The 144179-nt window shown below is 40.4% G+C and overlaps 5 protein-coding genes across 14 annotated transcripts; 3 read left to right on the forward strand and 2 right to left on the reverse strand.

Annotated features, from left to right (window-relative positions):
• Positions 1–32873: 32873 nt before the first annotated feature.
• LOC128518839 (dedicator of cytokinesis protein 6-like) lies at positions 32874–89827 on the forward strand. 10 transcript variants are annotated; one of them, XM_053492163.1, is made up of 50 exons: positions 32881–33075; positions 38829–38916; positions 41546–41721; positions 41917–41985; positions 44172–44298; positions 46428–46640; positions 48015–48100; positions 48604–48670; positions 48798–48947; positions 49096–49176; positions 50451–50607; positions 51098–51222; positions 52943–53036; positions 53129–53291; positions 58584–58701; positions 60899–60969; positions 61064–61202; positions 61852–61953; positions 63254–63340; positions 66907–67138; positions 67215–67379; positions 71861–72033; positions 72430–72531; positions 73536–73625; positions 73803–73898; positions 74797–74937; positions 75077–75190; positions 75338–75508; positions 76948–77087; positions 77195–77367; positions 77471–77619; positions 78654–78836; positions 79953–80079; positions 80198–80282; positions 80436–80532; positions 80653–80787; positions 83178–83330; positions 83421–83579; positions 83718–83818; positions 83909–84101; positions 86172–86315; positions 86436–86567; positions 86720–86734; positions 87197–87322; positions 87481–87570; positions 87663–87899; positions 87978–88121; positions 88200–88306; positions 88386–88562; positions 89042–89827. In XM_053492163.1, the coding sequence occupies exons 1-50, from the start codon at positions 33026–33028 to the stop codon at positions 89082–89084; spliced, it is 6357 nt and encodes a 2118-aa protein (XP_053348138.1). In that variant the 5' UTR covers positions 32881–33025; the 3' UTR covers positions 89085–89827. The 10 variants fall into 10 exon arrangements, with proteins under 10 accessions (XP_053348147.1, XP_053348138.1, XP_053348139.1 ...); XM_053492164.1 differs by having other exon boundaries at positions 77198–77367; XM_053492165.1 differs by lacking the exon at positions 73536–73625 and having other exon boundaries at positions 32882–33075.
• angptl8 (angiopoietin like 8) lies at positions 54446–56296 on the reverse strand. The gene is made up of 3 exons (XM_053492192.1): positions 55918–56296; positions 55650–55799; positions 54446–54902 (listed from the first exon to the last, which is right to left on the reverse strand). The coding sequence occupies exons 1-3, from the start codon at positions 56218–56220 to the stop codon at positions 54774–54776; spliced, it is 582 nt and encodes a 193-aa protein (XP_053348167.1). The 5' UTR covers positions 56221–56296; the 3' UTR covers positions 54446–54773.
• A 2664-nt stretch (positions 89828–92491) lies between the features above and the next one.
• On the forward strand, positions 92492–114577 carry kank2 (KN motif and ankyrin repeat domains 2). The gene is made up of 12 exons (XM_053492176.1): positions 92492–92510; positions 103951–104028; positions 105050–106429; positions 106545–106742; positions 106852–106957; positions 107091–107858; positions 108046–108139; positions 109566–109785; positions 110041–110183; positions 111685–111885; positions 112039–112137; positions 112269–114577. Exons 2-12 carry the CDS (start codon positions 103992–103994, stop codon positions 112326–112328), a joined length of 3306 nt encoding a protein of 1101 aa, XP_053348151.1. The 5' UTR covers positions 92492–92510; positions 103951–103991; the 3' UTR covers positions 112329–114577.
• A 15753-nt stretch (positions 114578–130330) lies between these two features.
• Positions 130331–131198, reverse strand: LOC128518855 (hemoglobin subunit beta-like). The gene is made up of 3 exons (XM_053492198.1): positions 131072–131198; positions 130744–130966; positions 130331–130577 (listed from the first exon to the last, which is right to left on the reverse strand). The coding sequence occupies exons 1-3, from the start codon at positions 131161–131163 to the stop codon at positions 130449–130451; spliced, it is 444 nt and encodes a 147-aa protein (XP_053348173.1). The 5' UTR covers positions 131164–131198; the 3' UTR covers positions 130331–130448.
• Positions 131199–136109: 4911 nt separating this feature from the next.
• LOC128518851 (hemoglobin embryonic subunit alpha-like) lies at positions 136110–136881 on the forward strand. The gene is made up of 3 exons (XM_053492193.1): positions 136110–136239; positions 136330–136537; positions 136632–136881. Exons 1-3 carry the CDS (start codon positions 136145–136147, stop codon positions 136758–136760), a joined length of 432 nt encoding a protein of 143 aa, XP_053348168.1. The 5' UTR covers positions 136110–136144; the 3' UTR covers positions 136761–136881.
• The last annotated feature ends 7298 nt before the right edge of the window (positions 136882–144179 follow it).

The raw sequence follows: 144179 nt of genomic DNA on the forward strand, positions 1-144179 counted from the left end.
GATGGAGCTGTTTGTTGCTGGACTGCTAGAAGGAGAGTAAACAGTTACAGTAGACGAGGTTTAACGGAGTAACATCTAGTTTGATTTAAATCAAAATTATCACACAACCTCTGTGCTGGAAAACTGTTGAGTAATAGTCTGCTGCTCACACAGGCATAAATCCATCAGTGAATAAGAGTTTTTTTTTTTTTTATGTACAGCGTATATACACAAAAATCCCATCATCCGGGTGACGTTATGTGATGATGCTCTGTGATGAGAACGAAAGCAGTTCTTTACATGTGACTCATCACTTAAGGTTCTGGTTTCTTCTCACTGAAGCTACCTTGGTGTGTCCTTTTGTGAGAGAAATCATTTCTCAGTACAACATTAAATTACACTGTACCTGATGATATCCTGATTAAAGTAAGGACTTCACTTCAACATCTCACATGGCTGAGTCTAGACCTGGGTAACTGATCAACCCCAGATCATAACACTGTCTCCAGAGGCTTGTACAGTGGACACTATGCATGATGGGAGCATCGCTTCATGTCCTTCACTTCTTACCTTGACACGCCCATCACTCTGGAATAGGGTCAGTCTGGACTCATCAGGTCACATGACCTTTTTCCATTGTTTTAAAGTCCAGTATTTACGCTCCCTAACAAACTAAAGCCTCTATTAAACATAGCTCAGAATTTTTCCGGCCATTCTTTATGATGCAACTTCACCAGGAGTTTAAGTGATCTCCCTCACAGTCATTTATTTTGAAGGCTCTGAGTTGATTTCTTTGTTTGATGCAGGACAATAATCTCACGCTTCTGAAATGAGTTCTTTTCCAAATCAAATTCCAATCTTTTACTATTTGTTGCAGGATCCAATATCCGTTACGTTTCTTCAAAAACCTGATCCAGCTTTTTTTTGTGCTGTGTGCGCATCACATCAGTGTCATGTCTAGTTTTATCAGGGGCTACCTGGATGAAGAGCTGCTTTGATATAAGGAACGTCAATATTTTGACTCTTAAGCTAATAAAACACTAAAGTACTAAAACGTATTGCAGAATTTCATTAGACGGCACTAAACCCAGCTGTAAAAGCACATTTTGAGCCTATTAAGACCACATAATAATTATATAATTTATGCTTACTAATGGTTTTATTTTCTGCATTGTGTTTCCTAAGCTCTAAATATTGCAGTTTTTAAAAATCTTAATTTGTTCCTAAAATGTTCATCTTTGTTTAACATTTAACGGGGGTCAGCTGTTCTGGAACAGTCCTTACAAGAACAGTATTGTGTCAGGAGCGTTTGTAAAACCCATCAAGCTCCATGATGAAACTGTCCCTCATGAAGAACTTTCCGGGAAAGCAAAACCAAAACTGAGCTCTGCTGCAGAGGAGAAGTTCATTTAGAGTCACCAGCCTCAGAAATCACCAATTAACAACCAGCACCTCAGATTAGAGCCGTTATGAAGCTTTACAGAGCAGAAAAAGCAGATATACATCTCAATAACAAAACTCTCAAAGGAGTTTATTGTGTACATTAGACGCCTTTAGTATTGTTTCACATTGTAGAAAAAAATTAAAACAACCAGGGAATTGGAAGGGGTGTCCAAACTTATGACTAGTAGTGCACAGTAGAACCTAAACAACAAATACATGTGATACAAGTCAGACAACTGACCTTTAGTCCTCAGTCCTCACTTGGAAATTCAGTTCACATTTGTTCATCTGGCCATTAATGACTTTACTCAAGGACCCACTTTGCCTCTTACAGTTCTGGACGCTCCACGCTGTAGTCCTGAACTCTGCCTGCTGACTCACCGCGGCTCTACTGCTTATTACCCACAGTGAACCTAGTTAGCTAATGTCAGTAATATATAATCCTAATGTTATCTGATGTTAGATATCCACTGCACTAAAGACTTTGTTAAGTGCCTAAAAGGTTTCCACGCATCTATCTATCTATCTATCTATCTATCTATCTATCTATCTATCTATCTATCTATCTATCTATCTGTCTGTCTGTCTGTCTTTCTGTGTGTCTGTCTGTCTGTGTGTCTGTCTCTATTTATATCTATATAAAAATTACCTATACACTGGATGTTCCTGTGACGCCATTTGCTTGGAATTCAATTGCACATTTATAGAATGCATTGCACACTTATGTACAGTACATTCCAAAATGTACAGCGCCATCTGTTGGATTTTGAAATAAACTTTTTACGTGTTACTGTGAAGTGCGCGGAATGAAGGTGTGAGATTTTATAGATTTGAATATCGCACACTCATAAGCACGTATTAAAAATGTACAGCGCCATCTGTTGAATTTTTAGATGAACTAATGATTTTTTCAAGGTTAATTTTTTAGGAGAGTGTTTTTCATTTTAAACTTAAAGTAGCATATCTTTTCTTCCTGTTAGCAATTTGCAATAAAACAAAGCCTATATGTTACCTCAAGCTCAGCCACATACACCTGTGAAAAACCCAATAAAATTAATTCAGTAGTTTTTACATAATGCGCACACAAAAAATCTGACAAACGAAAAATTCCTTCTATATTATGTCCCCACAAATTATTTTTATTTGTATTTTGTATATATCATTGAGGGGCCCAAATAAATTATACAAACTTCAACAGTTTCCTTTTTTAAAAACTTGAATTGAATTATGCGTAGTATTATGTTCCCTCAAAAGATGACAGTAGTCGCAAACATCTTAATGCTATCATGACCTTCAGGAGAGAGGAATGTATTTTTTTATATCCATGCGTGTAAACATTTTTTGGCCGGCTCTGGATATACTGTATATATTAAACTAACAACACTTCAGAAAAATAAAATATTCCAAAGTGATGAAGTTGGAATGGAATTATGTGGTCAACAAAAACATGTTAAATAACCCAGAATATGTTTTATATATTTGATTTTTTACAGAGGCCAGCTTTTGCTTTAATGACAGCTTTGCACACTCTGTAATGGTTTTTCAACAATCCTGTAAGAGTTCCCAGAGGTTCTTGTTCTTGTTGGCTGCTTTTCTCTTGTCCAACTCATCTCAAACCATTTCAGTTGGATTTAGAGCGGGTGTAGGGGCCAGAGGCCAGATCCTCTGGTGCAGCACTCCATCACTCTTCTATGTTAGAGAACCTACAGGTGTGTTTGAGGTTGTCGTCCTGGTGGGAAAAATTATGGTCCCACTAAGTGCAAACCAGATGAAAAGCCATGCCATGTGCAAAATTTTGTGGTAACCATGCTGGTTAAGTGTCCCCTTAGTTTTTACTAAGTCACCAACAATATCACCAGCAAAGCACCGACACACCTCCTCCTCCATGCTTCACAGTGGGAAGCACACATTCAGGAACCATCTGTTCAGTATTGCTACATCTACCCAAAGACATGGTGGTTAGAACCAAAAATCTCACATTTGAACTTATCAGACTCACGCAGTCTCACGCAGTCTTCTCTGAAAGTGGATGTTGAAATGTCTGCTGCTGAAACTCCTAGAAGCATTTATGTAGTCTCTAATCTGAGGTGCTGTAAACCAGTGGTTTCTTAGGCTGGTCATGCTTATAAACTTATCCTCTGCAGCAGAGGTAGCTCTCGGTCTTCCTTTCATCTTTTGGCTTCACAGTACCGGTAAGAATTTAAACCTCCTTTTACCCCTGTTAATTATACAGTCTCCAGCGTCGCCAGTCACAGTTAGTTATATTTGCCGGTCGCAGAAGGATATGTGTGGGACGAGCAAAGTAACTGGTTATATAAAGAAACAAATCAGAATCTGTTAATAATAAATGGTGTTTGTGAAACTGTTGTATAAAAGCCATATCACATTGAAGGTCATGCTGTTGTACTGAATATCAGTACATGTTTAATTAAAATACAGAAAATATGTGTTATTTCAGCTTGCCTAATCAAGGTAAAATACAGTATAATCTCACAAAACATCCAGGTTGTAAATGGAATCGTCCCTCACTGACTACAGGACGCATCATTGCTTTTTATTCTCAGGGTCACCAGACTTTCTGTATAAACAACCAGAGAAACACAGTTTCAGAGTGTGCGTGGGGAACCATGTAGATTAACACAAATGTTACATCATGCATGTGTAAAGCCATTTCATGTAGCTAAATCAGTATTAGGAGAATTAGGAACATCTGAGGATCTGAAGATCTGTGGATGTTTAACATTTTACAAGTTAAGTTCATTAATATTCAGTTTTCTACATTTTTTTTATGCTGAATTTCTCCCACAGATTTTCTCCTCTAATTCTCCTCACGGCCGATTCCTACCGATCTTAAGACGCTCCAAGTCAGGACATAAAGGCTGAGGCTATCACATGATATCTCTGAGGATCATGAAGCCTGTTGATCACATCTTATTGATCTGCTACTCACAAAACATCTGGTGTGGCATAACACGCTCGGTGGAAAGTGCTATCCACCCACTTCTGCTTGCATGAGCTCACAGAATCCCATGATTGTTTAGTGCTTTGATTGAGATGAGAAAGCAAATACCTACTTACTCCACATGGAAGAGGAACAATAATGCATCACCTGGCACTTGAAAACAAGAAGATGCTAATTCAAATTCTATTTATAGGATTTAGCGTTCTAAACGATAATATACATGTCTATGTATGTATGCTTTATTCTGTGGTCTTGGTTTATATTAGAATGAATGTAAGGTTGTAAGGGGGCAGGACAGCTACAATATCTGTGGAGCGTTCTTTTCTTCTTTCTTTCTTTCCTTCTTTCTTTCTTGTATATCTACTCACTGAGAGACGTCAAATGCTCTAAGAAAATCATCCATAGTTACTTCTCCAACCCTTACCGTTTGGTATAACCTGATTACATGTTATTGTGTTTTCATTATTGTAATAATATTCCCCTGATGATTGAATCCGAACAATGAGAGTCACATGCACATTGTTTAATACAAAAGTTTAATTGAAAGCACTTTTACTCTGTAATTTGTAATTATGTACTGGATAGTGTAGCAGGTCCAATACAACAAAGATACAATTACTAGCCATATATTCCTCCGTTCTCATTTGGAAGAACTTCATACTGATTACAATAAGTGTGATCTCTCTCTCTCTCTCTCTCTCTCTCTCCCTCCCTCATTCTCTCTCCCCCTCTCTCTCTCTCCACCCCTCCCTGCTCCTTGCTTCCTTCCTTCCACATCCTCTGCTCTCTGAGAGGTCGGAGCTCACTGAGATGAGCTGTTTGGTCTCATCTATAATGCAGTTCCAGCCCCGGGACATGATGTGTGACAAATGACCTATTTCTGCCCCGTCCCCCATCAGGCCCTGACCTCGGGGTGTTCGTGTGTATGTGGTAGCGTTGTGTGTGCCTGGGTAGCTATGCATGATGGCTGATGATTACTGTATGTGTATGTTTAAAACCCTCACATCAGTGAGTCTACAGAGCTCGTGACTGTGTGATTTTTGTTAGCAGTTTAAATGAGTGTGTTTCCATACACAGGGTTATATACAGACTGTATAAAGGGAGCGGCGCTCACATAAACAGATGGACTGGTGCGTGCTCATGCTGACACTTTCATGCCTAGAAAAGATGACTGAGATGAGCAGGAGGGTAGAACAGTTTCTCCCATGCGTTCTCCACTGCCCCTGCCTCCTGTCCTGCCCCAGTCCTCTTTGTGTGTGGCCCCTATTTGTGCAGCACATTTATACAGAATGAAATCCTACATAAATACCTGTACATTCAACAGTAATTTACTGGCAGTAGTGTTACAAATATTATAGAACATACTTGCAGTAATGTGCAGAAATTAAATACAAGGCATCCAAAAAGTATAGTTAAAATTACCACTTATTTTTTTATACAATTGAAATTATTATTTTTTCATTTTTTTCCATTCTTTTTTCCCCAAAAACTTTCTGTCATCATGTCAAGCTGTGAGATTTATTTTAATGTTATTTTTTCAAGAAAGACATTCTCTCTTATAAGGCTATCTCATAATTTTTTATCCGTAAAATTAACTTACATTTATTAAGAATAATTCTGGAAGACATTTTGCAAAAAATATTTTCTATGGGACTTTTGGGAGACCCTGATTGTTTTTGTGTTTATTTATTTATAAATTTCTGCAGTATATCACCTTTGATTAATATTGTGAATTTTAAATTTTTTTTTTTTTTGTTTTTGTTTTTTTTTTTGCATGAGGCTTTTATCCAGAGCAACGTACGAAGGAAGCAAGACACAACTGAGTATCTGAAGAAAGATAAAAACCCAATTAGAGCGGCTTGGCTTTAAACACACAACCTCCTAATCTGTAGCTGAATCTCTGAGCCATCTCTTCCCAACTGACTTGCACCAATTCAGCCTTCTCCACCTCCGAATTATAGTAACTCACTTTATAGACACATTTCAGTGCTTTACTAAAGGTGCTACAGTTTTTCTAGCATATATTACAAGCATCTTGTACTAACCTACACTAGTATGTACAGTATATCGGAGAGCGTTTATGTGTGCCAAAAATAGTTGGAAATTACCTAATTGCTTAAAAACAATCCATAAAATGTCCACATTTTGACCCGAAGAGAATCGTTCACTTGTTTGGAACATTAGACATCACTACCACTGTAGTATTTTACTGGAAACCAATGCACTACTTGCTCTAACTGTGTTGTTGTTTACTGTCTATCCATGCACTATGCATTGTGTATGTTTTGCCATTATACTGTAAACCAATGCATCGTCCTACAAGAAAAATATTTTTCTGTAAGATTTTGACAGTTTAGTCATCTTGGTGCAGAGAGGTCTTCACATCTATTAAATATAGAGGAGTATAGAGAGTCCGGCGATGCCTTGGCTAGCAGCTCGTCTCTCGTCGTCCTCTCGCGCAGCCGCACTGCGACGTCTGTTGGTGAGCTCCTAACCACGGATGTGTCATACAGGCCTTTGTAATAAGAACAAAAAAAACAGCACTTGCGGCAAAAAAGCCATGTGCCAGTCCATCCTGGCCCTCACACTCTTCTTTCTCTCATTCCCTCCATTCACACTTAGCGTGAATAAACAGCCTTAATTGCGGAGGCTCATTAAGGGCTGGGCAGCTGAAGGCGGTCCCGAGCTAAAGAGGTCATGTGAAGCACCTATTCAGAGCTCCGAGCGTGGCAGTTTGCTTGAAGCTCTCGCCACTAATTTCGTGTGATTATTTTCAGGAGCCCCTCCACGAGAGCAGATTAACAGCCCTGGTGCATTATTCCTACCAGACATTAAGGCAAGAGAGACACTAAGTCTCTCTAATTGCCTTTTCATCCATCATTGACGTTGATTTTGTGTGTGCACTTTTTAGAAAATTGTTTACCAGCCTGTTCGGACATGCAGATGTTATGTGCAAGTTGATAACGAGTCGGGGAAAATCCTCAAAAAGGGCCAATCTGTGGAAAAGCTCTAGCATGTGAAAATACCTCCTTTAGATCTATTGACATCACCAGAAGCCATATACTGTACATGTGTATATCATGATGTAATATTTGACTTGAGATTAATATATGAATAATAATACATGAATTCCTCACTTGGTGTGTTTTTACGTGCCGGGATTGTTGTTGAGTGTTGTTATACAGCAGAACATTCACATGCTTACAGTTTAGATCACAATAACACACTCTTTATGATGTCACATCAGGGGGTCGATGCACTCATTATTCTGTATCTTTTTCATACACTACGCTCACACTGTGTGGCGTTATAATTAAATAAATATATTAAGTAAATAATATAATAGAAAGAGACTGGGGGCAAAAATGGCGTCCATGAGAGAGTTCCAAGGCGAAAAACATTACTGAACAAAAAGATTACAAAGGCTCATCACACATTCGCCAAAAAACATCTTGATTATCCCCAAGACTTCGGGGAAAATATTCTGTGAACTGATGAGACAAGGTTTAAACTTTTTGGAGAACTTTGGAATAAAAATAACACAGCATTTCATAAAAGAACATCATATCAACAGTCAGACATGGTGGTGGAGGTGTGATGGTCTGGGGCTTTGCCTGGAAGACTTGCCATAATTCATGGAACCATGAATTCTACAAAGAAAAGTGGGACAAAATTCCTCTACAGTGATGTGAAGGACGCATTACCAGTTATTGCAAAAGCTTGATTGCAATTGTTGCCACCAAGGGTTTAACAACCAGTTATTAGGTTTACGGGGCAAATATTTTTTCACATAAAAGCCATGTAAAAAATAATCAGCATTTAAAAACTGAATTTTTTATTTGCTCAGGTTATTTTCGTGTGATATTAAAATTTATTTGATTATCTGAATCATTAAAGTGTGACAAATATGCACCAAAATAATATTAGGGGGCAAATACTTTTTGCAACACTGTATACTTTACTCTATTGCAATATGTTATGTTACATTATATTAAAAGAGAAAATCTCCAGTGAGATCAGTTCTCTGGGTGAAAACGCCTTGTTGATGCCAGAGGTCAGAGGAGAACGGACAGACTGGTTTGGGCTGATAGAAAGGCAACATGAAACTCAAATAACATCTTATTACACCTGTGGTCTGCTGAAGAGCATCTCTGAACACAAAACACATCGAACCCTGGAGCAGATGTCCGCTAAGAACAGTAAACTGGGCTGCAGGTCACATGGGCTCACCAACATCAGGCAACAGAAGATCAGAAAAACATCATTTTGTCTAAAGAATCTCGATTTCTGCTGCGGACGGTCGAGTCAGAATTTGGTGTAAACAACATGAAAGCATAGATCCATCCTGCATTGTATCAGCGGCTCAGGCTGGTGTTGCGGTGTAACTGAGTGAGCATGGTTTACACTCCCTGAGTATCGCTGTTGACCGTGTGTCTAATCGTTTATGAGCACAGGAGAACACGTCGTGTCACAAAGCTGAAATCATCTCACATCACATGGAGAGTCGCTTCATGGACGTGCAGCTGACAAACCTGCCACGACAATGATGTCATCATGGCAACATGGAGCAAAATCTGGGGTACCTAATGAAGATTATGTTTTTATTATATTCTGTACTATTTGATACAATTTAATACTTTTTACCCATCTCTTTGTAAATCCTGCTGTAGTGTGTTTCAAAAATAAAAATGTTTTATTTTTATTGTACAGGCAATTGTAATAAGTGATTTGTGTGGTGGTTGTGTGCATGAGAAATAAAACTGTTTGACCAGAAATGAGATTCAAACCACCAAACCTGATGTTATGAGCGACAGGAGAAACCACAACAGATATAAAGCACAACGTCTCATTCTTTAGTAAATAAAAAACCTGTTAAGAAATTGCTGCGGGGAATAGAAAGAAAACTTTAAAATTAAGCAGCATTATGTCATAAAGTGTTGTATTTCTTAATTCAGTATATTTTATTTATCTGAAGTGAAAGCCTTTAATTAAATCTAACAAAACTGTTCAGGGCTGTGCGGAGGTGAGAGTGTTATTACTCTGCATCATGTCATGTAGTGCTGCCGAACCCTTTAAGTCTATTAAATCTCAGTCCGTTACCTGCTCATCAGCTTTTACGTTAGAGAGGTCAAGTACTTGCATTAGCATACATGTGATAAACGCTACTTGTCCGTCAGGCGCTCACTGTGAACAGAACCGAAACGCTTATCCGGTGATAGTCAGTCCATCTCACATGGAGGCTTCTGGTGCTTTTGTTTTTTTTTGCCTCAGTGAATGATGTAGAACAGCTCCGGCACTACGGTGACAATGGACATCATTCTTACTTAGAGTATGTTGGTGTTATATTTGGATTTGTGAGTTCTGGTGTGTGTGACTGGTTCTGCAAAGTGGCAGCATATTCAGGCTGTGGTGTGTGTGTGTGTGTGCCTGTGTGTGTCCTGACCTGTTGGTGCCACTAGTGAGAAGACAATTAGAATAACCCTATTACTAATCCCTAACGTGTGTGTGTGTGTGTGTGTGTGTGTTTTGTTTGTTTATGGATAATGGACACGGGCCGAATTCAGCACAAAGTATATTTTGCATTTCTCCCAAGCTTACTTTGTTCATGTGTTTATCTCGCTCCTCCTCTGCCCTCGACGGTGTCTCTGGGTTATTATTAGAGCAGACAGCCGGTGGGAGGAAGGAAGGAGCTCAAGTAAACGCCTCTTGTCATCTTTCCTTTTTTTTCTCTCTTATTGATTCTGTTCATCTTTCCATGCCCATGGGATCTGTGTGCATACCAGAGTGTAGAAATAAACTCGCTAAAAAAACATAAGGATGTGTCTCATTTGAATGTTTTTGTGAGCGTTCGCAGGTTTGCACGAACTTATATCTTGCAGCTTGTTAATGTGCCTGCGTGTGCGTGGGTAGAACTATGTGGGAAAACTCATAAAGAAACACAAATAGTCTGGAGCTGGAAGCTGTATATCAGCAAGACCATGTGTCATTATGGATGTATACTTCAGACTTGATTAAACTGCCTGGGATTGTGGGGAGAGCATCGTGTGGAGCTGAGAACATGTTTTACTCTGAACCTTGTTAAATATAGAGACATTCTTATTAATCTTTTATAGAAACCCTTCTGTGTCTGTAGCTTTTTTTCTTTCACTCCATCTCCTCTAGTCACACAGCTCATCGCAACACACACACATGTGAACCGCTGGCAGTGCTGTGGGTCGGGCCTGGCGAACCGAGTCCTCTCCGGCCTTTAATTACAAATCGCACACTTTTATATTTAGTTGAAGCTAATAGATCATCAGGTCTAAAAATACGGTTAAGAAGTCTGCAGGGAGCGAGGGACACGCTGTAGAGAGGCTATACAGTATCATGCACTCATACTCCTCCATCGCTAGTTTGTCTCTGGCTTGTTTCTCTCTCTCTCTCTCTTTCTCTTTCTCTCTCTCTCTCCTATTCCACCTTATATTTCTCTCCCCCTCCTCCCTCCCTCTCTGCCTGCATACATCCATCTCAGCCTGCTTTTTCAGTCCATACTCACTCATCCTTGCTTCTCGCTCCTTTTCTTTCCCTCGCTCGCTTTCCTCCCCCACCGCAGTAATAGGAGACTTGCAATCAATAGCGCATTAGTCTGGCCGGAAACTCTGGCTGAATTAAATATGAATGACTGAGATTGCAGCTCTACCTGCCTCTCCTCAAGAGCTGACTCAAGGCCCGGGGGGAGAACAGCTCAGTAAGTACGTCTCTTATGGAACAAATCATAAGGGTGGAGAACATGAGCATGTGATAGAGTGAAGCTCTGCTGAAGCTTGATTCTGGAGCTGATTGAAACGAAGAAGATTTATTCACATGGCTTGTTTTTCTTGTAAAAAAACAATTAATGACAACTAGTCGTGCTGTCTCTTTTCTATCGCGCCTCAAAAAGCTTACGATACACGTTTGAGTCTCTGCACACTCCAAGACGCAGGAACCAAACGGTGCTGCACTCTGACGAGTTTTATGGGCTGTAGGCAGGGCTGATACCCGGCGAATGGAATTAATGCACAGTTTAGCGTTTTTTGCAACAGATGGAGTGATATTGTTCTGTGTATTCTGCCAGCCTCTGAACTGGTCGCGCCCTCCCTCTCCTCTCTTCCTTGACAGATGCAGAGGGAGGACCAGGACCTTCTTCTCTTTCTGCTCATTGATTCGGGTGCTTGAAGCTCCAGGGATGGTGAGCAGGGGGTTGATGGCTTCCACTTGGAAAAAAAAGGGGAAGAAAAGAAATCAGAGCAGGCACTCTTAAAGCACAGAATTGCACATGTGTAAAAAATAAAATAAAATAATAATCATTTTAAAGAACACAAAATTAAAGAAAGATACAGAACTTTGAATTCAGTGGACAGTTCCTAGACTTTAGGGTTTATTTATTTACCTACAACAACACAACATTTACTTAACCGCAGTCTAACTCAACCTTCCGTCTTCTTATCTGATTTAAATCCACCATTGTATAAAATTAAATCTGATGATGGTTAAGTTTATACATACATCAAATATGATATAATAAAGCTGAGAGTCGGACAGTGTCAAAAACCTGTGGATTGACTTAAAGTGGATTTCACAAGTCAAGAGTTTTTATTTTTTTATTTTTTTATTTTTAAGGAAGACTGGAAAAAAATTCTTAAATGCAAATCTGAGAGTTGGTAAAATCTGACCCAGTTCTTTACTACAAGCAGAAGGAGCTTAAACAAAATGTTAGAAAATGTTCACACTTACACAGTCAGGGTATTTTTTCTCCTATAATGTACAGTTTTGGTTTTTTAAAAGATTGGTTGTTAAATCAGATTAAACGTGTAAAATGATCTGACTTGATTACATCACAAAAAAAAACTATAATTTTAAAAGAGGTGTGTTTTTCCACTGTATAAGAAAAAAAAAACACCTTTATTGTTTATAGCTATATGTACAGTAGTTAAATAGCTTCTGTTAGCGTTTCTTTCTTTTCTTTTTCAAGGAACATCTTATTATTCTCTCAGAACCAAGGTTATTGGTTAATAAATAATAATACCTTAAAAATTAAGAGATTTACTTTGAAGATTCTTCAAAGGTTTCTGAGAATACTGATACGGCCGAGGCAGGATTTGTGTTCGAGACCACTGCTTCTAAAGAACACAGATGCCTTACTGGCTTTGGATGCACGTTTACATTAAAGTGAAATATGTGTGAGTAGTCATCCAGAGAGAGAGAGAGAGAGAGAGAGAGAAAACACATTAACATCACATGATAGAGGCCTGATTTCATTACACAACTGCTACTTAGAGTCTCACTACATGTCCTGATCTGATCAAGTCCGAACACGAGAACCTCCAGAGAACTTCTACATTTATGGTTATACTACAAAAAATGATTTTAACTTTGAGTAGCTTTTGAATATTGGTATTATGTATGTATTACTACAATAAATAAAGTTTGTTAATGTATGTGATTTGATTTATTGAGTTTAACATTTATTATTTAAACATTTTTTTACTGTTGCTCAACTCATGTATTTTACACAAATGGAAATTTGGCTCTTATTTTAAATACGAAAGAATGTGTATATTTAATGGAACAAAAATGGCTTGAGACATCTTTTTAATCAGATTGACATTAAGCACATTACATAAAAAAATGAAAATAAAAAAAATCTATTTTCATGTATTTATTTAAGCAGCCAATAATAAAGTTTAATATTACACATGAAATATTTATATAGTCCATATTGTTTAAGGCATTTCATGTTATTTTCTGTTAAATGTGCTGTATTTTTCCTTTTTTATTGTTCATTAAAGTTTATAAATCACATGACAATCTTCAGCAGCGGTATAAAGTCTGTAAATAATTAATTTGTCCTATTGACCTGTATTCGAAGTACTACATGGCTGATGGGTCAGATAAATAGACTAAATGTAGTGTAAATTTTCTCATTTGTTTTATTGGCCTCCAAATAATGAACAATACATGGCTTATTTGATGGAAAAGCGCCGGGCACAGAAGTTACTCCTCCATGATACGGATAATCTGTGATTGTTGCAGATACGCTGAAGCAGAGTGTAACAGAAGAGGATAAAGTGACTGTATACTGTAGCTTATGGATTGATTAATCAGATTTTAACACGTTCGGTGGTCATTAGCCCGCGCCCCTCCTCCTCAGCCCAGTCAGGACAGAGCAAATTCCATTAAGTGACCAGCAGCTGTCCAGCGACAGATGCCTCGCTAGTCCTGGTGCTCTCGTCCTGCTCCCTGGAGGCATGGGGGTCATTGTGAAATGGAGAGAGGGGTGTGGGGGCGTCCAGATCCAGCACGGTCCTGTAGAGGAGATGTGATGATGCTCTCAGAGCATCACCATCAAATGAGCATCTGCTTCCTGCTCATGTTTGCGCAGACATGACTGCAGGTTCGTCAACGCTTCAAAATGAGCATTAAACAACCAAACATGATTTATTGTAAATCACACGTCGGTGTATAGTGTGTGTTTTAGTGTACATCCTTACATCTGGCTTCAGTCATCTCTGAGGACACAATAAGAAAGGGACAAGGTCCTTTTAAGGATCTTTACTCCATTTGCCATCTCTTTCATTGTGTGTTTGTTTACCTTATCATGACCCAGAGTTTCATTCATTCAAATTGTTCTTCCATTGTTTGTTCTCCTACACTGAGCATCTCTTACACTGCATTATTTATTTTTTGTCTTTGCAAACAAGATTTGCATTACTTATGATGCTTTTACTTTCTGCTTTTTCTTTTCTTCTTCTTTTTTTTTTTTAAATAAGATTTTGGTTTTGGCTCCAAAAAAGTCATATCCTAGAGCCTGGCTTCAGCAAGCAAGCAGTTAAAGATTCAAGCAGGGTCAGACGACTGGAGGCGTAGGAGGGGGTGGAAAGGGATGAGGGAGGGGAGGCGTGTTCTGAACATGGGGCGCGTGGCGAGTGAGCAGGTGGATGACGGGCAGCTGAGGAGTGCTCAAGCAAGGGGGGGCACATCCATTTTGGAGGACTCTTGGGGTTCAAAGGGACCCTGGAAAAAAAAAAAAGAATAAGGCAGCCCCATCTGGAAGGGCGGTGGGGGCTGGGGTGTGAAAGGGATCTGGAGGGTGGTGTCTGACACTCTCTCTTTTGTTCTTTCGTGATGCAGTAGGGATGGAGGGGGGGTGTACTCGCCTGCCTGTATGGGGCGGGGGAGGGGCAGCGGAACAATAGTGCTGGCCAAGGAATCGACAAGAGAATAAGAGAGGACAGGAGGAAGGCTTTGGAGAAAGAAAGAAAGAAAGAAAGAAAGAAAGAAAGAAAGAAAGAAAGAAAGAAAAAGAAAGAAAAAAGAAAGAAAGGAAGGAAGCAAGAAAGGACATTATTTATGCTATTTGCATACACTCAGCCAGGTACACAAGCCTTTTATGCAGGAGTAATGTGTGCCTGATGTGTGACGGCAGCCTTCACAGAGGCTACATACCGTACTACACACATTGGATTTATAACCATATCTGTGATTATTATTATTATTATTATTATTATTTAATGTGGTTTGTTAAAACACCATGGCTATATGTACCAGGTTTTTATAGAGCTGCAATGCGGTTATTTCTCCACCGTAATAGCCGAATCCATTAATCTCTGATGCAGTCCCTTCCTGGTCGAGTTCATTGGCCATCCGTCACATCACAACCCCTGATACATTCTATTACTGAAGATATGAACATCACATGAATCTCAATAAGCTGATGGGGGAAAAAAAATAAAAAAAGCTTGATTCCACGGCACCAGAATGAAAAGTGAGACAGAGACGAAAGGGGATTTAGTCTCTTCTGTTTTTCATTTTTTTTTGTGTGTGTGAAATGCTGAGGTCTTTTACATTAGTTGTGTTGCATGACATTTGAGGGTGGTGAGGGAGAAAAGGTGGAGAGGAGAAAGATTCATTTATCTTCATTAGAGTGTGCTCTGGACAAGACTTCAACCTGCAGGGGGGGAGACAAAATACATTTTAAAAAATCCTCTCCAAAAAATGGAAGGTTTCTTTTTCTCTCTCTCCGTCTCCCTTGTTCCAGCGGAGCAGACGCTTTCAGACATACTAATAGCACCCAGGCGAGGCTAACACAATGCTACGCACGCACACACACACACACACACACACACACACACACACACACATTCCTCTAGGCCAGTGTAGGTGTGGACTACCTGCAGCAGCACTAGCAGCTCTCCGTGGTGCTGAATAAATGGGCGACATGGAGAGGTTTGTCAGTGCTCTTCGCTCATACACCACCAAGTGGTGGGGGGAAGGGACCCAATTACAGCAAGGAGAGGCAGAAGAGGACGAGGGTTTCACTGTCATCTTACAAATGAGTGCAACCTGAACATCGTGGGTTAGGGGCCATGACTACTATAATGAAAAACAATATTGTGACTGAAGCAAGATAACACTGTATTCAACGTGGCATTTATAGCATGTTCATAATTATCACATAAATATTTAATAACGTATTATTAAAGTATTGATGAAAGGATTGAATATTGATAAGAGCGTTATATAAAAAATATCCAGGATGATGTTTGTGGTATTTTAATACCCTTTAAGACTTTCCTGATACTGAGAGATATTCCCAATGTGTATCTTTTGCTTACAGATACTGGAATACAGGAATTCATAGAAATGTGTTCACCTGCCATCTTAAAAGACCTCATACCCGTAAGTGGTAATCGTACAGTATGTATACGTTTACATGTATACAAGCTATACAAGCATTTGCAATTTTTAACATTTACAAAGTGAATAATTTTTTTTATTTACCATGAATGTGTTGTTTAAAAAGAAAAACAAGCTTATTCTAACTTTAGCGTTATGAATAAAATATAATGTACAGTAACACAGTGATTCTCAATCTGTCGGCTCATGATGAGAGGTGGTGGTGGCGCGGGGGGGTCACACCTGTCTTCTCTTTAATCTAATACCATCTTACATGTTGTATAGAGCCCCTGTATACATTTTGGAGAATCGAATGCTTTGTAATATCTAAGAAATGCTTATTTATGTGCTTAAAAAAGCACATGGCACACAAATCTTACCAGATATTTTTACCCACTTGCTTTGAGCCTTGCATTCCTCCTCTTTTTTATATTAGTGGATTTAGTTCTGTAACGGAGACATGATAATTAATCACATTGTTTAATTGCCATCTTTGAGATCTTTACATGTGAAATCTGGACAATAAACAGGACAATACAGTACGTGGAGTGGTAGAATCATGCCGGGACACCGCCTTTTCATGCTCCTCTGTGTGAAACACTTTTGGTGTACATCTCCCCCTGGTGGCTGTATACTATAAGCTTAGTCACAGGCTCCCAAGCCTGTTCCTGGGAAGCCCAGCGTAGTGTTTTCCTTGCTTTAATGCCCCCACTTCACCTCCGGAAGGGCTGTTAATGAGCTGATTAGCTGTGTTAGAGCAGGGAAAAGGCTACATTGTGCAGGACGAGGGTACTCCAGGACCAGGCCTGGGAATCTGTGACCTTAATAATTGTCTAATTCACCTATTTAAAAAAAAATAGGAAGAAAGAAAGAAATCTTGACTAATTGTATACTAACAATAAATCATTTTGAGGTACACCAGCTGCTCGGCGTCCTTCTTAAAATGATGGATGGCATCCATTAGCCTGCGCTCTGCCACTGTAGACAACTTCCAAGATGTTTTCAAAACAGAATATGAGATTTAGACAGTTAGTTAGCATAAGGCGCTAACGTTTGATATAAAGAGAAGCTAGCAACGAGAGCACAGATATAACTTGCAACTAATTCTAATAACAAAACACTTTTGCAAAATAAATTCAAGCATCAATCTTATGTACATGATAAATGATGTAACTTATGTAATTAAAACTGACTGAAATGCAGTAGTGTGCTGAAGCCTTAGACACTACACTTTTTATAAATGCGTAAAAAAAATTCAGACAATGTATTTTTAAAGACATAAAGTGACAAATATAATGTATAAAAGAACAAATAATGTTTATTCCAAAATAAAGAGCCAATTATTGACTTGAATTAATGCAACAATTATAATATATATATATAATATTATATATATAATTAATTGGTCTGCCATCGTTAGGAGAGTCATGATAATGATCTATTTTTTAATAACCAAATAATGTAAATTTCCTAACAATTAGAAAAAAAGCATAATATGAAGTGATATTATACAGTTAAATGGATTACAGGATCATGCTAAAAAGAAACTGGCCAACTATAGATGAAATCAGAAGCTTAAATGCACTCAACATGAGCATGAATCCCAGGGCCGTATTGGGGATTTTAATTATTTCTTTATACAGTTTTTTTCTGGAGCAGAATGACCAACGTAAAACATGACATTCATGTGCATGGGCGGTCTTAACGTGCTCAAAAAGTTGACAGACAGGTTGAAATCTGCTGTCATTAGGATGCCTGAGAGTCTGGGCCTTGGCCGTGGCACGGATGAGATTTTGCTGCATATTTCATTTGCATGTTCTATATGCACACAAAGCCATCAGTACACATTTAGAGCTTATTGACCTGAACAACTTTAATCACATTCATTCACCGTCATGACATCAAATTAATTTTTGATTTCTTAAACGGGTCAGCAGTGACGATCCCCTAAACTTACTATGAGGTAGTTAATAACTATCTATGTGACATCACATTGAATGATACCACATTGAGAAATGTTTTTTTTTTTTCCAGCACCCAGAGCTTTTTGAAGGTCTTAATAGTTATAAAATTCCTCCTACTCTAAAATCAAGTCATGACGATATTGGTATCCCCTTTAAATGCATGGTAAGATGCGATTGCTTCAGGACTCTAGTGAATCACAGTAAGAGCTATTATTATGAATCACAAATGAAGAAAACGTTTGACTAGTGGTGAACAATCCTAGGAGCTGACAGGCTACCAAAATTACTTTAAGACCACAATGACTACTCATCCAAGAGCTCATAAAAGAATCCAGAACAAAATGTAAAGAACTGCCAGCCTCACTCGACTCAGTCAAGGTCGGTGTTCATGATTCAACTATAAGAAAGAGACTTGGGGCAAAAATGGCATCCATGAGAGCGGTCCAAGGTAAAAGCCACTGCTAAACAAAAATAACACAATGGCTCTTCTTAAATTCGCTAAAAACATCTGGATTATCCCCAAGACTTTTAGGCAAATATTCTGTGGATTGATGAGACAAATGTGACAAAAGTAACTTTTTGGAAGGGGTGCATCTGTTGTAAAGCTAACACAGCATTTCATCATACCAACAGTCAGACATGGTGGTGTGATGGTCTGGGGGTTTACAGTTTCAGGACCTGGACGACTCACCATAATTGATAGAACTGTAGGGAGTGAAATTTAAGATTAAAATAAATGTTCAATGACTTTAAATAAGACGTAGAGGTAATATCGCAAGAAAAGAGATCCGTGTTTGGACTCGCGGGAGAATCGCTTGGGACAGTTGTTGAAAGTGGAGAGAGAGAGACATGACGTGCACTGTGTAATCAGATGTGGCTAATCTATGATGTTCACCTCTTCATGTTTAATAAATCAAGTGTTATGACTTCAAGAGCTCCTTGTTAATGTCCTCCTTGCAACAAAGCCAAGAACTCACAAGCCAGCCAGTAAGAACTGTAAAGCTCACAAATAAAATAACGCGCGTTACAGAACCATAAAAATCCTAAAGGAGAATGCCTGGCCATCAGTCCCTGACCTGAAGCTCAAGCGTACTTGTGTTATGCAGCAGGACAGTGATTTGAAACACGCCAGCAAGTCCATCAATGAATGGCTCAAAATACAAAAATTAAGGTTTTGGAGTGGTCTAGCTAAAGTACCGACTTAAATCTGATTAGCATCTATAAACAGGTTGTTATTTCTTAAAAACTCCCAATTTGGTTGAATTAAAACAATTCTGCAAAGAAGAGTGGGATAAAATTCCTCCATAGCAATCTGAAAGCCTCACTGCCAGTTATCGCAAAACATTTCAGTGCAGTTGTTGCCGCCAAGGGTGGAATTAACTAATCCAAGTTTAGGTGGCAATTACTTTTTGTTACTTAAAGCCTTGCAGTTTTGGAAAAAAATTTACTCGGGTTACCTGTGTGTAATAATTTAATTTGTTTGATTTAAAAAATATATACTATACTATACTATACTATACTATACTAAACTAAACTAAACTAAACTAAACTAAACTATACTATACTATACTTATAAAACTATACTTAAGACAGGGTTAATTTAAGACAAACTGTATTACAAAATAGCAACTTAACGAGGAGAAATGACAAGATAATAAGAAACAAGTGCAGTTAAACAGGTGAATAATTACATTATATTATAGAAGGTTTTTCAAAGAAAAGCCTAGTCCTTCTAGAGCAAAGATGGGGCAAGGCTCACCGATTTGCCAACTGATGCACCAGCAAATTATCTAGTACTTTTAGGATAGTATTCCCCAAAGTAAAATACAGTATCTTCAGGAAATTCTAGGAAACCTGTCAAATCTCAATGACTGAGCTATCTCTGAACATTCGCATGCCACTTTTTTGAAAACCGTCATACTTCTGTAGTGAATAGCATGATGTGGACCTGGGAACACTTTGGTAAAGCTTTCCATCTCTGCATATACAGATGCAAATAAGGGATTAATTAATTAGGGATCTATGCTGTCCTTCTCTGGGCTATCTGCGATGGACAGTAGCACACTAGAAACGTGTGCTGGTCTGACGAGTCAATATTTTAAATAGTTTTTAAGACGTGCCAGTGGCTTCCATAGGTAAATTGTATAGCTGTAAGGGCACCATTAATGCAGAAAATTATATTAATTCTGGCGCAACGTATGCTGCCATTCAAACACCATCTTTTTCAGAGACATTGCTGTAATTTCCAGCAGGACAACACCAATCAACATTTTGCTCGGATTATACATGCATGGCTGCAAATCACAGAGTACGAGTGCTAGACTTGCCATCCTGCTGAGGGTGTGTGGTGAATTCTGAAGTATTATAAACTATTGCAATGAAGACCCGTACAAGTGCACACCTGCATACTGAAAGAATAGAGGAAACCCATCTAACTAAATTTGACCAACTGATTAAAAAATTCTTTAAAATGTTATTAACAGAAATTATGACGTTACACTTTGGTAAACAGCCTAATTTAGATGATGTTGCAGCCACCATATTTTAAATGAGTGCATATTTTCAACAAAGAATTAGTGTTTTCAATATAATACAAGATAAAGAGACTTAACAGAGGACTCCATTTTATATTTATTGCCATTTTCCATACTGTCCAAACTTTTTAAAACTGGGGCATGTTATTATATATTATATTATCTCAGATCACTATCTTGTCTCAATTAAAGTGTGTCGTGGTAATGAAGTATGCACCGCGTCGCTCTACATTCACATCAACTACCACTTTAATGAGGACTTCATGAACTTTTTTCATAATAAAATTGTAAATATTAAGCATAAAATTGAGGCTTTGAAACCAGACAATGTAATTGATGCAGATGTTAAACGAACCATGTCTGACCGGAACCTGGAATACTTTACTCCCCTTGAAGAGAGTGAACTAATTTCCCTCATCTCTTCTTCAAAATCATTAACCCATATATTAGATCCTATACAACACATTTTCTCAAACAGATAGTGCCAGCAATAACAGAACCCCTGCTGAAAATAGTTAATTCTTCACTTAGCATTGGGTATGTTCCAAAATCTTTTAAATTAGCAGTTATTAAACCAATAATTAAGAAGTCTGAGCTCGACCCCTGTCAGCTGTCCAATTACAGGCCGATATTAAAACTCCCCGTTATCTCTAAGATTCTGGGAAAGATAGTAGCGGAGCAGCTATGCTCATATCTACATAGAAATAGCATACATGAACTGTATCAGTCAGGATATAAACCTCATCACAGCACAAAGACAGCACTCATTAAAGTAGTAAGTGACCTTCTATTGGCCTCTGATCAGGGTTGTGTAACTATGCTTGTATTACTTGACCTCAGTGCAGCTTTTGACACCACTGATCATAGTATTCTTCTTCACAGAAAATGTAGTAGGAGTTAAGGGTACAATGCGTAAAGGATATAAGAGACTGGATGCTAATTAACTTCCTTCTGCTTAATCCTGATAAGACAGAAGTTCTAGTCATAGGACCGCATACAGCTAGGAGTAAGATTTTAGATCACACTGTAACTTTAGATGGCCTTTCTGCTCCATCTAGTGCAACAGTAAGAGAACTCGTGTGATTATAGATTCTAGTCTTTCATTTGAAGCTCATGTAAATAATATTACCAGGATAGCATTATTTCACCTCAGAAATATTGCCAAATTAACCAAACTTGTTCATGCTTTTATCATCTCTAGGTTGGACTATTGTACTGCTAGTGTCTTAGGATCTGCCACGCCTACTTTGTTTAAAGGATGCAGGCTGCTTGTCAGTACCGCGTATTATGAAAACTACAGCAGGGGGCAGAGCTTTTTCTTACAAAGCTCCAAAGTTATGGAATAGTCTTCCAAATAGTGTTCGGGACTCAGACAGAGTCTCAGTGTTTAAGTCTAGGCTAAAAACCTATTTATTCAGCCAAGCATTTTTGTAAATAGATTAGCCTTAGTTAAAGGAGCAGATGTGAGGGACTCATGGACATAGAGTATTAGGTGAACTGATATGTTTAGATGCTGAATTCCCCACTCCCCCCCATTGGTCACTTAGGTTTCTTGACGGTGAAGTGATTGGTTGCTTTACATCTCAGGAAGCCCTCATGTCTGTGTTTCCTTCTGGCTCTCCCTTTTAGTTATGCTGTTAGTCCTGCCGGAGTCCCTGCTTGAACTCTACATTAAATATACATTCACATTATACATTATGTGACTGTTTCTCTGAGGACTTGACTTGGCTGCAGTTGCTCGATAGTTCAGGACTGGAATTTCCTACAAGTCTACCTGAGCCTCCATAACGAATGGTTATGACTATAACCTCTGTTCCCTGAAGGAGAGAAACGAGGTACAACACATATTGTATGGCATATCACGCCCTCTCGTGTCCTGGCTGAAGCCACCTTTATTTACGCCGTAAAGGCAGGCAAACCTGTGGTGACGCAGGTGTAGCCCCGCCTACACCTATAAACCATCGTTGCACACGGTTGACCCTCAGTTCGATAGCCGCTCTTCGCCGAGTGTAACTATGAGGCAGGGCAGCAATGTGTTGTACCTCGTTCCTCTCCTTCAGGGAACAGAAGTTATAGTCATAACCATTCGTTCCCTTTCAGTCAATTCACTCGGTCCAACACATATTGTATGGGACATATATTCATGCACCGCCGAGAATCTACCAAAGTTAGCCACAAGAACCCTGATAGCTACTCTACTGCATCATGGACCCCGCAGAGAGGACACAATGAGCCACCGAGGGGGCCGTTATATCAAGTCGGTAGAACCGGACAAAAGTGTGTAGTGAGGACCAACTGGCTGCCGCGCAAATATCACCCACGGACATTCCTTTGAACAGCGCCCATGATGTTGCCATAGCTCTCGTTGAATGTGCTTTCACATCCAGAGGCAATGGGACACCCTTACTGCTATAAGCTAGTGTAATAGCCTCCACAATCCAATGGGAAAGCCGCTGTTTAGACAGCACTTTACCCTTTACTGGACTGGCAAAGCAGATAAACAGTTGATCACATAAGCGCATATTTATTGTACGGTCCATGTACACCCGTAGTGCACGTACGGGGCACAAATTATGCAATTTTCCCTGCTCATCAGAAGCAAAAGGAGGAGGACAAAAGCTATAAAGGTCAAAGACCATAGAGCTATAATCATTGGAGACGACCTTCGGTACATAGGCCGCTTTCGGCCGTAGAGTAACCTTTAACCTATTAGCAGCACACTGCGTACAGGATGGATGCACGGACAAAGCGTGGAGATCACCCACTCGTTTAGCAGACGCTAAAGCAAGAAGAAGTGCCGTCTTATATGAAAGAATTTTCATATCTATAGACTCAACTGGCTCAAAAGGAGGACCACAGAGGGCCTCAAGCACTAACAATAAATCCCAAGACTGAACACTGGACCTCGCAGTGGGTCGCAGACGTTGCACTCCTTTTAAAAATCGTACTGCTAGCGGATGAGCCCCTGGTGACACTCCGTCAAAACCAACATGACAGGCTGATATAGCCGCCAAATATACTTTAATAGTAGAGAAGGAAAGGCCTTTCTCTAATAGTTTTTGTAGAAAAGACAAAATTCTCCACCATGGAGCACTGAAATGGAAAAACATTATGTTCTTGACACCATTGCTCAAATGCTCGCCACTTGTAAGGATATAAACCTCTAGTAGACGAGGCCCGAGCACTTTGGATTGTCTCAATCACATTCGGGGGAAGCCCTTTTGCTAACAAATTGGACCTTTCAACAGGTAAGCGTGCCAGTTCCATAGCTCGGGACGCGGGTGCACTACCTCTCCCCCTGCCTGAGACAGAAGGTCCCTGAGGAGAGGAAGTTTCCATGGTTCTGCTGCTAGCAGGCTGACTATCTCTGCATACCACAACTTCGCCGGCCAATGAGGTGCCACCAGGATTAGTGACAGGCCCTGCTGACGTACCCTCTCTGTGACAGGCAGAATCAGTTCTACCGGAGGGAAAGCATACAATAGAGCTGGGGGCCATGAGTGTGCCAGCGCATCGATCCCCAGTGGGGCATTGCGATCTGTTATGGAGAAGAATAGTGGGCAGTGAGCATTCAAAAAGATCCACTGCTGCCCTGCCGAAGCGCTCCCAGATCTGAGCTACCACCCATGGGTGTAACCTCCATTCCCTCATAAGCGGGCCCCCTCTGGATAGAAGGTCCGCCCCCAGATCCAGGTGCCCTGGAATGTGAGTGGCCCTGAGTGACAGAAGATGAACACTGGACCATAGCAATAGAGAATAGTTTCAGCAGAGGAAGTGAACGAGTCCCCCCTTGTCTGTTTATACCACTGTTGTGTTGTCTGTCCTGATCAGAACATGATGGCCTGTCAGAGCCAGACGAAATGTCTCAGGGCTGAAAACACTGCTAACAGCTCCAAATAGTTGATGTGAAGCCTGCGTTGTTCCTGTGACCACGCCCCCCTGACCGCAGAGCCGCCACACAGAGCGCCCCAGCCGCTGAGGGAGGCATCTGTTGACACCACTTTGCGAAACGACACCCTGCCTATCGGAGAGCCCTGACGTAATAGCCTGGGTTCCCTCCAGGGCAGAAGGGCTGACATGCATGACGGTGTCACTGTCAGCCTCTTGTTGAGGTGGCGCGCCGCACATAGGCGGTGAGAGCGCACCCAGCGCTGAAATGCACGCATGTCCAACAGCCCGAAATGCACGCATGTTCAACAGCCCAAGACGCCATCATTCCCATTAGCTGTAAAAACACTTGGAAACGAAGTTTGTGTTGCAACTGAAACAGAGCAAGGCAGCGCTGAAACGCGGCTATTCTGTACTCTGAGAGGCGTGCTCGGCTGGTAACGGAGCATATCTCCAGACCCAGGAATGAACACTGTTGACTCGGAGTCAGTGAGCTTTTCTGCATATTTACTGAGAACCCTAAAGTCTGAATGTAAGACAGAACTAGTGCTATCTGTTTCTTTGCCTGCTCGCTTGAGCTTGCTATTAGCGCCCAGTCGTCTAAATAGGCTAATATGCGAATGCCTTTCTCCCGAAGAGGAGACAGCGCCGCCTCGGCGAACTTCGTAAACGTTCGGGGAGCTAGTGACAGGCCGAACGGCAGGACTAGGTACTTGTAGGCCACGCCCTCGAATGCAAACCTCAGAAACTTTCTGTGGCGCGGAAAGATCGCTATATGAAAGTAAGCATCTGTGAGATCGATCGTAGTGAACCAATCTCCCGGACCTATTGCATTTAGCAGTTGCCTCAGGGTAAGCATTTTGAACTTGTACGTTCTTAGAAACGTGTTCAATATTCTCAGATCCAAAATAGGACGCAGTCCTCCCCCCCTCTTCGGAACGACAAAATACCGGCTGTACCAACCTGAGTTCGCTTCCGAAAGAGGCACCACTTGAATCGCCCCTTTGCTCAGAAGAGAATTTATCTCTTCCCGAAGCACCGCTACGGCGTCGTCCGACACCTCAGTGTTGACTATGGAAGAGAAGCGCGGTGGCTTTATGCGAAACTGTAGTCGGTATCCCATAGCGACTGTGTTTTGCACCCATGTCGAGACTGCGCATGCGCGCCACTCGAGAACGTGAGACGCCAACCGGCCCGCATTGATCTCTAAAAGGGGGCTGCTGCCCCCTGGCGTTCCGCCAGAGTGCAGCCTCATCGATGGCACTGGGCTTTTTTGTTTTGCAACATTGTAAACAGGAAAACTCTTTATTGGTTTTAATAATGCAACATTCACATGGCTTACAAAAGGCACAATTTTTGGGGCAATCAAACTGTAAACATCGAGGGCACTTGCTGTAAGTCCCTGAGAATTTTTTAACACGCCCCAACTGGAGTTCATAACTCGAACATAAACACTTGTGTGTGAGGGGGGGAATTGTGCTTGGGAGACTGTGTTAGGGAAGTGCAGCGCCGTTTGGGACTGATTTCCTGAACATAACATAGCAGCCTCTTGGGCGGCATTGAGAGAGGAGAAACAGTGTCTCCCTGCTGCCAGAGCTCCTCTCCCTTTAAAATCTGAGCTAGGAGGAGTGAGGATTCTTCCTCCTAGTCGCTGAATTCTTTCGGACCCCCGGTGGGGGGCCCATACCCCAGGCCGACTGCCGTGGGTTTTGCCTGGGAGGCTGTTGCTTCACCAGCCGAGAGCTCGAGCTAGCTGCCAGCGGTGGTCTTTTATGAGGTGGCCGCGGAGTGGTCATACTTCGAGCCTGTTTGGGCTTTACCTCTCGTCGCGGAATGATGTCTCGCAACGCTTCGGCCTGTTTCCTTCTGAAGTCAAACTTTGCCTGAATGGCAGAACAAACCCTCAGCAGACAGTGGTTCATCCAAGTAGACGGCCCTGTCTCTATCTGGAATGTCAGAGAGTGTGAGCCATAAATGCCTCTGTGCTACCACTGCGCTCGCCATCCCTCTCCCGAAATGTAGTCTGTCGCGGTCCTGACCTCGTTAAGCAGTGCACAGAACGGGCTCTCCTGAGGCACCAGTGAGCCGAGCTCTGCCAAACACATTGCCTGATATGTTTGAAGCAGCGTAGCGGAGTTGAGCGCACGAGCAGTGCCCGCTTGAGCGCAGTAAATCTTCTCCAGCTGGGCAGAGGAGAATCTACAGTGTTTGGACGGAAGGAGAGTAGGGCCAGACACTCCATGATTATGCGAGGGTGCCAAATAAGCAGCCAAAGATGGCTCCATTGGCGGTGGGCTAACTAGTCCTGCTTTCTCAGCTCTGTCTAATTCCAAATACTGTCCGTAACCGGCCACTGATACACGGGTCGACAGCGGCTTGCTCCACGACGACGTTAACTCGCCGACAAAGTCGGGAAACATGGGCAAGCAGTTTTTACCGGTTGTCGGTTCAGGAGGAAGAAAAAATCTCGCGAACCTTGATGGTTTTTGAGCCGGCTGCAGGGAGGGCCACTACACCTCCAGCTAACGCAGTAGCAGCGGAGCTAATGCAGTAGCGGCGGAGCTCTGAGCAGGCGGCAAAATTTCATGCTTGTCCTCCGAAAAGCCAAGCATCTCTAGGCCGATGTCGAGCACGTCATCATCCTCTAAAGCATGCTGCTCTGTGCCTGGCTGCTGGCCAGCGCTGTAGGAGAGCCCACGGTCCTCCGACCCCTTGAGATACTCCATCTGGTCCGCCCAGCTAAGTTCGGGGACTTCTGACTGAAATTCCTCGTCAGCAGACACAGGCGAAGCTGGGACTGCCAATTCGGAAAGGAAGGGGTCCTGCTGAGCGACTGTATTTCTCCGCAGGGTCCTTTCCACGAACATGACCCGTCTTTCCAGCGTTGAACGCCGGAGCTGGCGACAAAGCGCACATGACTCGGGCTCAGCTAGAGCTCTCCTAGCATGGAGAATCCCCAGACAGACGGGGCACGCTTCGTGCTGGTCCTTCTCATGCAAGGAGAAGCCGCACTCCTGAGGACAGGGGCGAACAGCGGACCTCTTCTTTGCTACATTAGCTTCCATGCTCATGCCAGCTAGCACTGTTAGCACAGCTAAACAGAAGCCAACTAAACTGAGATGTCGCTAATGTTCTGACTGACAGAGAACTTAAAAGTCAGCGCTCCGCGGGTAGATGACTCACCAAAATGAGGCTGTTGTCGCTAACACCAACAAGAGCAGTTAAGCTGATTTTAAGCGCAGTCTTGTAAAGTAAAATGTAGAGTTAACTAGCAGCACCTAGAAAACTCTACGGAAAAGGTGTTCACAGCGAGGTGAAGAGCGTAAGAACTGAGGATCAACCGTGGCGACGATGGTTTATAGGTGTAGGCGGGGCTACACCTACGTCACCACAGGTTTGCCTGCCTTTACGGCGTGAATAAAGGTGGCTTCAGCCAGGACATGAGAGGGCGTGATATCCCATACAATATGTGTTGTACCGAGTGAATTGACTGAAAGGGAACATTAACTGTGCTTCAGCCAGGACATGAGAGGGCGTGATATCCTATACAATATGTGTTGTACCGAGTGAATTGACTGAAAGGGAACATTAACCTGCCAACTAACACACATTTACATTTACATTTAGGCATTTGGCAGAGGGACTATCTGATCATTTTGATTCATACACACTCACATCACCTACAAACTTAAATAATTCTTTTAACTGTTTAAAGCAGCTTTGTAAAATAAAATTTAATTGAAAACTACAGTATCCACACTATCCTGTCCCATACTATGCTATTGTACTCTACTCTACTGTAATACACTTTACTGTACTGTTTAGTACTATATTTTGCTACATTGGATGGTCCGCTGTGTCAACCCCTTGACGGGAGCAGTCGAAAGAAAATCCTTATACCATATCATACTATGTCATACTATCTTATATTGTTCTATTTAATAATAAAACTGTACTATACTGTACAATACCATTGGGTTTGGTCATTTTCAACATTCGGTTATTTTCAGTGGAGTCCACTTGATGTGATGGTTTGTGCTTTTATTAAAAGTAAAATCGTCCAAATCAAAAGCAGCCACCAAAAAATTATTCAAGCCATGTCAAACAAGGGAAATCCTAGATGGCTGAAAAAAACATGTGCTCACCATTTTACCCAGTAACATCCATAGATACTTCCTATATGTTACCTAGCTAAAGATAGCTAAAAATATACTGTAATATACTATATTACTACATTAAATTGCATAAACTACTACAATAACTTGAATTTAACCTAATCTTACATACAATATTTTAAAATCCATAAAGCCACTAAAATAATATAAAATGAGACGATAGATCAAGACAGAGTACATGTGTAAATAAGACAGAGTGTGGGGAAAAGGTGTAGTTGCAGGGAGTAGAGGTAGCGAAGGTAGAGGAGTTTAAATTTACCTTAAAGTTTAAAAGTGTCTAAGACAATGGGGCGTGTGGTAGAGAAGAGATTAGAGTGATGAGAGTGCAGGGAGGGTGGAGTGAGACTAGCGATGTTGTACGATTTGGAGACGTCGTTGCTTACAAAAAGTCAGGAATCAGAGCTGGAGGTGGCAGAGCTGAAGATGCTCCAGTTTACTTTGGGAGATATTGGGAGGACAGTGCAAGTAGGATGGTTTGGGGACAAGGTTAGAGAGGCCAGATTAAAATGGTTTAAACTTGTGCAGAGGAGAGATTAGGGGTAAATAAGGAGGTGATTGTTAGAGATGGAGCTGCCAGGCAGGAGGAGAAGAAAAAGGCCCAAAAGGACGTTTATGGATGTGGTGAGGAAGGAAAATGCAGGAGGTTGGAGTGACAAGACAAGATGTGATAGACAGAGACAAATTTTCCACTGTTGCGACACCTAACTAAAGCAGCCGAAGGAAGATTAGAATTTTAATCTAGATGTGTTAAATTTATAAATTTGTGTTTAATCAGTCCACCCACTTATTAAGTCATCCAGAATATTGAATGTGACTGACAGGTGTTTCTTGAAGCCCTGGTGCACACTGTTGGTGTGATTGTTTAAACAATTAATAGCATTGAATTTCTACTATTAATATGACTCCTGAGTTTTGATTGTGATGACTGCATTTGTTGTGAAAAGGATAAATTAACACAATGACCTGTCTATAGGAGAAAAGCAAGCATTTTACAACTAGCAAAGGGGGAAAAAACTATTAAAATCATTGCACTGCAATAGAACAACCTTGAATGCCCTGAAAAACTAATGCGCCATTGTCGTTCTAACAATCAGTGGACAGATTGACCAGGAATTCAAAAGTCAAAAGTAAATACATGAACCTAATTGTTGCAACACAACAAAAGTTGAAGGTTTTAAATCACTCACCAGACCTTAACCCATCTGAAGGAAGAGATCTTCCAAAACAAGTGTCTACTGAAAAGGCTGCACTACATGCCTGGAAAAGCAACACAAAAGGAGAATGTAGGTCACTGGCTAGATGCAGTTATTGCAATCATTACATGCCATTTATTTAAATTTACTTTTGGGCTACCAGACCGTATACTTTTGGACACTTAAACATCAGGGGGTCTGACACTGAATGTTCCATGTTTTAAGTTGGTAAACACATTTAAAGTAAAATATATGCATGTGAAGGCTAAAATTCTGACCAATTGCGTCATTGATGTTTTGATGTCAAACCCCAATGTTCTCAGTGTACAGAGCAAACAGAGGAATTACGTTTTTCACCGACTGTGTAGATACTGTAAATATAATGGTAGAAGTGTACTACACTAAGTTTGTATTGAAACTGAATGTTTTGGATAAACATCATTTGCCAGCTGTGTAAACAAAGTCCTGCGGAGGCTGTAACCAAGAAATACCCAATATGCAAAAACGTAGAGTTCCATCACATCTGGTTGGGTTTTTCCCAAACTGTGGCCACAAAGTTGGACGCACACAATTGTATAGAATGTCTTTTTCTCCCTTCAGCACAACACCAGCTCCATGAAGACATGGTGTGTTAAGCTTGGAGTGTGAAAACTCAAGTGTGCTGCCCAGATACTGACAGAACTTAACCACATGGAACACCTTTGGGATGAACTGGGACACAGATTGCGCTTCACACCTCCTCGACATCAGACCATCAGTGATCTTTTAGCTGAATAAACACAATCCAAGAAAAACACATTTTAAAATCTAGTGGAAAGACTTCCTAGAAGGCATAATATTAGCCATAAGTTGTGTATATATACACAGTACCGTGTAAATGTCTTACACACAGATTTGATTTACTATAAATTTTGAGTACAAAAGCATTTATTTTTCCAAGCATTACTTTTCTGATCAAAATTAAATTTAGAAAATTAAAATAATATTTAAAATGCTAATTTTGTTATAAAACAATTTACCGTAAATTACTAAAAAGATATGCACTTTACTAAAATTAAACTAAATATTGTCTTTGTATAATGTATTACTGTCTACTGCCCTTTATTTTTAGGAAAGTTGATTTAACATTTTTTGGCATACTTTATTCCATGTATTACATATACGGCATGTATTCACACAACTAACTTTATTCGGTACATTTTTAATACCTGACATTCATGTAGATATGTGGTAGCAAAAAATAAATAAAAAATGTAAAGTCAGGTACATACAGTTCAAGAGCTTTAGTTAATGTTCACATCAAGCATCAGAGTGGGGAAACATCCTCAAACCATAATATAAATATGATATTTTTACACATACAGTAAGAGAAAAAGTATGAAAAAACTTTAATCGTATTCTGCATTATTAGGCACATACTGCCTGCTGTTCTAGTGCACAGACAAAATGTACAGTAGTTTTATATATATTTTTTATATATATATTGTATATAGTTCTAGTACACTCAGTGTGTCTTCAGTTTTAGTGCACTGACGGAAAGTAGATCTAGTACACTAATTGTCTGTAGCTCTAGTCCCCTGACAGCATGTGGTTCTAGTACATTTAGTGTCTATAGTTATGGTGCACTGACTGAAAGTAGGTCTAGTACACTCATTGTGTTTTGCTCTAGTACACTGTCAGCATGTCTCTGTGTATATAATTCTAGTCCACTTAGTGTACAGTATATTGTTCTAGTACACCCAGTGTCTATAGTTCAAATACACTGACTGCAAGTAGGTCTAGTACACTTATTGTTTTCAGCGGTAGTACTCTGACAGTAGGTATAGTACATTGTCTGCAATTCGAGCACAAGTTGGTCTAGTACACTCATTGTCTATAGTTTGAATACAACGTATTATACGTATAGTTCTAAAACATGTAGTTCATAGTTCTAAAAAACTCAATGTTTATAGTTCTAGTGCACTGACTCTTAATAGGTCTATCACAGTACACTCACTGTCGACAGTTCTAATACACTGACAGTAAGTAGGTTTAGTACCCTCATTGTCTTTAGCTCTAGTACACTGACAGCATTTACACTAGTTTTAGTATACTCAATGTTTATAGTACTAGTACACTCAGTGTTCAGTTCTAGTGCACTGACAGCATGTGGTTCTGGTATACTCAGTGTATATAGTTCTAGTACACTCATTGTCTATAGGTATAGTACACTGACAGCAAGTAGGTTTAATACACTCATTGTGTTTAGCTCTAGTCCCTGGACTTCATGTGGTTCTAGTATTCTGTCTATATTGAGTACTCTCACTGTCTATAGTTCTAGTACACTGAAAGCGTGTACAGTCATTCTAGTATACGCAATGTCTATAGTGTTAGTCCATTCAGTGTTTATTGTTCAATTACATTGAAAGCAGGTAGGTCTAGTACACTGACAGCATGTACAGTATTTTTAGTATACTTAGTGTATATAGTTCTAGTACACTCAGTGTTCTCAGTTCTAATACACTGCCAGCATGTGGTTCTGGTATGCTCAGTGTATATAGGTCTAGTACACTCATTGTCTATAGGTCTAGTACACTGAGTAGGATTAGTACACTCATTGTGTTTAGCTCTAGGACACTGACAGCATTTACACTAGTTTTAGTATACTCAATGTTTATAGTTCTAGTACACTCAGTGTTCTCAGTTCCAGTTCACTGACAGCAAGTAGGTCTAGTACACTCATTGTCTCTAGCTCTAGTCCCCTGACTACACGTGGATGTGGATAAATAAAGTGAAGCTCCTGACCTGTAGCAGTATGATTTTATGCAACGTGATTGGCTGATTAGATAACTGCATGTGTACAGGTGTTCCTATCGAAGCGAACAGTGTGTGTGTTTCCCATTCCGAGCACTGTTGTAGAGTGTGGAGAGCGAGTGTGTGTGGCGGCAGGGCGCAGGGCGGTGTTTGGGACAGGGCCGAGCTGGCTGAGCGCCAGGGGCAGGTGCGTCAGCAGGACCGGTTTGGTGAGAAGCAGCAGCGGGGCAGGAGCGGGAAGGGAAGGGAAGGGAAGGGAAGGCGGCGCTGAGTGCTGTGTCCTGGCCGCTAGGAGGATCCTCACTGCAACACAAGGAAGCGATGTCCGAGGAGCCCGCTGCACACTCATAAGATCTCATTCCCACGAAGAGTTTTGTCGGCGCGGCTGTGTTCGGACCGGATGGCCTCTCTGCCGAGCGAACGGAGAGCTTTCGCTCACAAGATTAACAGGTCTGTAGGAGCTCAGCGGTCACACCGCGCTAACAGGCCAACGCAGCGCCTCTCTCCCTCTCTCTCTCTCTCTCTCTCTCCCTCTGTCTCTCCCTCTGTCTCTCCGCGGCTCGGCGCCGCTCGGCTCCCGGGAGCAGCAACAGCCGGAGCAGCCTGGTGTTTATGGCGTGTCCCGGCGGGGCTTCTCACGGACATTAATCAGGTTTAAAGTGTGTGAAAGGTGTCAGAGTAGAGCCAGGCTGCTCCCAGGACTGTGTTATTAGTACCACTGTCCGCCAGTGTGTGTGTGTGTGTGTGTGTGGTGCAGGGTAAAGGTGCGCGTCCACTGGAGTATACCGTGGAGTATAATGGGGTGTGTGTAGTGCAGTAGGTTACATTGGATTATACAGGAGTTTGTTGGAGTAGAGGATGAAGTGTTTTTGATTATAGAGTTTGTTGAAGTTTGTTTGGAAAAGTGTGTGGAGTTCAAGAGAGTATCATACAGAATACAGTCAAGTGCATTGGAGTGTAATGAGCATAGTGGAGTGTATTGGACTAGAGAGGCATGTATCGAAGTGAAGGGTGGTGTGTTTCGGAATAATGGAGTATTGAGTGAAGTAAAGTGGAGTGGAATATAAAGTGAAGTATATTGGAGCAAAGTAGCGTAAAAAGAGTGGCATGTGTTTAGAGTATACAGTAGAGCATATTAGAGTATAGGTAACATATAGAGGGTAGTATAGTAGTGTATACAGTAGAGTTTATTAGAGTATACAGTAGAGTATATAAGAGTATAGGTAGCATATAGAGGGGTACTATAGTAGTGTATAGAGTGTAGTATAGTAGTGTATCTGGTAGAGTTTATTAGCGTATACATTAGAGTTTATTAGAGTATACAGTAGAGTATATTAGCGTATACAGTAGAGTTTATTAGAGTATACAGTAGAGTATGTTAGACTATATCTAGCATTTAGAGTGTAGTATAGTAGTGTATAGAGTGTAGTATAGTAGTGTATAGAGTAGAGTATAGGTAGCATATAGAGTGAAGTATAGTAATGTATACAGTGGAGTTTGTTGGAGTATACAGTAAAGTTTGTTGGAGTATAGGTGTAGTGGAGTATAAAGTGGAGTATAAAGTGGAGTATAGTAGTGTATACAGTAGAGTATGTTAGAGTATAGGTGTAGTAGCGTATAGAGTGTAGTGTATAGCATGTAATATAAGTGTATGAAGTGTAGTATAGTAGTGTATAGTGTGTAATATAATAGTGTATGAAGTGTAGTATAGTAGTGTATAGAGTGTAGTATAGTAGTGTATACAGTAGAGTATGTTAGAGTATAGATGTGGTAGCATATAGAGTAAAGTATAGTAGCATATACACTGAAGTTTGAGTAGACCATGAGGTGTGTTGGAGTATACCGTGGAGTGAGTTGGCATATAGGTGTAGTAGAGTATAGAATGAAGTATCGTAGTGTATAGAGTAGAGTATGTTAGAGTATAAGTTTAGTAGCATATAGAGTAAAGTATAGTAGCGTATGCAGTGGAGTGTGTTGGAGTATACCGTGCAGGGTGTTGAGTATACTGTGGAGGGTGTTGGAGTATACCGTGGGGGGTGAGGGAGTATACCATAGAGTGAATATACAGTGAAGTGTGTTGGAGTATAGGTGTAGTAGAGTATAAAGTGGAGTATAGTAGCATACGTATACTACACTCCACTCAACTACTGTTGTACTGAACTTCAGTAGAGTACAGAGTGGAGTAGAAAGAGGAGTGTATGTTAAAGTGTCTGTGAAGTCGCATGGTCCGAGCTGCCTCACCAGCTACACAGAGTGAAATCTCGGGTAGTACTACTGTTGTACTGAACTTCCTCAACATTCATGCCTGAACGCTGGTCATGATTTTGTTCTCGCTGCGTTGTGTTAACCCGGCTGCCGTTATCTCCACCACACTGCCACCACATCAGGATTTTATTTAGTCACAGTGTCATGATTCGGTTACCGTCGGTCCTGACGCAGAGCAGGGAAGGTCGAGTTCTCCTTTCACATGATCGAGAAGAATTTCTCTTTCATTTTCAGCTCTGATTTCTGTACTGGAATACACTTTCATGTCCTGTACTGCTCTAAACACACACTGAGCAGGACCCAGTGAGTCAGGGATTTTCTCTTCTGAGCCTTTTAGTTTCTCTGTATTGCAGCGGAGCAGGAACCTGATAAGAGATTAAGATCAGTTCTCACATCTTGCAGGTGAAGTCAGCATTCTGACTCAAAAAGAATCTTGCTGACGTCTTGGAATGTGACCTGGAACATCATTCTTGCTTTACGCCTCACCTTTGGCTGAAGTTTGTCCGAGCGGTGTTTTAGATGTTCAGGGTAATCCTAAACCTCAGTAGAATTTTCTTTGTTGCTTTGGTCACTTTGAGTGTGTGTGTGTGTGTGTGTGTGTGTGTTTCCCCTGTGAGACTGAGTTCATTGTTTAAGTGTGGGATTCAGGAAAAGGGTGTGTGATTGTTGCCTTTAGAGGAGGCAAAGTTTCCTATTTCCTCTTTATGTTTAAGGAAATGGATTTCCACTGAACACGCAGCGTCCTGTGTTCTTCTCTAGGCCTCATGTGTTCCTGTGTCTGTTTTTAAGGTTTCAACAACTCAGGGCGATATTAAATATTCATATGAGTGAGGCTGTAAACACCTCCACACACTGCGCCACCACAGCATGTCCGTGGTGTCGTACCTCCTGTGACTCAGCGTCGCTGCTTCACAGCTCCAGGGTGTTCATTCAAATCTTGAGCTCAGGTTACCGTCTGTACGCAGCTTTATCTTCGCGGTTGTTTGGGTTTCCTTCCACTGTTTAGAAACATGAATGTAAATGAATTGGCTTTGCTAATTTACCCTTGGGTGTGAATGTGTGTTTGTGTGTGTGTGTGTGTGTGTGTGTGTGTGTGTGTGTGTGTGTGTGTGTGTGTGTGTGTGAGATGCTTTGTGATGGACTGGCGTCCTGGTATCCCATTCCTCCACAAGAGCAGCATACATCCGTCACTGAAGATAAGTAAACGACTGCCTGTGCAAACTCTAGATCATTCATAGTCGGTTGAAATGATTTTTTCACAGGTCATGTGATGAGGCCCAAACGCCGCGCTGTGAGTGTGTTCCCGCTCCGCAGAGTTCCATTTGCTCAGGAAGTCAGTTGCCGTCCAGCCAGAGTGACATGACCCCTGGGAGAGCTCCTTCATCCGGTCCATAGGCGTGTGTGTTGCATTGAATGGTTTCGGTGAAAGTTTTGAGGTGTGTGTGTGTTTGTTGTGAAGAGGCACAGGGACTAACTTAAGGGAGAGGGCCGTGGACTGCTTTGTTTGGGGGGCGTAGTAGGGGGTACTTTGTGCCATATACAATGGGCCGCATGCATATGGTGAGAAAGAATGTCAGAGGGGGAGCCTGGAGCACTGGCAGCTGTGTGTGTGTGTGTGTGTTTGAGCAAGTGAGCCAGTCAGTGAAGGAGCAGCTGCACACTGTCTTGGACAGCAGGACTAGAGAGTGTGTGTGTGTGTGTGTGTGTGTTGTCGGGGGTTGGGGGATGTTGGGGTTACTGGGGCTGTTTGGTCTATTTGGTGTTGAGCCATAAATAGGCAGATTTTTGGCATGATATTTGCTGTCTCCGAGAACTTGAACCCGCGCAGTCGTGATGCGTCTCGTGACACTTTGTTAATAATACATTCTTTAAGATTAAGACTCAAAAATGTAAAGCCGTTAAAACTAAAGCGTACGCCGTGGTGCTGCAGAATTCCTAAATCTGTAAGTGTTTATTTTCTATACCAGTGGCTCGTGCTGCGAGCTGAATTACAGGTTATGTAAATTATGTTACTTACAGCCTGGGCCACATGCTTTTGGTCTAAAACGTTATCATTTCTACCCTAACACCTTGAGGTGTGTGTGTGGTTGTGTGTGTGTGTGTGTGTGTGTGTGTGTGTTTATCCAGGTGCATCTCAATAAATTAGATAACCATCAAAAAGTTGACTTATTTTATTAATTCAGTTTAAAAAGTGAAGATCATATTATACAGATTCATTACACACAGTTTTTAATATTTCAAATGGTGATTTATTTTAATTTGGTGATTGTGACTTACAGCTAATGAAAACCCCAAATCTCAGAAAATAAGAATATTAGATAATTAGAGACCAATAAAAAAAAAAAGTAAAAATTTTTAGTTTAGTAAAAGATTAGTAAAAAGTGTGAAGATGTCCATCACTCAGTACTTGGTCAGTGTTTCCTGTGCATGAATTACTGCAGCAATGGGGCGTGGCATGGAGGCAATCAGTCTCCCCAAACCACCACTGACTGTGCAAACTCTACACTCAGCCTCAAGCAGCTTGGACTCTGTCTCTCCTCTCTACCTCCAGACCCTGGAACCTTGATTTCCAAATGAAATGCAAAATTGACTTTCATCTGAATAGAGAACTTTGGCCCACTGAGCAACAGACCAGTCCTTTTTGTTTTAGCTCAGGTACGACACCTCTGACGTTGTCTCTAGTTTAAGAGTGGCTTGACATAAGGAATGAGACAGTTGTAGCCCGTGTCCTGGATACGTCTGGGTGTGGTGGCTCTTGAAGCGCTGACTCCAGGTGCTGTCCACTCCAACGAGGCTTTCGAGGCTGCGCATACAGCAGCCCACTGGACCAGACTGAGTCCATTTACAGACTCAGGAAACCTCTGCAGGTGTTTTGAGTTCATTAGCAGATTAGACTGTGACACTGTGAGTCTCCAATATTAAACTTTTTACACAATATTCAAATTTTCTGATGTACTAAATTGAGTGTTAATCAGCTAAAAGCTGTAATCATCAAAATAAAAAGAAATAAACACTTGAAATATTTAAATGTGTGTAATGAATCTGTATAATATCATTTTCACTTTTTTAAAATTGAGTTACTAAAATAAGTTATGTTTTCGATGATAATCTAATTTATTGAGCTGTACCTGTGTGTGTACACACACACAAATATTTTTAAATGTAAATATCGGAGGAAATCGATTTATGTATGTATCACAGTTCTTTTGTGTGGCAATTCATGTATCACTGAACTTACACAAGACTTACTATTTTTTTAAATAAAATTTTTATGTATCTGTTTCTATTTGAGGTTACAAGAACGTCGCTGTTCATCTATAATCCTATTTAAGTCTATTCACATAGACTAAAACCAGAATAAAAAAAAAAAAGATCATTTATATTGAATCAGTAGTTTGTAAAATTGTGATATTTGCAAAATCGCAGAACAAATCTAATCAGCACCTACAGTATGTATCATAATATCGTTTTGGTCGCTGGTGAACGTGGTACAGTGTATATAAGGAGGAGCTTGTTCAGCTGTTTTGAAATGAGTCTCCAGTGTAAGTGAGAAACAGAAGTAAGGCTTTTTTGTGAAGTTTCCTCTGGTTGAGGGGCTTTCTGCTTCATGTGATAACAGATAAGCATGAAAAGTTCAGAAAGAAAAAAGAAAACTGGCAAATTTCTATGGTGTAAAAGGAATAAAACACTGCTGGCACGATGTTCGAGGGGAAATGAACAGCTGAGGGTGATGAGACGTGTTTAATTTTAATCAGAGATAAATACTTGATATAACGGTACCTCAGTACAGTAGCTCAACACAGTAGCTCATGCTAAATTACAGGTTATGTTAATTATGTCACTTACAGCCTGGGCCACATTCTTTAGTCTAAAACGCTATACAAAAAACATTCTATTCTCTCTCTCTCTCTCTCTCTCTCTCTCTCTCTCTCTCTCAGGACGGTAGCTGCAGAAGTCAGAAAGCAGGTATCTCGGGAGTATGGCTCCCCCCAGCTCTCCAAAAAACGAAGTGGAATCCATCAGTCAGTAAGTAATAGCACTTTCCTGGACAAGTGTGTGTGTGTGTGTGTGTGTGTGTGTGTGTCATGATCTTATTATATGATTATACAATCTAGATGACACTAGATAGGGTGTATCAAAATACACAATAATCTCCTTTCTTCTACTTTCTGCTCTGTAAAGCTTCATAATGGCTCTAATCTGAGGGGCTGGTTGTTAATTGATGATTTCTGAGGCTGGTGACTCTGAATGAACTTCTCCTCTGCAGCAGAGCTCAGTTTTGGTCTTGCTCTGGTGCTTAATGGGTTTTACAAACACACTCGACACAATACAGTACTGTTCATGTAAGAACTGGTCCAGAACAGCTGACCTTCACGTCTTAAAATAACACCTGACTGTTAGTGTTGTTGTTTTTACTTAATTAACGAATGTCATATGCTTTATTTCCGAGCACAGTGGAACCTTGGATTGCAAGCATAATTCGTTCCAGAAATGTGCTTGGATATCAAAACTCTCGTATATCAAAGTGAATTTCCCCCATAAGAAATAATAGAAACTTCAATGATTGATTCTACAACCCAAAAATATTCATATAATCATGATTTATACGAATTATAAAGTAAAAATTCTTTACCTGCACTTTACCTTTGATAAGAATCGTGGCTGAATTAGACGAGAGAGGAGAGATGGGGCTACTGTGTAGGATGACTTTCACATTTACTCACACACGCACACACACACAAACACACTCAGTGACGCATGAGAGAGAGAGAATCATTGGCTCAGTTGTGATCACGTGACGCTCGGCAGACAAAGCACATAGTACTACGTTATATCAAGATCTTGCTTGTTTATTTAGGTAAAATTTATTTTAAAATTTTGCTCGTCCTGCAAAACACTCACAAACCGAGTTACTTACAGTCCAAGGTTTTAATGTGTTTAAAAAAATCCAGTGTTGTAAAACAATCCATTGTTTTAAAATAAAATAAAAAAAATCACCAAAAAAGAAACATTCAGTTAAATGGTGTGTCCAAACTTTTCCATAGTACTGTATTTATAAACTGTGTGTGTGTGTGTGTGTTTGTGTGTGTGAGAGAGAAAGATGTCTCAAAATTGAATATATTGAATATCATGGAAAAGTACTTTTTTTTTCTAATTAAGTTAAAAACTTAATTTTTTCCTTGTTTTGTATAAATTACACAATCTAATTTTTAGACTACCTCAAAATATTTCCTGAAAAGGATTTACATTACTGAAATGTTCAACTTCTGAAAATGATGTTCACCTCTACAGTCAGTACCTGATCAGGGCCATTTAAAACAAATTACTGCATCAGTGAGGCATGGCATGGAGGTGACCACCCTGTGGTGCTGCTGAGGCGTTACTGAAGACCAGGCGTTGCTTTAGCAGCAGCATTGAGCTTGTCTGTAGTGTTGGGTTGGTGTTTCTCATCTTACTCCTGACGGTAGCCCAGACATTCTCTATGGGATGCAGGTGAGGCGAGTTGGCTGCCCAGTTAAAACAGTCAGCAAACCAGTTTGTGGTAGTTTTGGCCCTGTGGGCGGGAGTTGGGTCCTGCTGGAAAAGGATATCAGCATCTTCATAAAGCTTGTCAGCACATGGAAGCAGGAAGTCGCCAGAATCTCCTGGTAGACACTGTGTTAACTTTTACTTGGTAAAACACAGTGGACCGACGCTAGCAGATCACATGGCTCCCCAAAATCACAACTGACTGTGGAAACGTTACACTGGACCTCAAGCACCATGGACTCTGTTCCTCTCCTCTTTTCCTCCAGACCCTGGACCATTACCTCCAGCTCGATTTCTAAATAAAATGTAAAATTTACTGTCATCTGGAAAGAGGACTTTGACTCACTGAGCAATGGTCCAGTCCTTTTTCGGGTCAGACACTTCTGACTTTGTCTCTGGTTCAGGAGACCTTTGATATTAGAAATGCAACAATTGTAGCCTGAAGATGTCTGTGTGTGTGTGACTCCAGCCTCACTTCTCTCCTTGTGAAGCTCTCCAAAGGTCTTTAATCAGCTTTGTTCAACAATCTCCTTAAGTCTCCGGTCATCCATGTGGCTTGTGCACAATTTCCTACCATACTTTTGTCCTCTAGTCAACTTTTCACAAATATGCTTTTATGTTGTTTGAATGATTTACCCAAACTTGAAATATTATAAAATGTTGAGACTGTTTTTTTTTAATGCTGTAAGCCGTACTCATCAAGATGGAAACTAGAAAGGTTTGAAATATTTCACTTTTAATCTAAATCTTGAATATGAGAGTCTCACTTTTTGAATTAAATTCTGGGGAAAAAAAAAAACCCTTTTTTCATGGTATAAACTTTTTTAAAGATGCATCGTGTGTGTGTGTAAAATTTCATGACTATACCGGGTGCAGAAATCCCGAGACGAGCGCTCTACAAGCATAACCGTAATATTGGTTTCACATTGCAGTCATTTTAGTTCCCATGAAAGCAGGCCGTAAGGTTTATGAGCTGAAGTAAAAAAAGGGAAGTGGTGATGATCACAAACTGTAATTGTTTTCACTTCCACACCATTTACACAAACCCACTCATAGTAAAATTTTTGTAGATTTCAGATTCAGTAGTGTGTGTGTGTGTGTGTGTGTGTGTGTGTGTGTGTGTGAGGTGCCCCTTACAGAGGTGGTGGAACCGGTTGACTTTGAGGAGTATGTACAGAGTCATGCCCCCATGCCTGAGCCCGGGCCTCTCCAACAGCTCCTGGAGTTCCCCTCTGACGACCTGGAGCTCATCCTGCAGGAGCGCGAGTGCACCACACTGGAACCAGCCCTGCCTGAGGAAGAGTGAGCTTTTAACACACATGCACACACGCACGCACGCACACACACACACACACACACACACACACACACACACACACACACACACACACACACAGGCTCAGATACACACGTCTGTACAGAAGCATCCAGGAGATGATTCTTATTATTAGCGTTTATTGTGGGTGTGTTTGATGCGGAGATGTTTTGTGTCTGCAGCACGCTGGACCAGAGGGTGAGAGATGCGCTGGGCGTCTACACCGACGACTGGCTGATTATCCAGAGAAAGTGAGTGGGATGATGGTGCATTCATTTGCTTCTGGAGGAGAATTGAGGATAAAACCGCATTCCAGTAACCACAGGAAAGCTGCAGGTCCTTAGGGAAGACGTGAACGCAGAATTACTGCATTTTTTAACCTCCATGCCTTCAAGCCACAACATGGGGTCCTTTTGTTAAGCTCGCCAACTAAAACTTCCTAATTCATTAACCTAACCCAACTAAACCTAGTTCCAAAGAAATCAATGTATTTTTCCTCTGGACAGATGTTAAACAAAAACAAGTTACCTTCTTTAAAGAACACAGCCTAAACAGCAGTCTTATTTAACAAATGATACATTTATTAGCTAGCCTGGTGGAATTTCCTAAAAATATCCTAATGTCGAGCAGATCACATCTCTGCTGGTGTTTGCAGCGCAGCAGGCATCAGCGTACAGAACTGTGTGTCCATCACACCACAGCGTAGAGTACACAGTGGGTTTAAACATACGGACCAAAGAAAAAACTGTTTTGCAAAACTGAGTAGGATGGGGCATCCTGCTGTCTGGTGTTTCACAGTGCTTCCCAGTGACTTAGAAAAAAACACTGTAATAACCAGAGGTGAAGTCTGCATGCGCCTGGTGCACAGCTAATAATTTACCCCCTCTTTACAGCTGTACCTCGGCATACAGACGCACATTTTGCAAACCGTTGGAAAGCCAAGCAAAGCTATATATATATATACACACACGCACACACACTGTATGTGCATTTTGTGAAAGATTTAGTGAAGACGTAGCACTGCGGGTCACAAAAAATATTATTAAGGACGGTAGCAAGAAGAAACAGGAGTTGCTTTCAGTTTGGTTTTTAAAGCAGCCGGTGCCGAGAGGAATTTCATATTTTACTTTATTTACACGTCTTTTCTAAATGTTTTGATTGTTTTTTTATATGCATGAATATGATTATAGTGTTGGAAATTGGTAATATTGGTAATATTTTTGCGTGGCTGGAACGGATTATCTGCATTTACATTATTTCCTATGGGACAGTGTGTTTCACAATCCAACATTTCACCTTAAGGACTCGCCTCCGGTAGGATTGAACTTGTATGCCGCTGCACACAGAGACAGTTCATGCTGGCTGTAGTGGTGCCATAGATCATAAGTGTTGTGTTTTATTTTACTTATACCCAGGGTGAGTGTTACAAATAGGGCTGGACGATATGGCAAAAATTAATATTACGATATATTTCTTAATTTTGGTCGATACGATATAGTTCCAATATCGAAATGGACAATATTAAAAAGCCTCAGAAAAAAACTGCAGAGGACATACACAATGGATGTCTGCAAACTGAAGTCTATAATACCTCCAGGCACCTCCTATTAAAATTATATAATTTTTTCATTAATCAAACAGTACAAAAAAAAAATAAGGTTCACTTTTAATTGGTTTTTAGCCTTTACAAACAGGAAATGGGAAATAAACTATCAAATAAATAAAACTCTCAGGAGTGTGTGTGTGCGCGCGCGCTTCGCCTTTTCGGCTTTGCACACACATAGACACACACACTCTCTGCCTTACACACAAACTCCGCTCTGTCTCGAAACACGAGAGGAGAGGAAAAATGGATCTTTACCCCATATGAGACTTGCTTTTGCTTTATACGTGCGCTGTGCAAACACGCTAACAAACACAAAAGTAAATATGTTTCTCACACACATGTGGTCACAGTGTTATAGTAAACAGAATACGCGTGCACGGGTGTTGATTATACCAGTAAGAGACGAGCACTAAGACCCAGCAGGGGAGGCGATTACCCACAATTCCACAGCGCAAGAGAGAAAAAAACCGTTGGCTCATATATTCAAATGTATATAGAAATATCGGAAATGTGTTTAAAAATCATATCACCGTTATTAAAAAAAATTCTATCGCGATATATATTTATATCGAATTATTGTCCAGCTCTAGTTACAAAGCACTGACACTTTACTTAAAGATCTGCTAACCAAAAGATCAGCCATCACTCATTACACGTCTTACTATAAATAACACATTTTAGCTGATACAGGTCCCGGTGTATGAACTGTAGAAGTGTTAGTGTATTAGGCCGAGCGCACTAATCTAGAACTCGACCGCGCTGTACTGTAGTATAAAACCCTTCACACGTCTTTTCTCTGTATATTAATGTTTTCTGCTTGTTCTGTCTCAGATACCAATGCTACAGTACCGTCCACAGTCCTCACAATACGGAGCAGCAGAGGGAGAAGCGCAGAGCTCTAGTTAAGCAGATGTTCGAGCTGGATGTGGCTGCAGCCATCGAGCGCTCAGAGGAGCAGGTGAGACGCGAGCCACACGGCCCCGACACCCAATGGCCCCGACGGCTGATCTGGCTTGTACAGTATGATAGTAATGCTCATTTAGAGCAGAGGTGTGTGTGTGTGTGTGTGTGTGTGTGTGGGCAGCTTCATTACAGAAGAATGATACACACACCCTGGAGGTCCTGAGGGGCGGAGCCACATCTCCAGTCTGGTGTGTTTAAATGTGACCCCCGTCCCGCTCCCCACCTTCTGTGTATCTCACCGTCTTTATCTGCACAGGGGCTTTACTTACCGCTGCACAATTCATACTTACTGTATAAATCACACCAAATTTTGTCTTTCTTTCTTTAATTGCCGTTCGCTGCTCTTTATAGTCTGTCTGTCCAAAACACAAAGAGTTTCACACTCTAAGATTCCATTCAGTCTCCTTTAGCTGTGATTACAGATGTTGTGTCCAGTTCATGTGTGAAATTAATTCCTCGTGCTCCCAGAGCCACTCTCTCTCTCTCTCGCTCTCTCTCTCGCTCTCTCCCTCACACACGATAATTTGACACATTTGAGTTGTTGCCTCTCTTTGGCCTAGCAGTTAAGTATTTTTAATATCGAAATATTCAGTTTTTATGATTTCTAAAGGCATCCTCGTGCTGCAGCAGTTATTTGCATATGCCTAAGGCATTTACACAATACTGTAGCTTTAGATTTTCCTGATCGTCAGACACGTTTCTTCTCAGGACGTTATCTGTCAGGCCTGCGTCGTTTCACATGCAAAATCCAGCAGCTTTTTTTGTGTTTTTTTTTTTTTTTTTTTTTTTTTGTCTGATGCTTGAGTAGTCTCTAGTTTAATAAGAGCTGCTCTCTTTTCTGGCGTGCAAACATTTTTCAAATCAGATGTTTTTGTTGTAATATCACTATACAGCAGGTGACGGCGATGAGGGGGAGAGCCCCGGGGATGTCGCGAGGAGGAAACAAAATAACTTGACCATAAATAAACCTCTTCTGTAACTTTGAAGTCCACTGTACGTCCCGTACACTAAAATAAATACTTCAGGCACTTCACTTATTCCTCATGATGTTATTTGTTGATGTATGATTTTTATCAACTTCCAGGAACAGGTTTTTTCTAAGATCATGTGACACAATTCATCACATAGAATGACACATTATTTACCAATTATGTGTCTTCTGATGGCATCTGGTTGCACCTGAACTCATTAAGGCATTCCATTGTAATGGGGGTGAATACTTATGCAATCACTATTTATTTATTTATGATCATCAATACTAATGAACTAAAATATTTGAATTATCAGTGTTATTGGATCGGAAGGCCATTTCACTTGCGGTTAGTAGGACTAAAAAATGTGGAAAGATTAAAAGGAGGGTGAATACTTATGCAAGCCGTCATGTAGGGCGTGTGCAGGGCCATTCTGTCATGACCTAGATAAAGTTCAGGAAGCTAAACCCAGATGAACCCACGCTAGCAGAAGGTCTTCCGTCTGACCTCTCGTCCCCTCTCATTTCTCTCACGTGTTTTCTGTCAGAATAAATTTTTAGAATTGGTTCATTAAATTCCTGAAATCAAGTCTTATTGTATGTTTGACTTAACCTGTCATGTGAATGAGTTTTTCCCCTTTGGCTGATCTGTAATATTTTTTTTTTTCTTAAAATTAATGAAATCTTCCCTGCTCGAGACTGCAGGTGTCCTGACTTGGGAGCATTTTTTAAAAACAGTTTTAGCGGTTCTCACCTTCCTGTCAAATTGGTTACGTAAGACAAATTAATAAAGAACAATAGGTTAAAAATAATATGGCTGTCAAAAATACTGCTCATGTCCCTCTGTTCTGAAACTGGTCCAAAACTGCACATTGTCTGGAACTGCAAGTGTGTCTTTGTGCTGCACAACTGTGAGCTGATGAGAAACATTATGCAAGACAAACATCACTGGTTGGTACAAAACCGAATTGATCATAGCTGCTTGGCTTTTAGTAAAGATAATCAACTGAGTATCATGGGTTGTGTGTGTGTTTTTACCTTTCAATGGTAACTGCTTTACTTCCCAACAACCTATCGACTCACAATGTACCTGAACCCTGAACAGTGTTATTTTAATTGATGGTGTGTGTGTGTGTGTATATGTGTGTGTACAGGATGACCTTAAAAGGAGGTCCCTGTCTCTGGACGACACACCGCGAGGCAGCTGGGCCTCCAGTATCTTTGACCTAAAGAACTCCTCTGCAGACGCCCTGCTGCCCTCTCTGCTGGAGCGCACCGTGGCTGAGGACATGGACCACCGCAACGCAGAGACCCGCCAGCAGGGGCGCTACACCGACCTGCTGGGGCTTTACCCAGCGCCGGACGAGGTCGGGACATTGTGTTTTATTTTTGGAACCTTACAATTTATTTTATTCTATTTTATTGTAACAAAAATAGTAGAGTTTATATTTTCTATTCTTTCCTATCTCCTTACTTAATTTTTCTTTCCCCAAAGTCACAAACAGTGGTGTAAGCATTTCACTGCGTATCAAACTGTGTATGGTTGTGTATGTGACAAATAAAAAGATTGAATTTGAACTGAATTGAAACATTAGTGTAAAGTACGGAATGGACAGTTACAAGAAAAGTCTTTAATCTACAACATAGTTATCGACCCTTTCAGTGAGTATTATGTTATAAACATAGTTACAAAATACGTGTTTATTCTGATGACCTGATGTTACATGGCTGTTGTATCCAGATCTTTTACATTTTATTTAGGAATTGGATTAATATTAGCTAAACATTATTGGAATATAATAACAGATTAGCACTGCAGACAGGAGGCGCTGTTCAGCTAAACTGACCGGTCACATGGTCACTGTCAAGATCCTTATGTCTTATGTCCGCATTGGAACTGCTTACAGTAAAGAGAAACTCGTGGCCTCCCGGCGTAATGTTTAACAGTCACTGAGAAACGTAAAAGAAATTATTTATAGGATGGAAAAAGTTTTATCTTAAATATTTTCATCACACACACCACCTCATTAATCATGTGACCTCAAGGTCTAGGGTTAGAATGATCGTCAATTAGATCTGTTCGCTACTCAAAAATTTAGCAAGCCAACTTCACTTTCCTTTCCCGAGATAGAAATGCTGCATATGAAGCCCCGTCTAACCAGTTTGCTTCTTAAGAACAGAAAATTTTGCAAGAGATTTTCCTCGGCATTGTGAAGTTGTTTCTTTCTCTTGGCACAGAGAGACAATAAAAGAGCTGTGAAGCTGCTGATTCAATTCAATTTTAGGGCTTCGTGAATTTTCAAACTGATTTTCTAAATAAAAAAATATGACTAGTGTTGGAAATTGGTGATATTGGTAATGTTTTTAGTGGCTGGAACGGATTGTCTGCATTTACATTATTTTTCTATGTGACTGTGTGATTTACAATATGAACTCGGCCCTGGAACGAATTGAATTCTGTTCTGGACCGAGGTGCCGCTGTATCTGAGTGTCGTCTGTTACCTGATGTGAAAGTGGACACTCTTATTACAGAGCTCCTTGGAGCAGGTCTTGGAAAGTGTCTGTTTCTGCCTGATTTTGCTCTGTGCTCTTTTTCTGGATGTCGAGTGTAGACCTACATTACCGTCCTCACTGCTGCTTTATATCTGTGTACACAGCCCTGTGGTGCCTGTGTCAGTGTTGCCATGGCGATGTCACCATGGAGCTTGATTCTTGTGTGTGTGTGTGTGTGTGTGTGGCAGGATGAGGCGGTGGAGAGGTGCTCGGTCCCTGAGGTGCCTAAAGAACACACAGGCCAGAGAATCATGGTCAAGTGTTTGTCTCTCAAGTGAGTTGAGTTTGCTCTGTGTTTAATGCCTTCACTGATACATGACTTATCGTTTTTATATTACTCTGACGTGATTCTAGTTTTGCACATTACACACTTATGGATATTTGTTTTTTTGCACTCATTCTGCACACTTCTGGACACCTGCACATTCATCCACATTTACACATTTCTATTTAAATCCCGCTTCATCTCCACACTAAAGTTTCTATACCTTTCTATATTTGTACAGAAAAATATAATTTTCCGTATTTGTACAGCTTCTCGTATTTTATATTTTGTATCTTCTATAGATAGATAGATAGATAGATAGATAGATATTTTTAGGAAAAGTTATTTTCTATATTTTATTTCTTATTTCATTCCATATTTATTTCCTATTAATAATCTTTTTTTAAGGTCACGGGTGGCTGCTTAAGCATTTCACTGCATATTGTCCTGTGTATGACTGTGTACGGGACAAATCAAATCAAACCCTTTCCTTCACTGTGTCGCCTCTCCAGGTTTGAAATAGAGATCGAGCCGATTTTTGGGACCCTGGCCCTGTATGATGTGAAGGAAAAGAAGAAGGTACGTGTGTCACGTGTGGCATGTACGATATTCGCTGCTTTGTACTTTTGAGTAAGTGTTTGAGTAAGACTTGCTGTGCTAGCCGTGCCATTAAACCTTCCGAGCGCTCTGGTGTATCTGCTCTTAGATTTCAGAAAACTTTCATTTTGACTTAAACTCGGACCAGATGAAGAACATGCTGCGCCCCCACAACCCCCACACTGCCATCTCCACCCTCGCCCGCTCCGCCATCTTCTCCATCACAGACCCCTCTCCTGACGTCTTCCTGGTTATCAAGGTACGGCCACTAGGGGGAGCGCCTGTGCACCAAGTGTGTGTCTGTGTTAAAGTGTAGTGGGTTTTAAATGTGAGCGATTACAGACGTGCATCATGTATTTTATTTCTGAAGCATAAACACAACTTATCTGTGTGTGTGTGTGTTTCAGCTGGAGAAGGTCCTGCAGCAGGGAGATATAGGAGAGTGCTGTGAGCCTTATATGGTCATAAAGGACTCAGATTCAGTTAAGGTACTGGTGTGCTGTATTCCGAGTGTGTGTGACGCGTCTCCGAGTGTGTGTGACGCGTCTCCGAGTGTGTGTGACGCGTCTCCGAGTGTGTGTGACGCGTCTCCGAGTGTGTGTGACGCGTCTCCGAGTGTGTGTGACGCGTCTCCGAGTGTGTGTGTGTGTGTCCCGTTCAGATAGTGACAGATGTTCCTGTCAAAGACTAGAGATGGGAATCTGCCATCACCTCCCGATATGATGTCATCACGATACCTCGGTGCTGATTCGATTAAAATTGCGATTCTATAAATGACATTATTTTATAAATATCCTGATTCGATATTACATTTTTCCAAAGTTTTAGAAGTGTAGAAGAACCTGACTGTCCTGCACACAGTTTTGACAACACCTCTGGGATATATTAGGGCCGGGAATGCGAGCCACGCCTTCTTGTCCAACTTCAGTGTCTGACCTCACAAATGCGCTTCTGGAAGAACGGTCGACAATTCTCGTAAACAGACTCCTAAACCTGTGTGTAATAAGTGTGTGTGAGACTAATTCACTCACAGAGTTTGTGATAATGTAGCTCCATAAAAACACGTTTCTATTGCTCCACTCTGAACTTCTGCTTCTGCACTTGGTACATTATGGTTTATATTTGAGTCTGATCAGCTGATCACCGGTCACGCCCACTCAGACTGAACACCAGACGATTCCGATCACTGTGCGATCGAGCGCTTCATCTCTATTATAAATGTAATAAACAGTTCCACTTTGTGGCGTCAGTGTGTTGATACGTGAATCAGCACACAGAATCCTCACCTGTCATAACTGAATCTCTGTATCTATAACTAACCCGAGCAGCCGCTGAGGAATCCGGACACACCCCTGAATGCAGTACCCCAGTAACATTACACCGTGTTCTGACTGATGCACGGCGCTCCAACAGTTGCGGCAACTTCTCACGCCCTCGCTTCACTTTTAGGAATTGGTGGCATTAGTGAGGGCGGGCGGAGCTTGTGCACAGCCGCCGCTGCCAGCCCCGAGCATACATATCATATTTCCAATGATTTCTCAATTAGCAAACTGCTGCAATATTTGCTGTCTTTTTTGAAATAACCAAAGTCCAGTAAAGTTGGAGCGGCTCAGCACAAACCTTGTGAGCTCCTGCTTTGATTCACTCTGAGCCTGGATTTTAATGCACACTCTGTCTAAAAACACAAAAACTTTTCCTACTTTTTCTTTTGTGTGCCTGGATGTCTTATTGTGTGTGTGTGTGTGTGTGTGTGTGTGTGTAGCACAAGGAGAAACTTGAGAAACTGAAGTCCCAGGCAGAGCAGTCTTGCAGTCGTCTCGGCCGCTTTCGGATGCCCTTTGCCTGGACGGCCATCCACCTTTTCAACATCGTCAGCAGCGTCGGGGGGCTGGAGCGCTCGGACTCGGACACAGACACGGGTTATTATCGACACTCCTACTTCCTGGTGTACAGACTCTGACTGACTGACTTATTAAATACATCAACATTCTACGGGTGTTTATCGTCTGCTTGGTCATGGGTGCACCACATTGGGCTCCGTTTACTGATGGACATCTGTTAAAAAATAGATAGATGGGTTGATGGACAACGTTATTAACAAACAAAAAAATGAATAATTGAAAAATAACCACCAATTTACACCCCTGACCAGTTTACCATCGCCACTACTGCACCACTCTCACTGCACCACTCTCACTGCACCACTACCACACCACTACCACACCACTACCACACTACTACTGCAACACTTTCACTGCACCACTACTGCACCGCTACCACACCACTCTCACTTCACCATCACTTACTGTCAGATCATTTATTTTCCTTTTAATATAACCTTCCTGACTGCTGCTGAGAACTACACTTTGTTCTTGCGGTTATTAAAGGTTTTCTTTTCTTCACTCACAGAGCGCAAGGGCACATGGACCGAAAAGAAGAAGAAGGGGTTCGAGCGGATGAGTGTTGGAGAGGACATGTGCAACCTGACTAACTTCCGTCCAGCCACGCTAACCGTCACCAACTTCTTTAAACAGGCTAGTGTGTGTTTTTATTGTTATAGAGTTAAACAGAGTGGGAGTCAGACTGTTGTGTGTTCAAGTGCAGGCGCGTGTGTGCGTGTGTGCGTGTGTGCGTGTGTGCGTGTGTGTGTGTCTCTGTGTGTTCTCTGGTTCATGGCTCCTCTCTTGTCTGATTGTATTAATATGAAACACAGAGAAACATCTTAGAATGCACTGAACCTCACGTACAGTATAGATAGGATGCATCAGTCAGAAGTTTGTACACCCCTTATTCTAACTCTATGGTCATTCCTGATGTTTATTTCTTTCTACACTGTGAAAGAATGCTAAAGGCGTCAAAAATACACAATAACCTCCTGTTGATAATAAGATGTATCTTCTACTTATGTTTTTGTAAGAACTTTCGCTCGGGCAGCACAGGCACGAGGCGAGGTCTTACGGGAAAAGACATTTTATTGGTCGAAATGGGAAAAAAGGGGAGGGAAGTTGTGAATGTGGGTCTGGAGGCAGTGCCCATCTGGCGAGTGTTGGCGGCAGGCAGAGTGGAGGAGTGCATGCTCTTTAACGCCCTCGGCTTGCTCACCAGGGACTATCTGACCATTTTGATTCATACACATTTAAATTCCATACAAACTTAAATAATTCTTTTGATTTGGTAAAGCTGCTTTGGGACAATTGTTAAAAGCGCTTTACAAATAAAATTGAATTGAATTGAATTAATGTGACTCCTCTCGCTGTGTTGGCCGGCCAGCCACGCCCAGATCTCCTTGGGTGTGTCTGCAGACAGGAGTCCGACATGACATCGGGCCGCTGGGCCACTTTCCCCGTTGTCATGTGCAGTGGCCCTTATCCTGTTCTGGATCCTGGTGGTTGGCTCTACGTGAGAGTGAAAGTGCCACGGGAGCTCGTGCAGTCCTTTTGTGGTTGTCTGCTTAAAGTGATTAAATGTCTGCATTCACTTCTAGCCTTTGAAGGCCCTGGTGCGCATGGCATCACCCTTGTCATTTAACTCTACTCTTTACGCCTCTGGACGCTGAGCTACTGTAAGTCCCCTGCCTCATTTTATAGTGACGAGAAAGCTCGAGATTCACTAACGATGATAATCCACCAGCCATGCTCGAACTAGTGGCCTCGCCCCTTCCCTGCTCCCACACCTGCACCGCACCTATCAAAGATTCATAGAAGATTGAGGCGCGCACCGTGACCGCTCTGTAAAGCTTCATAACGGCTCTAACCTGAGGTGCTGGTTGTTAATTGGTGATTTCTGAGGCTGGTGACTCTAAATGAACTTCTCATCTGCAGCAGAGCTCAGTTTTGGTCTTGCTCTGGTGCTTAATGTGTTTTACAAACACACTCGACACAATACTGTTCATGACCTTCATGTCTTAAAATAACACCTGACTGTTAGTGTTGTTACTGAATGCCATGTGTGTTATTTTATAGTATTTAAAAAGTCCAGTGTAGAACTATAGAATGTAGAAAATCACTAAACAACAAGCATTGACTTAGAACGTGTGTCCAAACTTTCGACTCATCCTGTGTATAGCCCAGAGTGTACACCAATCCTAAAAACGTCATGCTCCAAAACCCCCTCGTTAGGGATCTGTAGGTGGATGTGATCAGCTGGTGTTTATCAAGCTCTGTTCTCTGAATGTTACGCAGAAGAACACACTCTCCTGTCCAGTGTTGAGAAAAGTGTGCTGTAATTACTGTGGTGTGTTTTGTCTTCCTGTAGGAGGGGGACAGGCTGAGCGATGAGGACCTGTATAAGTTTTTAGCTGACATGAGAAGGCCGTCCTCTGTGCTGCGCCGACTCAGACCTGTCACGGGTAGAGTGCTGAGCGCTTGTCTCTGTTTTGCTGTCTCGACATGTTTCCGCCCCGACGACGCTTCACACTCACTCTGGCTTTCTGCGTTTTAGCTCAGTTAAAGATCGACATTTCTCCTGCACCCGAGGTTCCTCACTACTGCCTGTCTCCTGAGCTGCTGCATGTGAAGCCCTACCCCGACCTGCGTGTGCGGCCCACCAAGGAGGTGCTGGAGTTCCCTTCACGCTACGTGTATACACCTCACACCACCTATAGGTCAGTTTCTGTTCACACACATTACAGACATGAGTCATGTTTGAGCTTTCAAATCTTTAAACCGGGTTTTGGAGACGGAATCAGCAAAAGATTAGTTCGATATAACAGCTTTTTAAAAAGCAGCACGTTAGGAGACGGCTGTGTCTCGGTTCAGGGGCCGCATCCTTCATAGGACGCATCTGCAGGCTGATCTTAGCGTCACAACTACAGATGTAACGTTTTAAAGGCTCCTTCACGGCCCAACCTGTCCCGAGATTCTTTGCGAGCCGGAGAAGAGACGATAGTGGATGCAGCTTCCGAGGAAATAAAAAATAGGTGTATAGTTGCAAGCAGCAATAATTGGGCCCAAGCACCTGTGCCATCACCGCTCAGGCGCAACACACTTCTAAAAAAACTTCCAAAAAAATCATTGGGAAAAATGCGTCATGTTATGATGTCACTTAGTGTGATGTCACTCATATTGATCTTCTTACCGTTATGACATTTTATATTATCTAACTAAGTAATTACGTATATATAACTAAGGAAGTTATGAGCATGTTAAGACCTCCAATAGGGTCCAGATGCTGAAAAAAAAATGGTCAATGTAGTTAAAATGTAGTCGCGTGCCGTTAACCGAGTGCAGCTCAGCTCCGTAGTCCAGACCTTCACACTCTACACAGTCAGCGGACACCGCACACTCTGTGTCCCCTGAGATGAGACATATTGAATGTGACTCCGTGTTAAATTATTTGATTATCCCTTTTTTTTTTTATTTAAGGTACCAGAGTACCCCTCTGTCTTTGTGTGCCTTGATTAAAAAAAATAGTGGTTTAATTAAACCTTTTTCCCTGCTGTTTAAAAAAAAAAAAAAATCCTTGTAATACCTCTTTTTAAATGATAAATAATTATCAATATTAACTGATATGAAACAATTATTGTGATAATTGTTTTTGCCGTATGTCACAGCTCTACCATAGGAGAGGTTTTAAATGTTCAAGTTTTACTAGTAATTAAAGGCAACGTGAATTATCTGCTATTTGTTTTTTTGCTGATATGAAAACTATCTGTAAACCATGATGCGTCCTGAACTGTGAGTTTTGCGATAGGATGCGCGGCTAAAGGACAGTGAAGGGGAACACAGGGAAACAGTAAACCACAGTCTGGAACAGTAATTTAAAATATGAAAGATTCCTTTTATTATAAAGTAGAAAAATAATAAAGCATACTTTGTATAATACAATAATGTCAATGTCAATTTCTTTTCTTTTCTTTTCTTTTTACATTCTGTTTACTGTTTATTAAAAAACGTGTCTGTTTTAGTGAGTTTAGTAGGTTTTGGTTGCCACCTCAGGAGTGTTAATAAAGATCAGAGTTTTTCATCAGTTCTGTCTACTGAGAAAAGCAGCAGCTTTCATTGACCAGAGTCATCAGTTCCACCAGTTCCACCAGTTCCACCAGTTACTGATCCCTCGTGTGCCGTCTGCAGACTGGACGGGACGATTAGAGCTTCCTGCTTGTCCGTTTCTGTAACTCGGTCAGCTGCTGCCGCTGCAACTCCAGCTGCTCTTTGTGTTTCTCCGTCCAGCTCATCAGGTCCTGCAGAAGGTTGTTGTGCCTCTGCGCCGTCTCCTGTCAGGAAGAGATGTGTAAAAAGTCTGTTTAAGTAAAGCATCTTAAAGCTTGTCTACGACGGTGTCGTATCACAGTGTTATTGAGTCTAAGTAACGTTACGCTGCCACGTCATGTTTAGCGATTGTGATTCTATTCTATAACCAAATCTGCTGACTGTTATGTATTTTGTGCAGCAGCTCAGCAAAACCATCAGAGAGTCTTCGTATGAGAAACGACTGAAAAAACTGTGTTAATATTTCTCCCTGATAAAATAAGGGGTGAGAATAGCTAAGGAATCTTGATGATCTGAGCAGGAGGTACACACACTGTCAGGACCTCGCAAATGTATATGTTTAGCATCAGTGGTCATAATTATTACTGATGTCATCATGAACTATTGGCTGAAATGGTCAAAAAAAAATTTATATATATATATATATATATGTATATATATATATATATATATATATATATATATACAATTTTTATTTTTATTTTTAGGTAAAAAAAAAAGAGAGATACATAGTTTAAACGAAAATTAATAGTGATGATAAAAATCCTTTAGCCAGTGAAGCTTTCATGATGGCCACAGGTTCTGGTTACTTAAAAAAATGAAATTGAGGAATTGCGCGCTGTCCTGACTCTTTAAATCTTTATATTTTTTTAAATGATCTAACAGAAGAAAAGATCTCCGGGATGCTGTGGTTGTCACAGTGACCTCAGAAGGAAGGCCGATGGATTGGGGATGCCGTGACTGATACACACCTTTATTGCTCTGATCTGCTCAGGGCCGAATCGTCTTAGGGTTGCGTCGAGATGGCCGAGTTTGTGCTTTAGATCCACGTCTTCTCGCTCCACCTCGTAGACCAGACCTCTGGTTTGTTGAGCCTGGACTTGTAGCTCTGCCACCTCAGCCTGCAAGGAAATGACAAACAGCTGATCAGATTTCACATTCTTTTAGAAGCTTTATTTTCAAAGCTTGGTTTTTAGTGCATACTAAAGTCCCATAGTATTATGCGAGGTGTGTGCTTACCTGTATGATGCCGAGCCTGTCCTTTGTCTGGCGCTCGGAGCGGACGGTTTGTTCTGCGTCCCGACTCAGACGCTCCACAAGGCTCTCGGTGTGTGTGACGGCGCGGGTGACGCGCGCCAGCTTGGCCTCGGTGTTCTGATGGACGTGATGCAGTGACTCGCTGAGTTGCAGCACCCCGTACATCAGCACGTTCACCTCATCCTCTAGCGCCACCTTCGCACCGGACCGCGGCACGGCAGGTGCGCCAGACGCCCCGAAAACCCACACGCACAGATACATCCATGTGCAGGAGACCTTTGACATGGCGACTGGCCCCTCGAACGGCTGTGGAAGGCGGGTGAGAGATCAGTGCTCGCTCAGAGTTCCAGCGGGTCCCAGGAATTTCTCGTTTCTGCCAGCTTGTGACGGCTCTCATCAGCTTTTATACGCTGCGTGAGAATGGTGGAGACGATCCCAGGACCGATCACGCTGACCAAACACGTGCCTTCCTGTGTGTTTGTGTGTCTGTGTGTCTATGCAGGTGACCTTCGGTTGTGCAGTTCAGGCAAAGGTCATGCTCAGTTTTTGCTTGGCCTGCTGTGTACCTGCCAGCAATAACGCAAGCACACACTCGTTCTCTAAACTGGTGTGAAGATTTATTTAAAACACACAGTAAATAGAGCAGGGCTTTTTATCATTTTGAACTTTGTATGGTCTGAATATTGAAATCAGGCTGGGAGTTCAGTGTACATGCCCTCGTCTCCTGTTCAGTGTTTAATCTGGTGGAAAGTTGAAAGGTTTAAGGTCAGCCTCTTTCATATTTGTTTCATCATATCACTTTGCTTTGGGTCTCAACCAGAAAATCACGGCAAGAGGTCAATGTCTTTTATCACCAGTGAATATGTGTTAATCTGTCTTTCCACGGGCTGCAGTTTACCTTGTACTCGTCCCAGTCCCACCATCGCCCTGTAGCACACTGAACAGGCTCTAACTAACGAGCTACTTAACTGAAAGAAAAACCAACCAGATGTGCTATTATTAGTGTTCCAACTTTGACAGATGAAATTGGCTGCCGTATTCTTAACAGATATACATTTTAACTAATGCAAATTTAGGAAATTTATTTATGTTTAACAACTTTGAAGGAACAGAGCAGTATGACTTTATGAACTGGAACTAACGAGCATGAGAGATGCAGTTTTTAAGCTAATCGCAGATCAGCTTAAAAGATATAAAGCAGGATGATGAAATGAATTGTGAGTTGGTTGAGCTGGGGTCAGGGGGAACTCGCGATTAAAGCATTCGACTCCTGATCGGATGGTTACAGGTTCAAACCCATCCACCACTGTTGGGTGTCTGAACAAGGCGCTTAACCTTCCACTGCACAGCTGTATAATGAGATGAAAACACAAGTCGCTTTGGACAAGGGCGTCGGCCAGATGCTATAAAGGTAAATTATAAAATTTTTATAAAATCTCAAAAATTAACCTTTAATAAATAAGATAAAATATCTAATTTGACTGGCGCTGCATGCAGTGGATGGCTAGTATGGGGGCGTGGCAACCCCCCCGCAGGCAGGTCATCGAACCCGTATACTCAGATCTAAAAAAATCAACAACCGAGAGCCTGAGCTGCCTGAGCCACCGATCCCACGTCTTACGTTTAAAGTATTTTCCCTTCAAGGTTGATCAAGGTCACAGCTTTGTTTTTATCCAAACTTCTGTCTACAAGCTTTTTATAACGAAACTTGCACCTGGTGATGACTTTCCTCAGTCGTCTTATTATCGACATTAAACATGACATCGCCACACACAGAGCCAAACCTGGTCGTATAATTACTTTGCACTAAATAAATAGGAATGCGTTAAAATTTTGGGTTAATCACCTAATAGTAATAATTTACTAACAGTTTAAACCGGTCTCCCAGTCGTTCCAAGAACCGCTTAACCACAATGAAAAGTTTCTCTGTGTGTGTTATTACGCTGCTCTTCTGTGTTCACCACATAAAATACCACTTCCCTGTTTGAAACTGTTACTCCAGTACAGCAGCATCAGCGGCGGCCAGTTACAGTAGAGTTAGTGACGTCAGCGGCGGCCAGTTACAGTAGAGTTAGTGACGTCAGCGGCGGACATGGCAAGAAATGTTTTAGAAATGACTCAAAACATGAAAGCAGAGACAGAAGCACTTAATGGGATTTAAATCTAAAGTTGCAGGTTCAGTTCCTGTTATTCAGTCAACATGCTGGAAAGAAAGTGTGGCTTTTTTTATTTGATTTAGTAAAGAAAAAAATATTTCCAACTCATCTCTTTTTGAGAATTTTTCCTTAGAAATAAAGATGACCAGGAGCCTGATTTAGACGTTCATCTTTATTTCTTGATCTATAAGATACTGTAGATCCTGAGGGTAATGTGACTAATAAATTGGCCCATGTGTGTGTGTGCGTGCGTGCGTGTGTGTGTGCGAGACGTATGTACTGGACATGAGTAGATTTTTTTAGCCCGTTATTTGTGCACTTCAACATGTTGTTTTTATACAACAGAGAACTAGGACACACTGTTTACACGTGTGCTTGCGCTCTCGACGTGACCATGTTTACGCGACCTATATGAAGACTCTCTGGTGGCCTGTACGTTTGTAGTTTAAGTATTTTTTCCCCTTTATTTTTCTCTTTCTCTCCCTGCTGTAGGAATCTGCTGTACGTGTATCCTCAAAGTCTTAACTTCAGCAGCAGACAGGGTTCTGTACGGAACATTGCAGTAAAAGTGCAGTTCATGGCGGGAGAGGACCCCAACCAAGCCATGCCAGTGAGTACACACACAGTGATACAGTACTTAATCTGCTATAATTGCTCACTTTCATAGAGAAGTTTAGTTCTTATTTCCCTTTTAATTCTTCCTAATGAGTTCGCGTGTAGTTTTTGATTTATATTTAAGTCTTAATCGTGGCTGGACATCGATGATTCCGGAGCTCCATGTCGTGCACTCATCAGTCAGTGTTGAAATGCCCATTTGGACGGTGGGTCGGATTTGGCGCGGTTGGGGCTCGCACACGAGTCTCGGACTTGGACGTTCTTTGTTGCACGTCCCGACTGCCATGACTGAAAGTTATCTGGTGGACAAAGCTTTGGCTCGGCTTGGCGGCAGTAAACAAAGTTTGCACGCATCACCTCTGAGTGCCAGCCAAGGAGAGAGAGAGAGAGCGCTGCCCGTGTGCCTCCTGACCGCGAATATTGTTTTTGTACTTTGGTTCCACAATATATTCTATTTTTGGAGCACCATGCAGTGTTTTGGAGCATTGCTATTGTTGCCAAGGTGATGAAGACTTTGTGAGTCTGGTGATAACTAGCCTTTCCCAGTCTTGTTCTGTCTTGTTTTAGTTTGAATTTTCTGCTGCTGAGAAGGAGCAAGTTTTCCCACAACTGAGTCACACAGTTTAATTTAATTAAACAGGAATTATAAGGGCGGCATGGAAGCGTAGTGGTTAGCACTGTTTCCTTGCAGATTAGGCTCATTGGCATACCCAAATTGCCCGTGGTGTGTGTGTGTGTGTGTGTGTATGTATATGTGTGTATGTATATGTGTGTATGTATATGTGTGTATGTATATGTGTGTAGACAGTATGTGTGTAGACAGTATGTGTGTAGACAGTATGTGTGTAGACAGTATGTGTGTATATGTGTGAGTGTGTGTGTGATTCAAGATTCAAAGAACTTTATTAATCCCAGAGGGAAATTGCTCTTGGTTATACAGTTGCTCAGTTTAATTTACCGGGAAGCAAGGAAAGTTTTTTATATATATATATATATATATAAGACAGGAAAATAAAATTAAAGAAATAGAAATGTAAAAGTTAAAAGAAAAATAACAATAAATAGAAGTAAAATAAAATAGAATAGAATTAGCTCTGCATATAATTTATATACATATTGCACTAGAACTGTAGTGTAAGTGAAAAAAAAGTATTGCACAAGTGAATTATAATCGGATATTGCACTTAGAACATTAAGTGTTGTGAACAGAAGTGTCAAAGTGTCAAATGTTATTAACCAGGAACTACTGACAGTCACTGGCCCGTAGTGAAGATGCTACAGAGAAGAGTTATATAATTTAGAGGGCCATTGTGTTAACTGACCAGTCCAGTTTATTATCCAGATGCGCACCTAGGTATTTGTACTCAGAGACCATGTCCACTGTCTCTCCCTGGACAGATATTGGAGTCACAGGGGTACCACATTTCCTAAAGTCTATCACCAGTTCCTTTGTTTTCTTGATGTTGAAGGTGGTTGCACTCACACCAGAAAACAAAGTCATCCACCACAGACTAGTATTCGGATATGTCACCATCCTTAATACATCCCACCACCACAGAGTCGTCAGAGAACTTCTGTAGATGGCATGATCATGAATTATATTTAAAGTCTAATGTATAGAGGGTGAAAAGAAATTGAGACAGAACAGTCCCCTGAGGAGCACCAGTACAGTGTGCGCGCGAGAGTGTGCGCGCAAGAGTGTGTGCGTGAGCCCTGTGATGGGTTGGCACCCCGTCTAGTGTGTAACCCGCCTCGTGCCCCAGTCTCCTGTGATAGGCTCTGCCCCGTGACCCTTTATACATGATACAGTGATGTAAACACTGAGCAAGCGAGTGATTCTAAGCTGTGTTGTGATACGAGGGACTTTACAGAACTCTTTCACATGGAGCTTTAGCTGGAGAACACGTGTGTAACATGAACCTGAACAAACAGAAGCGCCTGGGATCCACCAAGACTGGACAAGATGATGTACAAGACGTGGTCAGTGAACTACAGCTTGATGTCCTGACTACTCTGCGCTAAGCTGTGGGAAAAACCCGGTGTACAGTTCCTCTCTCGGCAGCATTACTCCTGATGGCGTCTCCTGTTTAACTTTTCCTCTCTGTGTGAACAGTACCTGGTCTGATACATGAATGTGTTCTGGTTCCAGCATGATATGGCATTTTTTTTTTTTTATTATTTTTCCAAAACAGGTCATATTTGGAAAATCCAGCAGTGCGGAGTTCTACAAAGAGGCATACACACCAGTCATCTACCATGACAAGTAAGATCTGTTAAGTGATCACACACACTTAAATGATGAGAGAATGGAGAATGATGAACCTCATGCACCAGCGTTCTCGCTCCCTCTCCCCCAGGTCTCCTGAATTCTATGAGGAGTGGAAGATGAAAATTCCTGCTAACCTCACGGACAACCACCACCTGCTGTTCACCTTCTACCACATCAGCTGTCAACCCAAGCAGAACACACCACTCGAGACGGCTGTGGGCTACACCGTAAGACCTCCTACCTCTCTGCGTCTCATAATGTATCCCTCTAAAAGCGCTTTCTTAAAGACACATTCAGAGTGTATTTACTGTATACATTAAAATCACAAGAATATAATAGGTTGATCTAAGTCTAAACAATCATTCAAATATATTTATTACATTACACATTACACAATACACTGGAAATGTATAAAAATAAATAGAAACCCTGGAAGTATTTTTATCAAGCAGTTCTTTTTCACAACAATTTCTGTACGAACCTACCAAGTCACATGACCAAAGTTTATAATATTTGAGGAAGAAACAGTTTCTTTAATCACAGTAGAGCTCACATGGGACAAAGAACTTGAGGAACTTGTCCTGAGGTTACAGGATTCTTATGCACTTGGCATAAATATGTATAAATTAATATATATGTTTTTGTGCACTTTACAGAACAGAGATGTCTAAACACGTCTCTCTCCCTATATATATTTCTGCATCATCATTATTCTGAACCTGTTTAGTCCCAAAAAGTATTTTATTGGTCTCATGCTTGTGGGTATTTTAAAACGGTCTCCTCATATATTTTGGGTCGCTCTCGGTGTTATCTGTGTATAAGCATCAAGTCTGCCGATGCGTTGCGGTTGTGAGACGGTTGTGCTCTCGTCCACAGTGGATTCCTCTGATGCAGCACGGCCGTCTGCGCACCGGGTCCTTCAGCCTGCCCGTGTCTGTGGAGAAACCACCGGCCAGCTACTCCGTCCTCACACCAGATGTAAGAATGTTGATCCAGGGTCACTTTTAGATTCAGTCTGAATGTCAGTAAGATGTGTGTTTGTGTTTAAGTGCAGTCATGTTCTAAACTTTTTATCCCCTCTTTTAATTCTGTGTGTGTAAAATACATAATAAAACATATATGATTGTAGCGAGTCTCAACCTCAGATGACCAACAATGTATACATTTTATTACAGTGCAATTATTTATTTAACAAAAATGAAGCCAAAAAGAAAAAAAAAACATGAAGGCATTACCAAGTTGCAGCCAAGTGCTGATTAATTTATCATTCGCAGGTGTGTAGATCTCTATAATAGCAGAAGTTTTGGCAGTTTGCTCGTCTGGAGCGTCCAGGTGTGTGTTAACACAATGTCAAGAGGAATAGACATACGCAACGGTCTTGGAGAAGCAACTGTTGCTGCACATCAATCTGGAAAGAGCTATAAACACATTTCCAAATAATTTGAAGGTCAATGTTCTACAGGGTGAGAGATTATTCACAAGTGGAGAGAATTCATGGCCAAATGTTAAAGTCCATAAAAGTCCAATTAGAAGGGTTGCCAGGAGAAAGCCTGTTCTGTCTGAACAGCATGGAAGAGCACAAGGGTCGCAAACCCGCACCTGAACAAACCACAAAACAAGGAACATAGGAACAATGTCCCATTGACAGATGAGACCAGAGTTGTTTGACCTTAACGTCCAGCATCATGTTCGAGGAAAAAAAACAACCAGCATTTCAGCAGAAACACCTCATACACACTGTCAGGCACGGAGGTGTAAGGGTGATGATCTGGGGTGTTTTTGCAGCCACAGGACCTTAGTCATTGAGGCGACCTTGAACTACTCCTCTGTATACCAAAGTATTGTAAAGGCAGATGTGAGGCCATCTGTCTGACAGCAGAAGAGTCGAAATCAGGTCGTGCAACAGGACAATGATGCAAAGCACAGCAGGTAATCTATATCTGAACAATAAGACCAAAGGAAGTCCAGACCTCCACTTAAGGTTCTTAAGAGAGCTGTACATAAGAGAATTCACAAAAACCCCAGAGAACTTAAAGCAATGTTGTAAAGAAGAATGGACCAAGATTCCTCCACAATGATGTAAGACTGATAAAGTCAGACAGGAAATGAGTGTCTTAAGTTACTGCTGCGAAAGTTGGATCTACAGGCCATTGGATAGGGGTCTTAATACTGAGACCCAGATGACTTTTATTATCTTTTTACACAAACACATCGCATTAAAAGAAGGGGAACTAACTTATGAACATGCATTTGTGGTTGTTTTTGTGTGTGTGTTTAGGTACAGCTTCCAGGAATGAAATGGGTGGACAACCACAAAGGAGTGTTTAATGTGGAGGTGACGGCGGCGTCCTCGGTCCACACTCAGGTACAGTGAAAGATTTTTAATAAATTCTGACAGATGACTTGAAAAACGAACAAGTCTTGGTTTACGAGTACCGAGTATTATTTATTACGCATGCACTTCTTGTTTTGATGCCGAGCGTCACATGATCACAACTGAGCCAATGGTTTTTCTCTCTCGTGCTGCGGAATTGTGGGTAATCGTCTCTCCTTCTGGGTCTTGGTGCTTGTCTCTCACTGCCATTACCAACATCCATAAAACATACCATGTGTAAAACATATTTTATTTTGTCTTTGTATGCGTGTGTGTACAGCGCACGTGTACTGTTTATTGTAACACACATGTGCGCCCATGTAAAGCAAAAGAAAGTCTTATTAGAAGGTTAAAAATCCATTTTTCCTCTCTCTGTTGTGTTCGCACGCGCGTAATTTGACATCGTGCCCCTTCACACACAAACACTTGCCTTTACAAACATACCATCTCCCCCCCAATTCGGCTTCACACATACTAGTGATGGAAAGTTTGAATCATTTTAGTGAGTCGTTTTTTTTAATCATTTGAATTTTTTTTTCATGAATTTGTTCATTTTTTTCTTTCAATCAGAAATAAAACAAAATGTTGCATTTTCAATAAAAAGTCCCCCAATACATCTACATATAACCTACTGTAGGTCTACATAACCTACAGTACGGGGGTTTTGCAATGATTTGCGCATGCACGCCCAGTAGAAAATTTATGAATTCGAGAATACTCGTTTATCTGAGTCACGTTAAAGATTCGTTCAAAAAGAAAGAACCATTCATGAACGACCCATCATTAACACACATATACACACACACACACACACACTGCTCTACACAGAAACTCTGCTCTGTTGCGATTCTTTTCTAGGGTAAAGTGCAGATTCATTTGTTTGTTTTACTTTACAGCAGTTCCGTTGGTATGCGCTCACGCAAGTGTCATGTTCTTTGCTAATTTTTCAGACAAAACAGTCTTTCCGTTAATGTCTGTGTTTGTGTGTAAAATTCAAATAAGAGAGGAAAAAGGTTTACTGTGCAAGATTCAATTCAATTTTATTTGTATAGCGCTTTTAACAATTGGCATTGTCCCAAAGCAGCTTTACACAATCAAAACAATTATTTAAGTTTGTATGGAATTTCAATGTGTATGAATCAAAATGGTCAGATAGTCCCTGGTGAGCAAGCCGAGGGTGACAGTGGCAAGGAAAATCTCCCTGAGATGGTGATAGGAAGAAACCTTAAGAGGAACCAGACTCAACAGGGAACCCATCCTCATCTGGGTGAAACAGAAAGCAGGAATTGATCTGCATTTATACTGTGTGTTAGGTTGCAGGCAGTTCAGCATAACAGTTGATGTAAATTTATGTTAATATGGAGTCCCGTTAGTTATTGAAAACTCGGGTAGACTTGTATGAAGTTCCAGTCCTGAACTATCGAAAGGTCAAGACCGCAGAGAAACAGCTGCCAACACAAGTCGGGGCCAAAACCGTCTTCTAGGTAGAGAGAACCATCCCCAGACACGAGACGCATTCCAAAGAGACACACGGGGCATCCATGTGACGAGATCTTCAACCAGAAGCGGGGCACCAGGATGGATCAGACAGGTCCGGAGGGCAGAGGGAGTCTGGATCACTGGCAGCTCAGGAACGACATGTGTAGCTCGGGAGAGAGAGGAAAGAGAAAGAGCGGGAGAGAGAGCAGAAAAGGAGAGATAACAGTTAGGTCTTGTCACAGTCATATACTGTATAATGTAAATGTATATGTAGTGTAGAGTGCAAGCAGAGACTCCGCCAGGACTAACTAAAACAGCATAACTAAAAGGGAGAGCCAGAAGGAAACACAGACATTAGGGAGAACTGAGATGTAAAGCAACCAATCACCTCACCTCAACCTGAGTGATTAATGAGAGTGGGAAAGACAGCATCTAAACATACCAGTTCACCGTCCCGAGTCCCGAATATTATTTGGAAGACTATTCCATAATTTTTGGGCTTTGTAAGAGAAAGCTCCGCCCCCTGCTGTAGTTTTCATAATACGTGGTACTGACAAGCAGCCTGCATCTTTTGATTGAAGTAGAGGTGGCGGATCGTTAGACACTAGCAGTACACTCAGATACTGCGGCGCGAGACCATTTAATGCTTTATATGTCAAGAGTAGTATTTTAAAATGAATGCGAAATTTCACGGGAAGCCAATGAAGTGAAGATAAGGTAGGTGTGATGTGCTCGTATCTTCTGGTTCTAGTGAGGACTCTCGCTGCTGCATTCTGGACTAGCTGAAGCTTGTTTATGCATCTAGTTGAACAACTAGACAGTAAGGCATTACAATAGTCTAATCTAGAGGTGATAAAAGCATGAACTAGTTTTTCTGCATCATTTAGCGACAATATATTTCTTATGTTGACAATATTTCTGAGGTGAAAGAATGCTATCCTGGTAATATTATCTACATGAGCTTTAAATGAAAGGTTGGAATCTATAATCACACTGAGGTCTTTTACTGTTGCACTTGATGGAACAGAAAGGCCATCTAAAGTTACAGTGTGATCTAAAATCTTACTTCTAGCTGAATGCGGTCCTATGACTAGAACTTCTGTCTTATGAGGATTAAGCAGAAGGAAGTTAATTAGCATCCAATCTCTTATGTCCTGCACACATTGCTCAACGTTAGTAAGCTGGTTTATCTCATCAGGTTTTGCTGAGACATATAACTGTGTCATCAGTATAACAGTGAAAACTAATACCATGCTTACGCCTGAGCGCATAAATAAAAACACTTATCTGCCTGGATTTATTCTTACTTTTTTTAAAGGTAAAGTGCAGATTAATTTGTTTTATTTTTACTTTATATTTTGTATTATTTTAATGTTTTTTTTTTTCAGCTGTAGTACAAATAATCTGAGTTTCTATTATTTCTATTATTAATAAGTGTTTTGGTATACGAGCCCACTTTCGGAACGAATTATGTTCATAATCCAAGGTTCCACTGTATCAGATGGAATCGTATGGACTTCAGTACATGGTTTCTGTGATCAGTTCAAGCAGTGGCATAGCTAATCTGTGTTTGTGTGTGTTTGTATGTGTGTGTATGTGTGTGTATGTATGTGTGTGTATGTATGTGTGTGTATGTATGTGTGTGTATGTATGTGTGTGTATGTATGTGTGTGTATGTATGTGTGTGTGTGTATGTGTGTGTGTGTATGTGTGTGTGTGTATGTGTGTGTGTGTATGTGTGTGTGTGTGTATGTGTGTGTGTGTGTATGTGTGTGTATGTGTGTGTGTGTGTATGTGTGTGTGTGTGTATGTGTGTGTGTGTGTATGTGTGTGTGTGTGTGTGTGTGTGTGTGTATGTGTGTGTGTATGTGTGTGTGTGTGTGTATGTGTATGTGTATGTGTGTGTGTGTGTGTGTATGTGTGTGTGTATGTGTGTGTGTATGTGTGTGTGTGTGTGTGTGTGTATGTGTGTGTATGTGTGTGTGTGTGTGTGTGTGTGTGTGTGTGTGTGTGTGTGTATGTGTGTGTGTGTGTGTGTATGTGTGCGTGCGTGTGTATGTGCGTGTGTGTATGTGTAGGACCAGTACCTGGATAAGTTCTTTACGCTGGTGTACGTGTTGGAGGAGTACTCGTTCCCGCTCCGGCTGAAGGACGTGGTGATCACCGAGGCCAACGTGGAGGCTGAACTGAAAGCCAGCATGGCAGCCCTGCGGGGGGCGCTGTTGGACACATGTGTGCGCTTCCTGCACCAGCTCCTGAACAAGCTCATCCTTCTCATCGTCCACCCTCCTGTCATCGCCGGACAGATCGGTGCGCAGCCTTTTAACCCACTGTGGGGTTTTAGTATTACATTTCTTTCCCCTGTAACTCTCCCTCTCGTCCACAGTAAACCTGGGCCGCGCAGCTTTCGAGGCCATGGCGCTCCTGGTCAACCAGATTCATAAGAACCTGGAAGGGAACCAAGATCAGCACGGGCGCAACAACCTCCTGGCCTCTTATATCCACTACGGTTTCCATCTGCCCACCACTGAGCCCGTGGCGCCCCCTGCTGGTGAGACATTTTTCCACACTGTGGCAGCACAGTTTACTGAACGTATTGGGATAGATTTATTGCCTTTAAACGAACCTAAGATTAAAGTTCTATAGATGTATATAAGAGATTGAAATTTCATTTGACTGTTTAGAACTGTAGCAGTGTTCCTTCGTACGGTATAGTCGGGTCCATTTGGTATTTGGACAGTGACACAATTTTGGTATTTTTACTGCAGTATATCACAATAATGCATTTGAAATTAAGCAATCAGGATGTGATTAAAATGTAGTTTCAACTTTAATTTGAGTGGATTATCAAAAAAACTGTTTAGGAATTACAGCCACTTATGTTTTTTTTTTGTTTTTTAACAAAATTTTTTCACCTGCTGAAAATTCATTGGAAAAAAAAAAACATTGTTCTGAAAATTTTGTTAGATTTCAGTGACTGTCTGAAGTCTGGAGCCCATGGACGTCACCAAATGCTGAGTCTCCTCACTTCAGCTGCTCTGTCTTTTGCATTAATGCAGCAGCCTTCGATTGCTGCCTGTTTGTGGGTTTTTGTCGTCTTTTTGTTATTTGTTTTTTTTTGTTTCAGTAAATATAAAAGCAGCTCAATCATGTAGCCTGAGGTGACTGACTCGTCCATTTAAAAACTTTGTTTTATTGCTTTGTGTTGCCTGCACAGTACGTCTCAGGTTGTTACCGCTTTACAGGACAGATGGATATCATTCACATCGTTTCGTTAGCATTTGATGGAATCTGAGCAAACGCTAGTGCTCTATACACTTCATCCTGTCACTTCACTCACTTCACCTGGGCCACTAATCCAGTGATTGTGGACTGTCTATTGGCCGCTGTACACGCACATGCCATTACACTGCCTTCACCATGTTTCATGAACATGTGCTTCTCTTACGAGCCTGAGCCTTTCCTTTCATTATCCATGTCCTTCTAGTTGGGGTTCAGGTTACTGTATCTTTCATGTGTCCAAAGAAAATTGATCCAGAACTGTGCAGACTGTTGTAGATGTTTTCTAGTAATGTCCAAGGTCCTGAAGTCCTGGGTGTCCCCGGTGGTGTGCGTCTTGTAGGGCTGGGCAATATGGCAAAAATAAAAAATCTAGGTTTTTTTCATAAAGTTTGGCTGATTCACGATTTTGATTTTTTTAAATGTGTAACTAGTCAACTTAAAACATTACAACAACATGACTAAAGTAAGCTTCTCTTTCTAAGTAACTTGAAAAACCATCTGGTTAAGGAACATTGTATTTTTAATGGCAATGCCATACATAAATTGGTCAACAAGGTGTAAATAAATGTAAAAAAATTCTCGAGTTAAATATCTTTGCATTAGATTTAAATGAAATATGAAAGTAAATATTGTGCAATTTGAATTAAAAATCAAATTCTTCTGAATATACAGTTAGAAAATAACCATTTTAACCAATGTAAACATTACTTCCTCTGATTGAATGACAGGTTGTGATGCTGATGCTGGTGTCGTTTTCTTAAAAAAGCTTCCCAAGGTTTTCTTCCTCTTGGCCCCAGCTTCTGTTCTCTGTTCTTCCTGCTCCACATCCTGAGTCATCTAAACTGTTGTCTCAAGATTTTTGTCTGGCAACAAAGACGTCAGCTCTTTAACAACTTTTTGCTTGATTTCCTCCAACTTGTTATGTTCGATGTAAGTTGTACGGATCCATCACAGAAGCTACGTTGAGGAGTTCATCTGTGACAGGGTCTCTGTATTTGCTGTTGAGGTACTGCAGTATTGTGCTTTTAATGCATTTTGTTAAATCTGTGTCATCGTCTTGTGCTTGTACTGTAGAATGCTACTGTTAAAGAGATGAAGCACTGGTTTGAGGTACGAGACACTTACATATGCTTCACCTGACAATGTATCAGTGAACTCTTGCAGAGGGGTTACAGCTTTATTTATGGATTCCATGACATCGATGTCTTGCCACGTTGGAACAAGCTGCCGAGTTTTTTTATCAAAGCCAAGAACCCGAGCTATGGCTTTCTTCTGTTCTAAAACACGCTCGATCATCTTTTGTCTTGAACCCCACCTGGCTTTTTTCAGCGAAAGGAAAACGCACTTACAACCTTCTTGCACACTGCAACTGCACGGTCAACTCTGTGGTCTTTCACACCATGTTCTGTTAAAACAAAGCAACAAAAAATTGATTTGAAATAGCAGTTCACTGTACTTTGACAGAAATATTGTAAAGAGCTTCCTCCTTCAGAACTTCAGAATATAAATCTATAACCAACAAACTTATATTACGTCATTGGCACTGTTATTACAAAAGCAAAACATAATAATAATAATAATAATAATAATAAATCATAATTTCATTTATTAATAAAATAACATCTGAATATTATTGCTTGAATTATTAATCATACTTACCAATGGCATTGTGAAGACGATGTCCAAAGCACTGAAGATGGGTCCACTCGTTTATCTTCATTGCTTTGATCATGTTCGTTCCACTGTCAGTGGTCACGCACACCTGTCGATCCTCCACAAGGTTCCAAGACACCAGCGCATCTTTAAGCCCATGACCAATTATTTCCCCAGTATGATCGCCAGGAAAATAACACGTCTGAAGGCAAAAACTTCGCAGTTTCCATTCTTCGTCAACGTAATGAGCTGTAAGGCTCATGTAAGGCTGAAGAGTACGACTAGTCCACAGGTCAGTCGTCGTTGAAAAAAAAAGATGCCTTTTCAAGCTGCTCTGCTACTTTTTCACGTGTTTCAGTGTACATTCGGGGAATAGCTACGTCTTAAAACACAAATTCGAATTAACCGAAAAAATCTAAAGAATGGCCCAGCCCTAGCGTCTTGTGTTAAACCCCTGTGTATTAACAGTCTCTTGATTTGTAGACTTTGACAACGACTTAGTAAGATGTTGTTAATGCCTCCTGTCTTTTCTTCAGCGCCACTGTCTCTAAGCCATAGAGCATTGCTGGTCTCACCACTGTTCTGTACACCTTTCCTTTCATTCTCGCTGATACTCTTTTATCGCACAACACACCTGACACTTTTCTCCACCCATTCCAACATGCCTGTACCCGCCTCTTCACCTCCTTTGAACACTCTCCGTTGCTCTGGACCGTTGACCCTAAGTACTTAAAATCCTGCACCTTCTTTACCTCTGCTCCCTGTAACCTCACCGATCCTCCTGGGTCCCTCTCATTTACACACATGTATTCCGTCTTGCTGCGGCTAACCTTTATTCCTCTGCTTTCCAGAGCATACCTCCACCTCTCCAAATTTTCCTCCACCTGTTCCCTGCTCTCGCTACAGAGCACAATGTCATCTGCAAACATCATAGTCCATGGAGACTCCTGTCTTACCTCATCTGTCATCCTGTCCATCACCAGAGCAAACAAAAAGGGGCTTAGAGCCGATCCTTGATGCAGACCCACCTCCACCTTGAACTCTTCTGTCACACCTACAGCACGTCTTACAGCTCTCATACATGTCCTGCACCACTCTAACATACTTCTCTGCCACTCCAGACTTCCTCATACAATACCACAACTCCTCTCTTGGCACCCTGTCATACGCTTTCTCTAAATCTAAAAAGACACACTGCAACTCCCTGTTACCCTCTCTATACTTCTCCGCCAGCATCCTCAAAGCAAATACTGCATCTGATGTACTCTTTCTAGGCATAAAACCATATTGCTGCTCACAAATGCTCACCCCTGCCCTTAACCTAGCTTCCACTACTCTTTCCCACAGCTTCATTGTCTGGCTCATTAGCTTTATACCTCTATAATTGCCACAGCTTTGCACATCTCCCTTGTTCTTGAAAATTGGCACCAATACACTTTTTCTTCATTCCTCTGGAATCCTCTCACTCTCCAAGATCTTGTTAAACAAACTTGTCAGAAACTCTACTGCCACCTCTCCTAAGCACTTCCATACCTCCACAGGTATGTCATCAGGACCAACAGCCTTTCCACTCTTCATCCTCTTCAACACCCTTCTTACCTCACTTCTACTAATATTTGCTACTTCCTGTTCCACAACAGTCATCTCTTCTACTCTTTGTTCTCTTTCGTTTTCCTCATTCATCAACTTCTTAAAGTACTCCTTCCATCTTCCCATCACCCTCCTGGCATCTGTCAGTACTACACTGGCTACACTCTCCCCTACCAACACTTTTCAGTCACTGATCTCTTTCAGGTTACAACGTCGACTAGATGTCTATTCGAGTCCAGATCTTTTATCTCTTTAATTAGTCGTGAAATAACAAGGAAACAGGGCACACCCGGGCAGAAAAATGTGTACAGGACAATTGTTTAACTGTCACTGCTTTATTTCAAATTTATTGTGGTGCTGTACAGAGGCGAGAAAACGAAAAAATGTGTCACTGTCCAAATACTGTCTCACCCTCTCTCCCTCTTTCCCTCTCTCTCTTCCTCTATCTCTCCCCCACCCCCCTTTCTCCCTCCCTCTCTCTCTCTCTCTTTCTCGCTCCCTTCTCAGTGAGTGGATCATCCTACGAGCTTCCTATCCAGTATGCCACCCTGTCCCGGGCGACTGCGCGCCCCACCAGCCTTCTCCTGGCCCGCTCTAAGAGCATCAGTAACTCTAACCCTGACCTGGCGTCCACACCCGTCTCCCCAGATGATGAAGTACAGAGGATCATTGGCAGCAAGGTGTGTGTGTGTGTGTGTGTGTTTTCCCTCTTCTCCTACTGACCCTTTAAAGAATTTCTTATTCATAATAAAAACCTGTTATTTTTAGGAGTTTAGGTTTGAAGCACAAAGGCTCTTTTGTCATTTTTCCTGTATGAAGTCGTGAGCTCCTCCCTTGGCTCTTCCTGTTTATGTGGGCTTTTCTGTGCTCTTCTCTGCTCATTGTGGTTGTGATGTTTTCCCCTTTTGGACAAGGCCTTCCAGTGCTGAAGATTTTATAACTCATCCTCTTCTGTGTCTTCTCCCGAATGTCTTCAAGTGTGTTCATCAGATCAGTTTCTGCTTTTCTCTCTCCCTTACGGAGGAGTATCGCTCTGACTGTTGCTGCTGTTTGTGTTTTGGTCGGTGAATGAGCAGGGAATAGACCGCTCTCACTCTTGGGTAAACTCTGCTTACGCTCCCGGGGGCTCCAGAGCCGTGCTTCGCCGGAACCCCAACTCCAGCTGTGAGCTTAAGCAGGTGCAGATTCTACCCCTCCCCAACAACCCCCATCCCCCCCCCATACATGAGTATCACTCCTCACTACCTTATAACCCCATCATCACCCCACTGTTACCCTAATAACACCTTATACCCCATCATCACCCCACTGTTACCCTAATAACACCTTATACCCCATCATCACTCCACTGTTACCCTAATAACACCTTATATACCCCATCATCACTCCACTGTTACCCTAATAACACCTTACACCCCATCATCACCCCACTGTTACCCTAATAACACCTTACATATCATCATCACCCCACTGTTACCCTAATAACACCTCATACACCATCATCACCCCACTGTTGCACCCTCCTGTCAATTTAAGCTCCTCTGTCACACAACCCTGTACCCCATTTTACCCCATAATGTTCCTCTGCTGAGATTGTGTGTGAATGGTTGATGGTGTGTGTGTGTGTGTGAGGCTGTGTTTTGTAGATATGCCTCCATGTCCAGTCTGCTCTTCTTCATCACCTCCTCACCCCTGTCCTTTTGTTCAGTAGTATTTAGTAACGATGCCAGTGATGTCAGTCAACACAAACAACACAACAGAAGACTGATACTCTAAAGTGTACAGTATAGAAATCAGTCCATTCTATATCTGGCCAAAACACCCGGAGACGTGTGAAGGTTAAAATAACGTCATGTTTTCATGGATGATCGCTTTCTTGCATTTCATCGCCTGTGATGCAGAACCGACCTTAAGATGAACTCATCATTTAAACACTACATGTAGTCAATAAACGTCCACGCTAATGTCTGATAATGTGACTGGGAGTAGACTTTGGGTTTAGCAGGTCTGTTCTGTATGGCACTTTTCATAACCTAATCATTATTTTTTTTTTTTTTGCTGTTTGTGTTCACCATCGTTCCTGGTGTTCATCAGTGCATGCACATCCTTTTATCATTTCCATTTACCTTTTTTCTTTCACCCTCTTCATCCTCCTCACGCTCCTTCACCATGGCCGCTGCAGCAGGCCAGTGAACGGGCGGCTAACCGCATGTCGGCGTTCGTCGAGAGCACCTCCTTACACGCACCACCTGTGAAACTAATGCCCAGGAAGGTAAACTGCACACTATTACATTTTTCTTTCATATCTTTTGTTCATCTCATGATCTCTTTCATGTCACTGAGTGGGAGTGCAGGCTGAGACGGGGTGTGTACGGTGTGCAGCGTGAGTGTGTGGATTTTGTGTCTGAAGTGTGTGTGTATGTGTTTAATGGATGCTCTCTCTGGCCAGCTGTTACATGAGGAGCTCGCACTGCAGTGGGTGGTGAGCACCAGCACCGTGAGAGAGGCAGCGCTGCAGCAGGCCTGGTTTTTCTTCCAGCTCATGGTACGGTTTCTCTCTAACATCACCACCAAGTGTAAGATCCTGAGGATTAGAGTAGTCTTTAGGATTATACTGGAGTGTTTTTGTTCCATAAATCACCAAATCATACCGTCAAGATTGTAATGTAGTTACTAATGCAAAACCATGATTTATCACCATGAAGATGCTCCAAACCTGTCATTGTCATAACATTGTATAGTGGTACCTTGGCATATAAACCCCGCCTCGTGAATTTTCACCCTTAGATCAAAAAATTGACAAGAAATTTGCTTCTTCCGTTGGTCGCACGCACACGGTCGCACATACGTCTGGGAGGCGCTCAAAAGCCAAGGGAGTTTACACTTTTTATTTTGGTTTTTTTTGCATTTTGTGTAAGATTTAGTGAAGACACAACACCAGGGGTCACAAGAATATCATCAAGGACTGTAGCAAGAAGAAAACAGAGCTGCTTTCAGTTGGGTTTAAAAGCAGCCAGTGCTGAGAGGAATCATAAATTAAGATTAACTTAGGTTTAATGTTTTATTTATTTAATATTTTACTTTATTTACACGTCTTTTCTAAATGTTTTGATTGTTTTTATATGCATGAATATGATTCTAGTGTTGAAAATTGGTAATATTAGTAATATCTTTGCGTGGCTGGAACGGATTATCTGCATTTACATTATTTCCTATGAGACAATGTGTTTCACAATACAACATTTTACCTTAAGAACTCGCCTTGTAGCATATTGAACTTGTGGGCCGCGGTACCGCTGTACATGTTTGCATTTGCTTTGATGTTGGAGTGAAATTGCCTTAGTGTCTTCAGATCTTTATTATATTCATGTTTATATATATATATTTTTTTTTTTCTTTATGTCTATTTTTTTTTTTTTGTGTGTGTGTTTTGTGTCTCCCAGGTGAAGAGTATGGCTCATCACCTCTTCCTTACCTCCAAGCTGAACTTGCCAAGACGCCAGCGTTTTCCTGATCGCTTTGTGGACGACATCGCTGCTTTGGTATGTGCCATCAGTGCAGATATCGCCAGCAGACACCACAAGGTAACAAATCTAAAAGTTTAACGAACAAGATCTTGTTTCAGTGAATAAGCAGGCGTATTATTGACACTCTGTGTGTGTGTGTGTGTGTGTGTGTGTGTGTGTGTGTGTGTGTGTGTGTGTGTGTGTGCGCGTGTTTCAGGATGTTGAGCTCGTGGAAAGATTAAACAGCAGCTTGGCGTTTTTCCTCAATGACCTGCTGTCTCTTCTTGACCGGGGCTTCGTGTTTAACCTCGTCCGCACCTACTACAAACAGGTGCAGCCGCTCGCGCTATAGCCACGCCCACATTCCTCTCTACAGGATATTTAAACCTCCTGTGTGTTTATGTGGCTAATTGTTTGTGTGTGTGTGTGTGTGTGTGTGTGTGTGTGTGTGTGTGTGTGTGTGTGTGTGTTTGGTTAGATTTCCAATAAACTGCACACGACACAGAACCCCAGCTCTCTCATGGCTCTGAGACTGGACTTTATGCGTATAGTGTGCAGTCATGAGCATTACGTCACCCTCAACTTGCCGTGTGCCACCTTTAGCCCTCCGTCCTCTCCATCACCTTCAACCTCCTCCACCGCCTCACAGGTACACACACACACACACACACACACACCGACCGTGTTCACACTAGAGCTGTGCGAGTAAATATTTTTTTTTTTTATGTTAATTAATTCTTTATTCACGGTCAAATTTCACTTTTAAAATTATTTACACAAACTAAACCCGCAGTGTTGTGTCTTCACTAAATCTTACACAAAATACAAAAAAAAAAAAAAAACCTTAGCCTGTGTTCAGTTCGGTTCAGTTCGTTCGCTCATATCTTGAAAATGATTCATAGGCTGGAACAAGTTTCTTGCAAAATTTCAGTTCTTAATGTGAAAATTCTTAAGGCGAAGTGTTTGTATTCTGAGGTTCCACTGTACTTTAGAACCTGTAAGAAGTTTAGCTGCTTGAGGAAACTGTGGATTTGAGTATCACATTGTTGATGTTTGCAGTCATGATGTACCTTCACATGTAACTCAGTGTTTAAGACGTTAGACTGAAGATCATGGGTTCAAACCCCAGGACGCACAGACCTACCACTGTATGACCCTAACGCAAGGCCCTCAACACTCGAACCCCAACCCTGATTAGATGTTTAATGATAAACCTGCCTGCCAAATGTCAGGAATGTAAACGTAAAGTAATCATTTTAAAAATTACAAAGCTTAAAAATTGAATCCGCAGCTTTGCGTCTCCTTTATCGGATCTCTGTGCCAATAAAAAGGAAGGATTTTGCCAACAGTGTTGAGTGACTCGAGGACTTGAGTGACAGAGCGACTACAGAATCAGTCATCAGGTTAATTTAGGTTAAATACGTTTTAGTTAATGATTTAGGTTGCTCATTAAAGTTTAAATCTGTATACTGGCACAAGTTGGCATGAACTACGCAGCTGTTCCACTTTAGTGAAACTAATTAAAATCCAAACACTACAGATTAGATCGATTCTGTTCTTGTGCTGTGAGAGATGAGTTCAGTGTGAGGTGCGACCCTGAGAGGTCCAGGCTGATGGTTTGGAGTGATTGTGTTGGGAGAAAGTACTGTAGGAGCGCTAGAGAAGGTGATCTACACACTTTCTTTTGTATAAAGAGAAGGAGTAAAAGGTGTAAGGAGTCAGGAAGAGAAGACTGGTGTGTGTGTGTGTGTGTGTGTGTGTATGCAGGAAGAGGAGGAAAGGTTTGGCTGATTTAGCTGATCTTGTCGAAGAATGTGGTTCAGTCATCAGGGCTTTGGGGAGGAGTCAGGGAGTTAAGCAGTGAAGATGATGATGTGTGGATGTGATGAAGATTATCTGATGAGATTCTGTACTGTCCTGTGAGCCCACGCCGAAGTGACTACACACACTTTAACAGTGTCCTTTTGACACTTATACTGTAGTATAATAGACTAGGAATAAAAAGTTCTGTTTTACACACACACACACACACACACACACACACACACACACACACACACACACACACTCTCTTTCACTTGTTTCCAGGGCTCAGCGTTCTCGTGTCCGGTGCAGGACCACGGCGTCGTCAGCATGTTCGAGCTGTCCGTACCCTTTCGCCAGCAGCACTTTCTGTCTGGGTTACTGCTGTCTGAGCTTGCACTCATCCTGGAACCTGATGGAGAAGGGTAAGTCAGACACACACACACACACACACACACACACACACACACACACACACGCCCATCACACACACACGCCCATCACACTGACCCCACTGTCCCTGTTCCTCCAGCAGCATGTTCTTCCTGCACAAGAAGGCGATCAGCGCGGTTCACTCTCTCCTGTGCAGTCACGACACGGACCCGCGCTACACCGACCCTCAGGTCCGAGCCCATATCGCTCAGCTCTATCTCCCGCTCGTTCCTATTGTCATGGAGACGCTGTCCCAGCTCCATGATTTCAGTGGTGAGCCAAGCACACGTATTTTATGTTCCAGAAAGCTTTCTTTCTGTCTTTACCAGAATCGTATTGTTTATTCCTCCTGCTGTCTGACACTTTGCCCCTTTAGACCCCTCCCCTCAGCGCGCGCGGCACGCTTCGTCAGTCTTCGAAGACCCTGATCCAGAGAACAGCACTATTAGTTCGTCTGTTGCTATGGCGATAGCCGGTTCGCCGTTACCCTACTCCAAAGTCAGTGCCTTCACGCTGTCCGCTCTGGTGAGCAAGAAACCCGGTGTAGCTTTTTGTTTCTGTGCTGGATTCATGCGGCTGTGTCTCGTCAGTTGTCATTAACACTCTCTGCCACTAGATGGAGTCTCCACAAGTCCTGGTTTCTCATCTGATATCTGATAGGGAAATGAGTCTTTGCAATTATGTGTGTGTGTGTGTGTGTGTGTGTGTGTGTGTGTGTGTGAGTGAAAGAGCATCCGGCTGAAAATGGTCTCTCTCTCTTTTTTTATATATATAAAGGAACTACCATAGATCATAGAAAGTACCTATTTTATCTTAAAGAGTATGTAGAAACAGTTAAAAGTTTAAAACTAGAAATAATCTTATCTGATCTTTTATGTAATCAGTGATATTATTATTATTATTATTATTATTATTATTTGAGGTTGAAGCCCACGTACATGTCTGTGTGTCTTTCTGTACAGCAGAACTCTCTGTCTAACTTATTAATACAAAGAAATCACATTCTGTAAGGTTGAGTATCTTACGCCTTGTTTACACTAAGTTGTCCTTCTTTGGTGGTCAGACAAATACACTCCCTGTTCGGTAATCGGAGAGTGAATTACAGATGAGAAATGGAAAAAGTAGATGGGATAAAGATGAAGTTTTGTCTTAAAACGACTCCAGCGTGTTAAAATTCACTTATACCACTTCAGCGCTGTTATTTCAGCCAAAGTGAAAATATGAACTAATCCCAGTAAAATTAGTGCAGGTGTTTGTTTACACTGAGACAGTAGCGCATTAGTAGATTATTTTAAAGTAGATTATTAAATCTCACACATAACTGTTCATAACATCACTTTTACTTAACATTTAGATTTCACTGATGGTGCAGATTAAACTTCAGGCAGAGATCTGAGGACTGCAGGAGATTCAGTAAATTCTGTCCAGACAGTTTTGTGTGATGGTGCGACAGAATCTGTCTGGACAGAGAGAGAGACAGACAGACAGATGACTGTTTTCCGCTTCTCCATGTATGAAACGTGTAAAATGTTTTCTTGTTCGTGTGTGTGTGTGTTAAGGCGGGCCGTCAGTGCAGCACTCTCTCGGTGGAGTGCAGCAGGACCCTGTTGGTGTGTGTTCTGTGGGTGTTGAAGAACGCTGACGCGGCCCTGCTGGAGCGCTGGATCTCTGAGCTCTCTGTGCTGCACATCAACCGCCTGCTGGACCTCCTGCACCTCGCCATCTCCTGCTTTGAGTACAAGGTACTGCACCCGGGGGGGCTCGCTTACAATTAACGTCTAAGAGCAAGTGTTTTAATTAAACTTTAAATTTTTAATAAACATTCACAAACGTATAATATACATTTTAAGCTGCATGTGGAACTCCAACACTGTACTTATACCCTTAAGGCTTTTTATATTTTTACTTAATGTACAGTTGATGGGAACCACTGAGGGGAACGCCCGATACAGTGTTATCACGATACCTAGGTGCTGATTAGACTTGCATCGTGATTCTCCAAATATCACACTTTTATAAATATCTCAATTTTATCAGATTACATTCAAATTCTAAACAAACTCCACAAATAATTTGTTCCTACTGCACAGGACGCTGAGCTGTGTAAGTAGTTCAGTTTAGCACTACCAGAATTTTAGAATTTTACCACCTTGAATGCAAACATGTATAGCAGTACCTTAACATACAAGTTTAATCAGTTAATCCGGAGGCGAGTTCTTAAGGTGAAATGTTGTATTGTGAAGCGCATTGTTCCATAAGAAATACTGTAAATGCAGATAATCAGTTCCAGCCGCTCCCAAAAATATTATAAATATTACCAATTTCCAACATTATAATTATATTTTTATATATAAAACAATCAAAACATTTATAAAAAAAAATTAAAATTAAGTAAAAAATAAAATAAATAGACATTAAACCTCATTTAACCTTCATTTATGACTCCTCTTGAACGCGGCTTCATTATCTTCTTGCTACCGTCCTTGATAACATTCTTGTGATCCGTGGTGCTAAAACTCTGACAAAAAGCAAAAAAAAAACAACAACCAAAAACAAGTTTTGAGCAGCTCCCGGTCTTACGCGCAACTTAGCTGGTGTTCTGTCTGGCTCACTTTGCCCTCTCATATGCTGAAAATACTTTGTATGCTGAAGCTGTTCATGTGGTTTATATGGTGACGGACCTTTGTACAAATTCAAAGTTCTTAAAAAAAAAAGTTAAGAGTTAATGTTGTGATACATGAATCGCCACACAAAAGAATCGTGATTCTATTTTTTTTTTTTTACTGGACTCTATTGTACAGTAAGTTAAACACTGTGTGTTGTGTGTGTTCTTGTCTTGTCTCTGTATGTGAACTCAGGGGAAGAAAGCTCTGGAGCGGATCAACAGTCTGACGTTTAAGAAGTCTCAGGACATGAAAGCGCGTCTGGAGGAAGCCATACTGGGCACCATCGGCGCGCGCCAGGAGATGGTCCGCCGCTGTCGAGGTGATCCTAAAGTAGCTCTTATGGCGGGAATTCATGAGGTGTGGTATTGATGAGGCGTTCGTATGGCGAGGTTCTGGTGTGTACTGAAACCGAACGTTTGTCTGAACTGTGTCTGTAGAACGGAGCCCTTATGGTGGCCAGGAGAACGTGCGGTGGAGAAAGAACGTCACTCACTGGAGACAGAACGCAGACAGAGTTGATAAGTAAGTGGTTTGTATTACGCATCTTCTATTATCATGTCCTTAAAGCTCGGCTGAAATCGTGAGGAACTGAGTCCATCTGTATTTCTGTGTCTGAATGTTTTTATTTCCACAAATAACTTTCCATAAACAGATTGTGTGCGCGTGTGTGTGCAGGACAAAAGCAGAGATGGAGCAGGAGTCAGTGGTGGATGGAAACTTGGCAACTGAAGCTTCCTTAATCGTCTTGGACACTCTGGAGATCATTGTGAAAGTAAAGCTCCGCCCCCTGCTCACTCTGTCTCATTGTGTACTGTAACTATACCTATGGAGGAGAATCTATATATATATATATATATATGTGTGTGTGTGTGTGTGTGTGTGTGTGTCTCAGACAGTGGTGCTGTCCGAGCAGAAGGAGAGTGTGCTGGGCGGTGTGCTGAGAGTGCTTCTTCACAGCATGGCTGGCAACCAGAGCGCCCTCTTTCTGCAACACTGCTTTACTACACAGAGAGCTCTCGTCTTCAAGGTGCGTGTGTGCGTGCGTGCGTGCATGCGTGTGTGTACATTTGAAGGCTTTAATATAAGTGTGTGTGTATATACATAGAATATAAACAGTTCTCATGTATAATGGTTTTTTAAGATTATATGCCACTTTATTATGTACCCTGTTGACCTGTAACATTGTTACACTGTTGCGTCATTACATCGTTACACTGTTGTATCGTTACACTGTTGTATCGTTACACTGTTGCATCGTTACATTGTTACACTGTTACATAGTTACACAGTTACACCATTACACTGTTACATCGTTACACTGTAACATTGTTACACAGTTACACCGTTACATCGTTACACCAGCTTACTCCTGCAGCAGCCTGGACTACTAACATGTGACAGGGCGTCTCCATGGATTCATTCTCTAGTTCAGTGTTTTTACCGTAAGCTTTCGTCACAGCGATGCTTTTTTCATCTTTCTTATCAAACTGTATTTCAAACTGTAGAAAATTTGTTCTGTGTAAACTTCACAGCAGGGTTTCTAAAAGCCCTCACTCTGGGCCGGATCCGGACTGTACAGCAAGTGATCCCAGGACATGGCAGCAAGACAAGCTATTAAAGAAACATTAGCGTATGCCAAATCCCACACTCTGAGTTTAAACCACTGATAAATCAATATATATCAAGTAAATGGCAAGCAGAATGGGAACAGTACAAAAACAACAAATTTGTCGAAATTAACCCAGTGGTAGGAAAAAGAAGTTATCACCCATTCGAATCAAGACACGAACAGGTAGTATGTACAAGGTGCTGTTTAGGCCTACAAACATTACCCATGCGTATTTATTAAAGGATGAAGAAGCCCCAAAATGTCAGTGCTGCAGAACTACCCTAACCATGAAACACATACTTTTGGACTGCCCAAGTTTTAACACCATAAAGTTTTAACTACCGGAACAAGATTTAAAAAACATATTTTGCAAGGCAAAACCAGAAAAACTCTTACAATTTCTGTCTAAAGTGCACGTAAAGAACCAAATGTAAAACCTTGTTCTTCTAACCAAGACCATGCCATTATGTGATCTATTATTATTATAATCACTTACATTTTCAAAACATAATAAATCAGCTTAATATTTGATGTGAATCTTGCCATGAAATAGCCTGAGAAGCTGATATGGCAATAAACGAAAAATCCAAACAAACAAACAGACCGCAATCAATGGGTCAATCTGGACCCAGACTACACCTCCAATTAGCAATGCAGTAATACAACATACAGTATATAATATAACACTTTTTCATGTTTTATTATTGCATTGATAATAAGCAGTAGGGTTTTTGGTCTATTTGGTGATCGTCTCTGGTCTGAGACCAAAAGCTAAACGTAATAGTTTCCCTGTTTGACATCGTTGCCATGGCCTGTTCTGTCACATCATGGCTAAATTTTGTAATTTTAAAAGGAGACGCACGTTCACATTTGAGACGCTCATGCGTGTCTACGCCGCAGCAGGTTAAAAAATCCCAGTTTTTACTTTTTAATGTGTGTTAAATGTGTGTGGCGAAGAAGCCACAAAGAAGTTTATGCAACGTGGACCAACTTGCTTCCCTAAAAAAGTTCAAGTTTTGGAGAGCATATACCGTGAGAATGCAGTCAAACAGTCGTGTCTTCTCCACTGAGCGTCAATGTATTTCCTCTCAGACTGCCGTAAACTTGAATGTATGTTAAGATATACTGTAAGCAAGTTTTAAAAACTAATTTTCTTCTCACTGACTTTGAGCGGGACCTTTAAATCTTAAGGCTGAGTTTAAATTCTCTGCTCCACAAACTGGTGTGTGTGTGTGTGTGTGTGTGTGTGTGTAAGAGAGTCCCTGGGGATGAGCAGTTTCTAAAACACTTAAGCCCATCTGGCACCAGTGACCAGCCGTGGTTAAAGTCACAGGGATCCCGTTTCCCCTCGTTTTTATGTGTGGTGTTAAGGTGACCTGAAGTGCTGTCGGACCTGGAGCTTGGCTGATTACACAACTGACTGATTGAGGTGTTCTTAATAAAGTGGCCAGCTGATGAAGCTGAACTGATGAAGTACCAGCAGAACAGCAGTGCATCTTTTAACATGCCGCGTAAAACAATGACTTTTTAAAAATAAATCTTAGGGGGTTTAAGATGTTTAACAATGTGAACAGAGGAAAAGTGGAGACGCCGAGTATGGAAGTTGATTATATTGATTAAATTGATTATAACTGATTATTATTCATTTATTATGCATTTGTGTTCTAAATAACAACAGTGTTACACAGATACTATTTATTCTCCTGAACATTGAACACTGGTGTTCCTTTGTGTGTGTGTGTGTGTGTGTGTGTGTGTGTGTGTGTGTGTGTGTGTGTGTGTGTGTGTGTGTGTTTGTATATACACAGTTCCCGGAGATGCTGTTTGAGGAGGACACGGAGCTGTGTGCTGACCTGTGCCTGCGGTTATTGCGCCACTGCAGCAGCTGCATCAGCTCTGTTCGCAGTCACGCCAGCGCGTCGCTCTACCTGCTCATGAGACAGAACTATGAGATCGGCAATGTGAGACACGCGCCCGCTCAGTCTTCTGTTTAGAGGTAAAGGTGTGAGACAGTTTTGAGACTGAGTGTTTTATTTGGTTTGGTCCTGCAGAACTTTGCGCGAGTGAAGATGCAGGTCACGATGTCTCTGTCGTCGCTGGTCGGCACGTCGCAGAACTTCAACGAAGAACATCTCCGGCGCTCCCTCAAGACCATTCTCACCTACGCAGAGGAAGACCTGGAGCTTCGAGACTCACCTTTCCCAGAGCAGGTTCTAAACACACACATACACACACACACACACACATACACACACATCCTTAAACATACATCATTTCTGGTTCAGTATTACAGTAAAAAACAAATTTCATTTCATGTTTTTGGTATTTTTTATTTGTTTTTCCGGCAGGTCCAGGATCTTGTGTTCAACCTGCACATGATTCTCACAGACACGGTGAAGATGAAAGAGCATCAGCAGGATCCTGAGATGCTGCTCGACCTGATGTACAGGTGAGAATGTACTGGATTAACGTACTGTATATAAACTGATGCACTGATGTAAATCTACTCACCATGTTTGATGTTTCCTTTGTGTTTTAGGATTGCTAAGGGCTACCAGAACTCTCCAGACCTGCGTCTCACCTGGCTACAGAACATGGCGGGAAAGCACTCGGAGAGGGGCAACCACGCCGAAGCCGCCCACTGCCTGGTGCACAGTGCTGCCCTCGTGGCCGAGTACCTGAACATGCTGGAGGACTGTCGCTACCTCCCTATTGGCTGCGTCTCCTTCCAGGTGGGGCTGCAGCTTCCTTTAGCTCTATTCATACACTGACTGCAGAAAGAAAGTACATCCTCTTTCAAAACCCAACCAGATTCTATTAAAAAACAAAAAGCTAATAACCTCAAGTGACAACGCCGACAAGAACACAACAGATTTCGATACGTAGTCATTTCTCCTGAAAAACAAACCAACGTTTAGAAACCAGTGAGAAACCCTTCCTGCTTCCAGAACAATAAAGAGAGATTAGCAGCCAGATGTTATGAAAAAGGTTAATTAACCCTTAAAACCCTACTACTATGTACACTACTATGCTTTATATATAAAATATATATATATATATATATATATATATATACAGTATGGGTCAGGATTGTGCAGTATGGAGTGATGTGTCCTTTTTTCTGCACAACCTGTAATATGATGAACTTGACTAATCATTATGTTTCTGACAAGTGTTTGTGCCGGTTGAGTTTTAAGGATAACAGTCGAGAGTTATGACTGTAACTGCAAAGAAGGACATTTGATGTCCTAGAGCACTCGTGTGTGCATCATACCAAGAAGAATGGACATCAGCCGTGACCTCAGAAGGAACTGGTGATGCTCATCCATCTGGCAGGGGTCATAAGGCCGCCAAGCAATACTGCATGAAAAAGATTTACTGCTCTCTTACAGTATCTTTAAAACTAACATGGCAGCACAACTTGAGTTTGCAAAATTTATTTTGATTAAAACACAAACCCTCTGAAAAAATTTCCAAACTTGAGATGTTGAATGTTCATTATGCACAGCAGCGTCTTTAGTGAAAAGCGATCATGATACTGTATCACCACAAACACCGGTGAAACGGTGAAATGTTTCACAGCCACAGGACCTGAAAATCTTAAAGTTGCTGAAACAGTTTATACCGGAATATCCTTGAGGCGAATCTGATGCTGTTGGTCCAGCAGCTTAAACTGAGGCAAAATGTGTTATACAACATAATGATGATCCAGAGCACACCTCAATTGTGAAAGAAGAAAAAAAAATAAAGTTGATAGAATTGCCAAGTTCTCAGAGTCAATCGCATGGAGATCTATACAGGGTGTCCCCTACTTATGAACAAGTTTCATTATGGGAGCATGTTTATAAGTCAGATTTGTTCTTAAATCTGGCAAAGTTGGTCTTGTAAGCCTTTGACACAAATATACAATGTAAAGCATACCAGTCCACTTTCCCCACACTGCCATCATGTGGCCTGCATTATAATTGTTTTTCAGTATCCAAGTGAATGTATAAAATGTCTGTTATAGTGTACAGTATGTGTATGTATGTGGGGGTGCGGGCCACAATATGGCAGTGTGGGGAAAGGGAGCAGAGATTTAGTCAAGTAAAAATTCATATCTGAGGCACTGCACTGTCTATTTTTTGTAAAATACACTTGAATTAGTTGTGCGATTTATTAGCATCTACAAATGTTAGTAGAACCATGGTATGTTCTTATCTGCGGAGATTTGTAACTTGAATCTTTGTAAGTTAGAAGCTTACTGTACTGATTTAAAGAGCGCCGTGCACAAATGCATGCCCCTAAACTTCAACAAAATGAAACGTTGTAGAGAACTTTTCTGTAACAATAGGAGAGACAAATAAACTCCTGCAGAAAATGACTGCTCCAGGTTATTGTTGCTTATACATTTTACTAAATAATAGGGTGTACTTATTTTTTTCCCCACCTGGTTTCTGAATGTTGGTTCACTTTTTGAGGTAAAAAATGACTAAATATGGAGCTCTGTTTTTCTCACATGAGGTTTTTAGAAGTTGATGACGCTTACGGCCCACACTGTTGTAATTCAGGTCCTGATAAATAAAATAAAAGAATGAAGTGGTGTGTGTTTTTATATTCTGAACTTATTGTATAGTTTATGGTTTACACACAGCATTTGACTTAATTGGTTAAAATTATCTTTACATGATTGTTGTTGAGCTGCTCGACTGTGTCTGTTAAGTAGCTCTTGTTGTGGTGGAGGTGATCACACGTGTGTGTGTGTGTGTGTGTGTGTGTGTGTGTGTGTGTGTGTGTGTGTGTGTGTGTGTGTGTATGCGCAGAGTATCTCCTCTAACGTGCTGGAGGAGTCCGCCGTGTCCGACGACATCCTGTCCCCAGAAGAAGAGGGCATCTGTGCGGGGAAATACTTCAGCGAGGTTGGACTGGTGGGGCTTCTGGAACAAGCAGCCGCCTCCTTTAACATGGTGAGGGCATGAGTCATGCGGCTCACGTGTGCAGCATGTACGCCTTAAACAGACTGGAGAACATTTGTGTATACCCTGGCTGTCTCTTAAAAAAACAAACGGTGGTTGTTTGTACTCCAGGCTGGCATGTACGAAGCCATTAATGAAGTCTATAAGATTCTCTGCCCCATCCATGAAGCCAACAGAGACTTTAAGAAGCTGGCCTCCATCCACGGGAAGCTGCAGGACGCCTTTAATAAAATCTACAATCAGGTCTGTGACTTTGTTTTCACTCAAAAGTACAAATCCACACAATGCCTGCCATCAGTAAGAGTGTGCTTATGCTTAAGCCATGTTTTTTTTGACTCATCCTCTCTTCTCTCTCTTTCTCTCTCTGTGTCCTCTCTCAATGTGCTGCTTTCCAGAGTTCAGGATGGGAGGTGATGATAACTCTTAATATATTTATATCTATTACACTATATTTAACATATTACAGAATGCCTGAGTATGTAATGCACTGTCACACACACAGTCTTTCTCACACGGATTTTCCCTTCTCTGTTTGTCCCTTCTTGTTTATTTTCCCACCCGTTATCGCCCCGTTCTGGTCTGTGCTGGACATTCGTCTCTGGTGAGTGTAATAATAATAATAATAAAAAGCTATTCTTGCTTTACGAGTTTGTCATGCCATGAGCACTCTGTTCCTTTTCGCACACTTTCATAAGAACAAGAAGACTAATGATGAAAATCTAGTCCCGTTGCAGCCTTTTGCAAACGACTGACCTCTATATACACAAACTGATAAAGAGCTGCCCTTCCTTTTTTCTGTCTGTCTCTCTCTCTCTCTCTCTCTCTCTACTCTCCTCCTCTGTTTGTTGTTCCCTTCCTCTCGCAGGGTGTAGAGGATGTTTGGGACGTATTTCCGTGTGGGCTTTTACGGCTGCCGCTTTGGCGACCTGGACGAACAAGAGTTTGTGTATAAGGAGCCTTCTATCACAAAACTGGCCGAGATTTCACACAGGCTCGAGGCAAGTGTCTTTTACAGCGATAATTAAAAGAAAGAAAATAAATGTTTTTGTAGAGAAAGTTTGAGATTTGTCAGAAATGCCCTTAAATGGTGTCATGGCTTGATCATTATATATATTAAAAAATATATAAAAAGCTACCGAAATATTGTTGTGATTAGGAGTTCTACTCGGAGCGTTTTGGTGATGATGTTGTGGAGATTATCAAGGACTCCAACCCTGTGGACAAGAACAAGCTGGACCCCAACAAGGTCAGCACTCGGATGGACCCATTCCTCATTCTGCTATTACTCAGCCTCCTTAAATATTGATTTGTCTTTCTGTTTGTCGTTCTCTTTCTCAGGCGTACCTCCAGATCACTTACGTGGAGCCCTTCTTCGACACGTATGAGCTGAAGGAGCGCATCACGTACTTCGACAAAAACTACAACCTGCGCATGTTCATGTACTGCACACCGTTTACGCTAGATGGCCGCGCGCATGGTGACCTGCACGAGCAGTTCAAGCGCAAGACCATCCTGACCACCTCACACGCCTTCCCTTACATCAAGACACGCATCAATGTCATCCAGAAGGAAGAGGTAGCGGCACGTACGTGACCCTGTGTGTGTGTGTGTGTGTGTTTGGTTTGTCAAACTTGATCCTCTTCTCGTCGCCAGATAATCCTCGTTCCAATTGAAGTGGCTATTGAGGACATGCAGAAGAAGACTCAAGAGCTGGCCTTTGCCACACACCAGGATCCTGCCGACTCCAAGATGCTGCAGATGGTGCTTCAGGGCTGCGTGGGCACCACAGTTAACCAGGCAAGCTTTTTGCATATTCTTCATGTCATGTGGTGTAATGAGTTATATGATCCTCATTAACCTCAGGGGTGTCTGTAGGGTCCTCTCGAGGTGGCCCAGGTATTCTTGGCTGAAATTCCAGACGACCCAAAACTATTTCGACATCACAACAAACTCCGTCTCTGTTTCAAGGACTTCATGAAGAGGTGAAGAACCTATAAACCACACACACACACACACACAAACACACACACTCTCAATCATCACAATTGTCTGTAATTGCAGATGTGAGGATGCTCTGAGGAAAAACAAGGCTATGATTGGACCAGACCAGAAGGAGTACCATAGGGAACTTGAGAGGAACTACAGTAAGCTGAAGGAGGCGCTGTGCCCTCTCATCAACCGCAAGATCCCCCAGCTCTACCGAGTGTCACAGCCTCTGCCTAGTACACCTGCACATAGGTAATGGGACACTGGGCAGGGCTCATGAGGTCATTCAATCCCGGGTTTGGATTGTTTTTATTTTTTAAATAGGAGTAAATGCTACACATTTTTTATGTATTCAGTAGTATTCTTTTTTTATAATTTTTATTTTGCAGTCCCAGGCACGTTTCCAAGCCTAGCTGCATAACACAAACATGGTCATAGATTTGTCTCATGAAAAAAAAAAAAGAGAAGAAATAATGGGAAAAAACTCATGGGCATCTTTAGGTCCAGATTCAGAAATGTGTTTTTGCATGTAACCCTGTGCAAAGAGACGCGCACACACACACACACACACACACACACACACACACACACACACACAAGCAAAAAACATGTTTGTTTATTAGGTCTTTTCTCCATCTAGCACATCCGTTCCATTACATTCAGCATCCCTCACACACCCTGATTTAGTCTGATCTTGTGACATTTGACCCTGTTTCTCACTTTCTTTACAGGAACTCCCTGAGCAGGTCCAGCTTTCGGAGGACAGACTGCTAAATGGCACCGTTGGGGAGAAGCGGGGGCCGACCCCTCAGCCAGGCTCCCGACTGCCTTCTCCGACGCTGGACATGAGCCTCCGCTGTCCTCTCAGACCAGTCGAGAGTTCTGTTTACTCAGAAGGGTTATCTGTGGTATAAACACGGCCCCGTCGGCTCTCCAGGGGCAGGGCAGTGATGGCTCGGGCAGTCTCGAGGGACTCGCTTCAAAAATGAGCAGACTGGTGGTAATTTTAGGTTTGGGAATCTAAATAGTCTGCTGCACTTCCCTTGTGTGTGTGTGTGTGTGTGTGTGTGTGTGTGTGTGTGTGTGTGTGTGTGAGAGAGAGGGCGAGGGAGAGAGAGAGATGAGTCAAGAGTAGTGTGGGGTAAGTAACTGCTTGCACTTTGTGAATCTGAGCCCAACCAAAGCTTTAATGTTTCACCACCATGTCCCGAGATAACATTTATCTTTTGCAAAATGTTTAAACATGTTACTTCTCTCCCTTGGCTCTGGAAGTGAGGATAAAACTACTTGAAACCTCCTCCCCAAACCCCCAAGAGGCTCGGCTAAAACTGTTCGACTTTTACATTCCCACGTTAATCATTTACCTCGTGTGCCTGTGGCTACAGAAGACATGGAGAAACCTGCGAAAGAAAGCTGAGCTCTAAACAGCTCACACTGCACTGTTAGGAATTTACACTGCCATCGGATCAGAGAGTCAATCGACACCATGCATATGTTTGTTTGTTTGTTTGTTTGTTTGTTAAAAATGTATCGGAAGCAGAAAAGTGTAACATCGCCGTCTGTATTAGAGCGCGTGTAGTGCAGATATGAGAACCATCACACAGCGGTGAGAAGCAGCAGGGGCGTGGCTTGCACTACATTAAACTACTGTTAGTCTTTAATTTCACTACTTAGATTTGTAATTGAACTAATTGTTTAATTATAAATGTCCATGTGATGTCTACTGTTCATTACTGCTACTGTCCAAATACTGTGCAAAATACTGGCCTAAGAACTTTTTACATTTCTGTACATTTCTCTTTTTTTTTTTTTACTAATTGTATTAAATTTCTTATTCCGCACACCGTTGGAGTGATTTATTCCTAAAACCAGTTTTAGTTTTGCTGCGTTCCGTCACAGTTTCAGGTCCTCCGATCTTGAGATTAGGCTCACGTTTGTCTACAGTACATGTTCTCCGCAGGTTTGTGTGGGTTTTGCCCAGGTTCTCTCTCTGAACATGTGCTGGTAGGTGAATTGTCTACTTTAAATTACTAGATAAGTATGTAAGTAATGTTTAAGTTTCAATTATAGCAGGCAGCAGTCATAGGGTGCTTTAAATAAAAGCCACATGAAACACACATTAGCTACATCCAGCCAACTGACCATAATGATCTCGAATTAAAGTTAAATGAAGTTTTTAGCAACTTATTTAAAAACTTCCAGAGTGTTCATTAAGCTTAAGTTGATCAGTAGGGTGATTTAGTCTTAGCAGGTGGGTTTAACTTTTAGTTTAAGTCTTTAAGTCTTAGCGCTACAGCCGCACAAGCCCGATCCCCTTATTGAGATCACGTCTCATTGATGGAACATTTTTTTCTGGATTTTGTTCAGAGGTCCTGAGTGACTGACGTACAGACTATGGGTAAAAGTACTTCATGATATATTCAGGTTCCTGACAATATAAAAGGTTAAAACAAGGATTTTAAATCTCACGTTGGATTAAATGAAAGTCGCGTGTATGGTGCTGTGCAACGCACTGGTGTCCCATCTGGTGTGTGTTCCTGATTTATGCCTGGTGTTTGCTGGAATGGCTCTAGAACCACTGAGACAGTGACCAGGATAAAGCAGTTATTTAAAATAAGCGAAATCATTAACACGTCAGGAAAAGAACCACATTTGGTAACTTACAAATGCCAGTATCAGTACATCAAGAAAGAAAAAAAAAATCCTGAAATTTGTGGGGGTTTTCCCCAAATTCAATTTCATTAAATATATATCAATTTCATTAAATATATACTTTTAGGAAAAAATCATTACCCTAGATCAGGAGTAGGCATGTTCGGTCCTTTGAAGGGGTTAGCTCCAACTCTGGGGGGGAAAAAAAAAAAAAAAAAACTCACCTGCCTTAGTGATCCTGTAGACCTTGATTAGCTTTGTTCAGAATTTTATAATGGAGTTCAGCTCCATTATGGTTGGAGCTGAACTGTGACAACAATAAAAAAAATGTAATTATTACATAAGTAAAGATAAATTGTATGTCTGTGCGTGTGGGGGTATGAAATGAAACTTGTAAAGCTGTCCTAATGGTGAATAATCCTAATTTCGGAAAATCCTCTATGAGACAGTTCACGCTCCAGTACAGCTCTGGAACAGAATAGCGTGTGTCCCCGGGTTCCCTTTGGAAGTGCAGTCTTGTAAGAGAATAAGTGGGAACCAAAACTCCAAACCTGCATGTTTTTTATGCTTTACATTGTATCTTTGTGTCAAAGGTGTAGGACTCTTTTTGTCTGGCTTACGAACGAATGCAATTAACAAACATTCCCCCGGAACGGAACTTGTTCATAAGTCAGGGACTTACTGTATTTCAAAGAGTACCTGATAAAGGGTTAAGCAAATAAATCCACAGAGGCACACTTCTCAACATTTTTATAACTTACTGTATGTGAACAAAACATTTGATTCTGATCGGCAGATTAGCTGTTGCTTTTTATGACCACAAAAAGACAAACTATGTGATAACAGTAATGATAAATGCACAAGAAATGTAAGAAATTCCACTTTGATCCAGCACAAACGTTATCCATGCAATGATTATTAATCACTGTAGGCTGCCTGGTTTATTACTGTATCTGATCAATCTCAAATGACTTCCTTCACCCTAAATGGGATCCTCCTGAAGTTCATCACACACTGCACAAGTTCAGATGTGCTTGCCTGCTTTATTGAATTATTACTTTTAGCATTTTTCTACATCATTTTCTTTATTCAAGCAGCCAGAGAGATGCTCTTTAAAGCTCCATAAAGGTCTGAGGGCACTTGGCTTCGCTGAGGGGAAAATATGACGTCATTGTGAGCAGCCTAGAGTCCTGAGCTGCAATAAACACCAGGCTGTGAGGAGAGGACAGGATCCTGAGGATGTGATGTTGTTGAAGATGATGAGCACAGAGCAGCTGAGTGTTTTAATGGCGCAGGAACACGCGGATGCTCTGGGTGTGATGGGTGTTTATTCTAATGATTAAATGATGGTGAACAATGAAGCAAGGCGCGCGCGCGCGCGTGAGTGTGTGTGTTGATGCTGATGGTGTGGTCATGTCCCTTTAAGAGCGCGCGCGCGCGCGGGGGTGGGGGGGGGGGGGGTTGTGATGTTCCTCTCCTGCTCTGGCTGCAGTGTTTTTGTCTCGCTGTCAGTCAGACTGTTGGCCTTACACACGGCACACGGAGAGGGTGAGCTCAATATCACTTTATTTTTCTAACCTTTCCCTCTTTTCTTCTTCTTCTTCTTCTTCTTGCCTTTCTTTAAACGGGTGCATGCTTTCCCCTTTCCTTTCACCTGGCATGGTGATGTCATGGTTACATTGTTTTTTTGGTCTGAGGAACAAAGTAACGGGTCGAGGAGAGATGTGTCTGGTCTGGTGAGGGTCAGGTCTTGTTCTGCATTAATCAGAGTTCAGGTGTTCGAGTTTGATTCAGAAACATATTTAAAGCGAAGGACATGAATAGCTGCATCCCAGTGCGAGTCGCCAGTGTCCAGCCCGAAGGCGCGCTCTGCGCTCTGCGCTCTGAAATCACCCTTATTATTCACTCGAATTCAATTTGGAACATCTCCCTAGTTTGGATCCAGATGAAGAAAAAGAAAAAGAAAAGCGTCTACTCTGGGGGAAATATGGAATAATAATTTGAATAAGAATCTTTTTTTTTTGGATTTGGTAAACAGGCTGTAATTCGCAACATGTTGATTTCTGTTGTTGTTTTGTCTTGTTTCTTTGGATATATAAACACATCTGTATGTATATTCTGTGTGGAGTGATCCCCCGGCTCAGGGGAGAGGGTGCGACTGCTGTTTCGGAGACTTTCATTACTTCCAGATGTGCAGGAGATTCCTGCGCCCACGCTCAGACCTGCCGCTGTACAGATCTCACACAGATCTCACACAGATCTCACTCAGATCTCACACAGATCTCACTCAGATCTCACACAGATCTCACTCAGATCTCACACAGATCTCACACAGATCTCACTCCTCCATTGTTTAATTCTCAGACCTGTGCAGCTCGTTTCGTGGATGAATTATTGTTTGAAATAGTTTTCAAGTTAGGCTTTCCAAATCAAATAACTGGAGTTTTGTGGAGCCCAAAAGAAATGAGTGATCTCTCTCTCTCTCTCTCTCTCTCTCTCTCTCTCTCTCTCTTAAAAAAAGTAGTGTAGGCTTCTAAACTGGGGTGAAACCTTTAATCAACCTTTTGTCTTTTTTTAACCTAGAAAAGCATTCCATCTTAAATACCCTAAATATCCAGTACCAGCATCCAGTAAACAACCATTTTACAGTAAACCAACTTGTTTCTAGACATTTTCGAATTCTATAGGCAGATCATTCTGCTTTTTTTTCTTCCAGAAATAAGTTCTTACAGGAAAAGACTGCTGTAGACGTTTAAAGTTCAGATTTGTGGCAGGAAAAGCTATAGTTTATTTTTAAATCTAAAGAAATGGATCATTATGTATTTCTTCCAAGCCCATATTATATATTTTGCAAATTTCCTTTCTGGGATTAATAAATAAAGTGTATGATATGTGAAAGAATAAAGTGAAATTAAATATCCATCCCTCTACACTAGGGTTATAACAATATAACTTCACTTAATGCAAGCACTGTAATATATACACTACCGTTCAAAAGTTTGTTAATTGGTCATTTTTCATGCTGATAACTCTAAATTAACTTTTCGTCTGTGGCAGAGGTAGGTTTTGGTCTCGCTCCTGGGATGGCCTTCATGAGAGCCAGTTTCATTATGGTGCTTGATGGATTTTGCAAATGCACTTGACAATACTGTTCTCGCAAGAACTATTACAGAAAGGCTGACCTCTGTGTCTTAAAATCACAACTAACTGTTACCTAATTCCATATGTGTTATTTTGTAGTTTTGAAATCCGCAGTATTGTTGTAGAATGTAGAAAATAAATCACCAAACAAAAACAAAGAAATTTGCAAGTGACCCCAAACTTTTAGTTTAGTAGTAGTGTATATATATATATATATATATATATATATATATATTAGTATACATATTCCATATCGAACAGTATGCTTAACAGGCTGCAAAGTACAATAACTTCCCACTTGTATCACTTAATGTGTAATAAACATAACCGTCCCAACTACCACCTCAGAAAAACTTCATGTTCATGTCAAATCAGAAGAGTCTGCAGAGAGAGTCTGTCTCATAAGGACGACAACTGTTGATCTAAAACATTGCATCATGTCAAATCGGTTGAAAATCTACCATATTGAGCCGACAGCCCTATTTCTATATTGAAATCATATCACTTTTGAATACCTGTACCCATAATTATCTATGATCTGCCAATCATGTGGAAGCATAAAATCATGCAAATAGATCTAAAAGCTTTGGGTAATATTTATGTTAAATACCAGAACGGGGAAAAAAGTGATCTCATTTTTTTTTTTTTACATTTTGACCGTATCAATATTATTGCTGCCAGATGGGCTGGGCTGAGTATTTTTGCTGATATCCTGGTATTGTTCTGCATGACTGTCTCTAAAATGGTGCCCTAAAGGGTGAGTGCCATCCTGTGAGGGCCGGTCTGCATCCTGTCTAGATGATGAGAGACATTAATGTAGAACAGCCAGACTAATGTACAACAGACAGGTTAGAGTATCTTAGATTAACACTTAGTACAGTCGTGGTGAGCAGAAAAGCATCTCAGAATGCACAACATGTCAAATGGTGAGGTTGATGGGATACGACAACAGGAGCTTCCACTTCTTTCACGTCTGTCAGGCAAAAACAGAAGAGAAAGTTGAGGCTGCTGTGGGTGCAGCCTTACCCAAACCGAACTGTTCAAGACCTGGGGTAAGAAACATAGCCTGGTCTGACAAATCTCAGTTTCTAATGGTATTGCAAGAATTTGATGCCAACAGCATGAACTAATAGACCGAAGCTGCCCTTTATCAACAGTCCAGCAGGAACAGTGTGATGCAGTCTTGCCAACATGGACCAGAATCTCAAGGAATGTTTCTTGTGGAATTCATGGCATCTGAATTCAACCTGTTTTGAGAGCAAAGGGAGTCCCTACACACTACTGGCATTGTCTTTCTAATAAAGAGTGTACACCTGTATACCCGCTTTTATAACTGGCTGGGTATCTTATCAGCCAGGTATGTGGCAGCAGCGCAGTGCATAGAATCATGCAAAAACAGGTGAAGAGCTTGGTCACACCAAAAACTATAATGGGGGGAAGCGATCCCCGTGACTGTGGCATGTTTGGCCGGCTGGCTTGAGTGTTCAAACACTGGAATTTTAATATTTGATGTGAATATTAAGCTGTAAGTAGTTTGGTGTTAGAGCTCATGTTGATATTTTTTTTGCATGCCTTTTGTTTTTGTTTTTTTACTTTTCATTAGTTCATTAGACCAACTATAATTTTTCAAAACTTTTAAACACTTTAAACCCCAAACCGACATCTATATCTAAAGTTGAGGATAGAACCAATGCTTTGACTATAATATCTTGCACATCTTAGGAATGTGTATTCCCCATGTTTGCAATATCCATCCATCCATCCATTCATCCATCTTCAACTGCTTATCTGAAATCGTGTCGCCTGCAATTCCAGCAGGGAATCCCAAACTTTCCGCAAATGTTTGCAATACATGTGTTCAGTGTGGTGCAATATTTTGCCAAGTGTTTGCTGTACAACCAAGAGAGACTTTCAAGTCATCTTTATGATGAATTTGTACAGTTATGACTCTAGTGTTGTGTCATATACATCAGCAATGTATTATGGGAAAACATGCATCAGCTGACACTCTATCGAGTTGTGTTTGTTGAATTAACCAGTCAGTTCTTTCTTAAGCCCCAGCAATAGGGCAGAACCCTAGCCAAATTAGCGACCAGAGAATCCAGTAGGATCATTTTACCAAGACTAAAGTATAGTTTGGAGTAAAGTGTGATATTTATGGCATCTCTGTGTTTATTTTCAGCACTTTGCAATGTTCTCGTGTTTGCCCTGTCCAGTTCAGGGAGTGTTTGGTTGCTGTCTCTTAATATCAGATTCTCATTGTTTAATTGGAAAGACTGATTGAGCTCAACTTCTGATTAAAATGATGGCTTTAACATCTACCGTCCATGCCTCGACTTCTGTAAGCTTGAGTTCTGGAACCTGAATGTGTGCGCAGTCCTTCCTGTGAGACGTCTCAGACCTCATTCCACCCCCACTGTGTTTACATTACCATTTAGAGTGGGCTCAACAAGCCCAAGTCTCCAGTGTTTCTTTAATGAGACATCAGCGCTCATTTACACATGCACAACTTTATCTCCTCTGCATGTTCTCTCATTTTTTTCCCCTTTATCTTCACTCTTTCCAAACGGTCTTGCTGAAGTGTCTGACTCTACACAGCTTTTCAGCTTTTCAGTATCCTTCACCACTCACAATCCTCCTGATTCTCCTAGGAATTCTACTTTTTTTTCTCTTTTCTTTTCTTCTTGTTGCTTTAGCAATTCCTGTTGTCCCACCCATGTACCGTTTCCTGTTAGAGGTCAGTGCTGTAGCCAGTAATGTGATGACGTGCGTGTTATTCTGCTCTCTCTCTCCCTCTCTTCCCTGCAGTAACGTGATCAGGGTGAGGCCCCGTCCCGGGCTCTGAGCTCTGGCTGCTATACCAAATAACGTCGATTCCTCCATAACCGCTCCCTAATGTTAAAAGCAGCCTGTGTGTGTGTGTGTGTGTGTTTGTGTGTGTGTGTGTGTGTGTGTGTGTGTGTGTGTGTGTGTGTGTGTGTGTGTGTGTGTTTGGGGGGGGGATTCTGTGCAGACTTTGGTAAATTTAGATAGGAAAGATTCTGTGCTTTAACTTGTTATAAGTCAAGGAAAAGCTTTATTTCTACAGCACTTTTCAAGATTTACCCACAAAACATACTTTATTAATTTACTTATTTACTTACATTGATAAATAGGAATAAAACATATAAATAAAACTTAAACTTTCATGCCTTGAGATTTTTCCTTATTGTTCATGTTTATTAGCACCTGATATCTATAGGACTTTAAACAGAAAGACTTTTGGCATAAGAGTAATACGCAGTAATCCTCATATGAGGGGGAGGGGGGTTGGGGGGTTGGGCGGCTCAGTCTAACAATAATAAAGTTTATAATGTTAATATGACTTGAGATATTTATTAAAAGTATGCACCACTGATACAGACTTATAGAAATTTTTGCGTGTGTGCGTGTGTGTGTGACACCTTGGGAAAAATACAGCATTCCCTATGGATTTTAATCCTGTCCTAGAAACAGTCCAAAGCGGTACGAGTCCTCTTATTACAGAATTCAATTCTTTTTTATTTTCAGTTTTATTCGTATAGTGTGTTTAACAATTGAGATGGTTGCAAAGCAGCTTTACAGAATCTAAAGAATTATTGAAGATTACAGAAGTGGGACAGTAGCTGTACCGATTGGTTTGTCCAGAGGGTTTCCTCCGCCTCGGCTTCCGCTCAGTTCCAGCAGATGCAGAATGTTGACCTGATTTGTGGACTGACTTTGAAATCTCCTTCAACCTCTTTAACAAAGCATTTAAAAAAATAAACATTTCTTCGACAGTGCAGTGACCTCCAACTATCTGAAAAGCTTCTTCAGTGTCCAGTCATGACCCAGTTTTTTATCTCTGTCATCTCCTAATCGCTGTTTTTGTAGCCTAACCCGGCTAAGGAACGACTAGGGTATTAAGGCGATCTCTTGGAATTAGTCTGGGGAGGTTTATCGAGATTATATTATTATTATTATTATTCATGTTCGAAGCTTCAGCTCTTTTATGCCCTTCACTTTCCTCGAAGCAAAACGCTTTCTAAACTTATCATTCTGGAGCTTTTGTCTTGTTGCAAAATGGTATTTAAGTGAGAAATTTCTATTTGCTTCTCTTTTCTTTTGCTGTTTGTCCTTCCTGGTGTCACAGCGGTGCAGTGGGCAGCGTTCCCAGCTCTCAGCATGGTCCTGTTCCCCTCTCGTAGCTCCAGGGTTCCCAGTTTGATCCCGAGCTCGGATTACTGTCAGCGTGGAGTTTCTGCACACATTCTCCCTGTGTTTGTGTGGATTTCTTCTGGTTTCCTGATGCTGACTGATGAATTGACCACTCTGGATAGTGACAACGTGTTTAACTCCATCTATACGGATAAGGTTTTTCCCTTCCTCACACACCTCTTCTTGCTTTCTCGCCCCTCCGATTTATTTTCTACGTTCTTTTCATTTTGTCTTTCACTCTTTCTATCTGTTTCTTCTGATCTATGCCTTGCTGAAGCTATGTTGGGAGGAAGTGGAGGACTTGTATCTATGTCCCTGGGGATCTGCAGCTCCCTTTCCTGTAACTCTTTCTGACCTGTACACACATGTATTCACTGGTAATGAGCCATGCCTCTGTGTGTTGTGTTTAAAGTTTAATTAAGGTTGATTGGAGGGAAATTCTTAATGCATTACTTGCTGGATCATTTTAATTAGAGTTTAGGAAAGGAAGGTTTAGCGCTGGTGTTACAGATGATACAGATGTTTAAGCGAGTCTGACGTTTAAGCGAGTTTCGCAGTCTATTTGTTAGCCTATTAGCTTGTGTAAAGCGGTAATTGTGTGTACAAATGTGGACTGAGACAATAAATGATTTCCCACTGTTGTTGTATAGATCGGTTCTTTTGTGAGTTAACAACAATAATTGAACCTTTCATTACTGGCAATACTTTTTTTATTTTTGGAGTGATGAAATGAAAGAGCATTATAATTTAATCACTGCATGATAGTGTGTATCAGAGAAAGATTGAGACCTCTCTGGAACAGTTCAGTGTACACCAGTGTAAAGGCTCTCTCTCTCGCTCTCTCTCTCTCTCTCTCTCTCTCTCTCTTTATTAAAACCAGCTGTGGAGCTAGAGCCAGAATGAATGGTGCTTTTGTAACCTACATGTCACTTTTTTCTTCTTTGAGGGTCTTTCTCTCTTTCTCTCTCTTTCTTTCTTTCTTTCTTTCTTTCTTTCTTTCTTTCTTTCTTTCTTTCTTTCTTTCTTTCTTTCATTCCAGGCAATGGCATGACAAAACTTCTGGAACAATATAACTCAATGTTCTCAGCTCTCAGCATGGTCCTGTTCCATAATGGAGTAATTTACCATGCCCACTAACATTTGAATTTTCATGTTGCACCCTTTTCAGCAGTGGGTGGTTAAATAATGCCTTCTGGGGGAAAACATGAACTCCTAATCGTCATGATCATAATAACCAAGGAATCGTCTTGGTAGCCCACAGATAGGTGACTGATGTAAGGAAATTTTTTATAGTGTTGTAGTTAAAATGTGTTAGGACACCCACCATAAGCTACAGCGAGCCTCTGGAGCTGTACTGGACACCATTCTTCTAAAACATTTCCTCAACTGGTGTTTGATGATGATGATGATGGTCGTGGTGCTGCTGCAAAGCGCTAATGTCCAATACTGTGTATGTGACAAATAAAATTTGAATTTGAATTTGAATACGCCAACATTCTTCCCTAATTTTTCTCTTTGAGCTGTGATCCAGTGACAGTGAAGGACAGAGGCTGTGATTCAAGTCATGCAGATGATTCATTGAGTCCCTGTGCTCTGTGAATAGTGACATTGTCGACCTGGAAGAGATTAAAAAAATGAACTGATTACAAAACAGCAGCCCGATAAATACAAGCCTTTATTAACTACTTAAAGTCTTTCACAGCACTGCAGTCTCACTGAGCTGAAACAATTATAAGGTGAAAAGTCCCCTATAAATTCATCTGCCCGTGCTGATCAAGCTTAAGCTCGATGTAGAAGTGCCTTTTGGTTTGATGGACAGAGTGACCATCAAGTTCAGCTTAACACTCAAGTTAATCTACTCCAGCTGTAGAGTGCGAGTCATTGGAAGCGTTAATAAGCATTAGTTATAACAAAGTTATACCTTACCCCTCTCTGTACAAACACCTAGATCAGCTTCCAGCTCATTTTATGACCAAAATGTTCCGTAACAAAGAAAAAGACACAAGCACAGTTCGAAATGAACTCTTGGGCCTATTGAGAACACCAGCACTACATCTCTGCTTACAGGAGCAGCGTCGATCAGAGCATAAACATTCAAAAGATTTCGAACAACTGGGGTCTTTACAGTAAATGAACTGTATAATATGTAAGGGTTGGTGATTTTTTTTTTTAGTGGCAGGACTGTATAGAATATAATATATAAAACAGCTAAAAAGAAATATTTTCAATAAAAATCTTTGAAATGAGGAAATACTAGGCGAAAGTCTTGAGCCCAGATCATTTAAATGATTTAATGTGACGGGGAGGGAAGTTTTACAATACAACTTAAAAAGTCAGTTGTTTTTGTAACAACCTCAGCAACGACCTCATTTCCCCTCTCGTCTGTTCCAGCCACTCAGCATTCAGCATCAGCAGTTACTAATCACCGGCCGGATCATCCGTCATCATCTGCACCTGTTTTAAACAATTTTTTTATGGTTTATAGGTCACTGTGTAGCTAAACAAACAAAAAACATCCCTTTAAAACTGCTCAGGTGAACAAAATGGGACTGAAAATGAGAGACAAAAAGTCCTTCATCAATAATGGAAAACTTTTTACTCAAGACACACATTAAAAAATAAGAAAGCCTGACTCTTTGGAAGCAAAATATGAAGAAATAAGGGCGGGGCTTGAGGATTTTGCACAGTGCTTTATGTATAATGTAATTTAATAGTTTTCTATTTCTTTGGTGTAAAAAATGAATGTAATCAATTTGTATATAAATTTTGTGCACATACGCATTTGTAACTTGAGTAACATTTCGAGAACTGTGTTAAACAGTAAACAATGTAATTACAGTGTGGAACACAGAGTTCGGTTGTGCTTACGGTCTGATAACTTTTAAAACATTGAACTTAGTAGTGAATAATGCTTGGAAAAAAAAAAAAAAAAAACACTTAATGCTGAGTTTTCCCAGACGTCAGAAGGTGGTGGTGGTGGGGGGGGGGGGGGGGGGGGGGGGGGTTGGGGGGGGAGCTGATGGTGAGGTGTGGTGTTTCTGATGGTAAGCACTGGGGATGTGGAGCACAGCAGCATATTTAACACAGATATGGTATTTGAATCTCCACTCCTACAGATAATGGTCCACGTTCGGCTCAACGTTTATATTTTTGCACATTTCAACTCCGGGTGTGTGCTGTTCCTGGTGTGGTGCAGTAAAGAATCTCACACACATGGTCATTACACGTCTGCATGTAATTCAGAAGAAGAAGAAGTGAGTGCTGGACTGTGCTGCTCATAAATTCCATCATTTTTTTTTTTTTTTCAAAATTGAGGCACCTTCCTAAAGAAAGGGAGGGGAGCAGAAAGAGGACAGAAGGAAAGAGTGGTGATGATGGGTGGAGAGATGGAGTTATAGCACTGTGAATCATTTCTGCACTGAGGAAAACACATTCAAAACCCGAGTGTATTTCGGATTGCACACTTTATGTTTATACATTTTAGATGCTAATACATACTGTAAAGTATTTAGTATTTTTATGGTTTAGGGCCTTACTGCTTATTTATACTCCAGATTACACAATAACATCCTTAATATAGCCTTAGTTTACTTTTTTTATTTACTTTAAAATGATTTTACATAGTTAAGGGATATGGGGCATTTGAGTATCACTAACTGGTAGAGATATGTTTCTTTGGTATGGAATGTAGGGATATGTGTTGGAGAAACCAGAGTGTGTGATATCTGTTTGTGCCATTTTTTTTTTTTTTTTTTTTTTAACTATGACTTGGGTAAAAATTAGCCATATTATCCATAAAATACCCCATGCAGCTTGCAATGGAGGGTATAAGTGTCAGCGTGCTCTGTTCAATATCAACAGCCATTCCTGGGGGGTGAGGGGGTGGGGGTGTCAGTGTTTTGTGCATGCACACACTCACACGAACACACATACCATACCATAAGCTCTCAGGGTAATACTGCCCTGCTCAGGGCAATCACATTGCTGGCATGAGTGGGGGAGGGTTGTTTGGAATACGGGGCAAAGCATTGGAGGACAGAACAGAAAGGAAAGGAAATGAGGAATTACAAGAACCGCAGAATTCTTACGTTGGGCAGATAAAGAGAAGGGAAAAAAGGTGGAGGGTCATCAGGAAAAGGATAGAGTTTTTGGACGATACTAAGATGTTTGTCATACTGTTGGACTCTAATTATACCTTTATCATGTGCTTCCCAGTAAACTCTGTCCTCTAACCCCCCTCTAACTGTTTAACACACACACACACACACACACCGAAGGGAATGTGCAACATGACAAAAATCACACACACAGTTATGTTTGTCTCTTCTCTGAAACACATTGTTAAACTGCAAAATTCCCCATTTATTGTGCTGAGACAGACTTATAAAAGACAAGCACATTAGAGAAAGAACAACAGCGTACAGTGGGAAAGGAAAAAAGAAAAGAAAAAAAAGGATTGTTTGTGCACTGAAAAGGTCACAAAAATACTGAGTGAGTTTCGTCAGTGTTTCCGAGCGCCCTAGATTTTCTGCTGCAGCCTTGAACGGGCCGAGGGTTTCAGTGTGAAGCAGAAAGCAGTGCTCGTGTTTAAACTGAAAAATTGATCATGTCTGACCTCAGTTGAGTGGACAAAGGGTTCTCAGATCGAAACCAGTTTTAAACCGGGAGGAGATACAGATAGCCAAGGGAGGGATGAGTCACGTACTGTATACCGCACCTTTAATCTCCTTCCCACGCACTATTGGCAAGCAATTCAGTAACCATATGCAAATTTGAGGGGATACAAATTTACCCGAGATTTAATGTGATCTTGCTGTGTGAAAAACATGAAGCTAAAAGCTAATAGGAATTTATGTGCCCTTTTTCTGAGTCAGAACATGTTTTGTTTGGCCCAACTGTTTTAAACATGGATCAGGTCTCTGCTGGAGTTGAGATGCACCACTGAGAGACAGGAAAGGCGAAGAGAAGACAGCAGTCATCTGCACCCTCCTGATTCTCAGCTGACTGTAGGGGAGGGGAAGAGAACCAGGGAGGTATTGGAAAAGCAAAAACAAGGAAAGGAGGAGATGGGAGTTGGACAGAGTTAGAAGGTGTATATGTGTGTGTGTGTGTGTGTGTGTGAGAGAGAGAGAGAGAGAGAGAGCTTAAATTTTCTTTTTCCAGCACCTCCATATGGAGAGCCTTTGAGGGAAAAATGATTCCTAATAAGGTTGTAACGAGAGGCGATTTCTCCCCAAGTCACTGTAGCTGCCAGGAAAAGTTTTCTTTCCATTCTCTTTCCTTTAAGTATGAGATCTAGAAAGAAAAGACAAAAAGTCTAATCCTAGCAATGGTGAGAGAAAACAAACCAAAAAAATGACAGAAAAGTTCTAATGGACTGCAGTAGACTTAAACCATAAGAATCCCACATTACACACTGTCATATGTGACCATTGGCTTCCTCTTCTGCCCTTAAACGAATGCGCAGAATCACACTCCTGATTTATGTAAGTGTTGCAGACCCCACATTGGGGTGTTTTTATTTTTTCGGAGTCCAGGCAGCTGGACTCATGTGTCACAGAATGAATGCTGCTAATGCTGTAACAGCTCACTCTCTCTCTCCCTTTCTCTCTCCCTCTCTCTCCTTTTTTAGGTTTTGTATGTGATGGTGTTACAGAAGGTTGCTGTTGAATCATGGCTCAAGTGCTACATATGGACACCAGCTTTCCAGGTTGGTTATTTTCGCATGTTAGCGTTGCATCATGAATGGCTACTGGTGCAAACACAAAATATTAAAGTGCTAAATACTGATAAAACCCCCCAAAATACAAAATCATAATAACCACCTCTTCTATAGGTAGACATCCTCTTTAAACTCATCATATCCATACTGTACAGTGCCTTGCAAAAGTATTTATGAATCTTGAACTTTTCAACATTTTGTCACTTTACAACCACAAACGTAAATGTATTTTATTGGAATTTTATGAGAGACGAACACAAAGTGGCACATAATTGTGAAGTAAACGAAAAATTAAAACAAAATATTATAAATGAAAATCTGAAAAGTGTGGCGTGTATGTGTTATCAGCCCCCTTTACTTTGATCCCCCTAACTAAAATCCAGTAAAACCACCTGCCTTCAGAAGTCACCCCCCTTCAGTGGGCACAGCAAACATGTGAAAGAAGGCGCATTTTAGTCTAGTTAGATCACTTGAGAAGACTGCGAAAGAATTGCTGTTCACAGACGCTCTCCATCTAATCTATGCTTGAGCTATTTTGCAAGAAGTATGGGCAAAAATTTCACTCGCTACTGTAGTTGTACAAAGCTAGTAGAGACATATGGCAAAAGATCTGCAGCTGTAATGGCAGTGAAAGGTGGCTCTACAAAGTAATGACTCATACAAATTCATGCCCCAACTTTTTAGATATTTCTTTGTAAAAAACGTAGAAAAGCAATCATTATTTTTCTTCCTCTTCACAATCTTTTGCTATTTTACATTGGTCTATCATATGAAATCGTAATAAAATGGATTTATGATTGTGGTTGTAATGTGACAAAATGTGGAAAAGTGCAAAGGGTATAAATGCATTTGCAAGGCACTGAAAATAATGTTTGTTGTTATTTATGAACAGACATATTTACCAAAAGAATTAAGAATGTTAGCTAATAGATTATCGTTGCTGCTGTTGTCTAACTAAGTTTTAAAGTGAGAGTTTTATTGGTTTAAAATTGATTACTCCAATCTGCAGGGAAGATTAACTCTACAGTCCCCACTTCCCTGCATGCGAAGGACACGGAGGCTCCTTACTCGGTAGAGACCCCTTATGGTTACCGTCTGGATCTGGATTTCCTCAAATATGTTAATGACATTGAAAAAGGTAACACTATCAAGAGGGTCCCCGTTCAGCGACGTCCACGCTATGGTTCTCTGCCTCGTGGTTATGGTTACACTGGCTCCTGGTGGACCTCCACCGAGTCGTTGTGCTCTAATGCCAGCATGGACAGCCGCCACTCATCCTACTCATACTGTGCACCAGGTTTTCACACATCTCAGCGTCCCAACTTTAGCATGGCTCGTGTGGAGAAGACTCTATTAGATGCACGGCGAAAGCTGGAGGAAGAGAAGGACACTCGTTTTTCCAACTTAGGCAGCATGCACAGCAGTGTTGCTGGCTCCAACACCTCCTTGTCCAGTGCGCACAGCTTCAATCGTACTCAGGGAGGGGGAAGTTCATACACACCAGCCAGTTCAGGTCTGTCAACACCTGTATCGCCCACCCCAGCCCACCTGCAGCATGTGCGTGAACAAATGGCCATGGCCCTTAGGAAGATCCGGGATCTGGAAGAGCAGGTGAAGACCATTCCTGTGTTGCAGGTGAAGATCTCTGTGCTGCAGGAGGAAAAGCGACAGCTTAGTGTGCAACTGAAGAGTCAGAAGTTTCTGGGACACACACTTGGATTCAGTCGTGGCCGGCCACGTGGAGAGCTCTACATTGACATTCCAGAGGAAGGAGTGGATGCTGGTAGCAGTAAGGTGGAGGGGGGACTCTCACCCACCACCCCTGATGGCTCACGTCAAGACTCAGGCTGTGAGATAGAAGATACCGTGATTGTCGGCAGTATTAGACAAGGAACAAGAAAGGAGGTTCGAACCATTGGTGTTGGTCCTGAAAATAACGAGAAAGATACCTGCCAGGTGGGTGTAGGTGTGAGAGAGGAAGACTTGGGCTGTCTGCCTGAGACAGAAGCTCTAAAGTCCAAGGTGGGACAGTTGGAGATGCAGCTGACAAAGACTATGCAAGAGCTACAGAGTGCCCAGATGCAGGTAGAGGCAGTGAAGAAGGAAAGGCAAGGTGGCACCCTGCAGGCTGATCATGCTGTAAGGGCCACCAGCGTTGGCTGGCAGGAGCAGCATGACCAAGGTGGTTCTGGCCTCCACACTCTGGTCAGCTTTACCCAGCAAGGCCAGCAGAAGCAGCAGAGGACAGTGGGGATCCAGGTGTACACATTGGAGCAGCCTATGGTGATACTAAGGACTCAGCAATGCAGCACCTCCTCCAGACCTTTATCTGCACCCCTGCTGGAGGGAACTCCTCACAGAGGATATGCACAGCCCCTAGGTGCAGAAGGTATTTATTAATACTACAATCACAGTACTGCCTTTTCCTTGTGTACAGTACAAGTCACATAAAAGGTGTAATAGTCAGTGCTGTGTCTGTGTTCTACTTCTGCCTACTGTCTAAGAATCAATCGCAGTAAGCTCCAAACAGGTACGAGAGGTCCTAAAAAGTGAACTGTCCACATCAGTCCCGGTCACCAGCCCTTCCAGTGCTATGGAGACAAACTATAGTCAAGTGGCTCCCCTTTGCCAGAGAGTGAGGGAAGGAGAACAGCAGCCATCCACAGAAGTTATGCCATCACATGAAAGTGCACTCCAACCAGGTATGTCTTTTTTCATTTATCTATTAAATTATTTTGTTCATAAACATGAATATATACATCACAATATGTTTGTAAACAGTAACATTAATCGGCTTTATTTCTTTTAAAGCTTCTCCTCATTCTAGCTTGAGATCAATCATGAAGCATAAGGCAGGCAGAGAACCACGCTGTTCTTCAGCCCAGAAGAATTTGCAGTTTATTGGAGTGAATGGAAGGTAAAATTGATCTGTATTGTATAACTGTTATAATTTTACTGTGTTATCATTATAAATAATTTGTCTGTACTCTCATAGTAACTTTTTGTAGTAACTGTTCAATGAAGGCAATAACTACAGATATGCAATACAGGTATGAGTCCACCTCATCGGAGAGCAGTTCTGAGACTTCTGATGATGAGAGCGATTCAAGTGAATATCATGAAGCCACTGAGAAACTCCCGGAATCTCCAGCTCATCACCCTCGGCCTACCTCCGTCACCACCTCTGCTGTTTCTGTCTCTGTAATTCCCGCATCTATAGAAACACCAAATTCCCAGCACAGCAACATCCCGCTTTCACTGAGTGAGGGCTCAGGTCTGCATAGCAGCATGCAGTCACCAGACTTGGACACAGCCACATGTCAACATGTTATAAAGTCACCAGCATTGGCTCCTCAGGAGACTCTTATCCAGTCAGAAAAATCTGATTCCATTCAGCTATCTACGTCCCAGAACACTGCCATTTGCCCTGAACGCAGTTTGACTGAATTACCAACAAGCTGCATGGCATTGCAACAAACTGTTAACCAACCCCAAACCACTAACTCAGAGAACCAGCAACCCCAAGCCAGTAGCTCAGAGAACCAGCAACCCCAAGCCAGTAGCTCAGAGAACCAGCAACATTCTAACCCATCTGAATCCTCAGGCCTGACCACTCAACACGCCACTGCTCTGTCATGCACCACTGGTGCTCCTCACCTGGACGATAGCCAATCACAAAGCACTAACCCAAGTCCATACCAGCAAACTGTCAAGTTGAAGTCTTCAGATGCTTCCGACCAACAGCATACAGAGAAATCTCCAGTCGCTAGTCAACCTGAAATCACCTCCTCAAACAAAGTGCCTAAACAAGAAACCAGGTGTGGAACTAGTTAAAAATTTGGAATTAGTATAAACATATATACTATATATATATATATATATATATATATATATATATATATATATATATATATATTAATTATATTTTATAGTATTATAAATTTTTATAGTAGTATAAACAATCATAAGTATTTTAATTCAACTAAGGAATCATTGCTTTTTTAGTTTCAGAGGAGAACTGAGTGACAGCTTTACGACAGCTCTACGAACCTTGCAGAAAGCACTTGGTGAACCAAATGCTTTTAGCCAACAGGGGGCGGTATGTATTTTTGGGGAGCTATGTAGAAGTTAGAGAGCATAATTCTGTACAACACTTACCAGTTATCTAAAAGGGGTGGGCAGGTGATGCTTAATATTCCATTTGGCCAAAGTTGTGCGAACCTGACTTCTACAGCCATATGGTTCTTCTCAAAACCCCTTCTCCTTAGACTTCCACAAAAAGTTGGAAGCACATAATTATAGTTTTTGCATGTACTAGAATTATACATTTCCTCCACTGGAACCTATGATGATTGCTTGTTAAAAAAAGCTACAAGAGCCTCCGAGTGGCGCAGTGGTAAAGCGCTCGCCCTATCATCCGGAGGTCGCTGGTTCGAACCCCGGGTGATGCTGTTTTCCTCTCACAGCCGGAGGCACAGAGAGAGCTGATTGGCCGAGCTCTCTCAGGGGGGAGGGATGAGAGGTACTTGCCTGGCACAACATCACTCGGACTAATTCTGCACAGGATAAACTTGTTCTGAAAACTAATTCTAACGTCAAAATGTGCAGTTCCACAAATGACCACTAGTGGGCCTTCAAAAGTGAGTCAGTCCCCATAAACCCCCATCTTAAAATGTCCATCTTTACAGTCTGGTACAAATAAACAAACAACACAATTTTGGTATCTCAAATTTGGTGAATTTTTATATTTTTATGTTTCTATTCCAAAAAAAAGGCGGTGGTGACAGCAAAATGTAAAAATATGTAAAAAAAAAAAAAAAAAAGATTTGCAGTAATGTAAATGTGACGAATGCTGAGCTTACAGTTTGAGTAATCAGCTTTGCAGGTCTCTGCTATGCATCACTTAAGCTAGCCAGCAGACTGGAATCATTCACTATACAACATCTTGGAGACTGTTTCACTCCCTCTAAAAAACTCTTTGAAAAATAAGGAAGAGCATTTAGCAACAGCACGCAGTGCTCCTGAAGAAAAAGCCACTGGTTATATATCACCATGCAAAGCAATCCCTGAACTATTCCAAAGCAGTCCTCAGAACTATTGATTTCCATGAGATGATTGGCAATATAGATCCCTTGTTCTTGCCACTCTATAGCTTGATGGTGCAGTTGATGTCTGTACGTGACATAGCCTAAAAGATACTTACTAAAGATAAGCCTGATATTGTTCCATGTGAAACAATAATTTTTCATTGAATAACTTGAGTTCCTTGCGTACCTGTAATTTGGGAACTTAATGGCCTCATGTTGTTTTTATAGATAGTACTGTACTTGCCATTAGATGTTAGTCACCCTAATAATACTCACTAGTGCAACACTTTTTTAGTTACCTTAAAGTCTTTTCTTCGCCACATGTACAGTATATATTTTCATTCCTTACGATTAAGCCATCTCCCAAGGCTCTTAAGGCTTTTAACCTGCCTCCACTGTCCATTTATTTGTAGTCTTTTGTAACTTTGCCTCCTACAGAGAACAGCTTACACCTCGGTGCTACAGGAGTGGCTGCGTGTCTCGTGTCATAAATCTGCGGACACAGCGGTTGTCCAAGCCTACATGGATGCCTTTGCTTCTGTCTCACCTCAACTGCTGGAGTTTGTGATCAATATGGCTGATGGGAATGGCAACACAGCACTACACTACACTGTCTCACACTCCAACTTCCCTGTGGTTAAACTCTTGCTGGACACAGGTCAGTCTCTGTGACAGATCATAGTAACCTTATGCGCAGAGTATTTGTAAAATTAACGGACACTTAGACTTGACACTTAGATGATAAGTTTAGGGAAATATCCATAGTGAGCATTATGTTGGCTAGCAATGCTGCTTGAGCCTGAACTGTATGCTTGTGCATGGAGACTGTGTTGCTTTTGTTCACCAGCTGACAAATGTGTGTGTTTATGTGTGTGTCTGCCTGTGTGTGTGTCTGTGTGTGTGTCTTATGCAGGTCTCTGTAATGCAGATAAGCAGAACAAGGCTGGCTACACGGCTATCATGCTGACAGCTTTGGCTGCATTCCACTCTGAGAGTGACCTTCAGACAGTCCTGCAGCTGCTCCGCACTGGAGACGTCAATGCCAAGGCTAGCCAGGTGTGCCCCCTACTGTCCAAAGAGTGTAGCTAAATCCAGTCTAGATTAATTGTTATTAAGAAAAAAAAGAGAAAAATCTACACTAACTAAATCAACTACAAACCCGATTCCAAAAAAATTGGGGAAGTTTCAAATTTCAATATATTATATTCGGAATACAACATACTGTAGATGACAATATCAAATGATAAACTAAGAAAATATATCTGTAGCATCTGCTGTATATGTAGCATATAATTTTAAGGGAAAAATAAGTTGATTTTAAATTTCATGGCATCAACACAACTCAAAAAAGTTAGGACAAGGCCATGTTTACCACTGTGTGGAATCCCCTCTTCTTTTTATAACAGTCTGCAAACGTCTGGGGACTGAGGAGACAAGTTGCTCATGTTTAGGAAAAGGAATGTTGTCCCATTCTTGTCTAATACAGGCTTCTAGTTGTTAGGTCTTCTTTGTTGCATCTTCCTCTTTATGAGGCGGCAAATGTTTTCTATGGTTGAAAGATCTGGACTGCAGGCTGGCGTTTTCAGTACCCGGATCCTTCTCCTACACAGCCATGATGTTGTAATTGATGCAGTATGAGGTCTGGCTTTGTCATGTTGGAAAATGCAGGGTCTTCCCTAAAAAACTTTGTCTGGATGGGAGCATATGTCGTTCTAAAACTGGGATATACCTTTCAGCATTGATGGTGCCTTTCCAGACGTGTAAGCTGCCCATGCCACACGCACTCATGCAACCCCATACCATCAGAGATGCAGGCTTCTGAACTGAGCGCTGATAACAACTTGGGTTGTCCTTGTCCTCTTTAGTCTGGATGACATGAAAAAAAAGAACTTTAAATTTTGATTCTGACCACTGAACAGTTTTCCACTTTGCCACAGTCCATTTTAAATGAAAACGCCAGAGAAAATGCCAGCGCTTCTGGATCATATTTAGACATGACAATGTTTTCTGGAAGTATTCCTGGAAGTAATCCCATGCTGTGATTTCCATTACAGTAGCATTCCTGTATGTGATGCAGTGCCGTCTAAGGGCCTAAAGATCACGGGCATCCAGTATGGTCTTCCGGCCTTGACCCTTACGCACAGAGCTTGTTCCAGATTCTCTGAATCTTTGGATGATATTATGCACTGTAGATGATGATAACGTCAAACTCTTTTTTTCAAACACAATTTTTTTCTGAGAAACTCCTTTCTGATATTGCGTCAATATTTTTCGCCGCAGCATTGGGGGAATTGGTGATCCCCTCCCCATCTTGACTTCTGAGAGATACTGCCACTCTGAGAGGCTCTTTTTATACCCAATCATCTTTTTTGAAATCGGGTTTGTAGATAAGCAACAGCATGAAATTTTTTTTTAACCATTTGATGACAGTCATTTTTTGTTATAATATTTACTAGACAAATCAATAAGTAAAATGTTTGCATCAATGTTATTGGGAAGTTATCATGAATATTAATACCAAGTATGAACACGTCTTTTGTCCGTTGGCACACTGTAGGCTGGCCAAACGGCTCTGATGCTGGCAGTAAGTCATGGTCGTGGAGACATGGTTAGAGCGCTGCTGTGCTGCGGTGCTCAGGTCAATCTGCAGGATGACGATGGTTCCACAGCCCTCATGTGTGCCTGTGAGCATGGTCACGTGGACATTGTGCGCCAGCTGCTCTCAGTACCAGGCTGTGATGCCACACTTACAGATAATGTAAGTGTTTTGCCTATTGATTTCTTATTACAGTAATAATTTTTTATTACTACATAAAAATAGCCCAATCTTAATTTAAATTTGATTTGAATTTAAATTTAAATTTGTTTCTAAAAAAATATTATATTATTTGTTAACTTTTTTTCCCCACAGGATGGCAGCACTGCTCTCTCCATAGCACTTGAGGCCAGTCAGAATGATATTGCTGTGCTTCTGTATGCCCATCTGAATTTTGCCAAACCTCCTTCCCCTGTAAGCACAACTACAAGTACTTGATAGGATTATAATTTTTTATTGTTATGCAAATTAAGCATGCTGTGTTCATTTTTGAATCTATCTCTTCATTTATTAAATTAACCTTTTTATGTTTTTATTACTCTTAGGTGACACCAAAGTCACAAATTGTGGGATCCCCATCATCTTCATCTGAGATCCTGAAATGAAACATAAAGGATTATTCCTGTATGGTCGTATACTCATTGTAATTGCATCAATAGTACAGTTGATCTGTGCAAATGTATGTGTTTTTTAAGCTATATGTATCTACTGTTATTATCACTTAATTCTGTGCTACTGCTTTTTTGTGGTTTTAGTGTCTCCTTTACACACAATCTTTCAAACCGACACATCATTTATTACTGTAAATCCTAAACTGTTATAAATGTTCTTGCAGTGCCTACACAATCACCTGTAATGCTGACATTTTAAAGAAATCACAGTCAGGTCCATAAATTCTGAAACATTGTATGTTTTTTTTGCCATTTGTTCTCTATACACCACCACATTGATTCGGAATGAAACACTCAAGCTAAGTCAAGACATTCAGCTTTAATTCAGATCATTTTCTAAAGAAGTGTGGCACTAACCATTTAGGAATTACAGCCATCACCCCCTTTTGGGTGCTTATAAATAACAGAACGAACCCATGGACATGACCAAATTGCAAGTTTCCTTTCTCTAAATGCTTTGCCAGGGTAATCACCTGCAGGCCTTTTGTCGGCGTGAACAGTCATGAGGTAATGAGACCTGCAACATAGACCAGGTCATAAATGTGCTTGCCAACCATTTTGTTCCATTATTTATGAGACCAAAAACTTCTATTAAACTCCTTGAATTAAAGCTTGATGTCTTGACTTTGGTCACATCTAGAGAGTTTCATTTAAAATTCAGTGTAAAAACAAAAAATTCTATTATATAAAATATCTTCCTTATTTATTGGCTCCAACATTCAAGCTAAATTTTGAACAATGATATCAATTAATCAATTCATCAATGAGACCCAATGAGATTCCGGTTTTCAATTTAACAATGTGTTAAAGTCTGATCAATTTAATTTTACAGACTAATTTACTTAAAATTTCTCCTGTTTTAACTTTTGTGCTGATGAAGGTGTCACCCATGTTAGACTTGTGAATTTTCTATCTTTTGTTAATGGTTCGTTTCTATGATCAGAAGACCTGTTGTCTAACTACTCTGCCACGCTTATAAAAGCCATGCAACCACAGTTTGTTATCCCTGGCTGTTCTACCAAAGTGTTTTTTTTTTTTTTTCAGTACATTTATATACAGAAAACTTTCCGACGTCTCATATCAGTATTAAGTCAGGTACTAAGTATTAATAGTAAGTTAATTATATTAAAGTGAAAGCTTGTTTAACTGGTTTAAAAAGTAGTTACACAGTAGTTACTGCCCTGAATATAATTCATTGATTGGTTCATTAATTTGTCTCCACTCAGTGGTTTGTCCTGTCAGGGTCACACTGAATCCTGAGCATGGGGCAGAAATACAGCTTGGAGTGGGGTGCTAATTTGCTTAGAAAGTTGTGATATTATTACTCTTTAAATGCATTAATTAATTGTCAATTCTACACATACACAGGAATGTCACAAATAGACTTTATATACAGTATAGACTCACCTTAGCTTTTTTTGTGTGAAAGTTAACAGCAATATGACACATGCTCCACAGTTGTAGACTGTTGCATAGACATGTAGCTACGGTTTACTTGTATACTGTACTTTCAACACGTCCAATTTGCCTTACAAAATGATAAAGATTTTTTAGAATACATATTTCACACTGTAAACAGTTACAGTACAACCCAGATGGCACACCAGATAAGCTGATAGTCAGACACCAATTTTCCAAAACCATTATAAATTGTTGTTCTGTGTTTATATGTGCAGTGAGTGGTTGTATACAAATGTATCATGAATAAATAAGGCTTCTTCTTGAATGCATTAAGGTACTAATTTGTATGTAGAAGGTGTCTAGTAGTATTTTCTAATGGCTGGATGAGCTGCTGTAGAAGAATGTGGTGGAGTTTGATGCTGAAATCAAGACTGTAAATTATGGGGCTCCTTCATCAGTTTCTGTTCTTAGAAAAGTGCTAGAGTTCTAGAAAGTGATCTATTGATAAAGAATGTGCTGTATAAGATTTTTGAAAAATGAGGATAATATATGCCGTGCTTTTATATACAAATTTTTGCTTTTTAAAACACGGTTGTTGAAATATTGTGTAATATGATGGTTAATTTGAGGTTTTTATACACATTTTATTATCACTAGTTTAGGAACTAATTTGTTTTATAATCTTTTATATTTCTTTTATTTAGTCTAACTTTATATATCAATCTGTGACAAATATGTACGTCTTTTGGCACTTTTGACTTTATTTGTAATTAACTTTATAAATAAATCCTCACTTTGTTATGGCTGTATCCTTTTTTTCTCTATACAGTATATACTGTATATGCTGGAATGACAGCAGGGACCTTTAATGTTGGTACTATGCCACCCCACACGCGATCCCTGATCCAGATCCATGCGACGAGATCTCCAACCAGAAGCAAGACACCAGGAAGAGGGCAGAGGGGGTCTAGATCCCTGGCAGCTCACGTATAGCTCGACAGAGAGGAGAGAAAAGGAGAGAGCAGAAGAGTAGGAGAGATAACAGTTACAGTAGGTATGGTTACTGTTACACAATGTATAAAGTTAATGTATATTTAGTGCAGAGTGCAAGCAGGGGCTCCGGCAGGACGAACTATGATAGCATAACTAAAAGGGAGGAGCCAGAAGAAAACAGAGTGAGGGCGACCAATCACTTCACTGCCAACAAACCTGAGTAATCAATGAGAGTGGGGAAGACAGAATCTAAACATACCAGTTCACCATAATACTCTACGTCCATGAGTCCCCCAGATCTGCTCCTTTGCCTAAGGCAAATCTATTTACAAAAATGCTTGGCTAAATAAATAGGTTTTTACCCTAGACTTAAACACTGAGACTGTGTCTGAGTCTTGGACATTAATTGGAAGACTATTCCATAACTTTGGGGCTTTCAATTCAATTTAAATTTATTTGTATAGCGCTTTTAACAATTGGCATTGTCCGAAAGCAGCTTTAGACAATCAAAATAACTATTTAAGTTTGTATTTAATTTGAATATGTATGAATCAAAATGGTCAGATAGTCCTGGCGAGCAAGGAATCAGACTCAACAGGGAACCCATCCTTATTTGTGTGAAACAGAGAGCAGGAATTGATCTGCATTCATACTGTGTGTTAGTTGGCAGGCAGTTCAACTTTGTAAGAAAAAGCTCCGCCCCCTGCTGTAGTTTTCATAATGCGTGGCACTGACAAGCAGCTTGCATCCTGTAGGTGTGGTAGTAGTAGGCTTGGCAGATCAAAAAAAGAAACTAGCAGTTCACTGAGATATTGTGGCTCGAGACCATTTAATGCTTTACACATGAACAGTAGTATTTTAAAATCTATGTAAAATTTCACAGGGAGCCATTGAAGCGTGGGTAAGATAGGGGTGATATACTCGTATCTTCTGGTTCTAGTGAGGACTTTCGCTGCTGCATTTCTGGACTAACTGAAGGTTGTTAAAGCACCTAATTAAACAACCAGACAGAGTTTAAAAATTTTTTCTGCATAGTTTATTGACAATATATTCCTTATCTTGGCAATATTTCTGAGGTGAAAGAATGCTATCCTGTGATACTATCTATATCACACTGATGTCTTTTACTGTTGCACTTGATGGAACAGAAAGGCCATTTAATTTGTCCGTATAGGATCTAATACACGTTGACGATTTTAAAGAAGAGATGAGTGAAATTAGTTCATTCTTTTCAAGGGGAGTAAGTATTCTAGGTTCTGATGTGATATTGTTAGTTTATCATCTGCATCAATTAAATTGTCTGGTTTCAAAGCCTGAATTTTTTGCCTAATACTTATAATTATGTTATTGAAAAAGTTCATGAAGTCCTCACTACTGTATGTTGTTGTGAAGATTTCTGCAGTGTTCTTGTTTCTAGTTAATTTAGCTACGGTATTACTGTAAATAAGAAAATCTACTTATTCTAGTTATAAAATTTGTTATTTTCTATAAAAGTGGAAAGATACAGTACAACAATCTAGCAGCACTGAAAACTTAAAAAAAAAAAAAATCAGGATATTTGGAATACTAACAATTTAGTTTGACACCATTTACATTTTAATTGCAGGGCGTTTTTTTTTTTTAAAGTGCGTGTGTGTGGTCATAATACCAGAGAGCTAGTTTCTTATCTCTAATGATGTTCCTTTTAACTGGAGCTACATTATATTACATTATTATCTATGACCTGCTGTAAGAAACACCTCTGAAAAATTATTCTTGCTAATTTCTGACTGACAAAGGCGTGTATCGTTCGCTTCAGCATGTACCACTATTTTGGAGAACCTATGTTGTCCTAAGATAACTTGCCATGTCCGGTGCTCTGGCTTCTGGGATACACCGAACCACTGCCGCTGGCGCCCCTAAAGGCCTGGCTAATTTCACATGTCTCAATATAGTCTCCTATAACCAGAGCTCTTTCAGGTTTCTCAGCGGGTGAATCACTGAGGAGAGCAACCTTTTGGACATGTTAAGCGCCGAGTCGTCACCCACTTGCCCCGCTGTAAGGGCTCTAATGCCGGAGTCCTGGGCTGGCAATCTCTGCCTCACTACACACACTACACATCCTAGACAAACACACACACACACACACACACGCACACTAACCATCATACACACACATACACACACACATTACCCATCCCCAACACACAAACACACACACACACACACACACACACACACACACACACACACACACACACACACACACACACTACCCATCCTAGACAAACACACAAACACACACGCACACTACCCATCATACATACACATACACACATTACCCATCCCCAACACACACACACACATACACACACTATATATACATTACCCTTCACACACACATGCACGCACAAACACACAAGTCCTACGCACACACAATACAGAACAGACCTGCAGAAGAAAGTGCTTTACCTTGTTGGCGGCGGGCAGCAGTCCGGTCACTACAGTATGTTACACTAATTATATACTGTCAGATATTCTAGTCATTTTATTGTGATAAAAGAATTTAGTTAAAGTTTAGTTAAAGTTGGGCTAGCGAGCATGAGATCCAGACTGATGTGTGTTACACACAAGGGAGAAAGAGAGAGAGAGAGAGAGAGAGAGAGATACACAGTGGTGGCCAAAAGTATTAGGACAGCATACGCCATGTATTACAGTTTTTGCCCGTTGCTTGAACACTATAAACCCATGCTTAGACCAAAGTAACACAACTTAAAGCTTTTGTTACCATACCTTAAACACATGTACCCATACCTTAAGCAAAAGTGCTGAAGTTGCAATTATGCAACACACTTACTCCTTTATGCAACACACATGGTCCTGCATACTACACTCTATTTCATACATAAGACACCGTCATAAGACATCGTCGTCGTCGTCGTCGAAGAGGCCATGCACGGACCCATGATATAAGAGCAACTTTGGTGGACTATTTCATCAACCATGGCCTGACTATGACGGAAGCTGGGCAGAGAGTTCACCCACATCTAAACCGCTTCACAGTGGCATCTGTAATAAGAACATTCCGACTAGAAAACAGGTATGTCTTCACCTCTCTACCTTCTACTCTACTCAGATGGTTTTTATAGCGCTGTTCTACAGTATATCACATTACCATATCAAGTGTACAGGGTATTGCAGGGTGCTAATGCTATTTTTGCAGCCAAAGTGTTTTTTGTGAAACATACCATGATTACTTATATTGAAGTACAGTGTTGTACAGTGGATGATACAGTATATACAGTAAAGTACTGTAAGAAAAATAAGCAAACCGATGACACTATGTGGTTGTATTTCTCTAGAATGACTCGAAGACCTTCTGGGGGAGGACGCCAACGCCTGTTCACACAACAGCAGGAACTTGCCGTTGTGGACCTAGTGAGGGAAGACAATGCCATCCGTTTCCACCAGCTACGAAAGAAAATACTTGCAGACAGGCAAGTGTTCAACAACATAAACCATGTGAGCATCAGCACCATCAGACACATCTTGGGAAAACACAGCATCACCATGAAGCAGCTCTACAGAGTCCCATTTGAGAGGTACAGTGACAGGGTCAAAGGACTTTGAGCTGAATATGTACGGGTAAGTGTAACTGTCCTTTACATTTACAATACAGTATTGGTAAAACCAGTAGCAGCTGAATATGTACCATATCAGTACCACATGAATCCATTCTGAGAGCTACACAGGTACCTGTGTGATGGGGTGAGGGTTCTGTATGTGTAGCACTGTAGTGTACCTGTAGAGGAATTTTTTTCGGCTTGGAGATGGCGTGTATATGACCGCCAACCACATGCCCGCATGCCTCTTCTGCAGGCAATGGAAGAAGCCTGCGGCGACATTCAGGTAACTGAGGATATTTTCCCCAACAGACGGCGGGATCCATAAGCCCATGTATGCAAAATTGTGTGTGTTAATCTTGTAAAAGATAAAATACCTCTTAATAGGAAATGTAACAGATCATGGGGGAGACAGGGAATGTGAAATTTGTAAATTGGAATTGCAGAGGATTGGGCAATATTAAAAAGATAAAGCAGGTAATGGATAGGATCAGACAATTACAAGCACAAGTAGTATTTCTTCAGGAAACTCACATGGTAAAAAGTGAAACCATTAGGATTCGTCGGAGATGGCAAGGGCAAGTGTTTGCTGCTTGTCACACTTCTAATGCAAGAGGGGTAATGATTTTAATTTATAAATCAATTCCAATACAGGTTCAGAAAGTAATTAAGAATACACTAGGAAGATATATTGTCTTACAATGTACATTTTTGTCAGAGGAGGTAAATTTGATTAACATTTATGGTCCAAATGATGATAATCCTGCATTATTTAATTATATGTTTTTGTTCATTGCTAATTTGCCTGGATACTATTTTATAGCAGGGGATATGAATTGTGTTCTAGATCCTACTAAAGATCGTTCAACAGGAATTGATAAAACGCATACGAAAGCCAGGAAGGTGATACAGGAATTTATGAAAGACCTTAATTTAGTAGATGTTTGGAGGGATCTTAATCCTACAGCAGTATCATATTCCTATTATTCTGGTATGCATCGAACACACTCACGTATTGATTACTAACTAATTTCGGCACAATTGGTTAACAATATAACAGACTGTAGTTATCACAGCATAGTCATATCTGACCAAGCAGCAGTATCTTTATCATACAAAACTAAAAAATTTTTGAAAAAAAAACCTCCTAAATGGCGTTTTCAGATTGGATGGCTTCATAATTCAGAGTTTGTAGAATACGTGGGCAAACAAATTGATTTGTATTTTGAAATTAATAAGTCTGAAACATCTGCTTGTATTAGATGGGAAGCATTCAAAGCTTTTATTAGAGGACATATAATTGGGTTTTGCAGTTCAAAAGCTAGGAAGTCTAGAAAAAAAATAAAACAATTAGAAGATAAAAAAAAAACCTAGAAAATATTATTTTTCAGAAAATCATAGATACAGCAGAAGCAAAAGAGAAACTTTTATTACTTAGGTCCAGATATAATGAACAAAATTTTTATGAATATGGAGATAAAACAGGATGGTTACTTGCTTGGCAAATTCGGCAACAACAGACAGAGCGTACAATCACAACAATTGAGAGTTCAACTGGAAATAGTTGACCCAGGAAAGATTAATGAAACATTTAGAACCTATTATGAAAAATTGTATAGTTCAGAGTGCTCACTAAAGGTAGAGATTCAGACGCAATTTTTAGATAGTCTAAATATACCTCAGATTTCAGTTAAAGAAAAGAACAAATTAGATGAAGACCTCACATTACAAGAAATTGCAGAAGCCACCGACTCTATGAAATCAGGAAAAGCTGCGGGTCCAGATGGGCTTCCTATAGAAATTCATAAGACAAAGTTGATATCTCCTTTTATGGAAATGATAGTGGAGGCGTATCATCAAGATCTTTTGCCTGCATCAATGAGAGAAGCTTTAATTACATTATTACCGAAACCAGGAAAAACAAACACAAAGTGTGAAAATATGCAACCAATTACCTTGTTAAATTCAGACACAAAAATATTAAGTAAAGTACTAGCTAAGAGGTTAGAAGGTACGTTACTAAATTTAATAGGAAAGGATCAAGATGGTTTCATACAGCGTAGGCAGGGATTTCAAAATGTTCGAAGAGTCCTAAATATTCTTCATGAACAGAGGGGTGAACAAGATACTGCTCTACTATCATTGGATGCTGAAAAGGCCTTCAATCGGGTTGAATGGTCTTATTTGTTTGATGTGTTGATTAGATTTGGTTTTGGTGAAAGGTATTGTAAGTGGGCTAGATTTCTTTATAATAATTCTACAGCAGAAGTGTTGACAAATAATATTGTTTCAAAACCATTTAGTGTATCAAGAGGATGTAGACAAGGTTCTCCTCTTTCTCCTCTACTTTTTGCCATCTCAATAGAGCCTTTTGCAATAGCAGTAAAAAAAACATGTGAAATTAACAGGTATTAAGATTGGAAAGATAGAACATAAAATCGCGCTATTCGCTGATGATGTTATTCTTTTCCTAAAAAAACTTGATACATCAATACCTGCTTTATTAGATCTTATCAATACATTTGGAAGAATTTCTGGATAAAAAATTTACAATTCTAAAAGTTCTATTCTATATCTAAATGAGCAACCTAGTAATTGTGTTGCAACCTTCAATGTTGTGGATTGTTTTACATACTTGGGTATAAAAATTGTACCAAAACTAGAGGATGTAGTGCAGGTACGTTATGATCCTCTTCTGGAAATCGTTAGTACTGTAGATCTATAGAAAGATGGATGACCTTACATATATCTTTAATTGGTCGAATAAATATTTAAAAAATTAATATTTTGCCAAAATTTTTATATTTATTCGAGAACATTCCTCTGCCTTCCCCTAAGCATCTATTTCAATGACTTAAATAAATGTTCACTAAATTCATTTGGAATAACAGGTGTTCCAGACTCCGTCTAACACTTTTATATTTGCCATATGATAGAGGAGGTTTACAGTGTCCTAATTTTCATTGGTATTATTGGGCGGTGCAACTTAGAACAATTATGTTTTATTTTTTATCTCAGGACTGTCCATCTTGGGTGGATATGGAATCAGCTGCCACTAAGTCTGGCCTGCCTTTAAATTTATGTTTATATTCATCAGAGTTGAAAGATCTTTAAAAAAGTGTATTCAGTCCCATAGTTATAAATATGATTTCTGTATGGTCTGACGTGAAAAAATATTTAGGTGTCGTCTACACGTTGTCTTGTTTTAGTCCCATTTGGGGCAATGAAAAATTTAAACCATGCAGGCAGATTAGACGCAGGTTTCAAGATTTGGGCTGACAAGGGCATTCGAAAGATAGCAGATTTATATGTTAACAACACTCTTATGTCATTTGAGAAAATAGTTAATACATACAATATTCCTGCAAAACATTTCTTTAAGTATTTACAAATAAGAAATTTTATCCTCAAATCACAAAATAATTTCATTGATATGCCATCATTGTCTATCTTGAAAAAAGAAGTGATAAGTAATTGTTTAAGTAAAGGTTTAATTTCTTCATTATACAATATGCTAATGTCAGGATCAAAGGAGTCTTCAGATTATAAATTGGAAGCTTGGAGATCAGATCTTAAAGTGGATATTTCGATGGAGGACTGGATGGAAGCATGCAAGGAAGCTCAATCACTAATAATGAACAATATAAGTGGTTGATGAGGATTTACATAACTCCAGTTGTATTACATAAATACAATGAAAATATCCCAGATACTTGCTCAAGATGTAGTGACTTTAAAAGAACAGTATATCATTGTGTTTAGGAGTGTGAAGAACTTCAGACTTTTTGGAAAGGTGTGAAAGGAATGATAGAAAAGATCCTTGATGTAAACATACCACTGTCACCTTTAATCTTTTTATTTCATTTATACCCTAAGGATCTCAAGTAAAAAAAAACAGAGCATATATTTACAAATATATGTATTCTTCAAGCGAAACGGCTTATTTCTTCAAATTGAAAAAGTACATGTGCACCAAGTACTGTATGGGTCGTTGGCTGAAAGAGATGGTAATAAACATGTCAATGGAGAAGATAACCTATATATAAAAAAATAAATATGAAGTTTTTAATGGAGTTTGGGGACCTTTCAAATTGTTTGTAAAATGTGGTGGAGTTGGAAATATTTTGATAGAAGACTGAGAAAAGACGGGGTATTGTACTGTATGGTATTAATGTAAAATACTGAGAAGCCTTTGGTTTTGTTCTGTTTTGTTTACAGTAGCTCGTTTGTTTGTTGATTTATGTTTTATCTGGTACATTGATATTTGTATGTACACGTGTATAGTTAAAATGCAATAAAAAGCAATAAAAAAAATTAACTATACTTTTGGATGCTGAATAGTCGTTTCCAATAAAACTAATAGTCTTCATTTTATTGCTTGAGTCATTACATACAAAATTGTTGAATTTGTTATCAAATTCTGTCAATCAAATTTTATATCTTTCTTTATTATTATTTTGAATATCTCCCTCCCTTCACATGCGCAAATAGCCCTGCTAGCAACAATGGATGCAGCCTATGATGACATCACAGTAGAGTCATGCAGAGTGTCGATTCGCCACTCCAGGAGATACTTTCCTCGCTGCATTGCAAGGGATGATATCCATTGTGATGTAGATGAAAATATTCAATTCAATTCAATTCAATTTTATTTGTATAGCGCTTTTAGCAATTTTCATTGCCGCAAAGCAGCTTTACATAGTCAAAAGAATTATTTAGGTTTGTATGAAATGTGAATTTGTATGAATCAAAATGGTCAGTTTGTCCCTGGTGAGCAAGCCGAGGGCGACAGTGGCAAGGAAAAACTCCCTGAGATGGTAATAGGAAGAAACCTTGAGAGGAACCAGACTCAACAGGGAACCCATCCTCATTTGGGTGAAACAGAAAGCAGTAAATGATCTGCATTTATACAGTGTGTAGGGTGGGAGGCAGTTCAGCTATAATAGCTGATGTTAATTGATGTTAATATGGAGTCCAGGTAGTTATTCAAGACCCAGGTAGACTTGTAAGAAGTTCCAGTCATGAACTATCGAACTGTCAAGTCCCCAGAGAAACAGTTGCCAACACCAGTCAAGGCCAGCACCATTTTCTAGGTAGAGAGAATCATTCCCAGACACCAGACGCATCCCAGAGAGACACACGGGGCATCCATGTGACGAGATCTTCAGCCAGAAGCGGGGCACCAGGATGGGTCAGACAGGTCCGGAGGGCAGAGGGAGTCTGGATCACTGGCAGCTCAGGAACGACATGTGTAGCTCGACAGAGAGAGAGAGAAGGAGTGAAAGGGGGGACAGGAGGAGAGAGGAAAAAGAAAGAGGGGGGGAAAGAGAAGAAGAGGAGAGATGGCAGTTAGGTATGGTTACAGTCACACAATGTATAATGTGAATGTATATTAACTGTAGAGTGCAAGCAGAGACTCCGGCAGGACTAACTATGACAGCATAACTAAAAGGGAGAGCCAGAAGGAAACACAAACATGAGGGCTTCCTGAGATGTAAAGCAAACAATCACCTTACCGTCAGCAAACCTGAGTGATCAATGAGAGTGAGGAAGACAGCATCCAAACATACCAGTTCACCATAATACTCTACGTCCATGAGTCCCCCAGATCTGCTCCTTTACCTATGGCAAATCTATTTATAAAAATGCTTGGCTAAATAAATAGGTTTTTAGCCTGGACTTAAACACTGAGACTGTGTCTGAGTCCCGAACACTATTTGGAAGACTATTCCATAACTTTGGGGCTTTGTAAGAAAAAGCTCTGCCCCCAGCTGTATTTTTCATAATACGCGGTACTGACAAGCAGCCTGCATCCTTTGATCGAAGTAGGCGTGGCGGATCGTTGGACACTAGCAGTTCGCTCAGGTACTGCGGCGCGAGACCATTTAATGCTTTATATGTCAAGAGTAGTATTTTAAAATCAATGCGAAATTTCACAGGGAGCCAATGGAGTGAAGATAAGATAGGGGTGATGTGCTCATATCTTCTGGTTCTGGTGAGGACTCTCGCTGCTGCATTCTGGACTAGCTGAAGCTTATTTATGCATCTAGCTGAACAACCAGACAGTAAGGCATTACAATAGTCCAACCTAGAGGTGATAAAAGCATGAACTAGTTTTTCTGCGTCGTTTAGCGACAATAAATTTCTTATTCTGGCAATATTTCTGAGGTGAAAGAATGCTATCCTGGTAATATTATCTACATGTGCTTCAAATGAAAGGCTGGAATCAATAATCACACCAAGGTCTTTCACTGTTGCATTTGATGGAACAGAAAGGCCATCTAAAGTTACGGTGTGATCTAAAATTTTACTCCTAGCTGTATGCGGTCCTATGACTAGAACTTCTGTCTTATCCGGATTTAGCAGAAGGAAGTTAATTAGCATCCAATTTCTTATGTCCTGCACACATTGCTCAATTTTAGTAAGCTGTTTTTTCTCATCAGGTTTTGCTGAGACATATAACTGTGTATCGTCAGCATAACAATGAAAACTAATACCATGCTTACGGATTATGTTGCCCAGAGGAAGCATGTAAAGGGAAAAAAGCAGTGGACCTAAAACTGAACCCTGCGGAACGCCAAACTCCACTAGAGAACATGCAGAATAATCACCATTTAAGTCTACATACTGATAACGATGGGTCAGATAGGATCTGAGCCAGGAGAGTGCTGTACCCTTAATTCCCACTACATTTTCTAATCTGTGAAGAAGAATAGCGTGATCAACAGTGTCAAAAGCTGCACTGAGGTCAAGTAATACAAGCATAGTTACACAACCCTGATCAGAGGCCAATAGAATGTCATTTACTACTTTAACGAGCGCTGTCTCTGTACTGTGATGAGGCCTAAATCCTGACTGATACAGTTCATGTATGCCATTTCTATGTATATATGAGCATAGCTGCTCCGCTACTATCTTTTCCAGGATCTTAGAGATAAAGGGGAGGTTTGATATTGGTCTGTAACTGGACAGCTGACAGGGGTCGAGGTCAGGTTTCTTAATTATTGGTTTGATAACTGCTAATTTAAAAGATTTTGGAACATATCCAATGCTGAGTGAAGAATTAATTATTCTCAACAGGGGTTCTATTATTGCTGGTACTATCTGTTTAAGAAAATGTGTCGGTACAGGATCTAATATACAGGTTGATGAATTTGAAGAAGAGATGAGTGAAATTAGTTCATTCTCTTCAAGGGGAGTAAAGTATTCTAGGTTCTGGTCTGACATGGCTAGATTAACATCTGCATCAATTACATTGTTCGGTTTCAAAACCTCAATTTTATGCCTAATATTTACAATTTTATTATTAAAAAAGTTCATGAAGTCCTCACTATTGCATGATGTTGTTGTGGAGATTTCTGCAGTGGTCTTATTTCTGGTTAATTTGGCTACAGCATTAAATAAGAATCTAGGATTATTTTTGTTATTTTCTATAAGAGTGGAGAGATATGTTGATCTAGCTACACTAAGAGCTTTTCTATAGTTCAGGATGCTCTCCTTCCATGCTATTTGAAATACTAGTAATTTAGTTTGACGCCATTTACGTTCTAATTTCCGAGCGGTCTGTTTTAGAGTGCGCGTGTGATCGTTATACCAGGGAGCAAGTTTTTTATCTCTAATAATTTTTCTTTTGACTGGAGCTACATTATCTAGGGTATAGCGAAATGTCGACTCTAAATATTCAGTCGCCTGATCGAGTTCTGTGGGGTCAGACGGTGATCTAATCGAAGTTGGGAACTCTGGGAGATTACTGATAAAACTCTGTTTGGTAGTTGATGTGAATGTACGTTTCATACGGTAGCGCGGCGCTGTGTGTACATTATTATTGTGACACACTTGAATTGAGACAAGATAGTGATCTGAGATAACTTCAGATAGTGGTATTGTGAATAAATTTCTTATACTTAATCCAAATAATATTATTAAATCTAAAGTGTGACCTGCTTTATGAGTGGGTCCTACTACACACTGATTTACTCCTACCAAGTCCAGTATAGACATAAATGCAGTTCTCAGAGGGTCTTCTGGGTTTTCAAAATGAATATTAAAATCTCCAGCAATTAACACTTTGTCTACAGAAACGACTAGGTTTGAGAGGAAATCTGCAAATTCACTAAGAAATTGCGAGTACGGCCCTGGAGGTCTGTAAATGACAATTAGCGGGATCGACTGAGCTGACTTAATATAGTTAAATACACTTATGTTACTATAAAGAATTTCAAATGAATTAAATTTGTGTCCGTGTTTTTGTACAATAGTCAAATTATCATTGTGAATAACTGCGACGCCTCCTCCTCTACCAGTTAACCGAGGCTGGTGTATGTAGCTGTATCCAGGAGGACTAGCTTCATTTAGAGCTACATACTCGTCCTGTTTAATCCAGGTTTATATGTGGCCAGACAGACAGAAACGTCTGGATGTGCCAGAATAATTAATGTATGTTTAGTTACAATATGTACTGTTATATTTTTCACATTTGTGCACAGCTCTACCAAAAGGGTGTTTCTTATGTTTATTTTACATAAGTGACTGTAGGGTATTCTTCTTTTGCACAATGTGGTAGAATTACAAACAGCCTACACAGTAAAAATGTGAAACATACAGTACGTATTCAGTGTCTTGTAATCACTTACTTCGCTAACTACAGGAATGTCTAACTTTACTGTAGATTTTACTGTAAATGGCTGTAAAAAAGTGTATAGTGCTGTCTTGAGCATTTTTAGTAGTGTCACCGAGCTCTGACCTTTTTTTGCTTTGGAAAACACTGAGAGAATACTGTAAACTGTCATAATGAAAACATGACAAAGCCATTTTAATATCTTGTTCATAAAGATGGTGTCAAGAATTCTCATTTTGATGACACTGGCAGTTTCATTGACATGAATACTTGCTTTTGAGAAATGAATTTTGAGCAAGTGACCTGCTTTTGCAGGTTATCCACTAGGTTTTGCACCAATTGTTTTGAGAAATACACTAACTGCTGTGCAAATGTTAATAGTGATGTGAGAAAAGCACCAAAACGACTGAGAAAAACTGTAACCGATAAACCAAGTTACAGAACTTTTACTTTCTGAAGCCGGGGTGTCCACCTCTGTACAAAATGTCTAAAACTCAAAAATTCTCAAGTGAATTGTGAACCCCTGGGGAAAATTTGTGGGAAAATTAGTTCAGGACTGGAGATTCCTCCAGTCTACCTGAGCCTCCAATAATGAACTGGACTCCATATAAACTTAAACACATCTCCTGTTGTACTGAACTTCCAGCCCCCTAACACAGTATGACTGCAGATCAATCCCTGCTATCCGTAATCACCCAGATGAGGATGAGTTCCCTGTTGATTCTGGTTCCTCTCAAGGTTTCCTCCTATTACCATCTCGGGGAGTTTTTCTCTCAGCACCGCTGCCCTTGGCTTGTTCATCGGGACGATCTGATCATTTTAATTCACACTCATTTACATTTCATACAAACTTCCATAATTCTTTTGATTGTGTAAAGCTCTTTGCGACAATGACAATTCTTAAAAGTGCTATACAAATAAAAGTGATTTGAATCGAAGTCAAATGTTTGTCTAGAAATTTAAAACATACAACAAATTGGTTTAGATACTGTACAGCTCCTCTCAAATTCGACACAGAGATGACTGAATATTAAATGTCAGATGACATGAGTTCATGAGTTCAACATTATTATATTTACCTTTATAAGAAATATATACAGTGGTGGTCAAAAGTATTGAGAAAAGTCACCGTTTTCATGACAATCTCAAACAAATCAAATCAAATCAAATCACCTTTATTGTCACATCACGTTACTGGTACACTGGTACAGTACGTGTGAGTGAAACCCTTGTGTGCAAGCTACACAAACAATAGTGGTATACAATTATAAGAATAGATATGCATGAAAATAAATATGCATATGAATATATATATATATATATATATATATATATATATATATATATATATATATATATATATATACATACATACATACACACATACATATATCCAAACATACACATGCATACATGTATATACATACAGTACACACACGTTTGTAAAAGTGTGTCTACTATACAGTATATGAATGTATAAAGAATGTCCGCAATGAATGTTGTGCAAAAGGCAATTATGTGCAGTATGGAGTGCATAAAGTGTCTTAGTGACTATAAAGTGACAGTGTGAAAGTGACTGGGTAGTGTCTGTGATAGCTTATTGGTCAGTGTTCAGCAGTCTGAGGGCCTGGTGGAAGAAGCTGTCCCTTAGCCTGCTGTATCTCCTGCCCGATGGAAGTAGTTTGAAAAGGTTGTGACTGGGGTGACTGGATTCTTTAATGATTCTCCTTGCTTTCCTGAGTTACCGCTTCCTGTAGATGTCCTGGAGAGAGGGAAGCTCACCTACAATTATCCTCTCGGCACACCGCACCACTTTCTGCAGAGCTTTGCGGTTGTAGGCGGTGCTGTTGCCGTACCAGGTTGTGATGGATCCAGTGAGGATGCTTTCAATGGCACAGTGGTAAAAGGTCCTGAGGATGCAAACATTAAGTGGCAATACAGAATATACAAATGCTTTTTATGTATGACAATTTTATATAATAAAATTGCCATACATTCAGTATTTAGTATATATTTATTTTCTTCTAAACTTAAAGACTTTGTACAGAGGTGGACAAGAAAGTAAAAGTCTTGCCACTTAATTGTTCCATAAGTTATCTAAAGCAGCTGATTTTAATTAGTACAACTCTTCACTCTGAACTAATTGGCGATGTCCCCTATTTTGTGCACAGAAAGAATTAATACATGGCCGCTGCCCTACACTATCAGTGACTATAAAGTGCGGTGAAGTACTTTCTGCTGCAGGTCTGTTCTGTCTTCTAGCTAGACGTCCACTTCACTGAGACGCGTGAATGATAATGCATTTAAACTAAAATACCAACATTTTCTTTCACAATATCCCACTAGGCTAATGGATTCCGTTCTACCGCGATTGCTATTGAATTGTTATCTGAATTTTGAAATATTAAATTAAATGTGGATTAAAATGAAGACTTTAAAATTTTACAGCTTGAAATAGACTATTCAGAATTTTATGTGACTTTTAGAGTACTTAAATTCAAAGATATTGCTTTTTAAAGTTAAATATTTTAATTAAAAAAAATCAGTAGTATTTTAATGATTCAAAATGAATGATTTAACAGTGACTAAAGTTCAAAATTCGTTTTTCAGAGGCTGATTCAAATGATTATAATGGTATTTTGCTTCCATAGAAAGGTTTTGTCTGTACATTGGTCAGAATTCTCTCTTTCAATTGTATTTTTACGTTTCATGCACTACTGATCAAAAGTTTAAGATCACTTGCAAATTTTTATGTTTTTGTTTAGTGATTTATTTTCCACATTTGACAAAAATACTGATGATTTTAAAACTATTAAATAACAAATTGATTTACATATGGAATATATGGAACAACAAAAACAGTCAGTTGTTATTTTAAGGTATGGAGGTCAGTCTAAAATGATTCTTGCAAGAACAGTATCGTGAAGTGCATTTGGAAAACCCATCAAGCTCTATGATGAAACTGTCTCTCATGATGACCTTCCCAGGAAAACAAGACCAAAACTGAGCTCTGCTGCAGAGGAGAAATTCATTTAGAGTCACCAGCCTCAGAAAACACCAATTAACAACCAGCACCTCAGATTAGAGCCGTTATGAGCACACTTTTTCAATGATATCTTTACATTTCATAAATTGACCAGAAACCAGTCACAAAAAAAAAAAGTACTCTAATGGTTAGCATGTAGCCCTAAAACAATTTGCTAAAGTATACAGATATAATCTCGACAGATTATTTGATTATATGAATTTATATATTGTATTATATTTGTTAAGAGTTATGGTAAATTCCACATAGCAATTAAATGAATATATTTAGAAACAACTCTATTAGCCAATTTTATTGGTTATTTTATGAAGGCATTTATTTGCATTTACATGTACAGGGTCAGTTTTAAAACTAAAATGGTTTGTTGGTTCTCGCCGTCAAATCACATTCAGCATTTAATGGTACTGTTTTCCGAGTGCGGAGACTACAACAGCCAGGAACTTCTGCAGAGCTGCCTGCACTTCAGCTGTGAAGCCAGCACCCAGGGTCGAGGCAACTACAATGGTGATGCAGTCAGCCAGCAGCTAGAGGAGGAAACAGGGGAAACACAATGAACACAAGTTCAGGTAGAAAACAGATGATTCGTGTAGACTACTGTGAGTGTAAACTGTCAGTGGATTAAAATAAAGAATAAAGAAATTTAAGGGTAAATCAGGTTATAAATAAGTCTTAAGTCAAATTAAGACGCACCCTGAAGTTATCGGGATCCACATGCAGTTGTTCAGAGTGCAGCACACTCAGTTCAGCGTAAGTGCCCTTAATGTTGTTCAGGTTCTTCACAGCTTTCTCCAGACCACGCATTACAGTCAAGCCGTGGGCAGCAACATTGGGATTTCCTGCGATGGCAGCGGCGTTATACAGGTTTCCAAATTTACTGAAATACCTCTGGGTCCATGGGTACACGACCAGACATCTAAAAAGCGTTGAAAAGAATAAATACAATTTTATTAAATATTCTCAAGACATTTACCTGATTATTTATTTGGTTCTAGTTATAGATATTTATGCATAAATGTACCTTGTCAGTGCCTGGAGACCAGCAGACTCGTAATCGATCTTGGAAAAGATGTCCTGGATGGTAGTGCGCTCGAAATCTGTCCACGCAACCATGTTGACTTTTGGGGTTTCAGAATGTTCTGCTGAAGTCTGAGTTCTGTCATTTCTGTCTTTTTATGCCACTTATATATGCGTCTGACCCTGCCTTCCCGGACCCGGCCACAATGGGTGTGTTCAGTCTCGCAGTCTGAATGGTTCTGATTAGATGTGAACAGATCATTTTATCTTTTAGATAAGTGGGTTGTCATGGTGACTGGTCCTCCTTTTAGATTGTTTTGTAGAAACTAGTCATTATTATTATTATTATTATTATTATTATTATTATTATTATTATTATTATTATTAATGGGATCATTTGTAGTCAATGGTTTCAAATAAGGTTATGCAACAACTAATGCTATGCCAACAACAACAACAAAAAAAATCACTTTTATCTTTCCAGTTAAAACAGTGGTCAATGAATTTACCTCAGAAAATGAGTAGGGCTACATTTGGAATAAACAAATGAAAAAACAACAACAACAACAACAACAGCACCAATAATAATAATAATAATAATAATAATAATAATAATAATAATCAAATCATTAGTTCATGTTAGTTTTACAGCAGTTGTCAGGGAAAGCAACATAGAAGGAAGAGGGTGTACCAAAGAAAAAGAAGAGAAAAGATTTATAGAGACAGAGACATATATTCTTGAAAAAGGAGAAGGAAAAGGAGAGGGAAAAACTGAATAAAAGGGCACAAAAAAAGGCAAACTACAAAACATAAGTGATCTGAATAAAAGATAAAAGAAGCATAGAAGGGCTTGGGAACACTGGAAGGCCTGTAGCAACTCGTCACACCTCTAGTGTTTTACACTGTGGAATGTATTGAACATTATAACCACTATAAAAGTTAGCCTTGTTTAGGGTTAAGAATGATTAATGGTTTGGTGTAACCTATTTGTCTAGATAAGACATATTTCCTTTCATGTTCTTATTCCCTGTTTAATTTAACAGTTACATGAGTACATTAAATTTTAATGTTAAATCATTTAAATAATGGTTTTCAAAAAGTGTTTATAATTTCTTTGAAAAGTGTTTGTAATTTCCTTTAAAAATAAATTAAGTTTTCTATTTTAATATTTTAAGTCCTAAATCACAATTCAGTAGTTAAAAAAATATGAAACTGGATTTGAAAAACGAGTTTCTGAAAGTGTAAAAGTTGGTTACAATAAAATGTAATAATTTTGTATTTGTAAAAATTTGATACAAATCTCTTTCAAAAATCTCTTATATTATATATCAGTATATATATATATATATATATATATATATATATATATATATATATACTATTATATACTATTATATATATGTATATATATATATACTATTATATAGTATTTTTATATATATATATATATATATATATATATATATATATATATTTTATAGTATTATATATATATATATATATATATATATATATATATATATATATATAATACTATAAAATATATATATATACTCAGCAAAAAAAGAAACCTTCTCTGACTTTCAACTGTTTTTACTTTCAGTAAACTTAATGTGTAAATATTTGTATGAACACTAAAAGAGTCAACACTATAAGACATAAACTAAAAATGTTTCACAATGTGTCCCTGAATGAAGGGAGGCTCAAAATCAAAAGTACCAGTCAGTATCTGGTGTGGCCACCAGCTGCTTGAAGTACTGCAGTGCATCTCCTCCTCATGGACTGCCTATTGCGGACAGTCTGAGCACTGATGGAGGGATTGTGTGTGCCTGGTGTGACTCGGGCAGTTGTTGTGGCCATCCTGTACCTGTCACGCAGGTGTGATACTCGGATGTACCGATCCTGTGCAGGTGTTGTTACACGTGGTCTTCCACTGCGAGGATGATCAGCTGTCCTTCCTGTCTCCCTGTAGCGCCGTCTTAGGCGTCTCACAGTGCGGACATGGGAATTTATTGCCCTAGCCACATCAGCAGTCCTCATGCCTCCCTGCAGCATGCCTAATGCACGTTCACGCAGATGAGCAGGGACCCTGGGCATCTTTCTTTGGGTGTTTTTCATAGTCGGTAGACACGTCTCTTTATGTCCTGCGTTTTTAGAACTGTGACCTTAAATGGCTACTTTCTGTAAGCTGTTAAGGTCTTAACGACCATTCCACAGGTGCATGTTAATTAATTGATTATGGTTAATTGAACATGCATGGAAAACATTGTTTAAACCCTTTACAATGAAGATCTGTAAAGTTATTTGGATTTTTACAACATTATTGTTGAAATACACAGTCCTGAACCCCCCCCCCCCCGATTTTATCCCTAATTTAGTCGTGGCCTTCCGTCACTAGGGGGCTTCCACATTAGGGCTACTACTACCACTTAGTCAAGAGGGCTGAAGACTATCACGTGTTTCCTCTGAACCATGTAACGCCAGCCAATCGCATCTTTTCGAACTGCTTGCTCGCGCACCGTTGTGGCCGTCGTTACACACTCGGAGGACAGCGCTATCCGCTGGTTCCGCATGAGCAGGTTCACAGACGCCCCTGACTGGCTGTAGAGCCGTGATTAATGCGGGAGTACTAGGTACTTCTTACCCCTTCCCTCTGAGAGAACTCGGCCAATCAGCTCTCTCTAGACCTCTGGCTGTGAGAGGTAACAGCATCACCCGGGGGTCGAACCAGCAATCTCTGAAAGATAGGGCAAGCACTTACATTTCTTAAACTTAATGAACACTTTACTACTATGATTACTACATTACTGTTTTTAGATAAAAAGCAAGCATAGATTCGTTTTGTACTAACATGAGGAAGCCAGTTTTTACTCACTCACTTAGTCACTCAGTCATTCCTTCATTGTTTATCATACTGTATATTCAGAGTCGTGGGGGGAGGGGGGTGGAGTCTATCTCAGGAGACTTGGGCACGAGGCGGGATACAAAGATTCAAAGAACTTTATTAATCTTCTAAACGTCAGTAAGACAAAGGAGTTGATAATGGACTTCAGCACTAAGCAGGAGAGACCCCAGACAACCAGACCCCCGTCATTAATGACAGCCCAGTGGAGAGAGTGGACAGCTTTAAATACCTCGGTGTTCACATCACGCAGGACCTGTCATGGTCCTGTTACATCAAGACCGTGGTGAAGAAGGCCCGGCAGCGTCTGTACCACTACAGACGCCTGAGAGACTTCAGACTGCCCTCCAAGGTGCTTAGGAACTTTTACTCCTGCACCATAGAGAGCATCCTGACGGGAAACATCTCAACCTGGTTCGGGAACAGCACCATGCAGGACAGATGAGCTTTACAGAGGGTTGTGCGATCAGCAGAGCGCACCATCCGCACCGAGCTCCCTGACCTGCACTCAATCTACACCAAGCGGTGCTGGACCAAGGCCAGGAAGATCGCGAAGGACCTCAGCCACCCCAGCAATGGACTGTTCTCTCTGTTGAGGTCAGGAAAGTGATTCCGCTCCCTGAAGACCAACACAGAGAGACTGAGGAGGAGCTTCTTCCCGCAGGCGATACGGTCTCTTAATCAGTACACCAAACAGTACTGACTCACACATATGGGTTTCACACTCACTCTGGACATTCTGGACATTTGTTTACACTAGTGGCCACTGCACAATTACACTTCGTGGTCATTAGTTAAATCAGTCTATCACAAGCCACTTTAAATAAATCACTTTTAAGCATATTTGCACTGCACAAGACACTTTAAATATGTGGATTGCACAACTCTAGACATTACAGTACCTTTTTTTTTTTTTTTTTTTTACCATTTATCTAACTACATTCCACACAAAAATGACATAAATCTATACCTACTTTGTACACTTTTTTTTGTTCTATATTTCTTTATATATTTTCTATATTGTGTATTTTTGTTGTACATTTATTTTATTTTATTCTTTCCTAGTTAAATTCACCTTTTATTTTATTTTTTATATTTATTTATTATTCATAGTCTTTTATTTTAAGGTCACAAGCAGTTGTCTAAGCATTTCACTGCATATCGTACTGTCTATGTGACAAATAATATTAAAATTTGAATTTGATTTGAATTTGAATTTGATAATCCCAGAGGGAAATTGCTTCGTCTTGGTTATACAGTTGCTCTGATTAATTTACTGGGAAGAAAGGAAAAATTAGATTAGGAAAAAATATATTAGACAGGAAAAAATTAAATTTAAGAAATAAAAAATTAAAACAATAAATAGAAGTTACATAGAATAGAATTAACTATGGCACACAGTTAAGTTACATATTGCACTAGAACTGTAGAGTAAATGAAAAGAAGTATTGCACAAGTGAATTATAATCAGATATTGCATTTGGAACTTGAGTTGTGTGAGCAGTAGTGTCATCAAATATTATGGCCATAGGGAGAAAAGATCTCCTGTGGCAGTCTGTGGAACACCTGGTCATAATTAGTCTCTGGCTGAAGTTGTTAATTACATACTATTAAAATGGGCTGTATTGAATTTTAAATTAATTATATAATAGAAGCAAATAAAGTGGTTATTAAACAAAACATGTTTTTAAGAAAATAAATATAAATTAAATACATCTTTTAATGTGTGACAGTGTTGACAAAATGACTTGTACTGCACTGAACAGGTTATTGCTTGTACAAAAATATTACAGCTGAGAGGCTGTTTCTAAAAAGGGGTTTGATGACCCACATCTCACTGTTCAACAATAATCTATTAAGTTTTAATATTTTTTTCTTTCGAATGAAAGACAAAAATTTGTTCACACCTTAAAAATTACTTTTTATTTAAACAGTCTGTTTCAGGTAAAATTACCAAAATGACAGGGTAATTTATCAGGTTGTTTCCTATCAGGCGTGAATATTATCTATAACAAGCAGCAGAAGCCTTGTCTAATCTTGTCATATGTAACATTAGTCCAAGTTGAAACGTTGTTGAGGTGGGTCGGGGGTGTGCCCGGCCTAGGTCCTTGTATAAAAGGCTGATTGGTTTTTGAGGCAGTTCACAGAAGTCTTCTCCAAAACCACTCTGTAACCATGAGTCTCTCTGCTAAGGACAAAGATGCCATTAAGGCCTTCTGGGCTAAGATCGCCCCAAAGGCTGAAGAAATCGGTAGTGAAGCTCTGTACAGGTAGGTGCTTGAGTAACTCTTCTTATTTAGCATTTATTTCAATTATTTTCCCAGTACCGAGGGCTACCTTTATGCAATGTGTCTACGCAGGATGCTGACTGTTTACCCCCAGACCAAGAACTATTTTTCCCATTGGAACGACTTGAGCTATGGCTCTGTCCAAGTGAAAAAGCACGGAAAGGTTATTATGTCTGGAGTGGGAGAGGCTGTCAGCAAAATCGATGACCTGACCAGTGCATTGGTCAGCCTGAGCGAGCTGCATGCTTACCAGCTGCGTGTTGACCCGGCCAACTTCAAGGCAAATACATTTTCTAATTTATTTTGCTCTTAAATGTTTAAATCTTGTTTTTCATGCTTGTTAATTACTGGTGTTCTTTCACTTTACGTTGTAGATCCTGTCCCACAGTTTGCTTGTGGTTCTGGCCATGCTGTTCCCCACTGACTTCACTCCTGAGATACATGTGGCTATGGATAAGTTTCTCGTTGCCTTGTCCCTGGCTCTCTCCGAGAAGTACAGATAAGACGCTCTGCAAGCAACAGAACTGAGACACCTACATGCACAATATGTCTTTTTCTGATAGTAAATGTACATGTTTAAACTAAATAAAAGCCAAAATGATTGTTGGCAGGTTAGAGAAAATATCACTGTATTCTGTGTCTTCTTTAAACCTCTGTAAATAAGGAAAAAATAGAACTAACAAGTGTGTTTAGTGGAAATAGGTGATAAAATCTCACTGTGGTTTACGTGAAACTTGGGACCGAAAGTTTGGCAACAAAAATCAACCTGGGAATTTAATGTCAAGCAGCTGTAATTTAATACAGCAAATCTGAACTGACACAAACATGTTTGTACAGTAGATTTCAATTTATCAACTAAAAACACTATCTGGTCTTTTAAAATGCTTTTTTAATATGTAAAACAGTCAAACAATGTTTTTTGCTACATACTGTATCTGTGTGCACAAAAAAAAAATTCTGAACTAAATTAATGTTATGATCACCTGGCAAATAATCTAACTGTTTTCCTGGTATACACCATAATGGACTATAGAGCGAACCACAGGATGATAAGTAAACATAAAACACTTTATTCGAATAGCTAATTCCACTTGTAAATTCCTCTTAAATCCACTTAAATCAACAACTGAATCAGTTAATTAGCTTTATGTACAGAGGCATCCTTGAATAGAGAGATATTTAAAAGATTAAAGGCTAAGATGTCTGAGCTTTTTAGATTTCTTTGTAGAATGCCTGCAGAGTGTATGAAGATGGTGAAGTGGTGAATGAACGCTAAACTGTTAACTGTAGTGCTAGCATGACGAAGACATTTAGTTAGGTTGCTAGCGTTAGCAACCACATTAACATTAGAACTTTATTAATTTCATTGCTTGAGATGTTGCTGGGAAATTTAAGGTGTGATGTGCAATGTTGTTAGTCTAAAAAACGCTGGATTAAAAAACAACTCAACCATAACCCAGCCGGTTTAACCATTTAACCCGTGGTAATTCGTGGTTGTTCATATGACCCAACCAGTCGGTTAAATTGACACTCTTGCTGGGTTAAATGTAAAAGTGCTGGGTTATTTTATATGGCCCAACCAGTGGGTAAAAAATAACACTCTTGCTGGGTTGAAACATTCTATTTTGTATTTATTAATTTATTTTTTCAAAGAAGACCCAAAATGTACACAACTTCACATAATGTAAATAGATTGTCACAGAATAAAAACTAAACAAATAACTTAATTTTGACAAAAATGTCAGACAGAACCACCATATAATCTCAAGGTGTCCATTTGTTAAATATAAAATAAATATTTAATAAATAATACATATAATAATACATATTTTGCAGATATCATTCCCATTATATTGGTCCTCACCTTTGGATTACACACCATCACTTAGTGTTGCAATATAACTAACATTTATGCAAGCAATTTTGTTAAGGATGTACAGCTACACATGTATTTAATGCAAAAATGTTTTTTCTCTTGTAAAGTACACATAATGTAAACATGAATTTAGCATAAATTTCTGACTAATTTACCAACAATATTTAAATTATGAATTTACAACTTATAATGAATATTTCATAAGGATGCAGATATAGCTCGTTTTAAACTATGATTTAATGATGACGTAGTCATTTTTTAAATAATAAAAAAACAGAATGAGAAAAAAAAAACATTAACCCCACACCCTCATGTCAAGGCATTTAATTTGAATAATAAAGCATGCTTGCTTCTAGCAGAACTTTTTAAAAGAGAACTAAAAATTCACATTAACTTACTGTACCACAAAATACTGAGTGCTCTGAGCATGATCGTGTTAAAAGTGAAAAATCCAGAAAGTTCGCCAAAGAATAAACCAACTGCTGGGTGAAAATAACACAACCAGTTTTCTTTTTAAACAGACTGAAACAGAAAACATATTAAGACTTTAGACAATAAACATACCCCAGTTGCTTCTTCTGACAACTATACTATATTATAAAATATGCCAACAGACTTTCCACACACAACTTTAGTAAAGATTACTAGTTATTTACCTAAATTTACATTTAGGATTACATTTAGTAAATTTGGGTTATTATTTGTGTGTGCTACAAACGCACCTTATAAAATACAGCTGGCTGTTGGCACAGAATATTATTATTATTATAGAAAACACACCTGTCTACACCCCATATCAAAGTGCGACTTACACGGTGGAAAAGCGAATTAACATGGAAATGATCATGGTCATTTTTGCAAAGCAACATTACACAATCAAAATAAAAATTTGAAAAAAATTAGCCAAATGTAAAATTTAAGAAAATTTGTAAGAATCAAAAATGATGAGATTGTCCCTGAAGCCGAGGGAGATGGCGCTGAAGGTAAAATTCCCTGAGAAGGCACCAGACTCAACAAAACCCATCCTTATTTCAAATTCAATTGTTTTTGTCACATACACAGGTAACCTTGTGAGAGTCATGTTTTTTATTTCTCCAGTGTGTTCAACACAATTAGACCTGAGCTACTTAGTAATAAGCTACTGGACATGTGGGTGGATGTTTCCCTTGTGACCTGGATTACGAACTATCTAACAGGTCGTCCACAATATGTGAGGCTGCACAACTTCAGACACTACTGTGAGCAGCACAGGGGCCCCTCAAGGGCCAGTCCTATCTCCCTTTCTGTTTACACTCTAAACCTCAGACTTCAGACATTGCTCACAGTCTTGCCATCTGCAGAAGTTCTTAGATGATTCTGTTGTAGTGGGCTGTATCAGGAGAGGTCAAGAGACTGAGTACAGGAGTGTGGTCGACAGTTTTGTGGAGTGGTGTGGACTAAATCACCTGCAGCTCAATGTTTCAAAAACTAAAGAGCTGGTGGTAGATTTTAGGATCAGAGGACTATCCCTAACTCCATAAACATCATGGGCAGTGAGGTGGACGTTGTAGACAGCTACAAATACCTACTGTACGGCAGGTGTTCACACTGACAATATACTGGACTGGTCAAAGAACACTGATGCTGTGTAAAAATAGGGTCAGAGTTGCCTGTACTTTTTTCAGAGACTTAGGTCCTTTAATGTATGTAGAACCATGCTTCAGATGTTCTATCATTCTGTGGTCATTCTGTGGACAATACATCACATCCCCTACACGAGTTACTGATGTCATACAGGAGCACGTTTAGCCAGAGACTGAGACTACCAAAGTCTAAAACTGAACGCCAAAGGACGTCATATATACATGTGGCGATCAAACTCTATTACTTTCTTCCCCTTCATTCAGCAGGTGTCATGACAGCATAATCAATAGAACTTTATTATGCCCTGATACATTGTGCAATACTATCCGGTGTGCTATATTATTACTACTCTATATGCAATATCAAATATTGTGTGCAATATATATCCTTTGTGCAATAACCTACATGTACAAGACAAAGAATTCTGCACCTTTCTGTACTGTCAGTAGTTTTTTTAGTTTTTCTATATATTTTTATTCTATTTTTATCTATTTTTTGACACTATAGTATATTGTATTATACAGAATATAGATCCTGGGAGTCCTGGGATACACCTCCACTGCTGCTGGCACCCCTAAAGGCCTAGCTAATATTACAGCAACATGAAAAGAAACATCACAAAAATAGGAATGCCACAGGATAGTATTGGATGACAACAGTATCTATAAAAACTTTATCACTGAGAGTATTACAGCAACACTTCCCTTGCGGAAAGAAAATATATTTCTCTGTATATTAACTGTCATACAGTATAAAACATTTATCTATTACAAAACAATTTTATAATGGAGTTTAGTCTTTACCAACCTACATATCTACATATCTTAATTAATCTTATGCTCCTGTCAAATCCCACAATTGAATTTTAACAAGCTCCAGTCCAGCAGTAGTTTCATTTAATTGGTTTTCCAATACACAATGCATTTTATCCCAAAATACAAGCACCTTAATGCGAACATAACAATGCATTTTCCCCCAAACAAGAATTGGGTTTAAGCATGATACCACCATAAGAATAATTTTAATAAACCATAATGGTGATATTATTCCCACTCATACATTATTTACTTCTGAAGATTGACATCAGAAAATAGATTGCACGGTGTAGGGATGCAGAGACAGTCAGGAGAGAGAGTTCGGAGTTGTTACAGACAAGCTATCTAACTTATAAGTTTATAATTTTATATGAATGTATAAGTGTACTGTTGTTGTACACTCACCTAAAGGATTATTAGGAACACCTGTTCAATTTCTCATTAATGCAATTGTCTAAACAACCAATCACATGGTGTCAGACGCAGATGCAGGGTAAAATAAGGAGGATTTATTAAAGTAACATAACACAACAAACAAAATGCAAACTAAAGAAAATGCTGGCTATGCCGGGTCTGCAGGTGGGCAGTAAACTCACAAGTACTATTATCTATACTTATAACTTAGTTGCTCTTTGGCTGAGACGACTCAATTGTCCTTTTAGTCCATGTCCAGCTCAGCCCGTAGGCCTTGACGTGACCGACTGCCTCAGGCCCTGTCCTGCAGACACCTTTACTCCTGGGGAAGAGAACAGAGTCATAAGCATACAAACATGTCAACAAACACACAGGTGCACAAAAGTGAACAGACAAATGGTATATACTGTATAGAGACACACAGGGGTGGACACGGGTGAACTTGGTTTAAATTAATTACTGAAATATTTACACATAGTAAATATAACATTTATTTAAAATTACTTTTAATTGTTTTTAAGCTATTGTAATGTAATGACACCTGCTTCCGGACAAGGGTTTTTACAGACACTGTTTACATATCATATCATTTAGAATGAAAAACATTTATAAAACAACATGAAATAATATTTATTTGTGCTTTCATTATCCTTTTTAGTCTTCTGGTTAAGTGTATATGTACAGTAATATTAAGTATTTTTCTTACCCACAAACTGTGTTTTATCTGGTGGACATGTTTTGTCCCTGATCTCAAGAATCACTGTTTAGTGATAATACAGATAAAGCGGAACAAGTACACACGTAGACACACTAGGGGGAGACAAAGCTGTGGTTAGTAATCCGGTGACCCAGATCTTATTCCCCCGGACTGAGGTGGTACAGATGTTACACATGGCAGTTGCTTCATTGCATTTAGGCGTGTGGTCCTGGTCAAGACAATCTCCTGAACTCCAAACTAAATGTCAGAATGGGAAAGAAAGGTGATTTAAGCAATTTTGAGCGTGGCATGGTTGTTGGTGCCAGACGGGCCGGTCTGAGTATTTCACAATCTGCTCAGTTACTGAGATTTTAACGCACAACCATTTCTAGGGTTTACAAAGAATGGTGTGAAAAGGGAAAAACATCCAGTATGCGGCAGTCCTGTGGGCGAAAATGCCTTGTTGATGCTAGAGGTCAGAGGAGAATAGTAGAAGATATTAATGGTATAAGAGCAACTTTGACTGAAATAACCACTCGTTACAACCGAGGTATGCAGCAAAGCATTTGTGAAGCCACAACACGCACAACCTTGAGGCAGATGAGCTACAACAGCAGAAGACCCCACCGGGTACCACTCATCTCCACTACAAATAGGAAAAAGAGGCTACAATCACCAAAATTGAACAGTTGAAAACAAAAATTTTGTCTGGTCTGATGAGTCTCGATTTCTGTTGAGACATTCAAATGGTAGAGTCAGAATTTGGCGTAAACAGAATGAGAACATGGATCCATCATGCCTTGTTACCACTGTGCAGGCTGCTGGTGGTGGTGTATTGGTGTGGGGGATGTTTTCTTGGCACACTTTAGGCCCCTTAGTGCCAGTTGGGCATCGTTTAAATGCCACGGGCTACCTGAGCATTGTTTCTGACCATGTCCATCCCTTTATGACCACCAACCTACCATGTACGCATCCTCTGATGGCTACTTCCAGCAGGATAATGCACCATGTCACAAAGCTCGAATCATTTCAAATTGGTTTCTTGAACATGACAATGAGTTCACTGTACTAAAATGGCCCCCACAGTCACCAGATCTCAACCCAATAGAGCATCCTTGGGATGTGGTGAAATGGGAGCTTCGTGCCCTGGATGTGCATCCCACAAATCTCCATCAACTGCAAGATGCTATCCTATCAATATGGGCCAACATTTCTAAAGAATGCTTTCAACACCTTGTTGAATCGATGCCACGTAGAATTAGGGCAGTTCTGAAGGTGAAAGGGGGTCAAACACCATATTAGTATGGTGTTCCTAATAATCCTTTAGGTGAGTGTAGATGATTTAATTCCATTACAGTTGAGGAAGCCAATTGAATATTTTACAAAAAGTTATACACATTTCCTTACATTTGTCAATTTTATTTCCATATTTTTTGATTCAGTAAAGCTGCTTTTTAAAAAACGCTACAGTTGTAGCGCAGCCACATAAAGGGGCATTTTAAGTAGCAGGGAAAGAGTTACGGAGCTAATGCGGCTCACCTGCTCAATGAAATATGCCCTGTCTGGTTTTATTTGTCCCCATAGACTGTGTTGGTCACAGGGTTAAGCTCTCGCGAGCATGCGCGATCGCAGCGAGAGGACCCGGAAGCGGCGTCGGGTCACGTGTGCCGGTATAAAGCCGGAACCGGCAAGTGGCTCGAGACGGAGAGATGAGACAGCGCGCTGCATTTAGGATAAGAGAAAGAGAGCTTGATTGTTGTTACGGAGATTTATTTTCCTTGACGGGATTAATCTTCATTGGACACATTCAGTACCCTTCTCGTTCCGTTTTCTCGTGCTCCCGGATGATACATCTTTTACCGGTGAGGCCGAGCCATCTCTCCCGTACACCATTTCACACTCACAATAACAAGGACATGGACTTTCATACATCCGCACTCACACACACGCATACACTACACACACTGTTTATAGTTGTATATATTTTGTATATATTGTTTTGTTGGTGCACCTTATTTGTTTATTTGTCTTTTTCATTTAATACACTTTGGGTTTGTTCAGTAGTTGTTGACACGTGTCTTGTCTTGCTCCGCGAAGATTGCGCAACACCGGAAGTGAATAATATTAGCCCGTATTTAGATTCTAGACCCCGTATTAGTGTAATTAGCTCTAAAATAAAACCTGAGCGTTACATAGTGGTGGCCCGTACGGGGAATCTGTTTGTTAGGGTATTTTTCCGGTGTTGTGTGACTTTAAGGAGCAAGATAGACGCCAACATGGCTAGCGCTAAAGCTAACGTTTTTGCTAATGCTAGTAGTGCTCGGAGGGCCAACTTTGCTGTTGCTAGTATTGTACCGGATGATGTAGATGTCCCTGTGACGCGACGTAACCCTACTTCATTGCTTAGCTCATTGTATATATCAGATAGACATGATGATATTGAGGGTCAGATGTCTAAAATTACTGATGTTGTTGAAACAATGCAGACTGAATTTAA

Source organism: Clarias gariepinus, chromosome 3, assembly GCF_024256425.1.
Source record: "Clarias gariepinus isolate MV-2021 ecotype Netherlands chromosome 3, CGAR_prim_01v2, whole genome shotgun sequence".
In the NCBI taxonomy this organism is placed as follows: domain Eukaryota; kingdom Metazoa; phylum Chordata; class Actinopteri; order Siluriformes; family Clariidae; genus Clarias; species Clarias gariepinus.

What these genes read in the sequence shown, in the direction of transcription:
- LOC128518839 (XM_053492163.1), top strand. Translation starts at nt 33,026, where the DNA reads ATGGCCTCTCTGCCGAGCGAACGGAGAGCTTTCGCTCACAAGATTAAC. An exon ending in ATGTGAAGGAAAAGAAGAAG is followed by an intron (nt 48,671 to 48,797) that starts GTACGTGTGTCA and finishes ATCTGCTCTTAG; the next exon opens with ATTTCAGAAAACTTTCATTT. An exon ending in TTGGCTGCGTCTCCTTCCAG is followed by an intron (nt 84,102 to 86,171) that starts GTGGGGCTGCAG and finishes GTGTATGCGCAG; the next exon opens with AGTATCTCCTCTAACGTGCT.
- angptl8 (XM_053492192.1), bottom strand. Translation starts at nt 56,220, where the DNA reads ATGTCAAAGGTCTCCTGCACATGGATGTATCTGTGCGTGTGGGTTTTC. An exon ending in ACAGGCTCGGCATCATACAG is followed by an intron (nt 55,800 to 55,917) that starts GTAAGCACACAC and finishes ATTTCCTTGCAG; the next exon opens with GCTGAGGTGGCAGAGCTACA. An exon ending in AGCAGATCAGAGCAATAAAG is followed by an intron (nt 54,903 to 55,649) that starts GTGTGTATCAGT and finishes TCTTCCTGACAG; the next exon opens with GAGACGGCGCAGAGGCACAA.
- kank2 (XM_053492176.1), top strand. Translation starts at nt 103,992, where the DNA reads ATGGCTCAAGTGCTACATATGGACACCAGCTTTCCAG. An exon ending in TATGGACACCAGCTTTCCAG is followed by an intron (nt 104,029 to 105,049) that starts GTTGGTTATTTT and finishes TCCAATCTGCAG; the next exon opens with GGAAGATTAACTCTACAGTC. An exon ending in CTTTTAGCCAACAGGGGGCG is followed by an intron (nt 108,140 to 109,565) that starts GTATGTATTTTT and finishes TGCCTCCTACAG; the next exon opens with AGAACAGCTTACACCTCGGT.
- LOC128518855 (XM_053492198.1), bottom strand. Translation starts at nt 131,163, where the DNA reads ATGGTTGCGTGGACAGATTTCGAGCGCACTACCATCCAGGACATCTTT. An exon ending in GGTCTCCAGGCACTGACAAG is followed by an intron (nt 130,967 to 131,071) that starts GTACATTTATGC and finishes AACGCTTTTTAG; the next exon opens with ATGTCTGGTCGTGTACCCAT. An exon ending in TGGATCCCGATAACTTCAGG is followed by an intron (nt 130,578 to 130,743) that starts GTGCGTCTTAAT and finishes TTCCTCCTCTAG; the next exon opens with CTGCTGGCTGACTGCATCAC.
- LOC128518851 (XM_053492193.1), top strand. Translation starts at nt 136,145, where the DNA reads ATGAGTCTCTCTGCTAAGGACAAAGATGCCATTAAGGCCTTCTGGGCT. An exon ending in GGTAGTGAAGCTCTGTACAG is followed by an intron (nt 136,240 to 136,329) that starts GTAGGTGCTTGA and finishes GTGTCTACGCAG; the next exon opens with GATGCTGACTGTTTACCCCC. An exon ending in TTGACCCGGCCAACTTCAAG is followed by an intron (nt 136,538 to 136,631) that starts GCAAATACATTT and finishes TTTACGTTGTAG; the next exon opens with ATCCTGTCCCACAGTTTGCT.